The 116,232-nt window shown below is 38.5% G+C and overlaps 4 protein-coding genes and 1 pseudogene across 4 annotated transcripts; all 5 read left to right on the top strand.

Annotated features, from left to right (window-relative positions):
• Nucleotides 1-9,658: 9,658 nt before the first annotated feature.
• LOC139470995 (adhesion G protein-coupled receptor L4-like) lies at nt 9,659-12,653 on the top strand. Its single transcript, XM_071253304.1, has 4 exons — nt 9,659-9,735; nt 10,632-10,754; nt 11,400-11,564; nt 12,541-12,653. The coding sequence occupies exons 1-4, from the start codon at nt 9,669-9,671 to the stop codon at nt 12,651-12,653; spliced, it is 468 nt and encodes a 155-aa protein (XP_071109405.1). The 5' UTR covers nt 9,659-9,668.
• Nucleotides 12,654-13,715: 1,062 nt separating this feature from the next.
• Nucleotides 13,716-36,999, top strand: LOC139471014 (receptor-interacting serine/threonine-protein kinase 1-like). The gene is made up of 3 exons (XM_071253317.1): nt 13,716-13,764; nt 36,126-36,269; nt 36,746-36,999. Exons 1-3 carry the CDS (start codon nt 13,716-13,718, stop codon nt 36,997-36,999), a joined length of 447 nt encoding a protein of 148 aa, XP_071109418.1.
• An 11,628-nt stretch (nt 37,000-48,627) lies between these two features.
• Nucleotides 48,628-61,240, top strand: LOC139470957 (arylsulfatase J-like). Its single transcript, XM_071253279.1, has 14 exons — nt 48,628-48,776; nt 52,438-52,549; nt 52,985-53,036; nt 53,672-53,775; nt 54,016-54,119; nt 55,027-55,118; nt 55,348-55,449; nt 56,161-56,224; nt 56,828-56,925; nt 57,679-57,815; nt 58,346-58,413; nt 58,778-58,907; nt 59,146-59,288; nt 60,669-61,240. Exons 1-14 carry the CDS (start codon nt 48,650-48,652, stop codon nt 60,839-60,841), a joined length of 1,506 nt encoding a protein of 501 aa, XP_071109380.1. The 5' UTR covers nt 48,628-48,649; the 3' UTR covers nt 60,842-61,240.
• A 7,473-nt stretch (nt 61,241-68,713) lies between these two features.
• LOC139470720 (uncharacterized) lies at nt 68,714-71,495 on the top strand (annotated as a pseudogene).
• A 4,451-nt stretch (nt 71,496-75,946) lies between these two features.
• On the top strand, nt 75,947-80,875 carry LOC139470863 (pantetheinase-like). The gene is made up of 2 exons (XM_071253184.1): nt 75,947-76,150; nt 79,449-80,875. The coding sequence occupies exons 1-2, from the start codon at nt 75,947-75,949 to the stop codon at nt 80,799-80,801; spliced, it is 1,557 nt and encodes a 518-aa protein (XP_071109285.1). The 3' UTR covers nt 80,802-80,875.
• Nucleotides 80,876-116,232: the final 35,357 nt, after the last annotated feature.

Here is a 116,232-nt window from a genome sequence, read left to right as displayed (position 1 = left end):
TACTTGAGAAGAGTAAGAAAATATCTAATCTTTGCTTAAAGAAATTAACAAAAAGCGTTGTGCAGCATTCCTTATTAAACCCTTTCGAACATTGTACAGGTTTATGTCCATTAAAGACGTGGGAACGATGTTTGTCTAGTCATGTGATAACAATTGCAACTTGAATAGAAGTCGATCGAAAAGCCAAGTTGCAAGATAGCGAGCTTCTCCTTCACCGGCTAGAAGGACAGTCTCCCTGTACTGTATGCATCTGCAGTAAAATAACAAGGTTGAGACCCGAACATGAGGATTCACGAAATGAGTGCACCACAACATATGGATATACATATGCCACAACGCATCAATATTTATATATTGATGCGTTGTGGCATATGTATATAATCTCCCAGACTAAGTACATCAACTAAAAGGTCTTCCAATGGCGCAATGATTATCTGCTTTTTTAAAAGGGTGTAATTTCTTCTCAGACAATTTGTAAGCTCATTGGTATTGACTATTGACTAACGCAGTTCAAATAAAAGACCCTTTGCAAGAATCTATGTGTTTCTGTCTCAAGAGGACTGTCACTGAGACATGTTGGGTCTTGTAGACCGACGTGTATCTGTCTCAAGAGGACAGTCACTGAACATGTTGGGTCTTGTAGACCTACGTGTATCTGTCTCAAGAGGACAGTCACTGAGACATGTTGGGTCCTGTAGACTTACGTGTATCTGTCTCAAGAGGACAGTACTGAACATGTTGGGTCTTGTACGTGAATCTGTCTCAAGAGGACAGTACTGAACATCTTGGGTCCTGTAGACTTACGTCTATCTATCTAAAGAGGACAGTCACTGAAACGTGTTGGGTCCTGTAGACCTACGTGAATCTGTCTCAAGAGGACAGTCACTGAAACATGTTGGATCCTGTAGACATACGTGAATCTGTCTCACGAGGACAGTAACTGAACGTGTTGGGTCTTGTAGACCTACGTGTATCTGTCTCAAGAGGACAGTAACTGAACGTGTTGGGTCTTGTAGACCTACGTGTATCTGTCTAAAGAGGATACCCACTGAAACATGTTGGGTCCTGTAGACCTACGTGAATCTGTCTAAAGAGGATAGCCACTGAAACATGTTGGGACCTGTAGACCTACGTGTATCTGTCTAAAGAGGATAGCCACTGAAACATGTTGGGACTTGTAGACCTACGTGTATCTGTCTAAAGAGGATAGCCACTGAAACATGTTGGGTCCTGTAGATCTACGTGTATCTGTCTAAAGAGGATAGCCACTGAAACATGTTGGGTCCTGTAGATCTACGTGTATCTGTCTAAAGAGGATAGCCACTGAAACATGTTGGGTCCTGTAGACCTACGTGTATCTGTCTAAAGAGGATAGCCACTGAAACATGTTGGGACCTGTAGTCCTACGTGTATCTGTCTAAAGAGGATAGCCACTGAAACATGTTGGGACCTGTAGACCTACGTGTATCTGTCTAAAGAGGATAGCCACTGAAACATGTTGGGTCCTGTAGATCTACGTGTATCTGTGTAAAGAGGATAGCCACTGAAACATGTTGGGTCCTGTAGATCTACGTGTATCTGTCTCAAAAGGATAGCCACTGAAACATGTTGGGTCCTGTAGATCTACGTGTATCTGTCTCAAGAGGATAGCCACTGAAACATGTTGGGTCCTGTAGATCTACGTGTATCTGTCTAAAGAGGATAGCCACTGAAACATGTTGGGACCTGTTGACCTACGTGTATCTGTCTAAAGAGGATAGCCACTGAAACATGTTGGGACCTGTAGACCTACGTGTATCTGTCTAAAGAGGATAGCCACTGAAACATGTTGGGTCCTGTAGATCTACGTGTATCTGTCTAAAGAGGATAGCCACTGAAACATGTTGGGTCCTGTAGACCTACGTGTATCTGTCTAAAGAGGATAGCCACTGAAACATGTTGGATCCTGAAGACCTACGTGTATCTGTCTAAATAGGATAGCCACTGAAACATGTTGGGTCCTGTAGATCTACGTGTATCTGTCTAAAGAGGATAGCCACTGAAATATGTTGGGTCCTGTAGACCTACGTGTATCTGTCTCAAGAGGACAGTCACTGAAACATGTTGGATCCTGTAGAGCTACGTGAATCTGTCTCAAGAGGACAGTAACTGAACGTGTTGGGTCTTGTAGACCTACGTGTATCTGTCTCAAGAGGATAGCCACTGAAACATGTTGGGTCCTGTAGACCTACGTGTATCTGTCTAAAGAGGATAGTAACTGAAACATGTTGGGACTTGTAGACCTACGTGTATCCGTCTAAAGAGGATAGCCACTGAAACATGTTGGGTCCTGTAGACCTACGTGAATCTGTCTAAAGAGGATAGCCACTGAAACATGTTGGGACCTGTAGACCTACGTGTATCTGTCTAAAGAGGATAGCCACTGAAACATGTTGGGACTTGTAGACCTACGTGTATCTGTCTAAAGAGGATAGCCACTGAAACATGTTGGGTCCTGTAGATCTACGTGTATCTGTCTAAAGAGGATAGCCACTGAAATATGTTGGGTCCTGTAGACCTACGTGTATCTGTCTCAAGAGGACAGTCACTGAAACATGTTGGATCCTGTAGACCTACGTGTATCTGTCTCAAGAGGACAGTCACTGAAACATGTTGGATCCTGTAGAGCTACGTGAAGGATAGCCACTGAAACATGTTGGGTCCTGTAGATCTACGTGTATCTGTCTCAAGAGGATAGCCACTGAAACATGTTGGGTCCTGTATATCTACGTGTATCTGTCTAAAGAGGATAGCCACTGAAACATGTTGGGACCTGTTGACCTACGTGTATCTGTCTCAAGAGGATAGCCACTGAAACATGTTGGGACCTGTAGACCTACGTGTATCTGTCTAAAGAGGATAGCCACTGAAACATGTTGGATCCTGTAGATCTACGTGTATCTGTCTAAAGAGGATAGCCACTGAAACATGTTGGGTCCTGTAGACCTACGTGTATCTGTCTAAAGAGGATAGCCACTGAAACATGTTGGATCCTGAAGACCTACGTGTATCTGTCTAAATAGGATAGCCACTGAAACATGTTGGGTCCTGTAGACCTACGTGAATCTGTCTCAAGAGGACAGTCACTGAAACATGTTGGATCCTGTAGACCTACGTGTATCTGTCTCAAGAGGACAGTCACTGAAACATGTTGGATCCTGTAGATCTACATGTATCTGTCTAAAGAGGATAGCCACTGAAACATGTTGGGTCCTGTAGACCTACGTGTATCTGTCTAAAGAGGATAGCCACTGAAACATGTTGGGACCTGTAGACCTACGTGTATCTGTCTAAAGAGGATAGCCACTGAAACATGTTGGGACCTGTAGACCTACCTGTATCTGTCTAAAGAGGATAGCCACTGAAACATGTTGGGTCCTGTAGATCTACGTGTATCTGTCTCAAGAGGATAGCCACTGAAACATGTTGGGTCCTGTAGATCTACGTGTATCTGTCTCAAGAGGATAGCCACTGAAACATGTTGGGTCCTGTAGATCTACGTGTATCTGTCTCAAGAGGATAGCCACTGAAACATGTTGGGTCCTGTAGATCTACGTGTATCTGTCTAAAGAGGATAGCCACTGAAACATGTTGGGACCTGTTGACCTACGTGTATCTATCTAAAGAGGATAGCCACTGAAACATGTTGGGACCTGTAGACCTACGTGTATCTGTCTAAAGAGGATAGCCACTGAAACATGTTTGGTCCTGTAGATCTACGTGTATCTGTCTAAAGAGGATAGCCACTGAAACATGTTGGGTCCTGTAGACCTACGTGTATCTGTCTAAAGAGGATAGCCACTGAAACATGTTGGATCCTGACGACCTACGTGTATCTGTCTAAAGAGGATAGCCACTGAAACATGTTGGGTCCTGTAGATCTACGTGTATCTGTCTAAAGAGGATAGCCACTGAAATATGTTGGGTCTTGTAGACCTACGTGTATCTGTCTCAAGAGGACAGTCACTGAAACATGTTGGATCCTGTAGAGCTACGTGAATCTGTCTCAAGAGGACAGTAACTGAACGTGTTGGGTCTTGTAGATCTACGTGTATCTGTCTCAAGAGGATAGCCACTGAAACATGTTGGGTCCTGTAGACCTACCTGTATCTGTCTAAAGAGGATAGCCACTGAAACATGCTGGGTCCTGTAGATCTACGTGTATCTGTCTAAAGAGGGTAGGGGGGCATGGGTGGCCCAGTCGTCTAAGGCGTCGCGATTCGCTGTGCAGAGTTGCGTCCCTTGAACACGCCAGAAACCTATGATTGTGGGTTCGAATCCCGGTTCGCCCCGATTATGTTTCTAGGTTTGTCAGCACCATACCCGTGCTCGTGGGTTTCACCGAAGTGGTAAACGTCTTAGACCTGCATCACTTGGGGCTTTCCTCCCACATTAAGCTGACACGCCGTGATATAACTGGAATACTGTTAAAAGCGGCGTTAAACCAACTCACTCACTCACTCACTAAAGAGGGTAGCCACTGAAACATGTTGGGTCCTGTAGATCTACGTGTATCTGACTCAACAGGACAGTACTGAAACAGTACAGTCATCCGACAGTGACCAATACTCACCCAATAATCAGTCGCCTTGAAGGCGCCTTACAGTACAGTCACCCTGCAGTCATCCGGTACTCACCCAATAATCAGTCACCTTGTAGGCGCCCTACAGTACAGTCACCCTGCAGACATCCAGTACTCACCCAATAATCAGTCGCCTTGTTGGCGCCCAACAGTACAGTCACCCTGCAGACATCCACTACTCACCCAATAATCAGTCGCCTTGAAGGCGCCCTACATTACAGTCAGCCTGCAGACACCCAATACTCACCCAAAAATTACTCGCATTATAAGGCGCCTTACAGTACAGTCACCCTGCAGACATCCAGTACTCACCCAATAATTACTCGCATTATACGGCGCCTTACAGAACAATCATCCCACAGTGACAAATACTCACCGAACTGTCACCAAACATGATCTAAGATAATATCATGACTTGATATTTGCTACAGATTGACAGTCACTCGACATTCATACAGTCATACCGGATCAAGCGATAACGGTGACTTTAGATGTACGTCTTTCACAGAGCCAAAAGAAAAAAAAATTGTCGAAGCAACAAACAAAGGATTTACAGGTTATCGTTATAGGTTTATCCCATGGGGTTTTACGTTGGTGTACCGTATTCCTTCATGATAAAGCCCCCACTTTTACATTGTAATGTGCCCACCACTTAAATACAAGTGTATATCGAGCCAGACTCTTCTTCCATGTTCGGTGAAAGACGATGGTGAGAGACACAGTCTGTGCGTCGGTTTTACTGGCGAAGTGTGTGGTAGAAGTAAGAGATTTTACGTGAACCTCAGATTGAGATTGACAGCGCACATCGAGATTGGGTATAAAGAAGCAATAAGACTACATTTACAACTCTTCATGTTAAAAATGTAATTCGGACTAATGGACGGATAATTAAGGTATGGAGGATATGTCATATCACCCAAGGGACGGTTTGTAAGATTAGCCAGGGAGGGTATGTTAGGTTATCCAAGGGAGGGTCTGTAATGTTATCCTAGGGGGGGGGTCTGTAATGTTATCCAAGGGAGGGTCTGTGAGATTATCCTAGGGAGGGTCTGTAATGTTATCCTAGGGAGGGTCTGTAATGTTATCCAAGGGAGGGTCTGTAATGTTATCCAAGGGAGGGTCTGTGAGATTATCCTAGGGAGGGTCTGTAATGTTATCCTAGGGAGGGTCTGTAATGTTATCCTAGGGAGGGTCTGTAATGTTATCCTAGGGAGGGTCTGTTAGATTATCCTAGGGAGGGTCTGTGAACTCACAAATTTGTGGGAAAATGATGATTGTGTATTTGATCTTCAATACTGAAGAGGTTACAATAAGTCATTAAATTGATATTCAAATTGAAGACAGGAATGCGTGTCTGAGTGACTGAGTGTCTGAGCTTGGTTTAAATCAATCAGTTCAACCTCTTCGCGAGGCAAGGGAGATAACTGCCTACAAAAGTCCAGTTTCCCGCCTTGTCGAACTTGGCTGGAATTCCGGAGTTACATTGTCCAATCCAAATCGCGTAACGAACTAGACATCCGGTTCAACTGCAGATTTTCAACAAAGCACGTGTAGCGTCAAATGGGCGATATTTTCGCGAGGTAAGACCCCTTATATTACAGTATAGATCTTAATTATCGAGTTATAGTCTCTGAAATGAATATATTTTACAGGTAAAAACAGTTGTTAAAATTATGGTTATAAAATATAATAAAAAGGAGCCCATAGACTCTTTTGATACTGCATTTAGACTTGCCAAATGGTATCGACTTGCATACGCTGTATTGTATATGTTTCTTTCAGGGTATGGATGACAGACTAACAATTTCATAACTAACATATTTGGTCAGTATACAATAAAAAACGTGGGAAGTGTAATGTCCAACTTGATTGGTGGAAACGACAGAGTGACAGCAGGGCTTTCAATATAAATATACAAATAGGAAATCACATGTGCGCGTGAATCCAAAGAAATGAAACCATTTTCCATCTTTATGAAATTACTATATTGTAATAAATATATTGATATAATTACAAAAACGAATAGATAGTTCACAGTGGCCAAGTATTATAAATATGAAAAGTTTTTGAACGAAAAATGCCCTAAATTAAGTTGAGTTCGAGTAGACTTCATTTCGTATGGAACTGAAAACTATATGTTATCAGTTAAATATAGACCCGTGAAGATCTGGGGTAGAATCTTCAGCTACCCACGCTTGCTGTGAAAAGCTCTGCATGTCGAAAGACGGGATCGTGTGATCAGGCTCGCTGACTTGCTTGATGCTTGTCATCGGTCCCAATTGCGTGGTTCGATGCTCATGATGTCAATCACTGGATTGTCTGGTCCAGACTCGATTATTTACAGACCGCCATATAGCTGTCATATTGCTGAGTGCGGTGTTTAACAACAAACAAACAGTAAAATATATCCCGACCCCCACTCCACCCAATTAATTATTGCTTAAAAAGATGCGGATGATTAAAACAACTATTTGAGGATTATGCAAATATGTTGTTGTTGTAGTTTATTTGTAATGATTCAAACAAGCACGGCAAATACCACAATCAAAAGATCCAGTACATTTGTAATTTTGTTAAAATCATTTATTCTTGATTGGATACAAAACTTTGTCGAGTTTACAATTGTTCTGTATGCAGTTTAATGGTGATTAAAACATTAAACATACACAGTGAATCTAAAAAAAAGATGTTCAAGATTACCAAAGCTTTGATACATCATCGGAGTCGAAAGATAATTTGGATTCTATTTTTGTGATCGTGATTTGATTTCCACTTTGGTCATCAAACAAATATCTAATCATTCCCGAAATGAAGGGCGTGTGTCACGATATTACCTTTGATAGTAATTCTACACTTCCTTGACAGCAGACAGACCGGCGTAACATCTTCAATTAGCAACGATGCGTCGTTTTCGTTATTTCAGAGATTAGGGGATGATTTCTGCCGGCTATTTCAGTGAGATCAAAGACAAACTGAGACGTTCTGAGTTACTTGACTTCATATGTTTTGTTTGTTGTTTGTTTGTTTGGTGTTTAACGCCACACTCAGAGCAATATTCAAGCTATATGAGGGTGGTCTGTAAATAATCGAGTCCGGACCAGACAATCCAGTGATTGATAACATGAGCATCGATCTACGCAATAGGGATCGATGACATGCATCAACCAAGTCAGGGATCCTGACCACCGGATCCCGTTAGTCGCCTCTAACGACAAGCATAGTCGCCTTTTACGGCAAGCATGGGTTGCTGAAGACCTATTCTATCCCAGATCTTCACGGGCCGACTTCATATGTACATTGTATGAATGTTGGACAAACATAAACCACAACAGAATACAAAATCGGGAAATACAAACACATAAATAATGCACTAAAAATTGTAACTGTAACATATAACACATCGGAATGAATACATATGATGCCATTGATCAATCACAGTGTGCACAACGTGCAAGGTATACAACTGACAGTTTGTTGTCAGTGATAACCTGCATGGTATACAACTGACAGTTTGTTGTTAGTGATAACCTGCATGGTATACAACTGACAGTTTGTTGTCAGTGATAACCTGTATGGTATACAACTGACAGTCTGTTGTCAGTGATAACCTGCATGGTATACAACTGACAGTTTGTTGTCAGTGATAACCTGTATGGTATACAACTGACAGTTTGTTGTTGATGATAACATACATGGTATACAACTGACAGTTTGTTGTTAGTGATAACCTGCATGGTATACAACTGACAGTTTGTTGTCAGTGATAACCTGCATGGTGTACAACTGACAGTTTGTTGTTGGTGATAACCTGCATGGTATACAACTGACAGTTTGTTGTTGATGATAACATACATGGTATACAACTGACAGTTTGTTGTTAGTGATAACCTGCATGGTATACAACTGACAGTTTGTTGTCAGTGATAACCTGCATGGTATACAACTGACAGTTTGTTGTTGGTGATAACCTGCATGGTATAAAACTGACAGTTTGTTGTCAGTGATTACCTGCATGGTATACAACTGATAGTTTGTTGTTGGTGATAATCTGCATGGTATACAACTGATAGTTTGTTGTTGATGATAACCTGCATGGTATACATCTGACAGTTTGTTGTCTGTGATAACCTGCATGGTATACAACTGACAGTTTGTTGTTTGTGATAATCTGCAAAGAAAACAACTGACAGTTTGTTGTCAGTGATAACCTGCATGGTATACAACTGATAGATTGTTGTCAGTGATAACCTGCATGGTATACAACTGACAGTTTGTTGTTGATGATAACCTTCATGGTATACGACTGATAGTTTGTTGTCTGTGATTACCTGCATGGTATACAACTGACAGTTTGTTGACGGTGATAACCTGCATGGTATACAACTGACAGTTTGTTGTTTGTGATAATCTGCATGTTCTAAGTGAAATATCGTTTAACGCGGCATCTCACTCACTCACTCACTCACTCACTCACTCACTCACTCACTCGAGGTTTAACTTGCTAGGGACGTAGTGATGTACATGGAATTTTATAAAAACGTCTTCACACATACAGTTCAAGCATTTTACATGTAAAGCAAAATATATACTTTTATTACAGTTGTAACTTTTCTTTCAACGTGGACTTACAGAACTCAAGATCAATGATAACAAAATTGTAGACGGACATGCTGCCTTCGAACATGCATAGTTTATTTTGTTGTCCACAGGCCGTCATAACATTACATTCTCGAAGAAATGTGAACGGGAGGTCAGTCACTGTGTCACGTGACGCTCATCGGGCGTTTTTTGTGCCCTGCAGTGACGAGAGACTAATCTCGGCCGTACAAACAAATGATGGATGGACACACATACCTGTGGTCGATATATTGCTATTGTTCCGTATTATTATTTGAAAGTTATGGCTATGTTTGCTGTCATTCCATAACCAGAAGAATGAAAACAAAACATTTTGTTTGTTTGTGGACTGGGACAGGGCAGCTATATAAGCCCCTGACTTTCTACCATAGCTGCACATTCACTTGACTGACTCTCGCTCTTGCACACCATGTTCGCTTCACTACCCGTCCTTGCCATTGTCTTCGCGGTCTACCTGCCGTCGACAGAAGCTCAGAGTAAGTCTTGCACCCCTTATCAATCATAGGGGTGTTTGTTTACATGGGGATGGTTCTGTCATAGGCTCGCTGGCCAGTTAATGATGGTTATAGGAGCATTGTAACATTATTCAAGAAATCAACTTTTGATAATGTTCGAGTGAGTGATTATGGTTTTATGCCGGTTTTAGCAATATTCAAGCAATATCACGGCAGGGGGACACCATAAATGGGCTTCACACATTGTACCTATGTTGGGAATCGAACCCGGGTCATCGGCGTGACGAGGGAACGCTTTAACCACTAGGCTACCCGACCGCCCCTGATAATGTTCGAAGCACGTTTTCATATCCTGCTCATGAATGTGGATGTTTTACATGATCTTTCGACATAAATCAGGATTCAAGTGTTGTTTCCGTAGAAACAAGGTAAATTAGTATTTTGATATTGTCTTAATCAATTTGTATTGATAGTAATAGTCTGTTGGCCATGGTGGATTCTGTGACCCTATGTTGAGAAGGGAATGAGGGATAGCCACGTTGAATTGGAAACGTCGCGAGAAAGTCTTTTTCAGAATTTGAGAAGTAGTATCACGTTATCTATTTAATTCCATCACAATTCTAAGAATCGTATTAACTGGTAACTTATATTGATATGAACATTACTTTGTTACTTGTCTGTTCCCACCTCACTCCTCAGTATTTAAGTTATGATCTTTGAGGAGAATAATCACATTCTGTTTCAGGGCAAAAGAAACCCCAAAACATTGCATATTTACTTGTCTGTTTTGATTTTCATTTAAACACTGGTAGCCTCACTTGATGGAATGATCGTAAGACAGACGTCTTTGTGAAAGCTTTGTCGTCAAGAACCATAGATGCAAACAGAGTTGAGATTGCCCCTCCTGTTGTTTACAGCCCTGTGCGACACTGCTGGCTGCCTGAATGGCGTCTGCATCCTGCCTCCAGCTGTTGCTGCCCCCACGTGCAGCTGCAACCCCGGCTTCCAGCTGACCGCCGCCGAGCCAAACATCTGCTTCGGTAAGTCACAGACCTCACCTTCCATTTAACAACTGACCAACAAACCCAAACGTCTGCTTCAGTAAGTCACAGACATCACCTTTCCATTGAACAACTGACCAACAAATAATACAAAGGCATTACAAGTGGTTTTCAGTTATGAATTTTGTATTGTTAGAAAGTTCCACACAGTGCTTCATACAACCCGTGGTACCTATATGTTTACATATTGTATTTGCCGACTGGACTTAGGATCGGGTGGGTACAAGCTTGGACCTGGTTGATTGTGTGTCATCTACAATAACGGCCTGGATCGTTGACTTAAACAAGAGATATGGTGTCGAACAACATTACTTAATTCTGTCAACTCAGAATGAATATCACGATGCAGAATATGGATATAATATCGAGGGAAATCTGAAGTCTTCAAACATTTCTGGATAACAGTTTATATTTATCCTGATGACATTTGATTAATATATCTTGATCCTTCGTGCAAGTAGTATCACGAGACGTCTAGAAACAATACAGAAATAATGATCCTTGGGTCTACCAACATCGAAGCGCCAATCAAATGTAGGAAGAATACTGTTGACAAAAAAAATGATCATTTTTGTACTGTTGTATCTTTGTTTCAAGTAGAACTTGCATATTTTGTTGTTGCAGATATTGACGAGTGTTTCGGCAACACGTACATCTGCGGGGTGAGTTTTGACCCCTACCTCCGCATCTCTGTCCCCAGCGGGAGGTGTGTCAACACCCCGGGCTCCTATTACTGTATGTGCAATCCCAACGTGGCCCTGTCATCCTTCGACAGCAAGACCTGTATATGTAAGTGTCATACGTCCAACGCTAGACTGTCTCTCAGTCCCTGGACCATATTATGCTTCCTTCCAACCAGCCCTTACTAACATCTAGTCTCTGAAATGAACATATCGTACAGAAAAACACAGTTGTTCAATTATCTTCATAAAAATATAATAAAAGGGAGCCCAGTGACTCTCTTCATTCTCAGATACTGCATTAATCTTGCCAAACATTAAAGACTTGCATGGGCTGTATTTTATATATATTTGTATCAAGGTCTGTAAGACAGACTATCTCAGTCCTGAACCATATTATGTTTCCTTCCGCCCAGCCCTTACCGTAACGCTGTAGCCTTAAATGAGTGAGTGAGTTGGGTTTTATGCCACTTTTAACAGTATTCCGGTTAAATCACGGCGTGTCAGCTTAATGTGGGAGGAAAGCCCGAAGTGATGTAGGTCTCAGACCTCTACCACTTCGGTGAAACCCACGAGCACGGGTTTGGTGCTGACAAACCTTGAAACATAATCGGGGCGAACCGGGATTCGAACCCACGATCATAGGTTTCTGGCGTGCCCAAGGGACGCAACTCTGCACAACGAATCGCGGCGCCTTAGATGACGGGGGCAGGGGTGGCCCAGTCTTCTAAGGCCTTAAATGGAGACAGTCTAGATTTTCTAAAGGTTCTGAATCTCCTTTTCAATTTAAATGGAGTTGTTTGTTTCCATCAAAATTATATATTTTCAAAGACTTTGTGTTCGTCAAGTTCAACACCTGCACAGCTTTATCGTTAATGTCATTGTAAACAACATTGACCCCTACATACTTGGGGGCTAGGTCGGGGCGTATGTCCGTCAGTTGGCGTGTGTGACAAACACAAAGTCAAATACTGCTTGGAATACCAACAAATGTGTTACGGAAACTCTATCAAAACGTCGACACAAACATACTTATAGCCTAGGCACAACGTGGTTTTTGATTTGCCCATTTGACTTTTTTACAGCCATTCCCATTCAACAGCAGCAGCAGCAACAACAGCAGCAGCAACAACAGTCCTTCTATCAAAGCCTTTTCAACCTGTACCTTTTCGACCAGTTTGAACTATTTGATTTTTAACAACAAAATATAAATTCATTCTCAAATATATATATGTCAATATTTTCATGTAACCTGATATAGTCATCTGTCTTTTGAATAAAATATATTATCAGCTGAAAAAGATAGTGATTTTTTTCCTATTGTGTTATCATTGCATTAGATTATTATAACAGAATAGGTTATCTTGTCCTATTTTGATAATTTATCCTGAATTAAAATTTAATCTTTAGGAAAAGGAACATCACAAATCCTCTTGAAGGCGTGTCGGGTCAAACTAACGACGTCATATAAGACATTGTATGTATGTCCTCTTTATATGTTGTAAAGATACAACTGAAGTTATCGCAAAGAGTCAGCCACCATAAGGGGCATCATCAGAACCGTTTCCAAATGTTTACATGATGAAATACACACTCCGGCGCTGTTGTGATTTCCCATAACACCCCTGCCACAGGCCAATTTGCATATCATGTGACCGTACTTTTCTCTTGTTTTTTAAAGAACGCGTTTTTTTTCGGAAATCAGAATAGAACGGACTAATGCAAATATTTGGAGGCGCTTTGTACCTTTTTTGCATAATTATATAGATATGCTACTACAACTGCGACAGTGAGTTGCTTGACAATACATATTTACACATCAAAGTGACCATAATGCTAACTCTGCGGAGGGCTTCGATGACAGCACGTGGAGCCGTACAACCAATGTAAACATAGGATAACTACGTAATGGAAATAGCTTTTCAAGATTTAGGATGTTTTCTCAATGAAATTTAACCAATCTATGACATATGTTTATCTAGATATGTAGACTTGTAATAGATGAAATAGATGACAAACATAATGCGATATCTTAAATGGACGAATGGATGTAAGATGTGACGAATCGTCACTTGACGCTTGCCTGTGGCAGAGGTACGATGCTGGTCGCATGGAACTCTGGGTAGGAGAGTAATTCTGTCCACCAACATTTCAATTCTGAAACTGACTCCATTCTTGGCATGATATTTGGGATTTTAGACGACAATACCATCCATCTAGTAGCAGTATGTTCAGAGAAGAGTGTTGGATTCGCCCCAAAATGGCCAAGCGAGAAGGTGGACCTGTTGCTGTGTTACGGAGTGGTTTAAGTAAGTTGGTTGGTTGTTGGTTTGTTTGTTGTTTAACGCCGCACTCAGCAATATTCCAGCTATATGACGGCGGTCTGTAAATAATCGAGTCTGGACCAGACAATCCAGTGATTGATATGAACATCGATCTAAGCAATTGGGATACGAGGACATGCATTAACCAAGTCAGCGAGCCTGACTACCCGATCCCGTAACTCGCCTCTTACGACAAGCATAGTCGCCTTTTAAGGCAAGCATGGGTTGCTGAAGACCTATTCTTACCCGTATCTTCACGGGTCTGAAAGCAATGTAATGAAATGTACGGAATTATGTAAACTCTAATGACAAATGTTTTTATTGTATTTCCGTGGATCGAATATGCAACCTTCGCAGGTGTAGCCAAGCAAGTGTACCAAAAGGCTGTAGTGCCGCTGATAAACAACAATGCTATTCACAGTACCCGCACACCAGCAACAGATATTTTACGCCCGCTTCGTAAGGTTCATGGAAAGTTTGTTTAAATCATGAACATGAATTGGGTGAGTGAGTTGGGTTTAACGCCGCTTTTAACAGTATTACAGTTATATCGCGGCGTGTCAGCTTAATGTGGGAGGAAAGCCCGAAGTGGTGCATGTCTCAGACGTTTACCACTTAGGTGAAACCCACGAGCACTGGTATGGTGCTGACAAACCTAGAAACATAATCGGGGCGAACGGGGATTTGAACCCACAATCATAGGTTTTCTGCCCAAGGGACGCAACTCTGCACAGCGAATCGCGGCGCCTTAGACGAGTGGGCCACCCATGCCCCCTGTTTAAATCATGAACATGAAAATGCCGGTTTATAAGTCAAATAAAACATGTACCCCCGGTACATTAGATTACAAACCCTCGTCCAAGGATTTTATTCCAGTCATATCACGGCGTGTGAGCTTAATGTGAGAATAAAGACCCCAAGTGATGCAGGTCTCAGACGTTTACCACTTTGGTGAAACCCACGAGTATGGTGCTGACAAACCCAGGAACCTGATTGAGACGAACTGGGATTCCAACCTAAAAATTATCGGGGTCTGCTTGCCCAAGGGACGCAACTCTGCACAGAAAATTGCGGCGCCTGAGACGATCGCTCCCCACCCCTCAGCTATCACGACAATGCATGGTTCAGTTTATACATCTTCTATTTGCGAGCTCAATTCATTATTAAGATAGTTGATACACTGAAACATCTTTTAGTCGTGCTAAAAAACAAAAATTCTTACCAAAGTCTCTTGGTTTGATGTTTCAGTATCCCAGTCTTTTTGTCACGTTGTCAAGGCCACAGGCCAGCACGTGCTTCTCGTGTGGCTGCGACGGTATTATGTCAACAATGTCACCGTGACCGGCAACACCGGATCGCTTGTTCACTGTTCAAATGTTATACATTTTGATTAGTTTTTCTGTTTTCTGTCCTATTTTTCGTAATTTATTTTTTAAAACTTCAGACAATTTTTTTGTCATTTCCTATTTTACCAACAATATGTTATCTACATATTCCTTGCAACAGGCCCCAACTGAGGATTATTCTCTCCCACTTTTTCTCATGTATTGTGTATTGACGCCTTTGGTTGTTTTCGATTTTCTATATTTTGGGGCATTGGAATATGTCCAACTTTTCATGCCTATTTCGGGGTAACGGGAGGCCCAGTCGTTTAAATAGCTTGCAGAGTTGTGTCCCTTAGGCACGCCAGGAAACTTTTATCGTGGGTTTGAATCCCATATTTACCAAAGTGGTAAACGTCTGAGACTTGCAAGTTGACACACTGTGATAAAACTGAATTACAATTCAGAGGGGCGTCAATTTAAACTCACCCACTAACATGGAAGCTGAAAATGTGTTGGAAGCCCACATTGGACCCATAACCATTCAAAACAAATCTTACCAATTCACAGATGCGCGTGATGACAAGTGTTTGAAGCGCCATAAAATATCACTAGCATCATTTCCTAACTGATGCTGTCACCCATGTTAAACCTTGTGAGTTTATTTGTTTCACCCTCATATATATATAAAATAAAGTCAAATATCGTTTTCCTTAGGAGAAATACACCTACATGTATCTGGTTGCCTCAGTGGTGGTGGATAAATGCCACGGCCAATAACATAGACAGGTGAGCCCTACAAGTGGGTGCTAACAGTATCACACATCACCAGAACACAAGTGGGTGCTAACAGTATCACACATCACCAGAACACAAGTGGGTGCTAACAGTTTCACACATCACCAGAACACAAGTGGGTGCTAACAGTTTCACACATCAGCAGAACACAAGTGGGTGCTAACAGTATCACACATCACCAGAACACAAGTGGGTGCTAACAGTTTCACACATCAGCAGAACACAAGTGGGTGCTAACAGTATCACACATTACCAGAACACAAGTGGGTGCTAACAGTATCACACATTACCAGAACACAAGTGGGTGCTAACAGTATCACACATCACCAGAACACAAGTGGGTGCTAACAGTATCACACATCACCAGAACACAAGTGGGTGCTAACAGCATCACACATTACCAGAACACAAGTGGGTGCTAACAGTATCACACATCACCAGAACACAAGTGGGTGCTAACAGTATCACACATCACCAGAACACAAGTGGGTGCTAACAGTATCACACATTACCAGAACACAAGTGGGTACTAACAGTATCACACATCACCAGAACACAAGTGGACGCTAACAGTATCACACATCACCAGAACACAAGTGGGTGCTAACAGTATCACACATCACCAGAACACAAGTGGGTGCTCACAGTATCACTCTTCACCAGAACACAAGTGGGTGCTAACAGTATCACACATCAGCAGAACACAAGTGGGTGCTGACAGGATCAACCATCATCAGAACACAAGTGGGTGCTGACGGTATCAACCATCATCAGAACACAAGTGGGTGCTGACAGTATCAACCATCACCAGAACACAAGTGGGTGCTAACAGTATCACACATCACCAGAACACAAGTGGGTGCTAACAGTATCACACATTACCAGAACACAAGTGGGTGCTAACAGTATCACACATCACCAGAACACAAGTGGGTGCTAACAGTATCACACATCACCAGAACACAAGTGGGTGCTAACAGTATCACACATCACCAGAACACAAGTGGGTGCTAACAGCATCACACATTACCAGAACACAAGTGGGTGCTAACAGTATCACACATCACCAGAACACAAGTGGGTGCTAACAGTATCACACATCACCAGAACACAAGTGGGTGCTAACAGTATCACACATTACCAGAACACAAGTGGGTACTAACAGTATCACACATCACCAGAACACAAGTGGACGCTAACAGTATCACACATCACCAGAACACAAGTGGGTGCTAACAGTATCACACATCACCAGAACACAAGTGGGTGCTCACAGTATCACTCTTCACCAGAACACAAGTGGGTGCTAACAGTATCACACATCACCAGAACACAAGTGGGTGCTGACAGGATCAACCATCATCAGAACACAAGTGGGTGCTGACGGTATCAACCATCATCAGAACACAAGTGGGTGCTGACAGTATCAACCATCACCAGAACACAAGTGGGTGCTAACAGTATCACACATCACCAGAACACAAGTGGGTGCTAACAGTATCACACATTACCAGAACACAAGTGGGTGCTAACAGTATCACACATCACCAGAACATACATAACAGACCAATCCCACATGAAATATATGTTATGAGTCACATATTAAACAAGATTTTCACATGTAACATACACATGCAAAGCAAGTGGCGGATATAGCCATGGACAATTGTGGTACGGTTTGTTTTATTACAGAAATGATTTTATCTTCACAAAGAATATTTGCCCACTGCTCCAGGAGAAGATCGACACTCAGTCAGGTGTAAACTGTCCTGTTTCATTATGTCAGGTGTAAACTGTACAGTCTGATGATGTCAGGTGTACACTGTCAAGTCTGATGATGTCAGGTGTAAACTGTCCTGTTTCATTATGTCAGGTGTAAACTGTCCAGTCTGATTATGTCAGATGTAATCTTCCAGTCTCATTATGTCAGGTGTAAACTTTCCAGTCTCGTTATGTCAGGTGTAAACTGTCCTGTTTCATTATGTCAGGTGTACACTCTCCAGTCTCATTATGTCAGGCGTAAACTGTACTGTTTTATTATGTCAGATGTAAACTCTCCAGTCTCATTATGTCAGGTGTAAACTGTCCTGTTTTATTATGCCAGGTGTAAACTGTCTAGGCTTATTTTGTCAGGTGTAAACCGTCCAGTCGAATTATGTCAGGTGTTAACTTTCCAGCCTCGTTATGCCAGGTGTAAACTTTTCAGTCTTATTATGTCAGGTGTAAACTGCCCTGTTTCATTATGTCAGGTGTAAACTTCCAGTCACAATACATGTATGTCAGGTGTAAACTGTCCTGTTTCATTATGTCAGGTGTAAACTCTCCAGTCTCATTATGTCAGGTGTAAACATCAAGTCTCATTATGTCAGGTGTAAACTGTCATGTCTCATTATGTCAGGTGTAAACTCTCCGGTCTCATTATGTCAGGTGTAAACTCTCCAGTATCATTATGTCAGGTGTAAACTATTTTGTTTCATTATGTCAGGTGTAAACTGTCCTGTTTCATTATGTCAGTTGTAAACTGTCCCGTCGGATTATGTCAGGTGTAAACTTCCAGTCTTATTATGTCAGATGTAAACGTCCAGTGTCATTATGTCAGGTGTAAACTGTCCAGGCTTAGTATGTCAGGTGTAAACTTCCCAGTCTCGTTATGCCAGGTGTAAACTGTCCAGGCTTATTTTGTCAGGTGTAAACTGTCCAGTCTGATTATGTCAGGCGTTAACTTTCAAGCCTCGTTATGCCAGGTGTAAACTGCCCAGACATATTTTGTCAGGTGTAAACTGTCCAGTCTGATTATGTCAGATAAAAACTCTCCAGTCTTATTATATCAGGTGTAAACGTCCAGTCTTATTATGTCAGGTGTAAACTTCCAGTCTTATTATATCAGATGTAAACGTCCAGTGTCATTATGTCAGGTGTAAACTATCCAGTCTTATTATGCCAGATGTAAACTGTCCAGTCGGATTATGTCAGATGTAAACTTCCAGTGTCATTATGTCAGATGTAAACGTCCAGTGTCATTATGTCAGGTGTAAACTATCCAGTCTTATTATGCCAGGTGTAAACTGTCCAGTCTGATTATGTCAGTTGTAAACTGTCCAGTCTGATTATGTCAGATGTAAACTGTCCTGTCTCATTATGTCAGGTGTAAACTCTCCAGTCTCATTATGTCAGGTGTAAACTGTCCAGTCTCATTATGTCAGGTGTAAACTGTCCTGTCTCATTATGTCAGGTGTAAACTTCCAGTCTCATTATGCCAGGTGTAAACTTCGAGTCTTATTATGTCAGGTGTAAACTGTCCTGTCTCATTATGTCAGGTGTAAACTTCCAGTCACAATATGTCATGTGTAATCTGTCCTGTTTCAATATGTCAGGTGTAAACTGTCCTGTTTCATTATGTCAGGTGTAAACTTCCAGTCTAATTATGCCAGTTTTAAACTTACAGTCCCATTATGTCAGGTGTAAACTGTCCTGTTTCATTATGCCAGGTGTAAACTGTCCTGTTTCATTATGTCAGGTGTAAACTTCCACTCTGATTATGTCAGATATAAACTCTCCAGTCTTATTATATCAGGTGTAAACGTCCAGTCTCATTATGTCAGGTGTAAACTTCCAGTCACAATATGTCATGTGTAATCTGTCCTGTTTCAATATGTCAGGTGTAAACTGTCCTGTTTCATTATGTCAGGTGTAAACTTCCAGTCTAATTATGCCAGTTTTAAACTTACAGTCCCATTATGTCAGGTGTAAACTGTCCTGTTTCATTATGCCAGGTGTAAACTGTCCTGTTTCATTATGTCAGGTGTAAACTTCCACTCTGATTATGTCAGATATAAACTCTCCAGTCTTATTATATCAGGTGTAAACGTCCAGTCTTATTATGTCAGGTGTAAACTTCCAGTCTTATTATGTCAGATGTAAACGTCCAGTGTCATTATGTCAGGTGTAAACTATCCAGTCTCATTATGTCAGGTGTAAACTGTCAAGTCGGATTATGTCAGATGTAAACTTCCAGTGTCATTATGTCAGATGTAAACGTCCAGTGTCATTATGTCAGGTGTAAACTATCCAGTCTTATTATGCCAGGTGTAAACTGTCCAGTCTGATTATGTCAGTTGTAAACTTCCCAGTCTCGTTATGCCAGGTGTAAACTGTCCAGGCTTATTTTGTCAGGTGTAAACTGTCCAGTCTGATTATGTCAGATGTAAACTGTCCTGTCTCATTATGTCAGGTGTAAACTTCCAGTCTCATTATGCCAGGTGTAAACTTCCAGTCTCATTATGCCAGGTGTAAACTTCGAGTCTTATTATGTCAGGTGTAAACTGTCCTGTCTCATTATGTCAGGTGTAAACTTCCAGTCACAATATGTCATGTGTAAACTGTCCTGTTTCAATATGTGAGGTGTAAACTGTCCTGTTTCATTATGTCAGGTGTAAACTTCCAGTCTAATTATGCCAGTTTTAAACTTACAGTCCCATTATGTCAGGTGTAAACTGTCCTGGTTCATTATGTCAGGTGTAAACTCTCCAGTCTCATTGTGTCAGGTGTAAACTTACAGTCTCATTATGTCAGGTGTAAACTGCCCTGTTTCATTATGTCAGGTGTAAACTCTCCAGTCTCATTATGCCAGGTGTAAACTTACAGTATCATTATGTCAGGTGTAAACTGTCCTGTTTCATTATGTCAGGTGTAAACTGTCCTGTTTTATTATGTCAGGTGTAAACTCTCCAGTCTAATTATGCCAGGTGTAAACTTCCAGTCTAATCATGCCAGGTGTAAACTTCCAGTCTAATTATGTCAGGTGTAAACTTCCAGTCTAATCATGTCAGGTGTAAACTTCCAGTCTCATTATGTCAGGTGTAAACATCCAGTGTCATTATGTCAGGTGTAAACTTTCCAGTCTGATGATGTCAGGTGTAAACTCTCCAGTCTCATTATGTCAGGTGTAAACTGTCCTGTTTAATTATGTCAAGTGTAAACTTCCAGTTTCATTATGCCAGGTGTAAACTATCCTGTTTCATTATGTCAGATGTAAACGTCCAGTGTCATTATGTCAGATGTAAACGTCCAGTGTCATTATGCCAGGTGTAAACTTCCAGTCTAATCATGCCAGGTGTAAACTATCCAGTCTTATTATGCCAGATGTAAACTGTCCAGTCGGATTATGTCAGATGTAAACTTCCAGTGTCATTATGTCAGATGTAAACGTCCAGTGTCATTATGTCAGGTGTAAACTATCCAGTCTTATTATGCCAGGTGTAAACTGTCCAGTCTGATTATGTCAGTTGTAAACTGTCCAGTCTGATTATGTCAGATGTAAACTGTCCTGTCTCATTATGTCAGGTTTAACTCTCCAGTCTCATTATGTCAGGTGTAAACTGTCCAGTCTCATTATGTCAGGTGTAAACTGTCCTGTTTCATTATGTCAGGTGTAAACTTCCAGTCTCATTATGCCAGGTGTAAACTTCGAGTCTTATTATGTCAGGTGTAAACTGTCCTGTCTCATTATGTCAGGTGTAAACTTCCAGTCACAATATGTCATGTGTAATCTGTCCTGTTTCAATATGTCAGGTGTAAACTGTCCTGTTTCATTATGTCAGGTGTAAACTTCCAGTCTAATTATGCCAGTTTTAAACTTACAGTCCCATTATGTCAGGTGTAAACTGTCCTGTTTCATTATGCCAGGTGTAAACTGTCCTGTTTCATTATGTCAGGTGTAAACTTCCACTCTGATTATGTCAGATATAAACTCTCCAGTCTTATTATATCAGGTGTAAACGTCCAGTCTTATTATGTCAGGTGTAAACTTCCAGTCTTATTATGTCAGATGTAAACGTCCAGTGTCATTATGCCAGGTGTAAACTTCCAGTCTCATTATGCCAGGTGTAAACTTCGAGTCTTATTATGTCAGGTGTAAACTGTCCTGTCTCATTATGTCAGGTGTAAACTTCCAGTCACAATATGTCATGTGTAAACTGTCCTGTTTCAATATGTGAGGTGTAAACTGTCCTGTTTCATTATGTCAGGTGTAAACTTCCAGTCTAATTATGCCAGTTTTAAACTTACAGTCCCATTATGTCAGGTGTAAACTGTCCTGTTTCATTATGTCAGGTGTAAACTCTCCAGTCTCATTGTGTCAGGTGTAAACTTACAGTCTCATTATGTCAGGTGTAAACTGCCCTGTTTCATTATGTCAGGTGTAAACTCTCCAGTCTCATTATGCCAGGTGTAAACTTACAGTATCATTATGTCAGGTGTAAACTGTCCTGTTTCATTATGTCAGGTGTAAACTGTCCTGTTTTATTATGTCAGGTGTAAACTCTCCAGTCTAATTATGCCAGGTGTAAACTTCCAGTCTAATCATGCCAGGTGTAAACTTCCAGTCTAATTATGTCAGGTGTAAACTTCCAGTCTAATCATGTCAGGTGTAAACTTCCAGTCTCATTATGTCAGGTGTAAACATCCAGTGTCATTATGTCAGGTGTAAACTTTCCAGTCTGATGATGTCAGGTGTAAACTCTCCAGTCTCATTATGTCAGGTGTAAACTGTCCTGTTTAATTATGTCAAGTGTAAACTTCCAGTTTCATTATGCCAGGTGTAAACTATCCTGTTTCATTATGTCAGGTGTAAACGTCCAGTCTCATTATGCCAGGTGTAAACTTCGAGTCTTATTATGTCAGTTGTAAACTGTCCTGTTTCATTATGTCAGGTGTAAACTGTCCAGTGTCATTATGTCAGGTGTAAACTATCCTGTTTCATTATGTCAGGTGTAAACTTCCAGTCTGATTATGCCAGGTGTAAACTTCCAGTCTAATTATGCCAGGTGTAAACTTCCAGTCTAATTATATCAGGTGTAAACTTCCAGTCTTATTATATCAGGTGTAAACTTCCAGTCTTATTATGTCAGATGTAAACGTCCAGTGTCATTATGTCAGGTGTAAACTATCCAGTCTCATTATGTCAGGTGTAAACTGTCCAGTGTCATTATGTCAGGTGTAAACTATCCAGTCTCATTATGTCAGGTGTAAACTGTCCAGTCAGATTATGTCAGGTGTAAACTTCCAGTCTCATTATGTCAGATGTAAATGTCCAGTGTCATTATGTCAGGTGTAAACTGTCCAGTCTGATTATGTCAGGTGTAAACTATCCAGTCTCATTATGTCAGGTGTAAACTGTCCAGTCAGATTATGTCAGGTGTAAACGTCCAGTCACAATATGTCAGGTGTAAACGTGCAGTCTCATTATGTCAGGTGTAAACTTTCAAGTCTCATTATGTCAGGTGTAAACTTACAGTCTCATTATGTCAGGTGTAAACTGCCCTGTTTCATTATGTCAGGTGTAAACTCTCCAGTTCATTATACCAGGTGTAAACGTACACTATCATTATGTCAGGTGTAAACTGTCCTGTTTCATTATGTCAGGTGTAAACTGTCCTGTCTCATTATGTCAGGTGTAAACTCTCCAGTCTAATTATGCCAGGTGTAAACTTCCAGTCTAATTATGCCAGGTGTAAACTTCCAGTCTAATTATGTCAGGTGTAAACTTCCAGTCTTTTTATGTCAGATGTAAACGTCCAATGTCATTATGTCAGGTGTAAACTATCCAGTCTGATGATGTCAGATGTAAACTGACCAGTCTCATAATATCAGTTGTAAACTGTCCAGTCTTATTATGTCAGGTGTACACTGTTCAGTCTTTTATTATGTCAAGTGTACACTGTCCAGTCGCATTATGTCAGGTGTAAACTGTCCAGTCTCATTAATGTCAGGTGTAAACTGTCCTGTCTTATTATGTCAGGTGTAAACTGTCCTGTCTTATTATGTCATGTGTAAACTTCCAGTCTCATTATGTCAGGTGTAAACCCTCCAGTCTCATTATGTCAGGTGTAAACTCTCCAGTCTAATTATGTCAAGTGTAAACTCTCCAGTCTCATTATGTCAGGTGTAAACTGTCCAGTCTCATTATGTAAGGCGTAAACTTCCAGTCTCATTATGTCAGGTGTAAACTGTCCTGTTTGATTATGTCAGGTGTAAACTTCCAGTCTCATTATGTCAGGTGTAAACTGTCCTGTTTAATTATGTCAGGTGTAAACTTCCAGTCTAATTATGCCAGGTGTAAACTCTCCAGTCTCATTATGTCAGGTGTAAACTTCCAGTCTAATCATGCCAGGTGTAAACTTAAAGTCTTATTATGTCAGGTGTAAACTGTCCTGTTTCATTATGTCAGGTGTAAACTGTCCTGTTTCATTATGTCAGGTGTAAACTCTCTAGTCTAATTATGCCAGGTGTAAACGTCCAGTCTAATTATGCCAGGTGTAAACTTCCAGTCTAATTATGTCAGGTGTAAACTTCCAGTCTAATTATGTCACTTGTAAACTTCCAGTCTAATTATGCCAGGTGTAAACTTCCAGTCTAATTATGCCAGGTGTAAACTTCCAGTCTAATTATGCCAGATGTAAATTCTAGTCTAATTATGTCAGGTGTAATCTTTCCAGTCTCATTATGTCACTTGTAAACTTCCTGTCTAATTATGTCAGGTGTAAACTTCCAGTCTAATTATGCCAGGTGTAAACTTCCAGTCTCATTATGTCAGGTGTAAACTGTCCTGTTTCATTATGTCAGGTGTAAACTTCCAGTTTCATTATGTCAGGTGTAAACTCTCCAGTCTCATTATGTCAGGTGTAAACTTAAAGTCTCATTATGTCAGGTGTAAACTGTCCTGTTTCATTATGCAAAGTGTAAACTGTCAAGTCTTATTATGTTATTATAAATTTAAAATTTTCTTTTTGCCTTTAGATTTATTCAGATGGTTGTTCTGATTGATGGAACATGAATGTGTTATCCATCTGAAGCAAAATAAGGTCACACCAGCACCATGCTTCAGCACCCCCATTTGTCAACAATGAATATTCAAAGTGCCGTTTTCGTTCACTTGTGCCAAAAAGTCCAGAATTGTTTTGTTTTTTTACATTTATTCTTTACAGATATTTAGATACATTATTCATGTTGCACTTCTAAAAGTTTGAAAGAAAAATATGAAGGTTTACTACAACTACTTGCAACTCATACATGCCTTGGGTGGGTCCGACCCAGCTCAAAAACGACAAAAAACACACACAGAACTAGGTATTTTTTAATTCAGGGATATTATTTATGCACAGTATCTTAAGGCAGATTAATATTTTCAAAATATGCAATAATGCATATCTAGGCTAATTACAAAAAAATGAAAACCATTAACTTTTATATCCCAACACGATAAGTGAATGTGTAAAATCTCAATTATCTTAAGTATTTCACAATATAAGATACATGTGGGCTAAAATCCATAGCATGAAGTTCAGAAAGATTTTTAAACTAGTTTCTATCTCAAAATTTTTGTCCAAAATTATGTAAAGAAAACCACTTTTAAGTGACATGTGGTTAAAGTTAGTGAAACAACATTTTTAATACTTTAAAATGCTCTTATCATCATTATGATGATATGTCTGTTTATCAGTATCAACATCCTTTATGTTTATTTAATGACTTAAAACATGTCTTTGCAAAATGATGTAGAAGGCCAAACTAAATATACAAATATAATGCACAATGATATTTTTTGGAAATTCTGTGGTAATACATATTGTATTTTATTACCTCTAAGTGAGTTTTACACCATTTATAACTAAAATACCCAACTACATCTTTGGTCTTTTGAATATTAAACACAGTTCTAAAATATATTCATAGACATCACTTGAAGGAACATGAACTGGAAAAAAATTTCATAGCTCAAGACAATAGTTCAGAAGTTTGTTATGCTCAAACTGTCCCAGCAAAACATATTTACACTTTTGAAAATATGTTGCACTCACCAAACAAGAAACATGCATAAGTCGAAAATAAATAATAGCAACATAAATATCCATGAAAATGGGAAAAGTCATTGTAACCTTTATATTTAACAATCACAGCAAAATGTCTGTCATGAATAATCTTAATACAGTCATGTGCGTTTTCATGCTCCTAGTATTGACAGTCAAGCATCATGAGCGAATGAGCCAATGGGGAGTATGCTTCAAATATCCAGTCTATTAATGACTGGAAGACATGTATACAGAACTAGCCATCGTAATGGCCACGTATCAGCTGGCTGAACAGGACAATTGTCACCAACCATATCCTCATCAAAACTGTTAAGAAGCCTTTTCTTGACAGCGCACAAAATGTAAAACATATTATGAAACTAATTATCTTCCCTTCAAGGGCAGGCGGATAATCGCACTTACCTCCCCTGAAATTATTTGTAGGTCAAATCAAAATACTTTGGCGATGTTTGAAAAATACAGAAAAATAGTTTTTAAATAGTTTTATCATGCAGCTATATACATACATCCATATAACGATTAAATTACCAGTTTTTAGGTAAAATAGAATACATTTAACTTTTACTTGCCTGAAAAAATGCTTTTCCCTTCTCTCTGAACTCCCGAAGCGCGGGATACAGTGACCAGGAAGTGTGTTGTTGTCATAACAACCAAGAAGACGCGCAAAATCGTCATCACAATAAGCATAAATTGCCCTCGAACGTCATTACTAATTGCATTCGTGACCAACTCGTGTTATTACGGGACAAGCCGAATAGCGTTCTTGCAGGTTACGTAAAGGGGCGAGTGGTGACGAATGTACTAATTGTGAAGCAAAACTGAAAGTGTTCTTAACATTGCTACAGAAGCGCCCCCTAGCGATAACTGCGGTCGCTACTGTGAAAGTGAGGGGTAAGTAGCAAGTCACGTGGATTATCGCACTCTAATGTTAATAATAATGTGTCAGTGATTCAATTAGTGTTGAAAATACTTCCTCACAGCAGTCACACTTTAAGAGACAAAATGTTATCTACAGAACTATGACTTATTTCGTGTCTACCTGCCATTTGTTCTGCAACAGTGAACACGGAGTAGGCTAGTATCTGCCTTGTCATTGATCGCGCAACAAATGGAGCTCACATTACACATGTTCAAGACGCCCAAGGTGTAGCAGTGAAATGCACCAGGTCAACTCTCCCCACGACAAAAGTGTCTTTCAGTCGCAACAAACGTATGTATTTGTCAGACTAGAAAACCGTTCCTGAAGGCGAATCTGACGAGAATGATAGAGCCACCCAAACATTTACGTCTGTTTCTTCATTACAAAGGTCGAATTCAGTATGGGGTTTCTTGAATGCACGAACATTGTGTTTAATCGTTGTTTACTTGTCAGATTATCAACAACAATATGATATGGTGTTATTGAATCAGATATCGAATAATGTGCACAACATTTCCATAAAATAATTCTGAAGGACAACAAAAAGGCAACAAGCTACGGTGGCCCATAAGGGACATGGCGTCTGTTTTTCCATATTTTAATATTTCACTTACTTTTATCGTTACCTTTTGCAAATTAACACGTTTTGTCTTACAAATATGTGATAAATCATGTGTAAAGAAGATATTGAATCGCTGAAAAGTGAAACGAAAATGTCAAAAAACAAAAACGAAAATGTCAAAAACTAAAATGAAAATACAGAAAACTGTTTCCACCGCGGTGATAATATTACCACCGCGGTGATAATATTTACACCGCGGTGATAATATTTCTACCGCGGTGATAATATTTACACCGTGGTGAAAACTATTTCTACCGCGGTGAAAACTATTTCCACCGCGGTGATAATATTACCACCGCGGTGATAATATTTACACCGCGGTGAAAACTATTTACACCGCGGTGATAATATTTCTACCGCGGTGATAATATTTACACCGCGGTGATAATATTTCTACCGCGGTGAAAACTATTTCTACCGCGGTGATAATATTTCTACCGTGGTGTTAATATTTCTACCGCGGTGATAATATTTCTACCGCGGTGAAAACTATTTCTACCGCGGTGATAATATTTCTACCGTGGTGTTAATATTTCTACCGCGGTGATAATATTTCTACCGCGGTGAAAACTATTTCTACCGCGGTGATATTATTTCTACCGCGGTGAAAACTATTTACACCGCGGTGGAAATAGTTTTCACCGCGGTAGAAATATTATCACCGCGGTAGAAATATTAACACCACGGTAGAAATAGTATCACCGTGGTAGAAATAGTTTTCACCGCGGTAGAAATATTATCACCGCGGTGTAAATATTATCACCGCGGTAGAAATAGTTTTCACCGCGGTGTAAATATTATCACCGCGGTAGAAATATTATCACCGCGGTGTAAATAGTTTTCACCGCGGTGTAAATATTATCACCGCGGTGGTAATATTATCACCGCGGTGGAAATAGTTTTCTGTATTTTCATTTTAGTTTTTGACATTTTCGTTTTTGTTTTTTGACATTTTCATTTTAGTTTTTGACATTTTCGTTTCACTTTTCAGCGATTCAATATCTTCTTTACACATGATTTATCACATATTTGTAAGACAAAACGTGTTAATTTGCAAAAGGTAACGATAAAAGTAAGTGAAATATTAAAATATGGAAAAACAGACACCATGTCCCTTGCCACCGTAGCTTGTTGCCTTTTTGTTGTCCTTCAGAATTATTTTATGGAAATGTTGTGCAGTTTTCTGTATTTTCATTTTAGTTTTTGACATTTTCGCTTTTGTTTTTGACATTTTCATTTTGGTTTTTGACATTTCCATTTTAGTTTTTGACATTTTCGCTTCACATTTCAGCGACTCAATAGCTACTTGAAAGTACATTTTCCATGTTTTCAGTTGTATTTATACATGATTTATCACATATTTGTATGACAAATCGTGTTAATTTGCAAAAGGTTACGATAACAGTACGTGAAATATCAAAATATGAATAAACAGACTCTATGTCCATTATGGGCCACCGTAACAAGCAGATATTCATTTTTTAATCAGCAGTCACACTTTATGAGAAATAATCTTATCACAAATACATGTGTCTGAAGGCGAGGCCACTTCTGTGTTAGCGACCGATCAGGAAGTCGAGCTCACATCAGATTTGTAGAAAAAAAAATCTTTTAAATGTTATCCTGTTAGCATTTTCATTTTACAGTTGCGCATATTGCACATAAAGTTGTTAAAGTTGCACATATTTTGTTAGTAAGTATTAATGAGTAAACTCCAAAAGGATTTCCTGGCACATGTTGATGTTCACCGTAAGCATTATCGCAGTAAAACTGGTTGATACCATTGTGGTGGATACAGCTAGCAGCATGCTAATTTGCTCTCTTGATAACTGATTTTTACAATGGTTAACCCAAGAAATAGAATGATTCCACCGGACAGGAGAAGAATGGATCCTTGGTAGAAAAGAGAATTTAAGGAACTAACTTCCATTGGACGTTCTTCCACATTAAGCTATCATGCTTGTGAAAACATCAAACTGTTCAAATCGGCGTTAAACTCAACTCCCTCCACACACGACTAACATGGCCGTATAAACGGAAAGTCATCTTTATAGAGAGAGGGTCTTGATTTAGTCTTTCTGCAATTAAAAACCATATCAGTAGATGAAGTTCCAATACATGTATCATCGGCGAATGACCTAGTAATATTTTGAAGCTCTCAGTAATATCACGTATTTAAACTGGAAATAGGAACGGCCCCAGTACAGATCCCTGTGGGACCCCTGCTTTTGTGAATTGTTTACTTGATAAACTACCATTAACAAATACTCTTTGGCAACGAGCTGACAGATAACTACGACACCAAGCTATTAATTTACCATTTGTACCTAATTGAAGTTTATGCAAAATACCTTTGTGCCATACCCTGTCGAATACCTTATCACAGAATATCATACAAAAAATATTTATGATCATCAAGCGAATTAGAAATGTGATTATAAATTTCAGTTGGTTGATATGTAGTACAATTATTCAGCCTGATCGAGTGCTTGATGTTTGGAAAATAGTTTATTCTCCAGAAAGTAATGATACATTCTTATAAAAATGTCCTTCAAATAATTTTCTAAGACAGGAAAATATACTTCATGTATAGATTATTATAAGCACAGGAGATTTCGCTGTTGTATGGATGACAAATGAAAGATCATTCAGTAATCTGTTAGCAGTGAAAGAAATCTGCCAGTAATAATATCTCGACTTGATTCTAAAATCTGAGGATACGTAAATTCCGCTTTCGCCCTGGATTCCAAAGCTCCACACAAACTTCTCACAAAGGGATATATTGTCAATTCCAATTGCGTATAACGTCACATTTGGCCCAGAAGAATTAAAATTCACCACATTTTGTGTGGTTTATTTTTAGATTTATTTAAACCCTGAAATGCATGAAAGTTAACCGCATTACTGAGAGGCAGACCTTTTCTTCTGAGAAGGCTATGGGACATACGAGTAATTTGTGATGACAAGGACGATATTTTATATTAGATATTACTATTGCAAAAACGTTTCTCAATTACAAACATTTATGGACCAAATACTGATACACCTGACTTCTTCAAGACTTTAGAAACACTTTTAATGCAATTACCAGGTATTTCATTATCAGCTGGTGATTGGAACGTAGTTCAAGATTACAACAAAGATACATACAACTATAAACATAGATATAACCACTCAGCAAATAAGGCAATACTTGATATCAAAGAAAACTTAGAGATATGGAGGATATTACACCCCTATAAATATCAATATACATGGAGAAAGTTAAACCCATTGAAACAGAGTAGATTAGACTACTTTCTGACAACAGAAGATGTAACGTCATTGGTTCAATCCTCATCAATAGGTATTACTTATATATCTGATCATTCATATATATCACTTGAATTGTCACTGCAACCTATTGAGCATCTTCCCGAGGCAAGGGAGTTAACTGTCTATAAAGTCCAGTTTCAGTCCCTGGCCAAACTAGACTGGAATTCATGGGCTCGATCGTAGCGCCACCTGTGGCTATTACGAGTCATGTCCCTCTCCTATGGACCAATCAGATTCCAATTCTCGTATCACTTGCATTTGCTTCAAACAATATGGCGGCGCCCAGTCAAGACGATCTGATCGATAATCAAGATCTATATTGTGAAAAAACGAGTCTTACTTCGCAAAGTTCATCAAATCACGTGAGCACCTTGATTAAAAACATGAAAAGATTTAGTCAATCCGGCGATAGGAACGAGTTAGCCAGGATGGAATCCTCAATTTATGACCATTTAGCTTTTTTAAATGAAAAGAACGAAAAAAGAAAGAAAGAAAAAGAACTGAAGATCTTGAAACAAAATATATCGCACACGATGCTGAAATAATAAACTTATACAACAAATTAGAAGAAAATTTCAGAACAAATTAAATAAAAAGTGTTATATTTAGAAGCAAGGCAAAGTTGTAAGAGGGAGGAGAAAAGAATACAGATTATTTTTTTCAATCTGGAAAAAAGAGACATCTCGTTAATAAAGATATGTGTGAGATAATTTGTTGAAACAAATACAAAATTAAAAGATAGGAAAGAAATAATAAACGAAAAAGTAATTTTTAATACAAAATCATATTAAAATAACCACAATGAAAATTGGGAAAAAGAACTAGATCCGTTTGTAGTAAATATGACATAAAAATGTCAGCCGATAAAATGCAAATATGTGAAGGTCAAATTTCTTTTGTCGAATCTTCGCAGGCATTAAAACATATGAAAAATAGGAAAAGTCCATCATAAGACGTCTTCTCAATAGTTGTATAAATCTTTCTGGAAAGATATTGGTATTTTTGTAGTGAGTGGGTGAGTGGGTGAGTGGGTGAGTGAGTATCCACGGTGAACTTTGTACAATGTGTTTACCAACAGGAAAATCACATGGTGCAGTCCTTGAAGGAAAGGGTAGCATCTGATGTTTAATAGATCTCTACACGTGGCGTGGATGGTTACATAGCCTAGTATCTGGGGAGTTCGCTCGTCACTGAGAAAATCCGGGTTCGATTCACCAAATGTGTAAAATATGGAAATCCAGTTCTTTTTCTTCCACCAAACACCCACCAACGCGTGATGTAACTAGAATATACCTGAAAGCGGCGAAAAAAGCTACTTACTCATTCAGAATGAATCAACCGGATGAATCAAAAGATTGAATCCGATGAAGCAAAGGACTGAATCCGAAGATTCCAATGAGTGAATACAATGAATCAAATGACCGAATCCGATGAATAAAATAACTGAATCCGATGATTCACATGACTGGATCCGATGACAGGCAACCCCACTCTGTTTCAGCGCTCGTGCCGTATTTGTCCCCTTGGTGCTATGAACTTGTATGAATGGATTGTTGTTGTTGTTGTTGTTGTTGTTGTTGCTTTAAGTGTTTAAGAAGTCGCCTTCTGCCTAAGCAATTTCTGTTGACCTGTTCCTCTTTGAAACTCCTGTGTGTGAGTAGGGTACACATATCTATTGTGAGTTCACATAATTTCTGTTTTTGTATTGATATAATTTCTACTTTCTTATATTGAAATGATTTCATTATTATCCTTGGCTGCTCTGTTTATAGACGTTCGAGTAGCTGTCCATCTCTCAGAAATATGGTTAGTTTGGCCTTCGCTATTGCATCTCTTGGCTTTAGGAGATCTATGACAGATAGCAGATCTAACTGCAATTCTTGTTTTAACCTAGCCCGGACAGGGGCATGGTCTTGACATTCTAGTAACACGTGCTCAATGGTTTCAGCCTGATTGCAAGATGAACAAACCTTGTCATAGAGCTTTTTGTGACCGATTCTGAGGCGGGAGATAGCAATTTCAATTTTCCTTTCATTTGAGTATGAGTTTGGCTTTTATTGGACCTTGGGTTGAATTTTGTATAGCCATCTCCCTTGCCTCTCCCACTGGGCTTGCCATCTTTCTGCTATGGAGGCTTTGATTTTGCTTTATATCTCTAGGTCACTAAAGGGAATAGGCTGTATATCCGCTTTGTCTAGAGCTAGCTTCGCCAGTGAGTCTGCTTTTTCATTTCCATGAATATCTATGTGAGAGGGGATCCAACACAGCTCCACATGTTGCCCTTAGTCCGAAAAGTTTTTTTAATATTCGTATTAAATATTGTTGACTGTGTTTGGCCTGGAGTTTGAGTTTCTGCCACTGATGGCTTGATGTGCACTTAGCGAGTCTGATAGGACGACTGCCTTTGCTTCCGGAAGTTCCGGTATGAGTTTGAGTGCAAGATGAATTGCCTCCATTTCAGCCTTGAATACTGACTGACCATCAGGCAAGCGATTTGAATGTGCTTGGGGTTTGGAGCTGTGGATATGGACCCCGTAACCAGCACTATTGTTGATAGGATTCTTGGATCCATCAGTGTATATATGGGCCCAACTGTCCCAGGTAGTTTGAATTTTAGTGATAGCTACTGATCGTAGTAGGGTCTGGAGGCTGAATGTCATCACAATTGTGACTTCGAAAGAGTTCACGTTCTAACATCCCAGATGGCTTTTGTGAGGGATGTTTTCGAGCTAGGGTTTCATCTCGAGTGTTTTTGTCTTGCCATATCTTTTTAACCAAAAGGTTTGATGTTCGTCCCCAGAACGATAATATTGCCTGCTCTCTTCTTAGTTTCAATGGGAGTTTCCCGTTTCTACTTGTAGTGCCTCTAGTGAGGTGCCTGTTGCTGCGCCTGTGGCCAGCATTAGGGCTTTGTATTAGGCGCCTCAAGACAGTATTTGATGCTGAATGAAAGGCCTCACAACCATAGTCAATTTGCGATCTGATAAGAGATTTGTAGAGGTCCAGCTGAGTGTCTCTCGATGTTGCCAAAGATGTGCCTGAAATTGTCCGTAATACGCTCAGGTCTTTTTGATATCTGTTTTCCACATACTCTATATGTTTGCGCCAAGTGAGGTGTTGATCAAGGATCACCCCAAGAAATATTGCAGATTTTTATAAGTTGATTGGTTTGCCTTTTATGGAGACACGGGGTATCATAGCATCTTTCCCCCGCGCTTGAATAGAACTAGAAAGGGTGAATCCCCAATTATTGCACCATTGATGTACTCCGTCCAGGGCTCCGACTGGAGCTTTTTTCTGATTTGTGAAATATCTCTGTGCTTTACCCATATTGCTCCGTCATCAGCGAATTTAGAAGTTTGGGTAGGAGAGTTGACATGGTCAAAAAGATCATTGATCATTGATCATGATATTAAACAGGGTTGGGATTATAATGCTGCATTGTGGCGTGCCATTGTGGCGTGCCATAGGATCAGATCGATTGTTCCCTATTTTAACTGATAGCGACCTGTCTTGCAGGAAGCTGTCTATGAAGTTTGCCATTTCCCTTTTACTCCAATGGATTGGATTGCTTTCTTGTTCTCCTATATACTGAGCTGGACTAACCTTGTAGTGGTAATCTGCATAACCGTGGCAGGTAGGTTTCCACAGTAATATTGTAAACGCTTGTTAAAAACTAAATGGAAGTATATAAAATTACAAATAACACTGCCTTCGTGTGTTTTGTGAAACGAGTATTAAATTTTAACTGATGACTGACCATTGATGAAGGCTACGTTTGAAACCAATGAAACGATAGCCACGAGACAACAATCAAACAAACTGTCTTCTCATTTCCTTTTGTTCTGTTCTTTTCCAGGATACATTTATCCGTCTCTTGCGAATTTCTTGAAAGGTAGGTTCTAATGTGTAAACGTTTACTTACAAGCTACGTATATAACGCTACTTATCCAGATATACTGCCTGCTCAAGAGCGCTCAGTCGTATGCTCTTTTGAAGAGGATGGTCTTGGGTTTTGATCTAAAGGTGTTGACATCTTCAGATCCCCTGACATCAATGGGCAGTGCATTCCATAGAGTTGCACCTACTTTTCGGAAGGTTCTGTCGCCATATGTTGTTCTGCTGGTTGGTGGAACAGCTAGCTGTAGTTGGTTTTCAGATCTCAGTGTTCATCCGGGTTGGTAAAGGGCAGTGAGTTTCTGGAGGTATACTGGGGATAACCCATGGATCGATTTGTAGACAAACATGATTAGCTTGAACACGATCCTGAGTCTCACAGGTAGCCAGTGCAGCTCTTTCAGGACGAATGTAATGTGTTCACGCATTGACCTCCGTGTGATGGATCTGGCAGCAGTGTTTTGCACACGCTGTAGTCTTGACTGATGCTGTGTCTACATATCTTGCTATCTGTCTGATGTTCCTGATGCTGTCTTCTTTTTCCCTCACGTTTTGCTCTCTTTCAGTTTATAACACAGTATCCAAAGCTGTCGGGGATATATGTGAGTATACCTTGCTTCGATACACCCGTATGCATGGGAGTCTATCCTTTGACGAGACATATCTGTACATAGATGCATTTCCAGTAAAGAGACATATCCATACTTGGGAGTACACCCTGTGATACACATGTCTATGCATGACATTATTTCCTGTGATACACATCTCTATGCATGACAGTATTTACTGTGATACACATCTCTATGCATGACATTATTTCCTGTGATCCACATTTCTATGCATGACAGTATTTCCTGTGATACACATCTCTATGCATGACAGTACTTCCTGTGATACACATCTTTATGCATGACATTATTTCCTGTGATACACATTTCTATGCAAGACAGTATTTCCTGTGATCCACATCTCTATGCATGACAGTACTTCCTGTGATACACATCTCTATGCATGACAGTATTTCCTGTGATACACATCTTTATGCATGACATTATTTCCTGTGATACACATTTCTATGCATGACAGTATTTCCTATGATCCACATCTCTATGCATGACAGTACTTCCTGTGATACACATCTCTATGCACGACAGTATTTCCTGTGATACACATCTCTATGCATGACAGTACTTCCTGTGTTACACATCTCTATGCATGACAGTACTTCCTGTGTTACACATCTCTATGCATGACAGTATTTCCTGTGATACACATCTCTATGCATGACAGTACTTCCTGTGTTACACATCTCTATGCATGACAGTACTTCCTGTGTTACACATCTCTATGCATGACAGTACTTCCTGTGATACACATCTCTATGCAAGACAGTATTTCCTGTGATACACATCTCTATGCATGACATTATTTCCTGTGTTACACATCTCTATGCAAGACAGTATTTCCTGTGATACACATCTCTATGCATGACAGTACTTCCTGTGTTACACATCTCTATGCATGACAGTACTTCCTAACCAGTGTTAAACCAAATTCACTCACCAACTAACGTAGAGGTAGTGAATCTATACTTTTGCTTTCAGGGAATACAGTCAAGGGTTTCTGGCAGCGATGGAGACAACAAACCTCCCTAAACACAGACAGTAGGCCACTGGACACAGACAGTGGGCCACTGGACACAGACAGTGTGCCACCAGACGAGTCAGTTGGACCGCCTCTCTCCGATGGTAATACTGTCAGTTGTCTGATAGATTAACATCAATATGCATCCATACAATCTATTACCTATTTAGTATAGTATATTAGAAGTGCATGTTCGTGTCTCATCAAATGTTTGGACGTTTATTCAACATCTGACCTTATTTCCACGATAGTGAATTTTGAATAAGGATTCTTAATCGAAAACGCAAACCCAACAAAATTCACTTCAGGTAACAAACAAGTTCGTGTTTGGTTATGGAAGACATAGGTTCACTATAGTTAGAATTATAGTTACTTAACTGTAGCCCTTAGCTGTAACGCGGAACAGGTAGTAAACGATGCAGACCTGACATACTATCAAACCAGGCTGTAAGACGGAAGCTGAAATCTTCACGTCAACTATTCCAAATACAAGTTTAAGTTGCCCAGGGGTCATGAGATATTGTTTTCAGTCAATCTTTATGAGTTATTCACAACCTGCAATGTCTGTTTTCTCATCCAGATTCTGCAGTTGAAATTATCGAGAGCAAAATTTCAAGTAGATGGAAGCAATTGGGAAGACGCCTTGGAATGACAGACGATGAACTGGATAACATAGACAGTGATTACAAGGGACAGAAGGAGAAGGCACATCAGATGTTGCGGGCTTATAGAAACAAGGCCGACCAACCCATCCTAGACAAACTTGTTGAAGCGTGCCAGGGGTGTGGGCGCATGGACATTGCTAGAGAAATTTTGAAGCTTAAACAGGAATAAAACAGAATATAAAGACACACGTTGACCATTGCATGTTGTGACAGAGTGTTGAACATTGGTTGGTTGGTTTGTTGTTTAACGCCGCACTCAGCAATATTCCAGCTACATGACGGCGGTCTGTAAATAATCGATTATGGACCAGACAATCCAGTGATTAATATCATGAGCATCAATCCACACAATTGGGATTGATGACATGCATCAACCAAGCCAGCGAGCCTGACCGCCCGATTCCAGTGTTTAAGGAAGACCCCATGTTGGGCTCGGAGGACACGCCTTCATATAGCATTATCAAGGTTGACAAACATGGATATTCATTGGCATAGTTTCATCTTAGGCTGATCAGAAAACAAAAGCAATGAACTAGGGGTGGGGCGAGTCCAAATTTACTACCCGGGTACCCACCCACCTATCACCCGACCCTACCCTGGTACACACTGTTGGTCTCAAGAAAGAGGTACAAAATGTCCGATTGGGAATAGTTTGACTGTAGCCCTGGACAAAATGTATTTAGATACACGTATAAATCGATCTGGTCATGCATACACTGACGTTGACTGATGTTTTATCTTTATTCAAACATATAAAAGTCTGGGTGCACAGTCAGAAAGAAATGCGAACTTAGTGAAGTGTAGTGCAACCATATGGTTCAAGATCATTTTTGTCATTAGACAATATATCACATGACCAACCACGGGTCCGGGTAGTTCTGTGGGTACCCGGGTCTTTCTCGGCACTCACCCGACCCGGGTACCCGAGTTACCCGTCCCAGCCCGACAAGGAACCAATGTTCTTGGTATTAATACATTGCACTTATGAAAACACCAATGCTATGGCTCAGTTTGTTTGCACACATTAGCACATGCAACCCAGCCAACACACTGATCCTCGGCCAACATTGTACCAGCTTTGTATACGTATGTCCTTCTATAATTTTAAAATATATATTTTATTTAATAATGCTTTTAAAATTTACAAACCATCAAAACTTAGTTTGATTAATTACATCAACTTATCTATTTTGTAGTTCTGCATATTCGCTGTGACCCTGTAGCTGGCCATTAACATTCGTCGGAGGAGTATAGGAAGTACGTTGTCTTGACTACCAGTTGTCGGACTTCCATTTTTTATTGAAGCCTCCACTCGGTGGCTGGGTGGGTCAGATGAACTTAGATCGTTGACTTTGTGTGCTGGCCAGGTCGCTCACTCTGGCAGTGTGGGTTCGAATCCCGGGTGGGACTCAACCAAAAAAAGTACAAAAAAAACTGTACGTTACTAAGAAAGTGTTATCCCAAATATAACATTTGTTACTACGCCTCTAGCTAAGGAGATAATCGCTCATATTCTTATATAAAACATAGACCGGTTAACATCAGCGAAAGTTGATATATTTCCCCTTAAAGAAAATGAACAAATTGCATGCATTATCTACATAACGAGTATAGTGAAACCAAAATGGCGTTCTTCTTCAGTCAAAAACAAACAAACCCTCACACTTCCTGCCTTCAGGGACCGCCTCCGTGGTCTAGTGGTAGGGAGTCCGCCAGGTGAGCGGAAAGTCCGGGTTCGATCCCCGGCCGCGTCATACCAAAAGACGTTAAAAGATTGTTGTTACCCTGTCTGGCGCTCGGTATTGAGATGCTAAAACAAGGACTGGGCGGCTCTGAGTCAGCATACTGTGTCTGAGCGGGGTATTCATGTTAAACTGCGGCATGGTATCTCAGTGAGCTAGCACTATAAATCGGCATAAGTCCGGACAAGTACAAGCAGCCACACAAACACACACACGTACATGCACGTCGCTAATAATCTTGCACGCGACGTTAAACCCGATTTCACCTCACCTCACTCCAGACTGACTGAGGTTGGGTATTGTACGTGCGCTTTCCGACTGCAAGCGAATGTCGCACACGGGGTCTTTGTGCGAGTCGCAGGCTTGACCTAAATATACCGCTGACTGCCTGAATAACATACGATGCATTACAAAGTTAGTGCACAATTAAGAGCTATTTGAGGAAGGGAAATAATCACTTACTCGTGGTACTTTACAGCTTGAATAAGACACGACGTACAGCCTTGCAAGGCCCAACGTGATAAAGGTATAGAGCTATAGCTAATGGAGATAATCTGTCGATGCCCAATACTTAATTCATACAAAATATGACCCAGTAAATTTAACGAAAGCAGATATATTTCCCCACAACATTTGAATGTTTAAGAATTGAGCGTCAGTTTGGATGGGTTCATTGAAGTGTGAACGATTTATAAGCGCTGGTGAACCTCCGAGCTTGCCGCTTCTCGGCCTAGAATGCATGGAGAAGGTCGGCCAACTCAGAAACCGGAATAGTAGATTTCTAATTCCGTCTACGCGGATATTTTCTCGTCTCCGATGACCAATCGATAAAACAGGTAAGCAAGTTTTTGGTTGTTGTTTTTTAAATTTAAGTTTCTTTCCTTATCTTTTTATGTTTTATGGTTTCTCAAAATCTTAGATTCTTTTCCCGATACGATAGTAAATCGGGTTATAGTTTGGGATTGATCAGTGCTCTGTGTCAGCGGCCACATCTGAGCAGGGTACCACGTTGTTTTCATTGGTGCTAGATTCCTCTCATTTCCATAAACAAAGCATCAAGGTCAATATCGCTCAATAAATCAATTTCGTTCACCTCAGTTATTTTACAGAATTAATTTTCTTCACTCGCGTTATTAGTATTGAAAGATAGCCATTCCATATCCAAATCACCGCAAGGACAATCCATTTTGTTTCATGTAGCAGCTAGACGACATCAATCACCAGAACCAAAGCATCTATTTCTTTATAAGTCAGATGAAATGTTACAAGACCAGGCAAAAATAATATATTGCTGATAAATGCAGGTATTAAAAAGGAAATAGAAAAACGAGTTGATCGTAAACACCGATCGAGAGTTTGGGGAAACCCCGGAAAGTAGTTCCGGCAAAGTTCACACGATCAATTTCACAAAACATTGTTCACATCGTGTGAACTGTTTTTTGTCCGTTCAAAAACATCAGATCACGTGACTACCCCTTCCGCCAATCAGCATGAAAGAAACAGTGTAAACTTCAAAGTATGAAATTATTTAAAAATGAAATGGCATTGCGAAACATGTCTAAATCTTATAATGGAACATGTGTAACTTCCATAACGTGACAGACACTTTGTTTAAAGGCATCCAGATGAAATCACTCCCACTTCCATTTTACACACTCCACGTTTTAGACAAACCAAAATGGCGCTACCCATCAGTGAAAAACAAACTGACCAAACACTTCCCCGCCTTAAGGGCGGGGAAGAATAACTGAGAAGGTAATGTTCCTATATTTTATTATAAGCTGGATTTCCCAATAATAGACACATACATGAACTTATTACATTTATACCTATGACTATGTGCATGGTACAACAGCTATAAATGCTATTAATACGAGGTATAAAGTATGAGGTTTCTTCTCCAAGGAATAGACCGCCTCCGTGGTCTAGTGGTAGAGCGTCCGCCCTGAGAGCGGAAGGTCCGGGGTTCGATCCCCGGCCGCGTCATACCAAAAGACGTTAAAAGATCTGGCGCTCGGTATTGAGGGGCTAAACAAGGACTGGTCGGCTCTGAGTCAGTATACTGTGTCTAAGTGGGGTATTCGTGTTAAACAGCGGCATGGTATCTCAGTGATATAAATCACTATAAATCGGCATCAGTCCGGACTCGTACAAGCAGCCACACACACACGTGCATGCATAAGTGCATTAATCTTGGACGCGACGTTAAACCCAATTTCACCTCACCTCACCAAGGAATATCATGAACACAGGGCATTATTTCTTGTAACAAAGTTGGGGATCACGGAATTGCCACCAGTAAATAAATCGAATAATAGCCGTTTGTTGATCGGATGGCTCATTGAAAAGTCAAATACCATCACACCCCCCCCCCCCCCCCCCCCCAACACACACACACACACAACCTAACTTCCGCTAAACCTATCACGTTTACGGACCGTCGCATCATTGGCGGTGATGTTTCTCTGATGTCAGGCAGTCACAACGGTGTCACGATCATCAACCCTTGATTTCCATGTGGGTCTGCCTCAACGTGGTCGGTCCTGTACTCGTTCTGTCGCCCGAAAACGTTCCCATACACGTTGAATCACTGATGGTGACCTCTGACGGCGTCTTTCGACCTCTCTCGTGGCTGCACCATCCTGAAACCATGCAACCGTCCGCCCAAATTCAACAGCACTGAGGCGACTTCGTAACATGATGTCTCCATAACTTAACATTGACAAATTTCTGCTTCCTCAGCTTTTAAACTTGTGTGTGCAGTGACTGCACGAGAATCATGTAGCGCACGTGGATGGTTCGATTTGGGTGGCAGACACCATCATGTGACAATGGACACGTCTTCTGTCATTTTGATTGTCGCCAAAACGCAACCAATATGGATTCCTATGGGGTTTCAATCGCATGCCTGCTCACCTTACCTCTGCAGTGTTCCAACCACTAGACATCATATCACTACATTACTGTACGGTCAATTATACTTTTATTAAAATATATACTGAATAGTGAGAGTTACCATATTTGTTTCCCCAAGTAATTCATGGGTAAAAGTTGTATGTCGGGCTTAACGAGGGAATATATAGACAGACAAGTCGCCTACTGTATGAAAGGATGAATCATCTTGACATACACCCACTTTTTCCCGACATTCAACTTAGACTGAAATATATCCATTTCACATAGATTATTAACCACACTTAAATCACTTTAAGATGAAGAATAAGACCTACTTAAACTGTTTTTAGTCTATATATTATGGTTATATGTACTTGCATAGCCTTATGAAAAGTCGTACAAAGAGGGATATATTGCTGTGTCAGTAACCGAGGAAGGAATCGCCTAAGTTCAAACAAATTAAATTAAATGGTAGACTATTAATGATACACACCAATAAAAGCCAAGAGCCATTTCAGACGCATTGATGATACCAAGATCCAGAAATTTGATAGCCATCTTTCTAACAGCAGTTCTTTTTCGGAATCACAAAAAGAACCACAACATGTTTTACAGCGATTTGTGGTCTTTACACCACTATCCACTATATGGCGACCGTGAGCTGACCACAGTATGGCTAGAAATGAGGTGCCGGAAACAGACTCCATTAAATCAGACATAGACCGCACGTTCTTGAATTTGAAATTTGCAAACAAGAAAATTGAAGCCTTAAATGTAAGCACCTTTCTCAAACAAAAATCAGTCTCCCATAATGTCCCACAATGTTTCAATTTTCAGGCACCACCAGCAATGTTATTTTCCTATACGAACTCTATTTCATCTTGATTGTTCAATTATGGGAACGTGTTAGAGAACGTGGACTTGGCAGCTCATGATGTACATTCCACTACTTGTGGATGCCAAGACTCATAATTCTGCTACCGACCTGTAGTCCCCACAATCACAGGTGTCTTCTGTATTATTGACAATTGTCGTCAGTTATTCAAATGTAACCAAAATATCGTGAGCAGTCGCCTACCAAATGCGATCGCAAGCTATAAATAATGATGGGCCAGAAAGAGAAGATGAACCTGTTGAATGTTTTTTAAAGGGTTTAAGTCCGTGCGTTATGTCACTGGTAGAATGCACAAGCTGAACAAGAGCAACAGAATTGTTGTAAACCCATTCCGTCCAGGTTGTCTGTCATCCTTAGTCTGGCTGTCCTACATGAAGTGAGTGAGTGAGTTTGATTTTACGCCGCTTTTAAGCAATATTCCAGCAATTGTCCTACATGAAAGATGTGTAGTTGTTCCCACTGATAAGGTGCCAAAAAACATAACCATTATCTGTAAGTATCACGTCATTAATTGTTTGCTCAATGAACTTGGTATATGTGACATTTCAAATGATGCTACGTACAAGGTCTGAATGGTAACTGGGGAAGAACGATGTGTCAGTGCTATCAACTTGACTCATGAAAACATGTTCATTCCTCTTTTGTACTCGATTCCAAAGCTCCATTCATTCCATACAAAGGGGGATATTTTATTGATTCCAGCAAATGTACCACCAAATCCCTAACATAAAGACTAACCTTAATCCCTAATGCAATCAAGGAAGGACTTTCTTAAGCTAATATTCACAGAAAGTATTTGAGACAAGCAGAATTAATACCACATGGATTCTAAAAAAATGCAAGGATTTGCTTGAAATTTGTAATCTCAGAAAATATTTTATGTCTACAATAAAACATTTTGAAAGCTTCACATGCGTTGTGTAGCCTTGATCGAACAACCTTTGAGCAAGAGTCGCATGGCGCTCTCTGGGATCTTCTTAGGTCGATTGAACCTCAAAATTTGTGAAATGTAACACCAAAGGCTGACGTTGTTGAAATATTACTCGACATAAAAAGAAAGTTGACTCATACAGTTTTGTGGAAAGTGTTTTATCACTGTGAGTGAGTGAGTGAGTGAGTATGGTTTTACGCCGCTTTTAGCAATATTCCAGCAATATCACGGCGGGGGACACCAGAAATGGGCTTCACACTTTGTACCCATGTCGGGAATCGAACCCGGGTCTTCGGTGTGACGAGCGAACGCTTTAACCACTAGGCTACCCGACCGCCCCTTTATCACTGTGAATGGTTATGCATACATATATAGATGAAACGGACAAATGGATCTCACTGGTCTCCTCTATTTCCTATTCTGGTGGGTATATCAGGAAGTTGACTCTTTGATGGTCATTGTTTGTGTGTTTGTTGTTTAACGCCGCACTCAGCAATATTCCAGCTGTATGACGGTGGTATGTAAATAATCGAGTCTGGACATGACAATCCAGTGATTGACATCATGAGCATTGATCCACGCAATTGGGATACGATGACATGCATCAACCAAATCAGCCAGCCTGACCACCGGATCCGGTTCGTCGCCTCTTACGACAAGCATGGTCGCTTTTTACCCCAAGCATGGGTTGCAGAAGATCTGATGGTTATTGAAGGGTACAATGTGTCAAGCCCATTTCTGGTGTCCTCCGCCGTGATATTGCTGGAATATTGCTAAAAGCGGCGTGAAACCATACTCACTCACTCACTCACTTAAACTTCTTGGCCAAATTTCCTTGTTTTGATTTTGCCAATTCGAGCACAAATTCCGATTCATATGCATAAAGAAAGGGGGCACAACACACACACACACACACACACACACACACACACACACACACACACACACACACACACACACACACACACACACACACACACACACACACACATAGGGTCAAACATCCCCTGTGTCTTTCACAATGACTCGTCCTACGAAAAAAACAAAAAAATTATCATGTATAAAAATGTTATTCACGATTCTAACAATTACTTACAGGCACGGCATTTGTTACAATGCATACAATGCCACATTATGAGTGAGGAATGTCATTTACAGTCCAAATATGACATTCATGACACATGTCATCAACAATTTTTCCCTGCCACGTACCTGGATGACAGCTTCAAGCCTTCGTCTCATCCCTCCATTCCCAGAGCTACCTTCAATTGGGGAAGAATCTGTACCGGTGGGACCAGTGCCTGTACTTGACCACCACCCCCCACCCACCCACCCAAAATAAAAATAAAATAATAATAAAAAGAAAAATTATAATAAAAAAATAATAATAAAAAAATAAATAATAATAATAATAATTAAAGCTGCAAGCAGCAATGGCGGGCTCCAAGTAACACTGTGCCCAAACGTCCCTGTTCGAATCCTCAAAGGGTTTCCTTGAACCAACTCCGTCAAATGTAGGCACCACTTGCAGGGTATCGTCGCAAGGAAATTGGCGTGTACCAGAGTGTCCAGGTCTGTTCTAAAACCATTCCCCACCTCGAACATGTTCGAATCCATAAAGGGTTTGCTTGTACCAACTCTGTCTAAAGATGTCACCGGAAATCGCCGCTACGAAATTGCCGTGTTCCAGGGGTGTCCAAAGTATTGATCAAATTTTACCACCAAGCGGTGTTACTTTTAGCATACAACCAATAACAATAAATGAGATGCATATGGCACACTAACTTCATGTAAACTTGCAATAGTTTCTGTGGAGAACCTTACAAGATATGATCTTCAAAGCAAAATTTCGTTGAAAAATATGATCAAAATAAAAATTCAAATAGACCGTAACTAAAAAAGATATCCAAAATCGGCTATTAACGTTTGATGCGTTATGTATGGAGACAATTATCAGAAAGTTTGAAAGCATTTCATGCAGTGGACTCAAAGTTGTTTGCATTTGAAGACAGGTACCCTAAAAACACTGTGAAAACCTTGAATCCAATATGGCTGCCAAACCATGTTACCAATGACCAAAGTCAAAGAACAAAAAATGTCAAGCAGCTCAAGCAGCAGATACATGCTAGGTTTCAACGTAATCGGATAAGCGGTTGCGGAGCAATAGGGCGAAATACATCTTCAAAATATTCTGTTCTTTTAGTTATCTGCCCTTGGCCTTTGGGCCTACGGCCTTGGGATTTTGGCGGGCACTAGTACCCACCGGTCCACATACACACACAAAATGTGAACATAATCGAGCCAGTGGTTATTTTTCTAGCTTTGGTACAAAAATCGGCGGAATAATAATAATATTAAATCAAACGCTAACATTGGGACTCTTCAGCCTTTCGGGTTGGTGACTCTTCAACAGGCTGTAACTTCTTTGTCAGTTGGGCTCAAGTCAAATGGATTATCGTTCTGCGTTCCTCCGGGCCCCGGGTTCCTGTCGCATTGTTGAGATAAAGTGCTAAAACCTGTTTCCTACCTCGTTCATATATTCGAATCTTCAAAGGGTTTACCTGTACCAAAGCCGTCAAATGTAAAGAACCTCTTGTGAGACATCACCACTACTAAATTGACATGTGCCTGGGTGTCCCGGGATGTTTAAGCCAATTTCCAAATTCGACCCTGTTCGAATCCTCAAATGGTTTGTTTGTACCAACGCCATCAAATGTAAGGAACCCCTTGCGGGACATCACCCCATGTGTCCCAGTGTGTTCTTAACCCATGTTTGACTACTACCATGTTCAAATCCGCATATGGTTTGCTTGTACCAACTCCGTCAAAAGATAGTCACCGTTTTCAGGACATTACCGCTACCAAATTGGCGTGTGCCACAGTTTCCCAGAGTGTACTTAACCCATTTCCGACCTCCATATTCTAATCCGCAAATGGTTTGCTTTTAACAACGCTGTCAAAAATAAGGTACCATAGCAATTGGCAATTGAAAAATGAAGAACCAAGTCAGCGAGTCTGACCACCCGACCTGATTAGTCGCCTCCTGTGACAAGCATGGTTGCCTCTTGAGACAAGCATCGGTTGAAAAAGGCCAATTCTAACCCTGATCGTCAAGGGTAGTACACATAATACTGAAGAAGACTGTGGAGAATGTTTGGGTATCTGCAAAGCCAGTGAATGGGGGTTTATGGTAGATTTATGAGGCGCTTCCTTCAGTATTTGTACTCAATTCTCACATTTTACTAAAATCAAATAATACCACCAAGCGGTGGTGCTTTCAGTATGCAACCCAGAAAAAGTTTAGGTACATATAATATCAAAACTTTATGCAAACTTTCCATAGTTTCTGTTAAGAACCTTATAAGATATGATCTTTAAAGTAAAATTTGGGTGAAAAAAATGATCAAAGTCAAATTCCAATATGGCCGCAACTAAAAAAGATATCCAAAATCGGCTATTAACGTTTGATGTGTTCTGTATGGAGACCATTCTCAGAAAGTTTGAAAGCATTTCATGCAGTGGACTCAAAGTTGTTTGCATTTGAAAACAGGTACCCAAAAGACACTGTAAAAACCTTGAATCCAATATGGCTGCCAAACCACGTGACCAATGACCAAAGTCAAAGAACAAAAGATGTCAAGCAGCTCAAGCAGCAGATACATGCTAGGTTTCAAAGTAATCGGATAAGCCATTGCGGAGCAATAGGGCGAAATACATCTTCAAAAAATTCTGTTCTTTTAGTTATCTGCCCTTGGCCTTTGAGCATACGGCCTTGGGTTTTTGGCGGGCACTAGTACCCAACGGTCCACATACACACACAAAATTAGAACATAATCGAGCCAGTGGTTATTTTGCTAGGTGTGGTACAAAAATCGGCGGAATAATAAATAATAATAATAATAATAATAAATAATAATAATAATAATAAATCGAACGATTTCAATAGGGCTCTACAGCCTTTCGGCTTGGAGCCCTAATAATAATAAAAAAAATTAAAAAAAAATAAAAAAAAAAATAATAAGAATAATAAAAAAAAAAATAATAATAAAAATAAATAAATAAATAAATGTTCCAGTGGGTTCAGGTCAGGAGTCATGGCTGGCCACTGCAGTCTCGCCCAAGCGTCGTTCCGGAGAACAGCTGTTACTTTTTGGGAACGATTGTTACACATGTACCCAGTTCGGGTGGCGAGTGGATGGATGTAGAACCACTTTCACAGATAATGCTTCAATAATGCAAGACAGTAACAACAAATACCTACAACTGCGGTGTACGGGTACTGCGTTTTGAAATGTATGTATGAATAAGTTGTAACAGTATCAATAGGGGTACTTTTGGTTTCATGCGTCCCAAAAGAAAGGCACTTCTCATTTTGTTACTTCCAAGCTCATTGCAATTGATATCCCAAAACGTTGGTCTATTTGCACGAAAACAGACACCCAGTGCTGGAATAACATGTCTAGAAACGTGCCATACATCGTTTTTAGGTTGGAACACAGAGACTGTTCATATCCATGAGACAAAATGGACAGAATGGGTCTTTCTGAGGACGTGCTTAGATCAACATGCACGTTTTTAATGTGAAACATGCATTGTTGGGTACTGAAGGTACTCATGAAAGTGACACGTAGCAGCAACAGCGACCCGCCAGTTCTTTGAGTGACAATGAATAAACCACATACAGCTGGAATGTTGCTGAATGCGGCGTCAAACAACAGACAAACAAACCAAACTGGTGAAAGTCCAGAGATCTCTATGCGTTCACTCTGCATGTTTCACCATTGTGATTTTCAAGAGAAATGACAAATAGAATTTTTATGGTAATTCATAAAAAATATCACCGATATTCACAAAGGGAAGATGCATAAATAACATTACGCTCTGTGTAGATCTACAGCGCATGACATTTCATTTTACACGGACTAATAATGAAAGTCACAGGTGGTGCAACTATCATTTGTTGGATATGATCAACAAAGCTTGCGTACATAGAGGTATATACGAACTGTACATTATCGTGTAGACTGTTGTGTTTGACACTGATAGTTATTGTCAATAGTGATATTCACTGCCTGAACAGTGCGTCTGTGTTAGTTTCATGGTCTCAACAGTGTCTGCGACAGTTTCGTCTTGTTGACAGTGTCTGTGATAGTTTCATCTTCTCAACAGTGTATCTGAGAGAGCTTCACCTTGTTAACAGTGTGTCTGTGATAGTTTCATCTTCTCAACGGTGTAACTGAGATAGCTTCAACTTGTTAACAGTGTGCCTGTGGCATCGTATCATCAGTGCGTATACATTCACCGCCTCAACAGTGCCAGGAAGACCCCGTGTGTGGGGAGGGGTTGTCTGGCGGACATGGCGTTGTGGCTGAGTGAGATCTACAGCTGTATGTGGGTGTTCAGCCAGGTGGCACTATCAGCTGCAGCTGGGAGAGAGAATAACGACAGACCCAACATTGTCCTCATTCTTGCTGATGATTTAGGTGAGTTTGTCTCTACCGACGTTAACGCCGTGTCTGAGGACAATGTGCTCACGTGACACCGCGTGATCAGGTAACATGGCCACATGACCCCGTGTGTTGGTAACACGCCCTCGTGACCCGTGTGTACGTAAAATGCAAACGTGACCGCGTGATTAGGTAACATGGCCACGTGACCCCGTGTGTTGGTAGCACGCTCACGTGACCTGTGTGCAGGTAACATGCCCACGTTACCTCGTGTTTAAGAAACATGCTCACGTGACTGCATGTGTATTGGTAAGTAGCCCACGAGACCCTTTGTGTTGGCATTATTCAAACAACAAACAAACACATTTGACGATATCATCAATACATTGTCTCCTGTAGATACAATTGAATATGTGGCAGGCTCAAGTCTTTATACATATGTCCGTAACTTTTAGTTAAATTTGTTTTGTTTGTTGTTTAACGTCGCACTCAGCAATATTCCAGCTATATGACGGCGGTCTGTAAAATAATCGAGTCTGGACCAGACACTCCAGTGATTGACATCATGAGCATCGATCCACGCAATTGGGATCGATGACATGTATCAACCAAGTCAGCGACAACCTGACCACCCGATCCCGTTAGTCGCCTTTTGACAAGAATAGCCGCCTTTTACGTCAAGTATGAGTTGCTGAAGACCTATTCTACCCCGTAATCTTCACGGGTCTTTAGTTAAGATTTATTAGTTAAGATTTATTAGTTAGTAGAAAGGTTATATGACCTTGTTGCGATTTTAACTAATTCGCTTATTACGATATTGACATTAAAGAATATATTATTAGTAAGAATATTAGTCATGCTTTGTACTTAAGTGTTTTACACCGTAAACATTCATTCCATAGGTCTGTAGGGGCGGTCGGGTAGCTTAGTGGTTAAAGCGTTCGCTCGTCACACCGAAGACCCGGGTTCGATTCCCGACATGGGTACAATGTGTGAAGCCCATTTCTGGTGTCCCCGGCCGTGACATTGCTGGAATATTGCTAAAAGCGGCGTAAAAACATACCCACTCACTCACCATAGGTCTGTTACATTAAGTTTGCTTTCTCTCAGTTTAACCTCTGCCTATTGTCACACTGCATGCTTTTGACTGACAGCACTCCTTGTTCCAGCGCGCCCGGACCCAGTCTATTGTCCCGTTTAAAGGCCAAGCTGACCAAAGATACAACCTCAACGTTTATATATTACATTTTACACATCAGTTGCTACTTTCACCTCACAAGGAAAACCAAAATTTATTCTACACCGTGGCCCATAAGGGACATGGGGTCTGTTTTTCAATATTTTGATATTTCACTCACTTTTATGGTAACATTTTGCAAATTAACACAATTTGTCATACAAATATGTGATAAATCATGTATAAAAACAACCGAAAACATGGAAAATGTACTTTCAAGTAGCTATAGAATCGCTGACAAGTGAAGCGAAATTGTCAAAAACTAAAATGAAAATGTCAAAAACAAAAACGAAAATGTCAAAAACTAAAATGAAAAAACAGAAAACTATTTCCACCATGGTTTTGGATTTGGACGAGAAGACATTTATTCACACTAAGGTTGTTTGATCTTTTATTTTATGACGTTGTATATATGGATGATTTCTAATTATTGCGATGAGAAATATTATATATTGTGGATGCTTTCTTGATTTGATTAGAAACATAATGCATCTTGAAAATATTTATAGTTCTTAATGAACTCACAGTTCAGTGAGTCATTATTATCTGTATAAGAAAATATTAAATTCAAAACCTAAATATATATAAGCTAAGTATTATATATTTAACCCCTCTGTACAGTAATGGAAAGTAAATGTATGTCTGTATGTATGTATGACTGATTGATAGATCTTGGTAAGTGTAGGTGTATGAGTGTTGTATGTCTGATATGTGTGGTTGTTGTACCATATATTTTTATTTACATTTTTTTCGCAAAGGATATCTCTGTATATATATCATTCTGTATATATATTTCCTTATTATGCATATTTGTCAGTGCCAATGTGTGCATTGTTCACAGTTATTACCAGTACAGATTTCACCTATCTGGTATGTAATGTAATGTCATATTAGATATTTTAGAAATATTTTATCTTCCATGATTTGTAATACTTCCTAAAGTTACATTGATACGTACTATGTTACAAAGTTACATAGATAGTACAGATACGCGAAGTACTAGATGATGTAAAGTAAGAGCTATTCATTTAATAAAAGTGATATGTATATTTAATAAATTCAAAGAGTACCTGTAACAGATTGTTAATATTAATTAAATTCTATGTTATATTTGCTTATGGTGTTATTTCATTGTTTCAGGCTGACGTACGTACATGCGTCAATACAATTCATAATAAACGTCATCATCCTCACCCCCGACAGCTGTTTGTGATTATTTGGGCTCGTATATCGCAATCGGCCAACACAAGAACGGTTACAGATATGGCAAAAATACATTATCTTTTGTAGGCTGACACACAACTGAATATATAACCACTATATTATCTTTTGTAGGCTGACACACAACTAAATATATTACCACGATATTATCTCCTGTAGGCTGACACACAACTGAATATATCACCACTATATTATCTCATGTAGGCCGACACACAACTGAATATATTACCACTATATTATCTCATGTAGGCCGACACACAACTGAATATATTACCACTATATTATCTCATGTAGGCTGACGCACAACTGAATATATTACCACTATATTATCTCATGTTGGCTGACACACAACCAAATATATTACGACTACAATATCTCCTGTAGGCTGACACACAACTGAATATATTACCCCTTTATTATCTCCTCTAGGCAAACACACAACTGAATATATTACCACTATTTTATTTCATGTAGGCTGACTCACAACTGAATATATCACCACTACTTTATCTCCTGTAGGCTGACACACAACTGGATGTATCACCACTATATTATCTCATGTAGGCTGACACACAACTAAATATATTACCACGATATTATATCCTGTAGGCTGACACACAACTGAATATATCACCACTATATTATCTCATGTAGGCCGATACACAACTGAATATATTACCACCATATTATCTCATGTTGGCTGACACACAACCAAATATATTACCACTAAAATATCTCCTGTAGGCTGACACACAACTGAATATATTACCCCTTTATTATCTCATGTAGGCAAACACACAACTAAATATATTACCACTATATTATCTCCTGAAGGCTGACGCACAACTGAATATATTACCACTATTTTATCTCCTGTAGGCTGACACACAACTGAATATATTACCACTATATTATCTCATGTAGGCTGACACACAACTAAATAGATTACCACGATATTATCTCCTGTAGGCTGACACACAACTGAATATATTACCACTTTATTATCTCATGTAGGCTGACACACAACTGAATATATTACCACTTTATTATCTCCTCTAGGCTAACATCCAACTCAATATATTACCACTATATTATCTCCTGTAGGTCGACACATAAATGAATATATTACCACTATATTATCTCCTGTAGGCTGACACACAATTGAATATATTACCACTTAATTATCTCCTGCAGGCTAACACACAACTCAATATATTACCACTATATTATCTCCTGTAGGCTGGAACGACGTTGGCTACCACAATCCCGACATGAAGACCCCCAACATCGACCGCTTGGCAGCGCAAGGTATCAAGTTGAACCAGTCCTACACACAGTCTATATGCACACCGTGAGTACAGTGACATAGTGATCTGGGTTTAACGCCACTTTTAACATTATTCAGGCCATACCATGGCGGTGGGAAACCAGAAGTCACCAAAATTCACAGTGGGTTTGTGGAATTGACCCATTGTCCTCGACGTGTCGAGCAACGTGAAAACTGTGTATTGTTTGTTCATTTTAATATGGAACCTTGTGTATGATTTTTAATGAATACATTATGCCTCTCATTTGCGGATGAGCAAACCCCGAGTTAAAAAAGGGCACAGTAGAATAAGTAAAAGCGACAAAACCCGTTTTATATTCTGAGAAATCTCTGTAAATAGAAGAGTCGATTGTACGATGCTGGCTTTGTCATGAGCATGTTTTGTGAATCACCCAGTTGTCTCATCATTTTGATTAACTGGTGATCTGACACTGATAACAAGACATACTCTGTTTCCAGCACAAGATCAGCTCTGATGACAGGCAGATACCCATTTAAGACGGGAATGCAAGTACGATACATTTTATAGTCAGTTTTATTCACATACACGATTATTATATCCAAAAAATATTATTTCGAAGAATAGGAAAATCTTAACGTATATGATATTGTAAACCAACATCTAGTCTCTGAAATAACCATATTTTTACAGAAAAGAACCAGTTGTTAAATTATCTTAAAAAATGTAATTAAAGGAAGCCAAGAGATTTGCATGAGCTAGTATTGGATATGTTTCTTTCAGGTTCTGTATCGCAGACTGAAGATGTTTATACCTCTGTAGTTTCACCATGGATATCTACATGTACCTGTGTTTCGTCACTGAAAAAAAGTGACAGCTCCATGTGTTTCGCCACTGTAAAATAGTGACAGCTCCATGTGTTTCGCCACTCCTTGTCTTTCGCACTGTAAATGATGACAGCTCCCTGTGTTTCACCACTGTAAAATAATGACAGCTCCCAGTGTTTCTCCACTGTACTGTAATGACAGCTCCTTGTGTTTCACCACTGTAAAATGATGACAGACCCTTGTATGTCACCACTGTAAAATAATGACAGATCCCCCACTGTAAAATAATGACAGCTCACCCACTGTAAAAAAAAGACAGCTCCGTATGTTTCACTACTGTAAAATTACGCTGTCTTGCAGCACGGCGTGCTGCTGGCGACTGACAACGCCTGTCTCCCCACACAACACCAGCTGCTGAGCGAGGATCTCCGACATCATGGCTACTCCACTCACCTGGTCGGCAAGTAAGACACGTGACTAACAAGTGCCCCTTACTGGTAATCTGATCAAAATCCATCCTAAGCCATTATTTATCAGTTCCACAAAGAACCTCTGAGCAGTAAAGAGCCTTCTGGTCTACAATCTAGGTTTCGTCAGTTTCGCAAATGTTCAAAATAATTTTCGTTTCGTCTTGCAATGTTTCGGCGCAACATGTCTGATTACTGCACGCTCGTCCTCTATCACGAAACTCGCTCTTTCCTCAGATGGCACCTGGGGTTCTGCAAGTGGGCGTGTACTCCCACCTACCGTGGGTTTGACACCTTCTTTGGGTACTACTCAGGAGCCCTCGACTACTACACCAAAACATGTGAGTTGCATCATGTGAGTTATTATACATGTATGTGACTTCGACAATGTGACTTATATGTGAGTTGTACCATGTGAGTTATTATACTTGTATGTGACTTCGACACAACAGATTTATCACTCGTAAGTGTAGTTAACTGCCTGATTGTGACGACACAACAGATTTATCATTCGTAAGTGTAGTTAACTGCCTGATTGTGACGACACAACAGATTTATCACTCATAAGTGAAGTTAACTGCCTGATTGTGACGACACAACAGATTTATCACTCATAAGTGTAGTTAACTGCCTGATTGTGACGACACAACAGATTTATCATTCGTAAGTGTAGTTAACTGCCTGATTGTGACGACACAACAGATTCATCATTCGTAAGTGTAGTTAACTGCCTGATTGTGACGACACAACAGATTTATCATTCGTAAGTGTAGTGAATGCCTGATTGTGACGACACAACAGATTTATCATTCGTAAGTGTAGTTAACTGCCTGAGTGTGACGACACAAAAGATTTATCATTTATTGGTACAGTGTACTGCCTGATTGTGACGACACAGCAGCTTTATCATTCGTGGTTGCAGTGTCCTGTCTGATTGTGACGACATAACAGATTTAACATTCGTAAGTGTAGTGAATGCCTGATTGTGACGACATAACAGATTTAACATTCGTAAGTGTAGTGAATGCCTGATTGTGACGACATAACAGATTTAACATTCGTAAGTGTAGTTACTGCCTGATTGTGACGACACAACAGATTTAACATTCGTAAGTGTAGTTACTGCCTGATTGTGACGACACAACAGATTGGCCCACTCAGAAGGAAATATTTTATTAAAGAATCATTTTGACGTGCCAATTTAAAAGGGGATTGTTTCTTAAATAATGCAAAACGTGTTTGCTGCAGATGCATCCGACTACACCAGGCACCCCTACCTGGATCTGCGTGACGACATCCACCCTGCCTGGACGTATTCCCACAACACCTCCTACTCCACAGTAGCTGCACTTTTTAGATACTTTATTCCGACAAGACCGATTATATCATATTTCACTGTTGTTTAAATTAATTTTAATATTTGAATAAATCGAAAATATTTGGTGATTAATCGAATGAATGTAATGTTTAATTTAATGTTTGATGGAAACTAGTTCAAATGCATTGAAATATTAAAAATGACTTGACTCAGATTTAAAAGGGTGACATATATTTGAACTTCTCTTTCAGCACATGTTCACAGATCGGGCTACTGATGTGATTAATCAACACAATACTTCAACACCTCTATTCCTGTATCTGTCTCTTCAAAACCCGCATTTCCCCCTGCAGGTAGGAGTGTGTCACACCTAGAAATATGTAGTTCAACTGTCAATGTAAAATGGCTAATGGTAATGGGACACGAAGCCCTAAATACGGAAAATACATTCAGATCGTTCCCTTCATGTGTTTTCTGTTCATGTATACGAAAGCCAAGAGATCATACGAACAGCGAATACACCTAGGAGGTGCACCATTGTATGTTCAGAAGTAATCTTGTAATCTTCACTGTCAGCTTGATATCAACACATGTGCTCTTTGTCCTGTGCATTTGCAACTTGATTCTGATTGCTGTGTGAGTGAGTGTGTGTTTGTGTGAGTGCGTGTATGTGCGTGTGTGTATGCATGGCTGTGTCTGTGTGTGTGCAAGTGTGTGTATGTGTATGTGAGTGAGTGTGTGTGTATGCGTGAGTGTGTGTGTGTGTTTGTGTGTCTGTGTGCAAGTGCGTGTGTGGTGTATGTATGTGTCTGTGCGTGTGTTTGTGTGTGTGTACATGTGTGTGTCTGTGTGTGTGCAAGTGTGTGTATGTGTTGGATGGTCTAGGCGTCTGAGGTTTAGATGGGTAGAGTTGCATCCCTAAGTTGCTTGTGGCTTCACCAAAGTGGTAACCATCGGGCTTTCTCCCTTCACCAAGCTGACACGCCGTCATATAACTGAAAAGCTGTTCAAAGCAGCGTTTTACCAACATCACTAACTCACTTGATTCTGTCTTTTCCGTCAAGGTGCCGAAGAAGTACACGAATTTGTACCCGGATGTAGTGAACGAGAGAAGACGGACCTATTGTGGTAGGACGCACACACACACACACACACACACACACACACACACACACACACACACACACACACACACACACACACACACACACACACACACACACACACACACACACACACACACACAGAGATCTACTCGAGTGAACGAGAGAAAACGGACATATTGTGGTAGGACGTATATACACAACACACACAACACACACACACACACACACACACACACAGATCTACTGGAGTGAACGAGAGAAGACGGACCTATTTTGGTAGGACGTGTATGCATACCACACACACAGATATACTGTTGTCAACATTAGAAGACGATCATATTGTGGTAGGACGTATATACACACCACACACATATATATATACTGTTGTGAACGAAAGAAGACGGACGTATTGTGGTAGGACTTATATACACACCACACACACAGATATTCTGTAGTGAACGAGAGAAGACGGATAAATTGTGGTAGGACGTATATACACACAACACACAGATATACTGTTGTGAACGTGAGAAGACGGACTTATTGTGGTAGGACATGTACATACACAACATAGGTACATACAGTAAGGCTATTTCCTCAACAGTGATACATTTCCCTTGTGTAGGAATGGTGTCGGCGCTGGATGAAGGCATTGGGAACGTCACGGCGGCATTGGAGGAGCGAGGCATGATGGACAACACTCTCATACTGTTCTTATCTGATGTAAGTTGAAGATGCTGGATTGAAGATGTAGCATTGTATAAAGAATCGATGGTTAGATGTTGGAGACCTTCATGGGTCGCATGATTTGAACATATTTGTGTATGCTAGTCTAATTATCTCCCAGCAAAATAAAAAAAAAAATATTTTTTTTTTCATCACTGTTTAAAAACATGATAAAAAAACTCAAATTATAACTGTATTTTTATTTCTCGATTTTCTAACCACTCCGACTTAAATTGACAGTTATCCTTAATGAAAACAAAACAGCGGCCCAAGTCTTCAAAACCTCGCGGTCTTTTTTGGTTTTGCAAATTCACGAACGGCGTTGCTTACAGCCAGGACAGATTACAACACAACGAGTGTGTGAGTGGGTTTAACGCTTTTAACAGTATTCCAGTTATATCTCGGCGTGTCAGCCCAATATGGGAGGAAAGCCCGAAATGATGCCGGTCTCAGACGTTTACCACTTGGGTGAAACCCACGAGCACGGGTATGGTACTAACAGCAATTAACAAACCGAACAACTTAAAAATTGAAATGCCTCAAAAATGCACAATCGGAATAGAATTAGTATGCAGAGAAAATAGTAACAGTTTTGGGGGAGGGTGGTTGTGAGGGTAAGTTGGAGATGGGTAACAAGATATATGTGTATGTGGACGAACGTCTGGAGGAATTGTCTGTTTTTTCCAGGAATTTAAAGATATAAAAATATCACTCGTTAATTACTTTTCATTTTTACGTTTGCTTTTACAGAATGGACCTGACGTGCGTTTCCATGGCAATAGTTTTCCTCTGAGGGGAGCGAAGCTCTCAATCTGGGAGGGTGGTCACCGATCGGTCGGTTTTCTGCACGGCGCGGGGCTGCAGAAGACGGGAGTCACATACGACGGGTCAGTTGATGGGGTGGAGTAGGATGGTTGTTGTGGAAGAAGACTATGACTGGTCTGTTGATGGGGTGGAGTGGGGTGGTTGTTGTGGAGGAAGACTATGACTGGTCTGTTGATGGGGTGGAGTGGGGTGGTTGTTGTGGAGGAAGCCTATGACAGGTCTGTTGATGGGGTGGAGTGGGGTGGTTGTTGTGGAAGTAGACTATGACGGGTCTGTTGATGGGGTGGAGTGGGGTGGTTGTTGTGGAGGAAGACTATGACGGGTCTGTTGATGGGGTGGAATGGGGTGGTTGTTGTGGAAGTAGACTATGACGGGTCTGTTGATGGGGTGGAATGGGGTGGTTGTTGTGGAGGAAGCCCATGACGGGTCTGTTGATGGGGTGGATTGGGTTGGTTGGAAGGAGTGCGGGGTCGTTTCTGAAGACGTCAGTATTGCAGCTTGGTGCACGTACTTTTAGATCTACTTACGATAGTCGTAGAGTAAGATCTTTTGAAGGAGGTTGATGTCGTTACTGGAGACGTCTCTGTTGCAGGTTGGTGCACGTCGTGGACTGGCGGCCGACTCTGATGGCGGCGGCGGGAGGAGGTCAAGGGGGGCCAGGTGAGGCAGACTGAGTGTATACACAGAGACTCAACACGATATTCAGATACACGATGTCTTGCACGACTGTATAATGTTCCATGGGAGATATTTGGTAGGGCATGACAATCTCACACACTTTACAAACGGCAGGTGACATACAATGTATCGCTTATTTGTTCTTCGTAAAGGAACGGAGACCCATCACAGTGTTTCTTTGATGTGCAAGGCTCGTACCAGCAATGTGATACGAAACTGCAAGAACACTTTCACTTGACATTCCCTTTTGAGAGTTTAGTATTGTTCCAAGAATGGGAAACAACGTTTGTATTTCTGATTGTTTGTTCTATTATGATTGGTCACCATGACAACAATATTATTACAGAAGCTGATATCGATGGGATGAACCTCTGGGAAAACATTCGGACTGGATCACTTTCCCCGAGAACAGAGTTTGTCTACAATCTCGACGATGTTCAGGACGGCTTCTTTAATGTTGGTAACGCGGCGTTAAGGTGAGGGGAGTTTATTTGAGAGTCACTGAGTCAATACAAATACAGAGTTGCGAACCATGAGCTCAGACAGAATGCTGGCGAACCATAAATACCTTGGTGATAATCTGTGGTCTGAACCAATGAACCAGCCCAAGCGACAATCCATCTAACTGTATATTTCTTCACCATTATCTATTTTCATTATGAAATACAATAACCCGCCTTTGTTTCTACCACGTACAAATCTCTGTTGTTTTAGAGATGGTGACTACAAACTCATCCTCGGTTATACGGGGTCTTATAACGATTGGTACAGGCCTCAAAATCACACAGAAGACGAACCACTGCATGTGGGGAGTTATATTGCGGGGGACCACCCAGAACAGCTGTATAATCTGAGAGGTAAGAAGGCTTCACACAGAGCAGCTGTATAACCTGACAGGTGAGAAGGTTTGACACAGCAGCTGTATAAACTGAGAGGCAAGAAGGCTTGACACAGAGCAGTTGTATAGCCTGAGATGCAAGAAGGCTTGACACAGAGCAGTTGTATTACCTGTGAGGTAAGAAGGCTTGACACAGAGCAACTGTATAGCCTGATAGGTAAGAAGGCTTGAAACAGAGCAGCTGTATAATCTGACAGGTGAGAAGGCTTGACACATGAATTGTATAACCTGAGAGATAAGAAGGCTTAACACAACAGCTGTATAACCTGACAGGTAAAATGGCTTGACACAGCAGCTACATAACCTGGGAGGCAAGAGGGCTTGACACAGAGCAGTTGTATTACCTGAGAGGTAAGAAGTCTTAATACAGGAGCTGTATAACCTGAGAGGTAAGAAGGCTTAACACAACAGCTGTATAACCTGACAGGTGAGAATGCTTGACACAAAAGCTGTTTAAACTGACAGGTGATAATGCTTGACACAACAGCTGTTTAACCTGACAGGTAAGAAGACTTGACACAGTGGCTTTACCTTAGAGGTAAGAAGGCCTGAGAGCTGTATAACCTGAGAGGGAGAGGTAAGAAGGCTTGGCACAGAGCAGTTGAATAACCTTAGAGGTAAGAAGGCTTGGCACAGAGCAGCTGTATAACCTGAGAGGGAGAGGTAAGAAGGCCTAACACAGAGCAGCTGTATAACCTGAGAGGTAAGAAGGCTTGGCACACAACAGCTGTGTAGCCTGACAGGTGAGAAGGCTTAAAACAGAGCAGCTGTATAGCCTGAGAAGTAAGAAGGCTTAACACAGAACAGCTGTAGAAGCTAGAGGGTAGGTAGGCTTAAGCACCCTTACACACCACTCTTGAAGGGGTAAACTGAGAGAGCTTAAGACCTATGGGTAACGAACGTACTTTACATGTAAATTGGGGTCATTAGACTCTGGACGTTTTGTCTATCGCAAACAATTCCAGATGTTTTTTTGTGACAGATACCTTTGTATTGCATATCCAGTTCAGTTTTTGTACAGTGTTTACGCTCGACATATATCCCTGCAGGTCCTATATGTGTGATGTGCCTAAATAGTGTTGATAGCGAATAAGAAATAAACTAAAGTGAAGACGTCTTAAAAGAAGATTTAGGACATGTATTTTCTTAAAAAAAGTCTAATATTTACACTTTTCACACAGATTTTAACATAAAGTCCTTGATCCCTGAACAGACTTTTACATTGTCACACCCTTCACCAGCGCCAGGAGCGCCTATCTGATTAGTACCCAGCTACTGTGTTCCACATTTCTTTCAAGTTTGAAACCTGACTCTCTCTTGAATCGTGCTGTTGTTTCAGAGGACCCCACAGAGCGGAAGAACATAGCCCTGCAGGAACCCGAGGTGGTCGCTAAGCTGAAACTCAAGATTAATCAGTACCGAAAAATGATGGTCCCTGCACAAACAAGACAATGTTCACCATCAGCTGAACCAGTTCTCCACGGCGGTGTGTGGTCCCCAGGGTGGTGCTAATATCCCCATGCCCCCTAGACTCTTCTTATGTCCTACCCCTCGATACATATAGTCCCTGATGTCCTTTGCTAGCCCCGATAGCTCTCGATGTCCCTTGCTAGCCCCGATTGCCCACGATAGCGCCTGATGGCCCTTGCTTGCCCCTGATGGTCCTTGCTCGTCTTGCCAGCCCCGATAGCCCCAGATGGTTCATGCTTGCCCCAGATGACCCTTGCTAGCCCCACAAGACCCTTGTTTGACCCAGATGTCCCTTGCTAGCCCCAGATGGCCGTTGCTACCCCCGTTAGCCCAAGATGGCCCTTGCTTGTTTTTGAAGACGTACGTTCTTGGCGTCATCTGATTTCCCAGATGTCTTCTCCTGACGGCCCCGAAGACCCTGCTCATTATGCACTCTGACAAGTGTGGGCCATCTGTTTACCGAGACGAAGTTGTATTTCTAGACTGGGAATGCGCAGCTAGCGTTCTATATGTCGCAGTCCAATGGACTTAAACCAGTCCAATGGACTTAAACAGGTACCCTGAATAAAACTGTCAGAACAAAATACATCGGCACTTTTTATCAATAAAATGGATACACAAACATCGAGCGTGAGTGAGTGAGTTACTGAGTGACCACTTGGTTACGTCATCTGATACTGAGTGTGACTCGGAGGAGGAGGAGCGGGGGCTAGCTGACAATATGTAGTCATGGCAACATCCAGAAAATGCATAGCGCTGACGATGTTGCTATGAGTGCAGTCCTTCAACGCGCGGGCCAAATTGATGTGTTTATAATATGTTATGAAATGTATCGTTCCATGATTCAAAACATATGTGGTGTAAACCTCTATTCCAAATGTACATACGGGAAAGTTCATAACCTTTTTCAGAGTACATGTACAGCAGCTATTAAATGACACTGTTTGGTACAATTGACGTAATAAGTTTTATTTCTGGTGTTAACTAAGGATGCGCATATAACCTTTATGTCACACCTTAAAATGAAACCATCACTTCTATATCGCCCCATTCCATGTATATGTAACCTTTATGTCTCCTCCTACATGTATACATCACTTCAATATCACCTCATTCCATGTATATAAAACCTTTATGTCACACCTTAAAATGTATACATCACTTCAATATCAGCTCATCCCACATATATATAACCTTTATGTATCCTCCTGAAATGTATACACCACTTCATTATCACCTCATTCCATGCATATATAACCTGTATGTCTCCTCCTGAAATGCATTAATCACTTCAATATCTCCTCATTCGATGGACATATAACCTTTATATCTCCTCATAAAATGTATACATCACTTCAATATCACCTCATTCCATGTATATATTACCTTTATATCTCCTCCTAAAATGTATACATTACTACATTATAATCTCATCCCATGTATAGATAACCTTTAACGGTACAACTGTCGATCAACAGTGTCGACGTGGGTCGGCTGTATTTTCTATGCCACTCACAAGTTGTCAGGTCGTTCCAACTGACCTAGTGAGCCCAGCACCAATAATAAGCACTCCGGTCAGCCCTATGACATTCGCGAATATCCACTTGCAGAAAACATCCTGTGTTGGTTTAACATGAATTAGTAAAGGTTAATTAGGGATGCTAAACACGTTAATTAATGAAAGAAGAGTAGTCAAAACACTGTCATTTCCTGCCCAGGACATCACACCCCTGCACGCTAAGGTCGGTGAGAAACCTTCTTATCAAAGAAAAGACACAGTCAAGACACTGACTTTTCGGTATGGACTCTCGGTATGTAGCTATAATTATCATTACATTGCTGAAGATGCAAAAAAATGGCATAACCTATATCTAAACTCAAATAGCCAAATCAAAAAAGTGCTCAGCAAACCCCTGACCAAACCAAAACTTCTCCATCCATAAAAAAAAAATCGACAGAGTAATCACTAAACTCCAAACAGGACACACCAACCTAAATAACCACCTAAAAAAAATAAAAAACATACTATATAAGCAACCCCTAAACCCCCCTCTTGGGTTTCACAGACCACTTTCGCCCCTTTCGGAAACACATTAAATCTCCAAAGTAAGTAAGTAAGTGAAGATGCATTTTGATTCAAACTCAATTAAATGAGCAAAACTATACGTTTCTGGACAATTGAGATCTGCCTAGATATGCACGTTTCGTTTTATTATTCTGCAATACATTTTTAGCATTACCCGTTGGCCCGGCCCGACTTTTCTAGGCCTGACTTTTAGGCAATCCCCTACGGTAGCATACCAGTCTCATGGTGCCAGTACACATTACATTTCAGGCCCTCAGTGAATGGGATCATCACCGGCCTCGCACGGCTTGGCGAGGTAATTGATGGATAATTGCTCCCAGCAATCTTGAAGAAAACATTTCCCAGTGAAATTCCCCGAACTCAATCATTGCGCTAAATAGTGCCAATGACCTTATTGACCGAAAACAACAAATGTTTGAGCCATTTGCTTACTTCTTACAAGTGGCCAGACATCCAGCGGCTATAATTGGTCGAAACAAGGATGATTTTATCAGGAATCTTGTTCTTGGAAATGCATCTCAGAATGTTAAAATATTTGTGATTACTAGACGATATTCTACACTTGCTAAAGTTATTTAGAACACGGCTTACGCGGCCGGGTCCCCTCAGTTTGAGTCAAAAGTAACCATGCAATTCACTTACTGAGTGAACAGGTGGACTAGCCACTAATTCGCGACAATCTTCACTCCCACCGGTAAATGTTGTTAATTTGAGCCAGTACCTTCGTGCCCAAACATCACAAGACACACTCACCTACCTATAGCCCTAGAGACACATACACAGTCAACATTTTACTGTCCTCAGAATGAGTCATAATCCAATGAAAACCACAACAGGGATTTTTACAAATAGAGCAGAAAGTTGCTCACAGCACACGTTGTGACACAAGTCTAACCTCTCCCGGCCAGATAGAAACAAATAACTCCATTAAATTGAAAAAGAAAATTGTAGACTTGCTTCTTTTTGGGGGCTATATCGTTACAGTAAGGGCTAGGCGGAAGAAAAATAAGGTTCAGGTTCTGTGAGGCAGACTAGTAATTTAGTAGCATTGTGGTATTTACATGTAAGGAAAACCAAAATACAAATATTCCTTTATAGTTCGTTTTAACTGAAATTCTCGCCTTTATATAAACAAGACCACGAGCATCAATAGTAGCACTGGGCAGAAACATGATGCCCATAGCACCTGCAGGGGTATGAACACCGTTGCAGGACTATTAAGATATTTCTTATTATGTCAAATGTTGAATCCAGTTTATTAGTTCTTCTTCATGTAAAAACAAAAACAACAAACAAACAAAAAAAACAACCCTCAAAACACACAAAAAAACCTACTTGAATCGTGAATGAAAAACATTTAATTTTTGTTTATATTATTCATAAATGTTTACTGTGGTACCTTTGATATTTTCGTACAAAACTGACTTGATAAACGTTTCATGATAAAAGAGTTATACTTTGTAATATGTGATTCCTGCTTTGAAAAGCATTAAAAAGGCAATTGTGTTACGCCCAATGAACGAAATTCCAAATGGTTGAGCTACAAGCGAACCAATATCTTTTTTAATCTGCAGAACATAGATAGATAAGATATTATTTATTGCAGAAACATACCATTATGGGACTGACGCAATTTTGTAAAGATAAAACATTATGATTCATATATACATATATACAGACATACATAATTTACATTCCTGTAGACAAAAAAAACCAATCGATATAACATATTTGATGATATTACTATACATAAAATGTCAACGGTTGGGCCTTTCGTAAAGCTGAAGACCCGGGTTCGATTCCTGACATGGGTACAATGTGTGAAGCCGATTTTTGGTGTCCCCCGCCGTGATATTGCTGGAATATTGTTTTTAAACCATACTCACTCACTCACTCAACGGTTGATAAGGATGCAGGGGTATTTATTGTTTAAAATGATTGGCATGGAAACAAATGCAATTGATATCGATGGCTTCGTTATTTGACCGGATGTAGTGAAATAATTTGTTTTTATAGCCCCAAACACCCTGTCCCCACTGGTGATATGTCACCAACCTATGTGTCAATTACGGTAGTTTTGAAAGGATCTCATGGTGGTCTAGGATTTCAGGAGAGAATAGTACAACAACAAAAACTACCGAGATTCCATTTAAGCAATCATATCTTTAGTATCTGACACACACGACACATACCTAGAATGGTGGCAGGCACACATCAAAACCGGGAGAAGGCACCAAAGGGGTGTTCATGTAAAGACGTACATACATTGATCGATTTTAATGAAGAAGATATTGCCGACGAGATGGTTTCTTGTCGAGGAGATAATGCCGACGAGATGGTTTCTTGTCGATGAGATAACGCCGACGAGATGGTTTCTTGTCGATGAGATATTGCCGACGAGATGGTTTCTTGTCGAGGACATAACGCCGACGAGATGGTTTCTTGTCGATGAGATAATGCCGACGAGATGGTTTTTTGTCGACGAAGTAATGCTGACGAGATGGTTTCTTGTCGAGGAAGTAATGCCGACAAGATGGTTTCTTGTCGAGGAAATATTGACGACGAGATGGTTTCTTGTCGAGGAAGTAATGCTGACGAGATGGTTTCTTGTCGAGGTGATAATGCCGACGAGATGGTTTCTTGTCGAGGAGATAATGCCGACGAGATGGTTTCTTGTCGAGGAGATAATGCTGACGAGATGGTTCTTGTCGAGGAGATAATGCTGACGAGATGGTTCTTGTCGAGGAGATAATGCTGACGAGATGGTTCTTGTCGAGGAGATAATGCTGACGAGACGGTTCTTGTCGAGGAGATAATGCTGACGAGATGGTTCTTGTCGAGGAGATAATGCTGACGAGATGGTTCTTGTCGAGGAAATAATGCCGACGAGATGGTTTCTTGTCGAGGAAGTAATGCCGACAAGATGGTTTCTTGCCGAGGAAATATTGACGACGAGATGGTTTCTTATCGAAGAAAGAAATGAATATAATGATTCACTTGAGTAGGTGAACATAGACTGACGAGATGGAATCTTGTCAAGGAAAATTGACACTTATTAACATACCATCAGGATATCGAGAGGTGCCTGCCGCCACGTTACTTGATAACGGAAGTGAATTTTATTGCCCGAATCAAATAGCCATCTTCTGCAGGGGTAACAGTCAGTTCTGTTGTACATATCATGGGCGTTATTGACGTTACCATTACGACACAACATGAGGACACCAGACAAACTGACTACTACACCGGTAGATAACACACATAAACTACAGACAAGCTGACTAACGAACCGACAGGTACAATAGCCAACTATACCACCTTAGTCCCAACGAGAGAGATCTGAAATAATTGCCGACCAGGTTGTGTTGCTTATTGGGTACGTACACCTTAAATAACAGCATGACATGTCATGGTCCCTTATAAGACAGAACCCGATACACGGAAAAATAACTCGGCCAATCCAAAACGCCATATCACCAGTAGTGAAAGCTCACTTCCACAAGTCACCCATACAAGAGTAAATCCAAGTTAAGCCCTTGGTGTTGATATTCCTAAAAACAAAACAACAACAACAAAATACATATTAACAGACAGAAACAACAACGATTGTGACAGTCATATGTTGACTGGCTATTCCTATGAGAACGATCCTTGGCTCAGGGTCTCAACATGTCGCATACATGAATATAGACATAATATATTTTCGCGATTATACAAATATCCACTGGGATACCTTTGAGTGAAGATTGTTGCCTGAGAATTATCAATGTTTACGTAAGGGGTGTGACCCTTTTGAACTTGTCCATGCTACTTGTGCTTCTACGAATCATTTTACACTTGTTAAATTGTCCCTGGCAGGTTATTCACGGTATCAAGAATACGTGGAAGGTAACATTTGACAAACTGTCATTGGTGGGTTCGATAAAGTTATGATCCCCGACAGGTCTGAAAACATTGCAGGTAGGTTACTCCTGAAAGTATTTAGTTAGCAAACTTGCGTGTTGTATTATCGAATTATAGGTAATTGTTAGTCCAAGAGTATTGTACTATGAAACCGGACTTCCGGGATTATATCAATGTATGTATTGGAATGTATCCCTTTGTGTATGTTAGATTGCGGTCAACCAAATCCACTTGTTGCAAGACTAATTATAGGAATAATAATCAAAATTATCTTGTATATTTACTAAACGTTCAAAACAAGGCCCGGATCCCTGCGTCACACCATCTTAGAGTGTGGGGACACACTCTTCGCCAGATCAGGGGTCGTATTATAGGCATGAAAGTGTAATACATATTTAGATAATTAAAGGGAAGATAAATCAATAAGTCATAGAAATAAGAGGGAATGTATACCAGGTATTATAACAAGATTGGCACCATCTTAGAGTGTGGGGGCACATGATAGGCTTGTGGGGACACATGATAGGCTTGTGGGGACACACTCTTCGTCAGAACGGGGGTCGTATGAGAGGCATAAAATAATGGTAATTAGCAACTCATCTACAGTCATTATATAAGTAGGCAATATGAGGGGCTAAAACAGTAAGATATAGGTATAACACATGGGAAGATATATTGAGGGCAGGCGATGTAGAAGTTGAAGAGCACAGGAAACATGGGCCACTGATAACCAGGGGTGACGGTAGTAGGTCGAGGGTCGGAGTACTAGAACAAAACAATTAAAGTAACATAACAAGGGAATATGCAAGTGGCCAGAGACAAAATAGATAAAAAGAGGAGACGTAGAGGAAATTGCCCTCGGGTTCATATATGTTTTTTTTGGGAATAGCCCAGATTCCGGGAGTTGAAGTGGTCACATTACCACAAGTCCTAAAAAGGACCTTAGACAAGAGTGGGTTAGAATGATATAGTGTAGGGGGTGTATATAGAAATAGTTTCATCTTGGTTTTCCTTTCATGTAAATACCCCTATTTCTTTTAACTTTGATGGCATGGATTATTTAAAACATAAATAAGTACAAAGTAACAAATGTCACATTTGGGATAAAACTCTCTCTGTAAAGTGCAAACCCCTGTAATTTTTGGAGTTGAGTCCCATCTGGGACAAAAATGGAAGTTTGACAAATGGTACTCACAAGCTTCGTGTACCACTCTGACAAGTATATATTGGCACGGGTACAACTTTGCAATATGTTCACTACTTATTAAAACAAACTAATTATAAAGTTTAAAATTTTACCCATCATATTGTTCGCAAAAAGGTATGAGGAACCATTTTACCTTGCTACGTTAGATTTTGAGGAGGTTATTGACGCATATTATATCTCCTTTTAATAATCTGAAGTGGCAGTCAAACATAACAAATGTTATATTTCGGATAACACTTTCTTTGCAAAGTACAGTTTCTCCGGGATTCAAACCCACACTGCCAGAGTGAGGCACCAATCGCCAGCAAACAAAGTCAGCGATCTAACCCACTCAGCCACCGGGGCTTCCACAAAAATGAAAGTCCGACAACTGGTAGTCTAGATCATATACTTTGTGTAACCCCCTGACAAGTGTAAATTGGCATGGTTCCCATACTGCCAGAGTGAGGCACCTGATTGCCAGCACACAAAGTTAGCGATCTAAAGGCGGACTCACACGGGTCGGCCTGTCGAATCGACATGCCGAATTCGATCGAGTCGTATCGTCTGAGTGATTGGTCGCATTTGACAAAAGGGACGAATCGGTCGCTCGAACCCGCATCGATTGTGTCGCGAGTGCGTAGAGTCTGTTCTAGCTAATCGGCAAGTTGGATGTGGTGCGGCCAATCAAGTTGCGTTTTGATGTCACGTGATATTTGTTTACACACAAGCGGGAAACATGGCTTCGTCGGCTGCGAAGAAACCATGCCTCGACTTCTCAAGAGAGGAAACCGAACGTTTTGTGGCTCACTATCTCAGTCACGAAAGCTTATGGAATGTTTCAAGCAATGATTATTCCAAAAGAGATTAGAGGAACGCTGCATTAACGGCGATCTGCTTGGCATTCCCGGAAAAGTCACTAACGAGTGAGTGTCACTATTATCAAATTTGTTGACATTTGTGATGCTGCGAATGAGAGCACTTACACCTGGTAGCATGAAAGAATAACATGTTCGATAATAATTTCCCTAAATGCACTATTCCAAATATGAGCTTCCTATCTACCTATACTATGATAGGCGGAGGAAATATGTACGCAAAGCAATATGTCTAGCTGTCTCTGTAAATCGGGTGTGTGTGGGCAGAACCCCGCCCCCCTTGTTTATTCAACTTTCCGATTTGTCCAATTTCCCGTACAGATTTCTACATAGCCCAGGGTCTGCATCGGCTTAAATGGTATCCTACCCCATCATGGCAAGATATGCATATACTATCTAGACACTATCATTCTACTCCCGGAATTGTTAAAAATTGTCGAAACAACAACAATAATAATACTGATACGGTTCTGCATGTCATGTTTCCTTAAATAATGGTTTTTATGTAACAGTTGCTTTTATGATAATATTATTAAGAATCTACTGAAATAAATTATGTGAACTTTTCCATAAGTATTCCATGAGGGATGATAGGTACATAGACATGTACATTTCACATACCATAAGGGATGTTTTCAAAACATACCATTTTATTAATCAAATGATTAATATATAATAATTTCTGTTGAGATTATTATGTAATATTCACTAAGACTAAGAACTAATATGTGGAAACTATCCGCTTTACACATACTACATAGGCACTACATGGAAGTTTCATTACCTGGTAATCATATTCTGGTCTATGATTAAAGTAAGGTAGGTTTGATCTCTTTTAGATGATCAAGTGACATCAACGATTGCGAATATTCGCACATCCTACTCAAGGGAACTCAAGAAACATCTGGCAAGCAAGACAAGTGGCTCCGCAACTACGCTGTGTACATGCCTGTATGGGATCACTTTGAGACCTTGGATCCTTTCTCGCGTCCTCATATGAGACAACGTGTAGCTGTCAACAACTTCACAACACAGGAACATGTGGTTTATGATGTTTAAGTTATTAATACCTAATTTTGAGTTCCAACACATTCTAGAATTATTTGAAGGAACCAATTAACTTCGTAATAGTCAATATTTAAGATTTAATACTTAAACAACTTGTTTTATGGAATGAAAACATGCATATATTTCAAAATGATTACAGTATTGTTAATTAGGTTCCACAATTTACACAAAGGTGGTTATTTACAATTATCATTATGTAGACTCAGCTACATACCACATTCTTGATTGTACGTGTACTCACTGACAAAGCTCAATGCACCATACTTACACAGGTCAATTTACCATACAGACACAGGTCAATTGACCATACTGACATAGGCTCAATGTATGTCCCATACTGGCACAGCTCAATGTACCATTCAAGGTTAAATTTTGTCCCATTGCCAGTCAACTTGTCCATTTGTCATGAAATAGTCAGTAAATTCATCCCTGACGTCTCTGGCTGATGATGAGGAAAAGTTCCCCCCTTGTCTTGATAAACGCATTGCCTGACTAACTTGTGTGGTGTCAGGTTAAACATCAGAATGTGTACTGTAAACTTGATCTCTCTTGGTACGCAGGAAATTGTGTAAGACCACTGCAGCCATAATAGTTTTGACAGCATTGTCAGGTTTTTGTCTCATTGGCTTCTGAAATACCTGGAATCCTGTGATGAGAATGCCAAAGGCATTTTCAGACAATTTCCTTGCTCTGGACAACCTGCAATTGAAGATTCTTTTGTGTTCTGGTAGGTCACGTTGGGGAAATGGCTTCATAAGATATGTTTTCAGTGGAAAAGCTTCATCACCCACAATAACATGTGGTGTGTCCTCTTGTCTTCCTGGAAGAGGCTTTGGTGATGGTATATTAACTGTATTAGCCTCAATACACCTCAACAGATCTGAATTTGCAAAGATCCCTACATCTCCAGCTCTCCCATTGGCACCAACATCTACAAATGTTCATTTATTGTTGACCTCAACTAGAGCAAGCATTATAATGTAGTTGTAAAATGGGAACCACTATGAGCTGAAGCAGTCACTGCAAAATGTTTTCCATCCATTGCACCTAAAATGTTTGGAAATTGCCACTTGTCTTCAAAGTCAGTCACGATGCTTTTCCATTCATCTTGAGTGCTTGGCACCTGCAAAATTAGTGAAAAAGAAAATGGTTGTTAAAATGATGAGATATATTTATGTTTAAGAAATATTTTTTATGCTATTTCTGGAATCCTCAAATAGGCTAGTTGAAGAAAGCCAGGATGAAGTTCAACTGGCCATAGAAGACAACAATACACCATCTGAAAAGGAAACAACTGCTGCCCTTGCTCCGTCTAATCAACCCTTGTGAAAGACAACATCAAAACTGAACCCCCAAGATAGATTCAGAGAGGCTGTTGTGTCTTCTCTGAGCGCTCTCGTCAATAATCCCACAGAGGACAATCCTGGAAGAAACAAACAATTTCTCTTACACTTACTCGTAGGAGAAGAAATGGATGAAATTACCGACAAGAGGCTGCTAAGACAGCTCAAATTGGAAATGCAGCAACTTGTGTATAATTTTCAGCGTCAACAGGAAGAACTTAATGAACCATAAATTCTAATTCTAAAATCATGAGAGATATGCTAGAAAACTGAATTATTGTATTCATATTTTCATTTATACTATTGAATAGTTGTTTTATTGAAATATCTGATCACAAACATTTGGTGTACCTAGAATTTTAGACTCACGTAAATGTGATTGTGACACATACTTTTAACTGGTTCAAATAATGCTATATTGTTGCCTGTTGATTTGAAATTGGGATGAATGGGAAAGAGGTGTATAGGTATATTTCTATATTTAATCACGTCTTACACCCGTGTTTTACAAAAATCACTTCTGAAGCATAAAGCATTGATTTTCAAAGTACTTACTGTCATTGCTTTGCCAGGCTAGGCCAATGCTATGTTATATTTGTCACAATCTTTACTTATAGACTCTGCATATTGAAAGAAGTGGAAAATTCAGTTTCCTTTCGTTCCCCACAGCAGCTCAGTAAGTCTCTGATCCTTTGGACCTGGATGGTAGTGCCTGTAGCACTATGAGCAGTCTAATGCTTATAATGCGCATGTCTGATAGTAATGAGTTCTTTATTTATTGTATGGTAACTATAAAGTCTTGTGTTATGTGAAACAAATTGCTTTAATCGCTGCTCTAAATAAACATCAATCTATGTATTCATTAAGTGAATAATTAGATTAGTTGACACCTAGCTACTGATAATTACTATCAAAGTACATCAATGTTTATAACCATTGATTTATTCACAATGATTTGGTATCATTCACTCGAGCTGTCCTCGGGGCAAAATTGAAAATATCAGACAGTTTACATTTGTATGGCTTGGCACAAAATAGGTAAATGTGGCCTGTTGTACTTTTTCTGTACCAATCGAGTTTTCAATTCATTAGAAAAAATTGTAAACTAAATAAATATGCACGCCAGAAACCTATGATTGTGGGTTTGAATCCCGGTTCCCTCTGCTTATGTTTCTAGGTTTGTCAGCACCATACCTGTGCTTGTAGGTTCGAATCCTGGTTCACTCCGATTAGGTTTCTAGGTTTGTCAGCACCATACCCGTGCTCTTGAGTTTCACCGAGTGGTAAACGTCTGAGACCTGCATCACTTCGGGTGTTCCTCCCACATTAAGCTGATATGCCCTGACATAACTGGAATACTGTTAAAAGCGGCGTTATACCAACTCACTCACTCTAAATGCCTCTAGAAATTATTCAGAAGTCTGTGATATTTTCAAGCTCATTGTAAATATAAATGTATTCCTATTACAAATTGTTACTCATATAATTTATTCTATTTAATTTGTTGTAACAAATCTATATTAATTAAATACATTAATAAAGCTTGTTCAAACCAATGTGAATATTTTTATTTTTATAACCAGAGCAAAAATGCTGGGGATAAAGCTATTCATTGTATCGCTGTCAAACCATTTTCTTTTGCTGAGGTAGGGGTAGTCAATTGGGGAGAACTGTTGTTAACATGAGTGTGTTGTGAGTATGGTTTATTTACATGGGTACATGGAGAGCTTCATAAATGCCTTGACAGACCTCTGGGACGAGTGAGTGAGTGAGTTAAAGCTTAACGTCACATCGGCAATATTTCAGCCATATCGTGACGAAACAAAATTGACATTAACAATATATATTAAGTAGTACAAAATTCTGCCGACGAAGGGCAGTATAAAAACTAGCATATCACAGATTGTCGTAAAACTAGTTTGAATATGTTAAAAGAGATAACTAACAGAAGCATTTGACAACATTATAAAAACAGGCTATAGATCGCCACCAACTGAAGGTTGATCACCGCGCTGGGGACCATGGGGACTTACAGTTCTTGTGCTACCTGCATGGACCCCAGCCGGATTTACATCATCCCTCCAGTTGTTAGCGACGACTCCTCTGGGACGAATGTGCATATGGTGTTGGATGGCACTCTGTACAGGTAAGACGGAGACTGGAAGTTGTCACCTCCGCCGAAAATGCAAAGAAAAAATACAATAACTGTACAAAAATTCACCAGTATCATTAGTAGTATTCAGTAAGACTCATCAAATAATAAACACATTGATAAAAAACTTATACATGTATTGCTATTGTCGATGTACGCTGAAAATCCAATTCAAAATGAAATATTTGGGACTATAACAGAACTATGAGGGAGGAGGGAAAGGTAATATGATTATTCATAATTCATATGTGCCATAAAACAAATTCCCCTTTTTAAAATTAATTCAGGTTTTAGGCCTGAAGTTTGTATATTTTCCCGGTTTCTATTCAAACATTTCACGAACCACGGAAGTAGGAAGTGTTTACGGTTGGAGGGCAAGGTCGCGTGTTCAATGCAGTGATCTTCTTGGTTGATCAGTACACACCTTCAGGATTCGATTTACACGTTTGGAGGTATTTTTCCGTGACATTTCCAGCGTCCGTGATTGTTAAATACGTGTTTTGCAATAATCAAAAAAATAATTAAATCATTTCAGATATTTGTATACCAAAATATACTAACCGCTAGACAGAAAACGAAGTGTAACTGCCAACTTCAATCCGGCTGGAAGGAATTCCCGCATGTTAGTGTCCTTCTTTTTTATCTTTGGCTGGACTTTTAATAACAGATGGTCAAAACTTTCTTTTCCCATGCGAAAAAAATTGTAATACGACTGTTCATCCTCAATTTCTAGTTCTTTAACCAGATTGTTGTACACTCCCTGCATGTTGCGACGGAGAATCCAATCTTTCGTCCAACAACTTCTCTCTTTCTTCGATTTGGCATTGCCGTCTTCCTCACACAATATCGCGCAGCAGATGCCTGCTGCCACGTCTGCTTCAGACATTTTGATACCATGGAAACAAATTATCGTGAGATATCATGAGATCGACACTGAATCGGCAGATCGAATCGTGTGAGTGGCAGCAAATCGATTAGTCGATATTTGTTACAATCAGCGAACATGTTGTACATTGTATGGAAATCGGCATGTCGTTACGACGGGCCGACCCGTGTGAGTCGCGCTTAACACATTCAGCCACCGAGGCTTAAACAAAAATGAAAGTCCGACAACTGGCCATGGGAGCCCTGCCAATTTAAACTTGTCAGAGGGGTACACAAAGTATGTGATCCAGACTACCAGTTGACTACCAGTGTTATTCCAAATATAACATTTGTTACATGTGACCACTTTCTGGCATTGTATGTATATGGCAGTCAAACAGTTTTGAACATTATTTGTAGTGGCGAACATATTGTAAATTTTCTCCAGTATAAATCCATTTTTCAATTTTTCACTGAAAGAGCAAGTTTAACAGAATACTATTAAAACACTAGTCTGCCTCACAGAATCTCAAGCTTTTTAGTTTCCTTTCTGCCTTCCCCTTACTGAAATGGTATAGCCCTAAAACATGAAGCAAGTGTAAAATTTTCTAAAAGCTGAATCTCTCATCTCAGTGTAGCTCTTTTTCAATTTATTGGCGTTTTTGGTTTCTATCAAAATTATATAGACTAAGGGTTAGTCTACTAACATAACTATGAGTATGAGCCTAACCCAAAACTACCATCATTAGTAATGGCTAATGAATTGCCTAAATTGGTTTAAACCCGATATATATAAATGCTTACCACATTGAACATGATTTAAATATTGGTCAAGGGATGTAAGTTTGCAGTGAATAGACACCTTATTATAATTATTACCTCCAAAACATTTTACAAAGTGTTGATTTGGTCACTGTTGTTTCACTGTTTTGTCTTGGAGTTAACGATGTGAACAATTTTTTGTGAAATTGATCGTGTGAAAATTCTCGATCGGTGTTTACAATTAATTCGTTTTTCTATTTTCTTTTAATACCTGCATTTATCAGCAATATAATTAATTTAGTATTTTTGCCTGGTCTTGTAACATTTCATTTGACTTATAAATAACTAAATGCTTTGGTTCTGGTGATTGATGTCGTCAAGCTGCTACATGAAACAAAATGATTTATAAATATATATATATATATATATATATATATATATATATATATATATATATATATATATATATAACGACCAAGGGATCGTCTTAACAGTAACATAAACATTTGCGATTGGTTACCAATGTAAAGCGTCTGCAGAATCAACAGATGATACCGGGATTCAAAGAAACATATCTAATTACTGTTCCCATGATCTGTTGTTTCTCGGCTGACACAGCCCCCACCACAACCTTATCTAGGACAGGTCAAAGCGCTCTCTCCTTGTTGACCCAGGAATAACGCCTTCCTTCACGAGACGCCGCTTTTGCGTTCTCGAAAATACGTGTCGTCACGCGCATGTCAGGTGATGACACGTGACCTTCTTCAGCATTTAGCACGCTCCCATGAAGATAAGACGTTGTCGTTCAACTGCCTCTTCAGCAACAGTAAGACATCAACGAAAATCATTTTCTAGAATTAATTTCGGAATCGGTTATTAGAACGTCCATTTGACAACCTGTAGGCATGGCTTCGACCTGGATATACATCACGCTGACGATGTTGCTGTGTGTGGAGTTGGGAGAGTCAAGGACGTTTCGAGCTGCAGTTCTTGAACATGCCCTGCACCTTCCCAACACAACTTCAGTCGTATCCAGGCAACAAGCACTGGCTTATGTTGAGCCTAATCTGGCCGAATTCGAACGTCAAGCTGCAATCGCTCGTTCACAGGTAAGACACTTCGTGGCTAAATTGATGTATTTATGACATGTTATGAAATATTTCCTTTATAATGTAGACGTACATGTACAGCATGGGTTGTGATAATTGTGTCTCCGTAGTAAAATGGATAGGGCGCCTGCCACGAGAGCCGAAATAATCATGACCGCGTCAGAGAGCCAACCTGCCTAGCCGCTGTCCGAAGGTCAAGTCCCGACTAACCCAAAGTCTTCTAATTTTAACCAGTCAAATCACTGACCAGCTGCCACGTATCGAATACGATACATCTCTGGTCAGCCTGCAGTATCCCGCACCTCATTCACAATGTCAAGCTTCAGTGGCCAACCGGCCATTCTCTAGCGCTGATAAGAAGCCATTGACTTGCACATGCCTCCGTGCTGTTGACCATAGTAATAATAGCCCAGCTTCTGTAAAAATCTGTATTGGGCAACGCTGTGAATATTTATCTATATATCTTTCACTTATTTAACTCAGGGAAATACATATATATAAACTCCCTGTTAGAACCTATACCTTGCCAAACTGATAATATATTAACCTAACTGCTATAATGATTGTAACGTCACGGTATTTAAAATGTTCACCTCAACGATAGTTGCATTAAAATCATATGTTCCCCTGTTTTTTTGTGGGTAGAGCATATCATCAACGATCATTTAGTAATTGACATTCAGAAAGCTGTACTCCTCTGAAAGAACCAGAGTGGTTCTACAAAATCTTGACTGTAAGACCTCCATTAAGCTGGGTACCGAGTAACAAGATCATTTTTTTAAACACCAATTCCCAGACAAGCAGAATAAAACACCGTGTGGTATTAAGCGGTAATAAAAACTCGAGAAGAAAAATGGTACTCATCTTTAATCTGATTTAATTCTCACAGATTCGTTCTCCTCTGCGGATGCCTGCGTATGCAATAAATCGCTCATGCCACGTACGCTCGATAATTCAGTTTGAAATTAAATTACATTAATACAAAATAAACAGTTTTGTTTACAGGCAGAGATTTTCATCATTTGTACCACAGTAAACTACGTTTATAACGAACACGCTTATAACGAACTGATCGATATTACAAACCTATTTTTAGACCCGGCCTTTTGTTGTATATATGCTGTAAAAATGCATATAACGAACAACGGTTATTACGAACTCAAATTCGTGGCCAATCGTTCGGTATAACCGTAGTTTACTGTAGATACATTTTTGAGATAAAGATTGAGACCTTTGAATATATACATGTTTGAGTCTTTGGGTAAAATATCTACTAAATAAAGAGTGAGATGAAATATATTGTCCACTCCAAACATAACCCTCACCAACACAACAATTGCTTTACATATATTACCCAAAAAGGTTTTTTCTCTGTTGTTGCATAAAGGATCATATTATAGCATTTCTTAGTGTGTCTATAAGATGGTATGCTTAATCATTTCCGAAAGATTTAATAGAGACTTACGATAAAGGTGAGGTGAAATGGGGTTTAACGTCGCGTCCAAGATAATAACGCTTACACAGCGACGTGCATGCACGTGTGTGTGTGTGTGTGTGGCTGCTTGTACCAGTGCCAGTGCCGCAGATACCGTGACGCAGTTAAACATGAGCACCCCACTCAGACACAGTAGACTGACTCCGGCCTGACCAGTCCTTGTTTTAGCCGCTTAAAGCCGAGCGCCAGAAGGTTAGAACTATCTTTCAACGTCTTTTGGTATGACGCGACCGGGGATCGAACCCCGGACCTACCACTCCCCGGACGCTCTACCATTAGACCACGAAGGCGGTCTTACAATAAAGACAAACTTACAAGAATATGATTTGTACCTACAAATAACTTTAAATGTAAGCCTTCGTTAAATAATAAAGATGCATTACCTTTGTAGACATTCATTATCTATTAGCATTGTTGAACAGACAAAATTCATTTCGTAGCGATTAAACTGCTGATAAACAAATGTAACATGTGCCATTGACCAGTGGTATTTTGTAGCAGAAATACTCCGAATTGTAATTATTTTCTCTCCCAAAGAAAACAAACCCATACATCTAACACCGAATTGCGTTACATTGTTTTGGCAGCTGTTGTATATTCATTACATTTTGTCACATCAAAACTTGTATTGTCCATAGACCTGTTATGTTTGTTTGTTTGTTGTTGCACGTCGCACTCAACAATATTCCAGTTAAATGGCGGCGGTCTGTAAATAATCGAGTCTGAACCACACAATCCAGAAATTGCCATCATGAGCATCGATCAACGCAATGAGGATACAATGACATACATCAGCCAAGTCCGCGAGCCTGAACACCGATCCCATTAGTTGCTTCTGACCTGGATCTTCAAGGGTTAACCTGTTATGACCTTTCAACTTAAGGCTGCATCGAGTCTATTAAGGTGCAGCTTGTGACTATTTCTGTTTAAAAAATGATGGGAAACTCATCGATAAGGGGAACTTTATATAATTACAGTGAAGATAACCAAGCAAAGAAACACGACCTTTATTTGGCACATCATATATTCACTATAATAGCTGTACCGGGACGTCACGATCGGACTTTGGTCAGTACGTGTACGCTAATGAAAAACGTGTTGAGTGTATGACATATTTACATTCTTGTATCATCAATATTTGCTTAATATGAGCAGCGATAGGTTAACAGTCAGTTGAGGTTAATCCTCTTCAAAAACTATGAGTATGTTTACCAGTGGTATTGCGTTCCATGTTGGGAAATTGAATCCACAGTGATAGGGGTATGCGCTGACCTAACTACAGGACACACCGACCAACATGTGATAGGTGAAGTGAAATGAGGTTTAACGTCGCGTCCACGATTATTGCACTTATATAGCGACGTGCATGTACGTGTGTGTGTTTGTGTGGCTGCTTGTACTAGTCCGGACTGATGTCGATTTATAGTGTAAACTCACTGAGATACCATGCCGCAGTTGAACAGACAGGGTAACAACAAGTACCATCTTTAAACGTCTTTTGGTATGACGCGGTCGGGGATCGAACCCCGGACCTTCCGGTCGGACGCTCTACCACTAGACCACGGAGGCGGTCCCAACATGTGATAATGTCACTGTGAAGCTATACACTGATAATAATATACACATCTGTAATATGCAGCGTTATCTTTTCGTGGCGATCAATCCTGTTGTTATTCTAACAAAGCACGACAGTGTCAATCAAATAAATTGAAAAAATACCATACCTGTTAATATTCAATTAATAATGACATTTGATTGTGATCGCTATTAATATGAAATTGTACCATATTCTATTCCTTTCAGAGTGTTGATATTCTGGTCACACCCGAAGATGGAATATACGGTATGGGGTATAAAAGGGCAATAATAAGACCGTATATGGAAACAATCCCAGACCCGAGGCACGTGACATGGAACCCGTGTACCACCTCCGCAGACATACCCAACGTCGAAGTCCAACGACGTCTGAGCTGCATGGCCCGTGACAACTCTCTGTACCTGGTAGCCAACTACGGTGATATACAACCCTGCTCTGTCCGAAACGACCCCAACTGCCCTTCCGATGGCCACTACCAATACAACACGGACATTGTGTTCGACCCGAACGGTACACTCATCGCTAGGTACCACAAAAAGCATCTCTTCTTTGAATACCAGTTTGACGAACCAACTGAAGCAGAGAACGTCGTGTTTGAGACGCCGTTTGGCAGATTTGGCGTCTTCACCTGCTTTGACATTATGTTTGAGAAGCCAGCAATATCTCTCATTGAAGACCTCAGTGTGGGCAACATCGTGTTCCCTACAGCGTGGATAGACGCCCTTCCCCTCCTGGCCGCAGTGCAATTCCACTCAGCATTCGCCATGGGGATGGGCGTGAACGTCCTAGCCGCGAACATCCATCGGCCCGGGTACAGGTTTCACGGCAGTGGTATTTACACGCCAGATGGCGCTGCGGTATACTACTACAATGACACTATCGGGACTGGAGGCGGTAAACTCCTTATTGCAGACATCGAGATTATGGATAAAGCTGCACGCCGTCCTGTCGAGGACCAACCCAAACCAGACTCGAAGATGCTCAGCGTGCATCAGTTTGAGTTTAAGTCATTCCTTTTCAATGATCTGTTTAACTTTGTATCCCTCCGAGATCCACACGCTGACGAAATCAAGGTCTGCCACAACGCTCTCTGTTGTCACGCTACGTACACGGCCGACCTTAATGAAGGTGACATGTATGCTCTCGGCGCATTTGATGGTCTTCACACATACGAGGGGCAATATTACCTTCAAATATGTACAATGCTTAAATGTGCCAATTCATCCCATTCCAGCTGTGGTACACCAACACTTGATGCCAGCTCCATCTTCTCCAACATTGACATCCGGGGCACATTCAGCACACCCTACATCTTCCCGGAAGTGCTGATGTCAGACACCGGAAGTCTCGCCTTAGCGCAGACGCAGTTGAGTTTCAAGAATGGAAGTCTCGTCACAAAGAATCCCCTGGATCTCCCGTTGTTGTCTGCGACTCTGTTTGGACGGAAGTACAGCTGGGACAACGGTAACGACTACGACAAGGCGTCTGGTTGTTGCGGTCGCGACAGCATTCTACTGTCTATCTACCTGCCCCTGGTCTTAACACTGTTTCTCAAATGAAGATGGCACGTGACACCTGATTGAGGCTTCGACTCAAGAATCTTATTCAAAATCGAACGCTACATCTCTCCCTATTGTCGTAATAAGATCCAGTATCGCCAAACCGACGACGTTTGGCTTGTTTCATTGCTAAAGAATCATTAATACCAATTTGCATACAATGTAAGCGAACCTTTTCTTGTTTTTAGAATGAACATTCTTCTGCTGCATAAAATGCATTTCGTATGGGAGTGATACAGTCTGATTGGTAGTTTAAAAGTTTGTCGAAGTTTGCCTTTGGCTCTAATGATCAGCATAAAGTGAAATATTTTGTTCGACTGCAAGTACAGTCAGACTTAATTCAAACATTGAATTAATTCAAAGTTATGAAAACGCCTGAGATCAATGCAATTAATTTGTTGATTTAGAAGAGAGAATTATCTCCAAAAGATTGAGTAAATTGAAAATGTTTGGTCACAGAAAAATAAAATGGCAATATAACCAGGTACATGGAACGTTTGTTAAAAAAACAAACCATTTGCACTGGCATTATAACCTTGGTGCCATTACAATCAGGGAATTTTGCACTGCGGAAATCCGTTCTTGGAAAAATACATGGCATTGTAAGCAGGGACCTAACAAACCGGTAGGACTGTATCTAGAGTAATAACTGGATTACAGTTTCGATATATAAACTGTTAATTCAAAATTGATAGCATCCCTGTTAATAAGTGGAATACTTCTATTTGTAATATGTCTGCTGCGTGTCAAAATATTATTTCATGTACTCAATATATGTTGCTTTCAAATTAAAACTTTCATGTGGGTGTGTGTGAGTGTGCGTATTCTTGTCTGTTCATGTTCGTCTGAGTAATGGTACCAGTTTCTCATGTTTTTTTAAAGTGCATTTGATGATATTACACAAGAATATGCGTAAAGATTAGTTGTCATTTAAACAGTATGGTTAATGAATTATGTTTTATGTACTAAAGCGTCATTACAACCCTTGTCTTCATCAACTGATCACGAGATGCAGATAACCTACCGCACCTTCTGTACTATAGTCTCGTGTTGCCTTTTAGCCAAGACTTTATGTGATTAATACGTTGCAAGGTTGTGGGTATTTGTGAATTTATCATCCAAAACTGGCTCCCACAAGCGATATCCACATTGTAGATATCGCTGCAATGAAATTGCATCGCGATGCTTTGCAGACCATTGTGACGTCATTTGGTTACCATGACGTCAGATTCAAATGACAACACTCATGGCTCTGCTACTGAAGCTGTAAGCAGTATTTTTTACACTAATTACTTATTACAGTCTACACACTGATAAAATTGGACAAATGATGTTGTATCAAATATATCAATACTCGTTCATATCTGTGATATCAAAAGACACTCGGGTGAGATTCTCTATGTCTTAGACATGAATCGACAACAGTTTTGTCATTATGATTGGAAGGGAATTCTTTTTAATACATTTATATAATGACGAAACATTTTTTGTTGGTTTTACTTATTCCTTGAATATTGAGTGAGTGAGTGAGTGAGTGAGTGAGTGAGTATAGTTTTACGCCGCTTTTAGCAATATTCCAGCAAGGGACACCAGAAGTGGGCTTCACACATTGTACCCATGTGGAGAAACTAACCCGGGTCTTCGGCGTTACGATCGAACACTTTAACACTAGGCTACCCCACCACGTCTTAAATAACAGTATTTGTTTCATGAGTATTACAAATACTTGTGTTCCCCGAAGTAATTATGGTCAACACGGTAACCCAGTCTCGCCACGAGAAAGTCCTTTGTTCGATTTCCCTTCCAAATTGTGCAAATAGGCATTTAAATCACTCACGCACTCACCATGATCCCGAGGCACGGGACATAACTGGCTATAAAAGTCTAGTTCCCACCCGTGCCGCACCAGGCTGGAATTTCCATGCTCAATCTTAGCACCACCAGTGGCTATTACGAGTTATGTCCCTTCTATGTCCGTCCTATTGACCAATCAGATTCCGACAAAATGGCGACGCACAGTCAAGACGATCTGATCTGATCTGATCGGTTCCTCAGTTTGTGTTGAACATATGAAAAAAGAAGCTAAAGCTGAGGAGGCGTGTTATATCTGATACATAGTGACTTAACAGAATCTACTGATGCTGATTATAAACATGTTCTTTATGTTTGGGTAAAAAAACGCTATAAGAATTTATCATGATCTACACTTAAAAACTGATGTTCAATTACTCACCGACATATTTGAGATATTTAGAAAGACCTGTTTAAATCAATATGGCTTGGATCCAGCATGGTACTATTCCAGTCCTGGACTCTCGTGGGATGCATTGTGGAAAAAAGACTAATGTAGAACTTAAACTACTCACTCATTATGATATGCACTGGCTGGTTGAGAAAGGATTAAGTTGTGGTATATCAATAAAGGTATCCAAAGGCCTATAATGACTAAGTGGAAGGATATGGTCCGAGTAAACCTGATACACACATATCATATTAACAATTTGTATGGATTTGCTCTGAGTCAGCCTCTACCCACAGGTGGTTTTGAGTAGGTAGAAAATGACGATGTGAAATATATTCCAAAAGATTCTGATGAGGGTACATACCAGAAGTTGACTTAGCATACCCCCAAAAGTTACATAAACACTATCCGCTAGTTCCTGAAAGAATAATGGTTACCAGAGATGGATGTCAGAATATCAACACAACTTGAAGGGAAAGACAAGGTTAGCTAATGTAGAAAGACTCGAACCAAATTTGATTGATAAGACAAAATATATAGTCCACTATAGAAATCTCCAGTTGTATATCTATCATTGGGAATGAAGCTAAAGAGATTACACAGAGTTCTTAAGTTTGGTTCAGTCTGTCTTGGTAGACTATGACGGGTCTGTTGATGGGGTCGAGTGGGGTGATTGTTGGGGAGGTAGGCTATGACGGGTCTGTTGATGGGGTGTAGCGGGGTGGTTGTTGGGGAGGTAGACTATGACGGGTCTGTTAATGGGGTGTAGCGGGGTGGTTGTTGGGGAGGAAGACTATGACGGGTCTGTTGATGGGGTCGAGTGGGGTGATTGTTGGGAGGTAGACTATGACGGTTCTGTTGATGGGGTCGAGTGGGGTGATTGTTGGGGAGGTAGACTATGACAGGTCTGTTGATGGGGTGTAGCGGGGTGATTGTTGGGGAGGTAGACTATGACGGGTCTGTTGATTGGGTGTAGCGGGGTGGTTGTTGTGGAGGAAGACTTTGACGGGTCTGTTGATGGGGTCGAGTGGGGTGGTTGTTGTGGCCTAACACAGAACAGATGTATAACCTGAGGGGTAAGAAGGCTTGACACAACAGCTGTATAACCTGAGAGGTAAGAAGGCTTGACACGGAGCAGCTGTATAACCTGAGAGGTGAGAAGGCCTAACACAACAGCTGTATAACCAGAAAGGTAAGAAGGCTTGGCACAGAGCAGTTGTATAACCTTAGAGGTAAGAAGGCTTTGCACAGAGTAGCTGTATAACCTGAGAGGGAAAGGTAAGAAGGCCGAACACAGAACAGCTGTAAGAGGTAAGAAGGCTTGGCACACAACAATTGTATAGCCTGACAGGTGAGAAGGCTTAAAACAGAGCAGCTGTATAGCCTGAGAAATAAGAAGGCCTTAACACAGAACAGCTGTAGAAGCTAGAGGGTAGGTATGCTTAAGCACCCTTATACACCACTCTTGAAGGGGGAAACTGAGAGAGCTTAAGACCTATGGGTAACGAACGTGCTATACATGTAAATGAGGGTCATTAGACCCTGGACGTTTGTCTTTCGCAAACAATTCCAGATATTTTTGTGACAGATACCTTTGTATTGTATATCTAGTTCAGTCATTGTACAGTGTTTACGATCGGCACATATCTCGGTCGGTCCTACACTACTGCCTAGAAGTTCATTCCCCTTACACGCATGGGCAACGCGTTACGCAACCCGTGTGCACCCCCTTTGTCACTCGTGTGGAACCCGTACGCCACGTGTGTGATACCCGTGTGCAACGCGTGTCACACTCATTAGAGGGGGAACAAACTTTTGACCAAAGGAGGACCCATGGGCATGTCCAGCTGAACCTGGAGGTGGTAACAAGGAGATAACCTTTTGATTTGCTGACGAAAAATGTGAATACACATCTGATTATATGTACTTGCTTGTGTTTCATTTTTAGATGTGATTACATGTGTCTTGCGATGGTGTTAAGAGAAAACACGATCCTGTTACATGTTATTCCTTTTCAAATGCTCTTTTGTGATTTGACATTGAACGTCTGCAGTACGACTTTCAGTGATCATGTTTATGAGGTTTGGTTGAGCATTATTTTTATTGGACCCTAATTACTTTATGATGGTTGGGCCTCTTCGTCTCAGCTCCATAGCCGTGACGCTGGGAAAGGGCAGCATTTAATTAATGAGAGTAGAATATATATATATATCCTGGAGGATACACTTGAGGGAGAGGGCTATACTAATTACCGTACCACAGGAAGAGACCTGTAGACGTGAGCACGGGGTTGTGTGTAAGATGGCCGTCGCATAATGGCCGCCAGGAGCGGTAAACATTGAGCTAAAGCAGTGTTGTTTTCATGGGGCTGTTGAATAAATTCCCAGCGCTGCTGTCCATATATCTTCTACTTGATCCTGGATACATCATTTTGGCATTTACATTATAATATTTTTCAACGTACATTAATGGTTTACTAGTCATATATTTTAGACTATTTGTCAACTGTTTTGAACGCACAAGCAATAATTGTAATTTGTGGTGACATCTAAATTTAAACGTCTCATTTAAAACAATAAGTAAGTACGATAGTAAATTCAAATCGCATTAAAATACAATGATATCAAGATTCATATGTAACCCTAAAGTCTGTGTTCCACATTCATAGCCAGGAGGACAGCTACATACTGACTAAACAAAGGGAAGAAGCTTGCCCTTACATATATGTAGAGACATCATCTGAATATGACTTTATATGCAAATGTTACGTAACTGTACCTATCTTCACGAATTATTAAAAAATGGGCATAAAGTTCACGGAGACGAAGGCAATAGATACAATACCATATTTTATTGTTTAGATGATAAAGTACATCATTTGATAATGAATTCAGTTATTGATATCTAAAAACCGATTTTCCATATTAATAAACATTTCATGATCAAACACAATCAAATGTGTGATATAAATTCATTCTTTGGTATCCATAAATGAATTATTGATATCATATAACGAATAAATAGTAAAAAGGCGCCCTATATATTGTTCTTTGTGGACTGTATTAAGTAACGCATTTGCATCACGGTTATAATGTTAATTGCTAGTCTTTTTTCTGCACCATCATTTCTTTCATCTTATGAAAAACTGTTTAAAAAATGGCAACTTATAATTAACCAAGGTAATAATACTTACCCGACCTGCGTTTATTTATCTCTCTGTCATTATTATCGTTAACATGTGTCTACTTTTAAGTGTATATACTTATGCCATACATCGTACTGGTTAAGGAATGACACATCATCGCGAGATATATGTACTCCATACACATGATTCTACAGCACAGAAAACCGTTACCCCGAGTTACTGTGTAACGGTTCACCCCTCGCCAGAGCGACATTGGGGTGAAAATAGCTCAATTTGACTCAACATGTATGTCGCTCTCGCGTTAGATTTGCTAACGAACCAATTATATCAAAATAAAGCTGAAGTTATTATGGTTACGATTATGTTATTGTCATATAAATATAACGACAAGTATAGTGGCTATGAAACTTTTACTTAGTAGAACACACATATGGAAATTCACTCCACGCAGATCGCTCAAACTTTCCATAATTTTATATCATTTTGAAAAATAAATACAAGGTAATCACAAAAACAAATACAGGCAATAATCTAGTGATATATAACTTTATCTTGAAAAAAATTATCATTTGAATAAACATGATAATTGGACAAATGAGAATTCAAACAATACATGGTACAATCCATAGAATTACCATTTACATTATAGATTACCTTTCACTTAGAATAGCTTTTGTTTGGCAATATAGAATATCTGGAATTACATTTGGGTCAAACAAATGAAATTTCAAAAAGACTCTTGGCCACATAAGTAGATATCAAATTAGGTATTACAGTGCATGTTTTACATATCATACGTATAGTTTTCCATTAAAATGACAACGGACAAATTTACTAGTCTAGTGTTCATGTCAACATGTATCTCTGATTTCAGATTTTTAGTCATATCTGGAAAATATATATTTATCTTTACATGATTGCATCAGGACAAATAAGAAACAAGCATTGATGTAAATTCGTGACAATAAAACAATTAACAAAATTTCAAACATCTGTAGGCAGACTAAACGTTCATTTTAGTCACTGTCTGAACTATCAACATCAAGATAGTCTACTGCATCAGGAAGAGATGTTGTAACGTTAAATAGTCGAATAAAACAGTGGCTGTTGATGCATCCTCAAAGCATAAGTCACTTCGCTAAAATATTCTGATCTGTCCATGTTGTGGTGTTCGCTCATTTAGAACGCTGAGTTTTGCTGAACGCGTCAGTGGAACATTTTCAATAAAACGAAGCTGCACGAACTACTTTCTTCGTGTTTCAAGAGTTTCCACAGAAGAGAACTTATGTCATTTCTTTCCAAATATTGAATGAATGGAGCACGTTTGATCCTCTATGTCAGGTCAGCTGATGGGAAAACATTATTTGAACAGAAACACCCTGATACACCCCTTCTCAGGTGGTGCGTCACACGTTTCACGTGAATATTTCATCTTGATTACAACTTAATCGTGGTGTGAAGATATGTGTGATCATTTTTGTTAGAAAATCAAAATTAAATTGCATTGCGAGAGTTGTTTTTAAACATTGTCAACTGACAGCGAGAGCACTGTATTTTTTATAGCCTAATTTTCGAATTTGCTAGGTTTTATATTTTATCATGTAACTGATATTTGGGTTCTCCTACGTTCTGTACCGCTTCAAACGTTTCCTCCCCATGAACCTACATATAACACGCTGGGATATAACTTACATGAAGGAGCTCAAATGCATTTCTGAAGAAAATTCTGACTGATTTGTTTTGTACTGCAGAAATTTCTGGAAGAATCATTTTTATACCTCCAGAAATTTCTGCCAGACATTTATTATTTACCCCTTTGTATTATGTACTTCAAAATATCGCTCAGCAGTCATTTTTGTAGTAAACAACACGTTGGTGTTGAAACATTAGGCTCTGTGGTCAATCAATATATTTTGCAGTGAGAGAAAATCATTTGGCCTGATAGACTAGGGAATCATATCAAGATTTTCAACAAATCATTTCATACTCTCATGGCTTCAAATGCACGATTAGCTACAATGAAAACCAATTAGTGGATTTTTCATACTTTTATTATACATGGTTTGATACAGAAAAATCGCGTAACACTATAGTTCATGAAAGTCAGCCTCCCAAGTATGATATTGAAACCACCTAGTCCCACAGTAGTTGTAAGTGTTGCATCACGTTCGAGTGATTAGAGGATGGTGCACAATCATTCGGGGCACAACTGCGAGTTTTCCAGGTGGTACCCGGTCCAAGTAATGTCCATCACAGTGGCCTTTGTCAGGTACCAACTACTCGTCCTCCACAGCTCGTTCAAGTCTTGGTGGATCAAGTGATTCACACTAAATGAAAAAGAAAGACAACGTTACAAGTAAGCACTTACAAATTGGTGACATGTAGAATCAGTATTGTCGTAACATTGATTTTCAGCCATCAGCGCGTTTTGTTTCTCATAATTAATGCTATCTGTCTCTGCTAATCAATTTGAATGGAACTGACAGCATCGAAGCCATGGATGTTGATCAAACAACCGCGACCATAATTTTAAAGGTTTAAATTGTTACAATATTCCCAGGTGTATGGGATCCATTTCTGCCTTATGGCACTAAGCTTACATATTTACAACAGTAATGCTATTCTACAACTACCTACAGATGCAAGGATAAACATGTCAAACATATATGAATAAATATATTAAATTACATGCAACACAGAACTAGTCCCATCATAATTTTTCTTGAATAGCCAAAATTTTACCACAACAAACGTGTATCATGACCCATTTTAACTTCCATTTACTCAAGTGACAGATGACCTCATCAATACATGTTTTATTCATCACGGATACCTCATGTTTCCAAATGCAGTAGAAATTAGTGCTGTGCCTCAAGCTGTCAATGTAAGCACTCTTGGTTTGATAACTTCACCTCTGTAATGGGAAAACAGACAAACTGACTTAATTGTAGTAAAGGCCAAACATAACATTTATGATGTGCCATGTGCTATATGTGTCATGCATCTTGTGATGTGTCATGTAAATTTATTTTGCGATATATGATTTATTGTATATTTGTGATGTGCCATGTGCCATGTGCCATATATGGCATGTAGCCTTTGATCTGTGTTATGATTTTTTGTGATATGTGATGTGATTAAGTGTTAATTTGTGATGTGTCCTGCAATGATATGTACAAACATCTTTATTAATATAAAATTAGATGTTTCTTATTTAATAAAACCCCAATCTAAAAGGGCGGGTTGATAAAGCCATACCAAGGATATCCCTCTGTCCGTCCTTCCAAACACATTTTTTGTGTGAGTGCACTAGAAAGGTTGATTTTGATATGTATATTTTATGAAACAATATGATTTTATACATGCTTTGAACTGAGAGTGTTATTTTTTTATTCAACATCGGCGACCTTTAACTGCAGAACTACTCCATGGATTCTTTCCAAAACTGAAGGAACACTTTTATACAAATGGGAGAGGTGTAGTGCAAAGGTGGCCAATGGTATGTATATCTTTTTAAACAATATGATTTTTTAAATGTTTTGACCTTTGAATGTTTTTTTCATTTAATTCAACATTGTGCGACCTCTAACTTGAGATATCAATTGGAGAGATGTAGTGCAAAGGTTGAGTTTGATATGTATATTTTATGAAACAATAAGATTTTTTTTACATATTTGGAACTGAGAGTGTTATTGTTTTGATTCAACATTGGCGACCTTTGACTTAAGAACTACTCCATGGAATCTTTCCAAATGGAAAGAAGACTTTTTATACAAATAGGAGAGGTGTAGTGCAAAGGTGGCTGATGGTATGTATATTTTTTTAAACAATATGATTTTTTACATGTTTTGGAACTTTGAATGTTTTTTTTTCCTTTTAATTCAACATTGTGCGACCTCTAACTTGAAATATTAATTGGAGAGATGTAGTGCAAAGGTTGATTTTGATATGTTTATTTTATGAAACAATATGCATTTTTTGCATATTTTGAACATAGAAGGTATTGGGTTTTTTTATTCTATGTTTGTGCCACCTTTCACTTAAGAGCTGCTTCATGGATTCTTTCCAAAATGAAGGAACACTTTTTATACAAATAGCAGTGATGTAGTGCAGAGGTGGATTTTGATATGTTTATTTTATGAAAAAATATGCATTTTTTGCATATTTTGAACATAGAAGGTTGTTGGGTTTTTTATTCTATGTTTGTGCCACCTTTCACTTAAGAGCTGCTTCATGGATTCTTTCCAAATTGAAGGAACACTTTTTATACAAATAGCAGTGATGTAGCGCAAAGGTGGATTTTGATATGTTTATTTTATGAAACAATATGCATTTTTTGCATATTTTGAACATAAAAGGTTGTTGGGTTTTTTATTCTATGTTTGTGCCACCTTTCACTTAAGAGCTGCTTCATGGATTCTTTCCAAAATGAAGGAACACTCTTTTACAAATAGCAGTGGTGTAGTGCAAAGGTGGATTTTGATATGTTTATTTTATGAAAAAATATGCATTTTTTGCATATTTTGAACATAGAAGGTTGTTGTTTTTTTATTCTATGTTTGTGCCACCTTTGACTTAAGAGCTGCTTCATGGATTCTTTCCAAATTGAAGGAACACTTTTTATACAAATAGCAGTGATGTAGTGCAGAGGTGGATTTTGATATGTTTATTTTATGAAAAAATATGCATTTGTTGCATATTTTGAACATAGAAGGTTGTTGGGTTTTTTATTCTATGTTTGTGCCTTCTTTGACTTAAGAGCTGCTTCATGGATTCTTTCCAAATTGAAGGAACACTTTTTATACAAATAGCAGTGGTGTAGTGCAAAGGTGGATTTTGATATGTTTATTTTATGAAACAATATGCATTTGTTGCATATTTTGAACATAGAATGTTTGTTTTTTTATTCTATGTTTGTGCCACCTTTCACTTAGGAGCTGCTTCATGGATTCTTTCCAAATTGAAGGAACACTTTTTATACAAATAGCAGTGATGTAGTGTAAAGGTGGATTTTGATATGTTTATTTTTTGAAAAAATATGCATTTTTTGCATATTTTGAACATAGAAGGTTGTTTGTTTTTTTTATTCTATGTTTGTGCCACCTTTCACTTAAGAGCTGCTTCATGGATTCTTTCCAAATTGAAGGAACACTTTTTATACAAATAGCAGTGGTGTAGTGCAAAGGTGGATTTTGATATGTTTATTTTATGAAACAATATGCATTTTTGGCATATTTTGAACATAGAAGGTTGTTGGGTTTTTTATTCTATGTTTGTGCCACCTTTGACTTAAGAGCTGCTTCATGGATTCTTTCCAAAATGAAGGAACACTTTTTTACAAATAGCAGTGGTGTAGTGCAAAGGTGGATTTTGATATGTTTATTTTATGAAAAAATATGCATTTTTTGCATATTTTGAACATAGAAGGTTGTTGGGTTTTTTATTCTATGTTTGTGCCACCTTTCACTTAAGAGCTGCTTCATGGATTCTTTCCAAATTGAAGGAACACTTTTTATACAAATAGCAGTGGTGTAGTGCAAAGGTGGATTTTGATATGTTTATTTTATGAAAAAATATGCATTTTTTGCATATTTTGAACATAGAAGGTTGTTGGGTTTTTTATTCTATGTTTGTGCCACCTTTCACTTAAGAGCTGCTTCATGGATTCTTTCCAAAATGAAGGAACACTTTTTTACAAATAGCAGTGGTGTAGTGCAAAGGTGGATTTTGATATGTTTATTTTATGAAACAATATGCATTTTTTGCATATTTTGAACAGAGGTTTTTTTTTTAATCTATGTTTGTGCCACCTTTCACTGAAGAGCTGCTTCATGGATTCTTTCCAAATTGAAGGAACACTTTTTATAAAAATAGCAGTGGTGTAGTGCAAAGGATGATTTTGATATGTTTATTTTATGAAACAATATGCATTTTTTGCATATTTTGAACATAGAAGGTTGTTGGGTTTTTTATTCTATGTTTGTGCCACCTTTCACTTAAGAGCTGCTTCATGGATTCTTTCCAAAATGAAGGAACACTTTTTTACAAATAGCAGTGGTGTAGTGCAAAGGTGGATTTTGATATGTTTATTTTATGAAAAAATATGCATTTTTTGCATATTTTGAACATAGAAGGTTGTTGGGTTTTTTATTCTATGTTTGTGCCACCTTTCACTTAAGAGCTGCTTCATGGATTCTTTCCAAATTGAAGGAACACTTTTTATACAAATAGCAGTGGTGTAGTGCAAAGGTGGATTTTGATATTTTTTTTTTATGAAAAAATATGCATTTTTTGCATATTTTGAACATAGAAGGTTGTTGTTTTTTTTATTCTATGTTTGTGCCACCTTTGACTTAAGAGCTGCTTCATGGATTCTTTCCAAATTGAAGGAACACTTTTTATACAAATAGCAGTGGTGTAGTGCAAAGGTGGATTTTGATATGTTTATTTTATGAAAAAATATGCATTTTTTGCATATTTTGAACATAGAAGGTTGTTGGGTTTTTTATTCTATGTTTGTGCCACCTTTCACTTAAGAGCTGCTTCATGGATTCTTTCCAAATTGAAGGAACACTTTTTATACAAATAGCAGTGGTGTAGTGCAAAGGTGGATTTTGATATGTTTATTTTATGAAAAAATATGCATTTTTTGCATATTTTGAACATAGAAGGTTGTTGGGTTTTTTATTCTATGTTTGTGCCACCTTTCACTTAAGAGCTGCTTCATGGATTCTTTCCAAAATGAAGGAACACTTTTTTACAAATAGCAGTGGTGTAGTGCAAAGGTGGATTTTGATATGTTTATTTTATGAAACAATATGCATTTTTTGCATATTTTGAACAGAGGTTTTTTTTTTAATCTATGTTTGTGCCACCTTTCACTGAAGAGCTGCTTCATGGATTCTTTCCAAATTGAAGGAACACTTTTTATAAAAATAGCAGTGGTGTAGTGCAAAGGATGATTTTGATATGTTTATTTTATGAAACAATATGCATTTTTTGCATATTTTGAACATAGAAGGTTGTTGGGTTTTTTATTCTATGTTTGTGCCACCTTTCACTTAAGAGCTGCTTCATGGATTCTTTCCAAAATGAAGGAACACTTTTTTACAAATAGCAGTGGTGTAGTGCAAAGGTGGATTTTGATATGTTTATTTTATGAAAAAATATGCATTTTTTGCATATTTTGAACATAGAAGGTTGTTGGGTTTTTTATTCTATGTTTGTGCCACCTTTCACTTAAGAGCTGCTTCATGGATTCTTTCCAAATTGAAGGAACACTTTTTATACAAATAGCAGTGGTGTAGTGCAAAGGTGGATTTTGATATTTTTTTTTTATGAAAAAATATGCATTTTTTGCATATTTTGAACATAGAAGGTTGTTGTTTTTTTTATTCTATGTTTGTGCCACCTTTGACTTAAGAGCTGCTTCATGGATTCTTTCCAAATTGAAGGAACACTTTTTATACAAATAGCAGTGGTGTAGTGCAAAGGTGGATTTTGATATGTTTATTTTATGAAAAAATATGCATTTTTTGCATATTTTGAACATAGAAGGTTGTTGGGTTTTTTATTCTATGTTTGTGCCACCTTTGACTTAAGAGCTGCTTCATGGATTCTTTCCAAATTGAAGGAACACTTTTTATACAAATAGCAGTGGTGTAGTGCAAAGGTGGATTTTGATATGTTTATTTTATGAAAAAATATGATTGTTTTACATGTTTTGAACTGAGAGTGTTATTTTCTTAATTCAACATTGGCGACCTTTAACTTAAGAACTATTCCAGGGAATCTTTCCAAATTGAAGGAACACTTTTATACAAATAGGAGAGGTGTAGTGCAAAGGTGGCTGATGGTATATATATTTTTTTAAACAATATGATTTTTTACATGTTTTGGAACTTTGAATGTTTTTTTTCTTTTAATTCAACATTGTGCGACCTGTAACTTGAGATATCAATTGGAGAGATGTAGTGCAAAGGTTGAGTTAGATATGTTTATTTTATGAAACAATATGAATTTTTTCCATATTTTGAACATAGAAGGGTATTATTTTTTTTTAAATTCTATGTTTGTGCTACCTTTCAACAATTCTAGCTGCCTGGGATGTATTGAGTAATAAAACAGGCGTAATCTAATGTTGGGCCAACGTTGTTTTGACCGACGGCACAAATCTTCTGCCTCCAGGGTGTCTTCGTGACTGTGAAGTGCCACTAAATACAGTCCTCTCAATGAATGACTTGAAATGTGCACTTTCATTTTTTCCGCCTCCAGGGTGTCTTCGTGACAGTGAAATGTCACTAGAAATATTCTTGGCAATCAATACCTCGAAATGTCGTCTTGAAATCTTTCACCCAAGGGTGTCTTCGTGGCAGGGAAATGTCATTGAATATATTCTTAGCAATGAATGCCTCGAAATGTCCTCTTGGAACTCTTTTGCCTCAAGGGAGTCTTCGTGACAGAGAAATGCCACTGAATATATTTTTGGCAATCATTGCCTCGAAATGTCCTCATGGAATTCTTCTGCCTCAAGGGAGTCTTCGTGACTGTGATGTGTCACTGAAAATCTTTTTGGCATTTATTGCCTCAAGATGCTACATGCCACTGTTTTCCCTCCAGGGTGTCTTCGTGCCAGAGAAGTGCCACTTAATAATAATTCTTGGCAATCAATGCCTCGAAATGTGCACTTCTACCTCAATAGTGCCTTCGTGACAGTCAATTTCCTTTGAATGTCTTTAGCAGCATCACTGCATTCATAAATCTTCTTGACCCCCTTTTGCCTCCAGTGTGTGACCGTCGTTATCCAGTGGTCAGGCATGCTTCAGGCGGATACAAAGAGGCTGACACTGCCTCTGACAACCAAACAATCCCCGATTTTGAACCTAAATCTAAAGAATTTGGAAGTGTCTTTCTATAAAGTGATGCGCCTACGTGCAGGTTGTTAGTGCGGGTTAGTGCAGGTTAGTGCAGTGTTAAGTCTCTGAACCTAACGTGCCTCAGAAGCATACCCGACCCTTAGATCGAGGTCTCCAGAGGTCTTATTTGGGTACCAGTGACCATGGGAGGTGAAAAAACCACCTGGTCACGGAGAGTCTCCTTGTGATGCCTTTTGCCTCAAGGATGTCTTATTGGCAGACATATTCCTATAGAGGTCTTCTTGGTCATTTGCTGCCTCCAGAAGTCTTGTTGGCAATCTAATGCTTCCAGTGTTTCTTCGTGACAGTCAATTGCCACTGAACAGCTTCTTGGCAAACATTGCCCCCAAACGTCTCCTTGCAACTCGTCTGTGTCTCTTCTGTGATTTGTTACAGACTATCCTCTTGGACATCAATGTTTCCAGAAGAAATCAAGGCACCTTTCAGCCTCAATCGTGTCGTCGTGACAGTGAAGTGCCACTGAATATCTCCTAGAAATAATTGCTTCATGAGCTGCAGGACATTGTCGTGAAAGTGAATTTTCACTGAAAATCTTCTTGGCAATCATAACTCATAGTTGAGTTATTGGGCCTGTTCTGCCTCCAGGGTATCTTCGTGACAGTGAAGTGCCACTGAATATCTTTTCAGCAATCAATGGCTCGTAATGTCCTCTTAGCACACTTCTACCTTCAGTTTGTCTTCGTGAAAGTGAATTACCACTGAATATATTCTTAGCAATCAATGTCCCGAGATATCCTCATGGAATTCTTTTGGGCGGTCGGGTAGCCTAGAGGTTAAAGCGTTCGCTCGTCACGCCGAAGACCCGGGTTCGATTCCCGACATGGGTACAATGTGTGAAGCCCATTTCTGGTGTCCCCCGCCGTGATATTGCTGGAATATTGCTAAAAGCGGCGTAAAACCATACTCACTCACTCATGGAATTCTTCTGTATCCAGGGTGTCTTCGTGACAGTATTAATGGAACGCTTCTGCCTCCAGGGTGTCTTCGTGACAGTGAAGTGTCACTGAATATCTTTTCAGCAATCAGTGCCTGGAAATGTCCTCTTAGCACACTTCTGCCTTCAGTTTGTCTTCGTGAAAGTGAATTACCACTGAATTTCTTCTAAGCAATCAACGCCTCGACATGTCCTCTTGAAACGTTTCTGCTTCCAGGGTGTCTTCGTGATAGTGAAGTGTCATTGAATATATTCTTAGTAATCATTGCCACGAAATGTCCACTCAGAAATCTTCTGCCTCCAGTGTGTCTTCGTGACAGTTAAGTGTCATTGAACATATTCTTTGCAATCATTGCCTTGAAATGCCTCTTGTACGGTGTCTTCGTGGCAGAGAAGTGTCACTCGGTATACTCTTGGCAATCAATGCTTCTAAATGTCCTCTTAGAATTCTTATGCCTCCAGGGTGTCTTCGTGCCAGAGAAGTGCCACTAAATATATTCAATGCCTCGAGTTATCCTCTTGAAACTTTTGTGCCTGTAGCTTTCTAAGTATCAAAACTTTAATGAGTTTATTTATACTCTGAACTTATTTACATAGTAACAAAACGGTTTAATAGCAACATAATGCAGATTATGTAAAATTATCAAACTCTTTGCAATTTTATGACTCCTTGCTGAAATCGGATGCACATACAGCATCGCACTTATGGAATCTAAGTTTTGAAGCCGAAATCGGAAATAGTCATAGATTCTACTCTCGATGATTTTCGAATTATTTTCTGAAACAGGGCGGCGGGGAGATATATATAACATATTGATGTGACATAATTGTAGCCAAACAATGGTGTTATTGGTCTATCATTGCAAGAAGGACAACTTAGAATGTCTTTACAAACTTTGTCTGAGAATCTCCCGTTCTCAGAACGGATGGGTGGGTTAGTGAGTATGGTTTTACGCCGCTTTATTCAATATTAAATATCACGGTGGAGAACACCAGACATTGGCTCCACACATTGTACCCATGTCGGGAATCTACCCCGGGTCTTCGGCGTGACGAGCGAACGCTTCAACCACTATGCTATCCCACAGCCTCTCTCAGAACGGATGAAACAAGATACACGTGATGTTTTCTACCCAAAATGTTTCGTGATTTTGTACCCATTAATATATAACAATCGATCTATGTAATTATATTTCTTTTTACGTGTATATTGCAAACAGTAGTAAATGAGAGAAGAACATGTAAAAAAACATATCATCAATTTCATGATATGACTCTATGATTATGACTGACTGTGATCCTTGAGTGAGGGCAATCAAATTGGCAAAACTAAAACTGGGTGTTTGGTTCTGATAGGACAGTTAAATTGATTATAGCTTAGTTGATTGTAATGTTTTGATAGGAAAATGATTGTAAATTAACAAGTATAATACTAATATTAACGTATATCATTGAAACTAATGCAAACTTATTCTGGGTATACAATCAACAGAAATTATGGGTACAAAATCACTACATTTCAACTGGATTTCGTGGAGTGATGGGATAGTAAAAAGGAGATATATCGCCTGTAGGTTTCCTTTTCACATTTTAAAACAAGAATGTTATTTTTTTTATTCCATGTTTGTGCTACCTTTTAATTGAGAGCTGCAACATGGATTCTTTCCAAGTGTAAGAAATACATTCTATTCTAATAAAAAAGTTTTGAATGTTTTTTTTTAATTCAACATTGTGCGACCTTTAACGTGTGAACTGCTACATGGGTTCTCTTCAAATTTAAGGAACACTTTTTTATATTAATTGGAGAGATGCAGTGCAAATGTTGCTTTTAATATGTGTATTTTATGAAACAATATGATTTTTTACATGTTTTGAAGTGAGAATATTTTTGTTGTTTTAATTCAACATTATGCGACCTTTAACTTGAGATATTGATTGGAGAGATGCAGTGCAAAGGTTGATTTTGATATGTTTATTTTATGAAACAATATGATTTGTACATGTTTTGAACTTAGAATGTGTTTTTAATTCAAAATTGTTCTACCTTTAACCGGAGAACTGCTACAAGGATTCTTTCCAAATTTGAGGAACAGTTTCTATACAAATAGGAGAGGTGCACTGCAAAGGTTGATTTTGATATGTATATTTTATGAAACAATATGATTTTGTACATGTTTTGAACATAGAATGTTTTGAACTTTGAAAACTGAATGGGTCGAGGTTACCCTTGTTCATTTTAGTGTTACAAGCTTTTCTCCTAATGTATGAGCCTCATGGTATTACTGTCCATGCCACCTTCCCAGTTTTAGCTGTTTTGAACAGTTTAATGACTTGGACGGGTGGAGGTAGCACTGCTGAGACTTTTTTCAGACATTAATTTTTATTTGGGGGAAGGCAACTATTTTTATGTCAAAAATATGTCCCTTACTTTATAATATTATTATATTTGTCTCATTGTTTTACTGAGTTACCATGGCAAAAGGAGTGACCATGGATAAGGTTGAAGATCATCCCTGTGATCAGTTTGTCTGATGCTTCATTTGAAGACTGAAAAGGCTCCTCAACCACTCAGCCCAAGTTCTGACTTGTCATTTAACAAATAAATAAAGGACACCTAAACCAGAATTCTATTGCCATTTTGTTGCTGTCATTATAGTTTCTAATGGATCAAGGCAACGGATCATAGGACATCCGATTCATGGACTATTTTGCCTGTCTCAGTGTTGGTCTCAATGCTGAACGTATGGAGTAGGGCCAAGGCCAAGGAAAATTAAATGTTTCAATTTTTGCCGGGCTTATTGTCTGATGGGTATGTATGATATGTATATTTTATGAAACAATATGATTTTATACATGCTTTGAACAGAGAATTTTTTTTTCTAATTCAACATTGTGCGGCCTTTAACTTAAGAACTACTCCATGGATTCTTTCCAAATTGAAGGGACACTTTTTATACAAATAGCAGTGGTGTAGTGCAAAGGTGGATTTTGATATGTATATTTTATGAAACAACATGATTTTTTACATGTTTTGAACTTTGATGTTTTTTTCTTTTAATTCAACATTGTGCGACCTCTAACTTGAGATATCAATTGGAGAGATGTAGTGCAAAGGTTGAGTTTGATATGTTTATTTTATGAAACAATATGCATTTTTTGCATATTTTGAACATGGAAGGTTTTGAGTTTTTTTATTCTATGTTTGTGCCACCTTTGACTTAAGAGCTGCTTCATGGATTCTTTCCAAATTGAAGGAACACTTTTTATACAAATAGCAGTGGTGTAGTGCAAAGGTGGATTTTGATATATATATTTTATGAAACAATATGATTTTTTTGCATATTTTGAACATAGAAGGTTGTTGGGTTTTTTATTCTATGTTTGTGCCACCTTTCACTTAAGAGCTGCTTCATGGATTCTTTCCAAATTGAAGGAACACTTTTTATACAAATAGCAGTGATGTAGTGCAAAGGTGGATTTTGATATGTTTATTTTATGAAAAAATATGCATTTTTTTTCATATTTTGAACATAGAAGGTTGTTGTTTTTTTTATTCTATGTTTGTGCCACCTTTCACTTAAGAGCTGCTTCATGGATTCTTTCCAAATTGAAGGAATACTTTTTATACAAATAGCAGTGATGTAGTGCAAGGTGGATTTTGATATGTTTATTTTATGAAAAAATATGCATTTTTGGCATATTTTGAACATAGAAGGTTGTTGTTTTTTTTATTCTATGTTTGTGCCACCTTTGACTTAAGAGCTGCTTCATGGATTCTTTCCAAATTGAAGGAACACTTTTTATACAAATAGCAGTGATGTAGTGCAAAGGTGGATTTTGATATGTTTATTTTATGAAACAATATGCATTTTTGCATATTTTGAACATAAAAGGTTTCTTTTTTTATTCTATGTTTGTGCCACCTTTCACTGAAGAGCTGCTTCATGGATTCTTTCCAAATTGAAGGAACACTTTTTATAAAAATTGCAGTGGTGTAGTTCAAAGGTGGATTTTGATATGTTTATTTTATGAAACAATATGCATTTTTTGCATATTTTGAACATAAAAGGTTGTTGGGTTTTTTATTCTATGTTTGTGCCACCTTTCACTTAAGAGCTGCTTCATGGATTCTTTCCAAAATGAAGGAACACTTTTTTACAAATAGCAGTGGTGTAGTGCAAAGGTGGATTTTGATATGTTTATTTTATGAAAAAATATGCATTTTTTGCATATTTTGAACATAGAAGGTTGTTGGGTTTTTTATTCTATGTTGTGCCACCTTTCATTTAAGAGCTGCTTCATGGATTCTTTCCAAATTGAAGGAACACTTTTTATACAAATAGCAGTGGTGTAGTGCAAAGGTGGATTTTGATATGTTTATTTTATGAAAAAATATGCATTTTTTGCATATTTTGAACATAGAAGGTTGTTGGGTTTTTTATTCTATGTTTGTGCCACCTTTCACTTAAGAGCTGCTTCATGGATTCTTTCCAAATTGAAGGAACACTTTTTATACAAATAGCAGTGATGTAGTGCAAAGGTGGATTTTGATATGTTTATTTTATGAAAAAATATGCATTTTTTTTCATATTTTGAACATAGAAGGTTTTTTTTTTTTTTCTATGTTTGTGCCACCTTTCACTGAAGAGCTGCTTCATGGATTCTTTCCAAATTGAAGGAACACTTTTTATACAAATAGCAGTGGTGTAGTGCAAAGGTGGATTTTGATATGTTTATTTTATGAAACAATATGCTTTTTTGCATATTTTGAACATAGAATGTTTTTGTTTTATTCTATGTTTGTGCCACCTTTCACTTAAGAGCTGCTTCATGGATTCTTTCCAAATTGAAGGAACACTTTTTATACAAATAGCAGTGGTGTAGTGCAAAGGTGGATTTTGATATGTTTATTTTATGAAAAAATATGCATTTTTTGCATATTTTGAACATAGAAGGTTGTTGGGTTTTTTATTCTATGTTTGTGCCACCTTTCACTTAAGAGCTGCTTCATGGATTCTTTCCAAATTGAAGGAACACTTTTTATACAAATAGCAGTGATGTAGTGCAAAGGTGGACTTTGATATGTTTATTTTATGAAAAAATATGCATTTTTTTGCATATTTTGAACATAGAAGGTTTTTTTTTTTATTCTATGTTTGTGCCACCTTTCACGTAAGAGCTGCTTCATGGATTCTTTCCAAATTGAAGGAACACTTTTTATAAAACTAGCAGTGTAGTAGTGCAAAGGTGGATTTTGATATGTTTATTTTATGAAACAATATGCATTTTTGCATATTTTGAACATAAAATGTTTCTTTTTTTATTCTATGTTTGTGCCACCTTTCACTGAAGAGCTGCTTCATGGATTCTTTCCAAATTGAAGGAACACTTTTTATAAAAATTGCAGTGGTGTAGTGCAAAGGTGGATTTTGATATGTTTATTTTATGAAACAATATGCATTTTTTGCATATTTTGAACATAAAAGGTTGTTGGGTTTTTTATTCTATGTTTGTGCCACCTTTCACTTAAGAGCTGCTTCATGGATTCTTTCCAAATTGAAGGAACACTTTTTTACAAATAGCAGTGGTGTAGTGCAAAGGTGGATTTTGATATGTTTATTTTATGAAAAAATATGCATTTTTTGCATATTTTGAACATAGAAGGTTGTTGGGTTTTTTATTCTATGTTTGTGCCACCTTTCACTTAAGAGCTGCTTCATGGATTCTTTCCAAATTGAAGGAACACTTTTTATACAAATAGCAGTGATGTAGTGCAAAGGTGGATTTTGATATGTTTATTTTATGAAAACATATGCATTTTTTCCATATTTTGAACATAAAAGGTTTGTTGTTTTTTTTATTCTATGTTTGTGCAACCTTTCATTTAAGAGCTGCTTCATGGATTCTTTCCAAATTGAAGGAACACTTTTTATACAAATAGCAGTGGTGTAGTGCAAAGGTGGATTTTGATATGTTTATTTTATGAAACAATATGCATTTTTTGCATATTTTGAACATAGAAGGTTGTTGGGTTTTTTATTCTATGTTTGTGCCACCTTTCACTTAAGAGCTGCTTCATGGATTCTTTCCAAATTGAAGGAACACTTTTTATACAAATAGCAGTGATGTAGTGCAAAGGTGGATTTTGATATGTTTATTTTATGAAAAAATATGCATTTTTTTTCATATTTTGAACATAGAAGGTTGTTGTTTTTTTTATTCTATGTTTGTGCCACCTTTCACTTAAGAGCTGCTTCATGGATTCTTTCCAAATTGAAGGAATACTTTTTATACAAATAGCAGTGATGTAGTGCAAGGTGGATTTTGATATGTTTATTTTATGAAAAAATATGCATTTTTGGCATATTTTGAACATAGAAGGTTGTTGTTTTTTTTATTCTATGTTTGTGCCACCTTTGACTTAAGAGCTGCTTCATGGATTCTTTCCAAATTGAAGGAACACTTTTTATACAAATAGCAGTGATGTAGTGCAAAGGTGGATTTTGATATGTTTATTTTATGAAACAATATGCATTTTTGCATATTTTGAACATAAAAGGTTTCTTTTTTTATTCTATGTTTGTGCCACCTTTCACTGAAGAGCTGCTTCATGGATTCTTTCCAAATTGAAGGAACACTTTTTATAAAAATTGCAGTGGTGTAGTGCAAAGGTGGATTTTGATATGTTTATTTTATGAAACAATATGCATTTTTTGCATATTTTGAACATAAAAGGTTGTTGGGTTTTTTATTCTATGTTTGTGCCACCTTTCACTTAAGAGCTGCTTCATGGATTCTTTCCAAAATGAAGGAACACTTTTTTACAAATAGCAGTGGTGTAGTGCAAAGGTGGATTTTGATATGTTTATTTTATGAAAAAATATGCATTTTTTGCATATTTTGAACATAGAAGGTTGTTGGGTTTTTTATTCTATGTTGTGCCACCTTTCATTTAAGAGCTGCTTCATGGATTCTTTCCAAATTGAAGGAACACTTTTTATACAAATAGCAGTGGTGTAGTGCAAAGGTGGATTTTGATATGTTTATTTTATGAAAAAATATGCATTTTTTGCATATTTTGAACATAGAAGGTTGTTGGGTTTTTTATTCTATGTTTGTGCCACCTTTCACTTAAGAGCTGCTTCATGGATTCTTTCCAAATTGAAGGAACACTTTTTATACAAATAGCAGTGATGTAGTGCAAAGGTGGATTTTGATATGTTTATTTTATGAAAAAATATGCATTTTTTTTCATATTTTGAACATAGAAGGTTTTTTTTTTTTTTCTATGTTTGTGCCACCTTTCACTGAAGAGCTGCTTCATGGATTCTTTCCAAATTGAAGGAACACTTTTTATACAAATAGCAGTGGTGTAGTGCAAAGGTGGATTTTGATATGTTTATTTTATGAAACAATATGCTTTTTTGCATATTTTGAACATAGAATGTTTTTGTTTTATTCTATGTTTGTGCCACCTTTCACTTAAGAGCTGCTTCATGGATTCTTTCCAAATTGAAGGAACACTTTTTATACAAATAGCAGTGGTGTAGTGCAAAGGTGGATTTTGATATGTTTATTTTATGAAAAAATATGCATTTTTTGCATATTTTGAACATAGAAGGTTGTTGGGTTTTTTATTCTATGTTTGTGCCACCTTTGACTTAAGAGCTGCTTCATGGATTCTTTCCAAATTGAAGGAACACTTTTTATACAAATAGCAGTGATGTAGTGCAAAGGTGGACTTTGATATGTTTATTTTATGAAAAAATATGCATTTTTTTTCATATTTTGAACATAGGTTGTTTTTTTTTTTCTATGTTTGTGCCACCTTTCACTTAAGAGCTGCTTCATGGATTCTTTCCAAATTGTAGGAACACTTTTTATACAAATAGCAGTGGTGTAGTGCAAAGGTGGATTTTGATATGTTTATTTTATGAAACAATATGCATTTTTTGCATATTTTGAACATAGAAGGTTGTTGGGTTTTTTATTTTATGTTTGTGCCACCTTTCACTTAAGAGCTGCTTCATGGATTCTTTCCAAATTGAAGGAACACTTTTATACAAATAGGAGAGGTGTAGTGCAAAGGTGGCTGATGGTATTTATATTTTTTTAAACAATATGATTTTTTACATGTTTTGAACTTTGAATGTTTTTTTTCTTTTAATTCAACATTGTGCGACCTGTAACTTGAGATATCAATTGGAGAGATGTAGTGCAAAGGTTGAGTTTGATATGTTTATTTTATGAAACAATATGAATTTTTTCCATATTTTGAACATAGAAGGGTTTGTTTTTTTTAAATTCTATGTTTGTGCTACCTTTCAACATTTCAAGCTGCCTGGGATGTATTAAGTAATAAAACAGGCGTAATCTAATGTTGGGCCAACGTTGTTTTGACCGACGGCACAAATCTTCTGCCTCCAGGGTGTCTTCGTGACTGTGAAGTGCCACTAAATACAGTCCTCTCAATGAATGACTTGAAATGTGCACTTTCATTTTTTCCGCCTCCAGGGTGTCTTCGTGACAGTGAAATGTCACTAGAAATATTCTTGGCAATCAATACCTCGAAATGTCGTCTTGAAATCTTTCACCCAAGGGTGTCTTCGTGACAGGGAAATGTCATTGAATATATTCTTAGCAATGAATGCCTCGAAATGTCCTCTTGGAACTCTTTTGCCTCAAGGGAGTGTTCGTGACAGTGAAATGCCACTGAATATATTTTTGGCAATCATTGCCTCGAAATGTCCTCATGGAATTCTTCTGCCTCAAGGGAGTCTTCGTGACTGTGATGTGTCACTGAAAATCTTTTTGGCATTTATTGCCTCAAGATGCTACATGCCACTGTTTTCCCTCCAGGGTGTCTTCGTGCCAGAGAAGTGCCACTTAATAATAATTCTTGGCAATCAATGCCTCGAAATGTGCACTTCTACCTCAATAGTGCCTTCGTGACAGTCAATTTCCTTTGAATGTCTTTAGCAGCATCACTGCATTCATAAATCTTCTTGACCCCCTTTTGCCTCCAGTGTGTGACCGTCGTTATCCAGTGGTCAGGCATGCTTCAGGCGGATACAAAGAGGCTGACACTGCCTCTGACAACCAAACAATCCCCGATTTTGAACCTAAATCTAAAGAATTTGGAAGTGTCTTTCTATAAAGTGATGCGCCTACGTGCAGGTTGTTAGTGCGGGTTAGTGCAGGTTAGTGCAGTGTTAAGTCTCTGAACCTAACGTGCCTCAGAAGCATACCCGACCCTTAGATCGAGGTCTCCAGAGGTCTTATTTGGGTACCAGTGACCATGGGAGGTGAAAAAACCACCTGGTCACGGAGAGTCTCCTTGTGATGCCTTTTGCCTCAAGGATGTCTTATTGGCAGACATATTCCTATAGAGGTCTTCTTGGTCATTTGCTGCCTCCAGAAGTCTTGTTGGCAATCTAATGCTTCCAGTGTTTCTTCGTGACAGTCAATTGCCACTGAACAGCTTCTTGGCAAACATTGCCCCCAGACGTCTCCTTGCAACTCGTCTGTGTCTCTTCTGTGATTTGTTACAGACTATCCTCTTGGACATCAATGTTTCCAGAAGAAATCAAGGCACCTTTCAGCCTCAATCGTGTCGTCGTGACAGTGAAGTGCCACTGAATATCTCTTGGCAATCATTGGTTGAAGAGTTCAGGCTTCTTCTTGACAGTGAATTGTCACCGAATATCTCCTAGAAATAATTGCTTCATGAGCTGCAGGACATCGTCGTGAAAGTGAATTTTCACTGAAAATCTTCTTGGCAATCATAACTCATAGTTGAGTTATTGGGCCTGTCCTGCCTCCAGGGTATCTTCGTGACAGTGAAGTGCCACTGAATATCTTTTCAGCAATCAATGGCTCGTAATGTCCTCTTAGCACACTTCTACCTTCAGTTTGTCTTCGTGAAAGTGAATTACCACTGAATATATTCTTAGCAATCAATGTCCCGAGATATCCTCATGGAATTCTTCTGTATCCAGGGTGTCTTCGTGACAGTATTAATGGAACGCTTCTGCCTCCAGGGTGTCTTCGTGACAGTGAAGTGTCACTGAATATCTTTTCAGCAATCAGTGCCTGGAAATGTCCTCTTAGCACACTTCTGCCTTCAGTTTGTCTTCGTGAAAGTGAATTACCACTGAATTTCTTCTAAGCAATCAACGCCTCGACATGTCCTCTTGAAACGTTTCTGCTTCCAGGGTGTCTTCGTGATAGTGAAGTGTCATTGAATATATTCTTAGTAATCATTGCCACGAAATGTCCACTCAGAAATCTTCTGCCTCCAGTGTGTCTTCGTGACAGTTAAGTGTCATTGAACATATTCTTTGCAATCATTGCCTTGAAATGCCTCTTGTACGGTGTCTTCGTGGCAGAGAAGTGTCACTCGGTATACTCTTGGCAATCAATGCTTCTAAATGTCCTTTTAGAATTCTTATGCCTCCAGGGTGTCTTCGTGCCAGAGAAGTGCCACTAAATATATTCAATGCCTCGAGTTATCCTCTTGAAACTTTTGTGCCTGTAGCTTTCTAAGTATCAAAACTTTAATGAGTTTATTTATACTCTGAACTTATTTACATAGTAACAAAACGGTTTAATAGCAACATAATGCAGATTATGTAAAATTATCAAACTCTTTGCAATTTTATGACTCCTTGCTGAAATCGGATGCACATACAGCATCGTACTTATGGAATCTAAGTTTTGAAGCCGAAATCGGAAATAGTCATAGATTCTACTCTCGATGATTTTCGAATTATTTTCTGAAGCAGGGCGGCGGGGAGATATATATAACATATTGATGTGACATAATTGTAGCCAAACAATGGTGTTATTGGTCTATCATTGCAAGAAGGACAACTTAGAATGTCTTTACAAACTTTGTCTGAGAATCTCCCGTTCTCAGAACGGATGGGTGGGTTAGTGAGTATGGTTTTACGCCGCTTTATTCAATATTAAATATCACGGTGGAGAACACCAGACATTGGCTCCACACATTGTACCCATGTCGGGAATCTACCCCGGGTCTTCGGCGTGACGAGCGAACGCTTCAACCACTATGCTATCCCACAGCCTCTCTCAGAACGGATGAAACAAGATACACGTGATGTTTTCTGCCCAAAATGTTTCGTGATTTTGTACCCATTAATATATAACAATCGATCTATGTAATTATATTTCTTTTTACGTGTATATTGCAAACAGTAGTAAATGAGAGAAGAACATGTAAAAAAACATATCATCAATTTCATGATATGACTCTATGATTATGACTGACTGTGATCCTTGAGTGAGGGCAATCTATTGGCAAAACTAAAACTGGGTGTTTGGTTCTGATAGGACAGTTAAATTGATTATAGCTTAGTTGATTGTAATGTTTTGATAGGAAAATGATTGTAAATTAACAAGTATAATACTAATATTAACGTATATCATTGAAACTAATGCAAACTTATTCTGGGTATACAATCAACAGAAATTATGGGTACAAAGTCACTACATTTCAACTGGATTTCGTGGAGTGATGGGATAGTAAAAAGGAGATATATCGCCTGTAGGTTTCCTTTTCACATTTTAAAACAAGAATGTTATTTTTTTTATTCCATGTTTGTGCTACCTTTTAATTGAGAGCTGCAACATGGATTCTTTCCAAGTGTAAGAAATACATTCTATTCTAATAAAAAAGTTTTGAATGTTTTTTTTTAATTCAACATTGTGCGACCTTTAACGTGTGAACTGCTACATGGGTTCTCTTCAAATTTAAGGAACACTTTTTTATATTAATTGGAGAGATGCAGTGCAAATGTTGCTTTTAATATGTGTATTTTATGAAACAATATGATTTTTTACATGTTTTGAAGTGAGAATATTTTTGTTGTTTTAATTCAACATTATGCGACCTTTAACTTGAGATATTGATTGGAGAGATGCAGTGCAAAGGTTGATTTTGATATGTTTATTTTATGAAACAATATGATTTGTACATGTTTTGAACTTAGAATGTGTTTTTAATTCAAAATTGTTCTACCTTTAACCGGAGAACTGCTACAAGGATTCTTTCCAAATTTGAGGAACAGTTTCTATACAAATAGGAGAGGTGCACTGCAAAGGTTGATTTTGATATGTATATTTTATGAAACAATATGATTTTGTACATGTTTTGAACATAGAATGTTTTGAACTTTGAAAACTGAATGGGTCGAGGTTACCCTTGTTCATTTTAGTGTTACAAGCTTTTCTCCTAATGTATGAGCCTCATGGTATTACTGTCCATGCCACCTTCCCAGTTTTAGCTGTTTTGAACAGTTTAATGACTTGGACGGGTGGAGGTAGCACTGCTGAGACTTTTTTCAGACATTAATTTTTATTTGGGGGAAGGCAACTATTTTTATGTCAAAAATATGTCCCTTACTTTATAATATTATTATATTTGTCTCATTGTTTTACTGAGTTACCATGGCAAAAGGAGTGACCATGGATAAGGTTGAAGATCATCCCTGTGATCAGTTTGTCTGATGCTTCATTTGAAGACTGAAAAGGCTCCTCAACCACTCAGCCCAAGTTCTGACTTGTCATTTAACAAATAAATAAAGAACACCTAAACCAGAATTCTATTGTCATTTTGTGTGCTGTCATTATAGTTTCTAATGGATCAAGGCAACGGATCATAGGACATCCGATTCATGGACTATTTTGCCTGTCTCAGTGTTGGTCTCAATGCTGAACGTATGGAGTAAGGCCAAAGCCAATGAAAATTAAATGTTTCAATTTTTGCCGGGCTTATTGTCTGATGGGTATGTATGATATGTATATTTTATGAAACAATATGATTTTATACATGCTTTGAAGAGAGAATTTTTTTTTCTAATTCAACATTGTGCGGCCTTTAACTTAGGAACTACTCCATGGATTCTTTCCAAATTGAAGGGACACTTCTTATACAAATAGCAGTGGTGTAGTGCAAAGGTGGATTTTGATATGTATATTTTATGAAACAATATGGTTTTTTACATGTTTTGAACTTTGATGTTTTTTTCTTTTAATTCAACATTGTGCGACCTCTAACTTGAGATATCAATTGGAGAGATGTAGTGCAAAGGTTGAGTTTGATATGTTTATTTTATGAAAAAATATGCATTTTTTGCATATTTTGAACATGGAAGGTTTTGAGTTTTTTTATTCTATGTTTGTGCCACCTTTGACTTAAGAGCTGCTTCATGGATTCTTTCCAAATTGAAGGAACACTTTTTATACAAATAGCAGTGGTGTAGTGCAAAGGTGGATTTTGATATGTTTATTTTATGAAAAAATATGCATTTTTTGCATATTTTGAACATGGAAGGTTTTGAGTTTTTTTATTCTATGTTTGTGCCACCTTTGACTTAAGAGCTGCTTCATGGATTCTTTCCAAATTGAAGGAACACTTTTTATACAAATAGCAGTGGTGTAGTGCAAAGGTGGATTTTGATATATATATTTTATGAAACAATATGATTTTTTACATGTTTTGAACTGAGAGTGTTATTTTTTTAATTCAACATTGGGGACCTTTAACTTAAGAACTACTCCAGGGAATCTTTCCAAATTGAAGGAACACTTTTTATACAAATAGGATAGATGTAGTGCAAAGGTTGAGTTTGATATGTTTATTTTATGAAACAATATGATTTTTTTTGCATATTTTGAACATAGAAGGTTGTGTTTTTTTAAATTCTATGTTTGTGCTACCTTTCACTTAAGAGCTGCTTCATGGATTCTTTTGAAATGTGAGAAACACTTCCTCTACTAATAGAAGAGGTGCAGTGCAAATGTTGATTTTGAAATGTATATTTTCGGAACAAATATTATTTGTTTCACGTTTTGAACATGGAATTATTTTCTTCAACATTTGTGTCACCTATAACTTGAAAACAAATACATGGATTATTTTCCAAATTGGAGTAGTGTCTATACAGATAGGAGTCGATGTTACCCTTGTTCATTTCGGTGCTTTAAGTTTTTCTGCCTATGTATGATCCAAGAGCATCATGATATTTCTGTCCATGCCAACTTCCCATTTGTGGGATTGTGTGGGGTTAGGCCAAGAAAAATTAAATGTTTCAATATGTGCTGAGCTTATTGTCTGATGTTTTTTGAATTTGCAAACTCGTGGGAAAATCATATATCTTTTGATAGTGTTGAAACACTTGTGAACAATTTGCACATAGTCTTGAATTTTTTTTGGGAAGGTAAATATTATATCACGAAATAGTGCACGCAATCAAAAACATTTTGAAATTTGTCTTGGCCGTATTTGAAACTATGTATGCCGAGGTACCCTGCCAGACACTGACATGCTCTTTCACGGATAGAATTCAGAGTGAATTCAGCATGCAGAATTTACTGCTTGTTACCTGATATTTTAATAAGATTGGTACAAACATTTCAAGCTGCCTGCGAGGTATTGGTGAATAAAAAGGCGTAATCTAGCGTTGGGCCAACGTTGTTTTGACCGACGGCACATCGTCTGACTTCTTTCTGGGATGTGTCATGTATCCTGTGAAATGTGTCATAGAATGTTTTTTATATATATGCAATGCGATTAATTTTATGTGTGTGATTTTAATGTTTGATGTTTGATGTGCCATGTACCAAATGTGTCATGTGTCCAGTGATCTGTGTCATGTAATGTTTTGTTGTGATATGTGATGTGATTATTTGTATATGTGCATGATGTACCATGTGTCATATATCCTGTGATCTGTGTCATGTTATTTTTATTTTTTGTATATGCGAAGTGATTAAGTGCATATGTGTGATGTGTGATGTGCCATGTGCCATATGTGTCATGAAATGTTTTTTTCGTGATATGTGATATGTGATTAATTATACATTTATGATGTGCCATGTGCTATATGTGTCATGCATCTTGTGATCTGTGTCATGTAATTTTTTTTGCGATATATGATTTATTGTATATTTGTGATGTGCCATGTGCCATATGTGGCATGTAGGCTTTGATCTGTGTTATGTAATGATTTTTTGCGATATGTGATGTGATTAAGTGTTAATGTGTGATGTGTCGTGCAATAATATGTACAAACATCTTTATTAATATAAAATTAGATGTTTCTTATTTAATAAAACCCCAATCTAAAAGGGCGGGTTGATAAAGCCATACCAAGGATTTCCCTCTGTCCGTCCTTCAAACACATTTTTTGTGTGAGTGCACTAGAAAGGTTGATTTTGATATGTATATTTTATGAACCAATATGATTTTATACATGTTTTGAACTGAGAGTGTTATTTTTTTAATTCAACATTGGGCGACCTTTCACTTAAGAACTACTCAAGGGAATCTTTCCAAATTGAAGGAACACTTTTTATACAAATAGAAGAGGTGTAGTGTAAAGGTAGCTGATGGTATCTATATTTTTTTAAACAATATGATTTTTTACATGTTTTGGACTTTGAATGGTTTTTTTCTTTTAATTCAACATTGTGCGACCTGTAACTTGTGATATCAATTGGAGAGATGTAGTGCAAAGGTTGAGTTTGATATTTTTATTTTATGAAACAATATGCATTTTTGCATATTTTGAACATAGAAGGTTGTTGTTTTTTTTATTCTATGTTTGTGCCACCTTTCACTTAAGAGCTGCTTCATGGATTCTTTCCAAATTGAAGGAACACTTTTTAAACAAATAGCAGTGATGTAGTGCAAAGGTGGATTTTGATATGTTTATTTTATGAAAAAATATGCATATGCATATTTTGAACATAGAAGGTTGTTGGGTTTTTTATTCTATGTTTGTGCCACCTTTCACTTAAGAGCTGCTTCATGGATTCTTTCCAAATTGAAGGAACACTTTTTATACAAATAGCAGTGATGTAGTGCAAAGGTGGATTTTGATATGTTTATTTTATGAAAAAATATGCATTTTTTTGCATATTTTGAACAGAGAAGGTTTTTTTTTTTATTCTATGTTTGTGCCACCTTTGACTTAAGAGCTGCTTCATGGATTCTTTCCAAATTGAAGGAACACTTCTTATACAAATAGCAGTGTAGTAGTGCAAAGGTGGATTTTGATATGTTTATTTTATGAAACAATATGCATTTTTGCATATTTTGAACATAAAATGTTTCTTTTTTTATTCTATGTTTGTGCCACCTTTCACTGAAGAGCTGCTTCATGGATTCTTTCCAAATTGAAGGAACACTTTTATAAAAATTGCAGTGGTGTAGTGCAAAGGTGGATTTTGATATGTTTATTTTATGAAACAATATGCATTTTTTGCATATTTTGAACATAAAAGGTTGTTGGGTTTTTTATTCTATGTTTGTGCCACCTTTCACTTAAGAGCTGCTTCATGGATTCTTTCCAAAATGAAGGAACACTTTTTTACAAATAGCAGTGATGTAGTGCAAAGGTGGATTTTGATATGTTTATTTTATGAAAAAATATGCATTTTTTGCATATTTTGAACATAGAAGGTTGTTGGGTTTTTTATTCTATGTTTGTGCCACCTTTCACTTAAGAGCTGCTTCATGGATTCTTTCCAAATTGAAGGAACACTTTTTATACAAATAGCAGTGATGTAGTGCAAAGGTGGATTTTGATATGTTTATTTTATGAAAACATATGCATTTTTTCCATATTTTGAACATAAAAGGTTTGTTGTTTTTTTTATTCTATGTTTGTGCAACCTTTCATTTAAGAGCTGCTTCATGGATTCTTTCCAAATTGAAGGAACACTTTTTATACAAATAGCAGTGGTGTAGTGCAAAGGTGGATTTTGATATGTTTATTTTATGAAAAAATATGCATTTTTTGCATATTTTGAACATAGAAGGTTGTTGGGTTTTTTATTCTATGTTTGTGCCACCTTTGACTTAAGAGCTGCTTCATGGATTCTTTCCAAATTGAAGGAACACTTTTTATACAAATAGCAGTGATGTAGTGCAAAGGTGGATTTTGATATGTTTATTTTATGAAAAAATATGCATTTTTTTTCATATTTTGAACATAGAAGGTTGTTGGGTTTTTTATTCTATGTTTGTGCCACCTTTCACTTAAGAGCTGCTTCATGGATTCTTTCCAAATTGAAGGAACACTTTTTATACAAATAGCAGTGATGTAGTGCAAGGTGGATTTTGATATGTTTATTTTATGAAAAAATATGCATTTTTTTGCATATTTTGAACATAGAAGGGTTTTTTTTTTATTCTATGTTTGTGCCACCTTTCACTTAAGAGCTGCTTCATGGATTCTTTCCAAATTGAAGGAACACTTTTTATACAACTAGCAGTGTAGTAGTGCAAAGGTGGATTTTGATATGTTTATTTTATGAAACAATATGCATTTTTGCATATTTTGAACATAAAATGTTTCTTTTTTTATTCTATGTTTGTGCCACCTTTCACTGAAGAGCTGCTTCATGGATTCTTTCCAAATTGAAGGAACACTTTTTATAAAAATTGCAGTGGTGTAGTGCAAAGGTGGATTTTGATATGTTTATTTTATGAAACAATATGCATTTTTTGCATATTTTGAACATAAAAGTTGTAGGGTTTTTTATTCTATGTTTCTGCCACCTTTCACTTAAGAGCTGCTTCATGGATTCTTTCCAAATTGAAGGAACACTTTTTATACAAATAGCAGTGATGTAGTGCAAAGGTGGATTTTGATATGTTTATTTTATGAAAACATATGCATTTTTTCCATATTTTGAACATAAAAGGTTTTTTGTTTTTTTTATTCTATGTTTGTGCAACCTTTCATTTAAGAGCTGCTTCATGGATTCTTTCCAAATTGAAGGAACACTTTTTATACAAATAGCAGTGGTGTAGTGCAAAGGTGGATTTTGATATGTTTATTTTATGAAACAATATGCATTTTTTGCATATTTTGAACATAAAAGGTTGTTGGGTTTTTTATTCTATGTTTGTGCCACCTTTCACTTAAGAGCTGCTTCATGGATTCTTTCCAAAATGAAGGAACACTTTTTTACAAATAGCAGTGATGTAGTGCAAAGGTGGATTTTGATATGTTTATTTTATGAAAAAATATGCATTTTTTGCATATTTTGAACATAGAAGGTTGTTGGGTTTTTTATTCTATGTTTGTGCCACCTTTGACTTAAGAGCTGCTTCATGGATTCTTTCCAAATTGAAGGAACACTTTTTATACAAATAGCAGTGATGTAGTGCAAAGGTGGATTTTGATATGTTTATTTTATGAAAACATATGCATTTTTTCCATATTTTGAACATAAAAGGTTTGTTGTTTTTTTTATTCTATGTTTGTGCAACCTTTCATTTAAGAGCTGCTTCATGGATTCTTTCCAAATTGAAGGAACACTTTTTATACAAATAGCAGTGGTGTAGTGCAAAGGTGGATTTTGATATGTTTATTTTATGAAAAAATATGCATTTTTTGCATATTTTGAACATAGAAGGTTGTTGGGTTTTTTATTCTATGTTTGTGCCACCTTTCACTTAAGAGCTGCTTCATGGATTCTTTCCAAATTGAAGGAACACTTTTTATACAAATAGCAGTGATGTAGTGCAAAGGTGGATTTTGATATGTTTATTTTATGAAAAAATATGCATTTTTTTTCATATTTTGAACATAGAAGGTTGTTGGGTTTTTTATTCTATGTTTGTGCCACCTTTCACTTAAGAGCTGCTTCATGGATTCTTTCCAAATTGAAGGAACACTTTTTATACAAATAGCAGTGATGTAGTGCAAGGTGGATTTTGATATGTTTATTTTATGAAAAAATATGCATTTTTTTGCATATTTTGAACATAGAAGGTTTTTTTTTTTATTCTATGTTTGTGCCACCTTTCACTTAAGAGCTGCTTCATGGATTCTTTCCAAATTGAAGGAACACTTTTTATACAACTAGCAGTGTAGTAGTGCAAAGGTGGATTTTGATATGTTTATTTTATGAAACAATATGCATTTTTGCATATTTTGAACATAAAATGTTTCTTTTTTTATTCTATGTTTGTGCCACCTTTCACTGAAGAGCTGCTTCATGGATTCTTTCCAAATTGAAGGAACACTTTTTATAAAAATTGCAGTGGTGTAGTGCAAAGGTGGATTTTGATATGTTTATTTTATGAAACAATATGCATTTTTTGCATATTTTGAACATAAAAGTTGTGGGGTTTTTTATTCTATGTTTGTGCCACCTTTCACTTAAGAGCTGCTTCATGGATTCTTTCCAAATTGAAGGAACACTTTTTATACAAATAGCAGTGATGTAGTGCAAAGGTGGATTTTGATATGTTTATTTTATGAAAACATATGCATTTTTTCCATATTTTGAACATAAAAGGTTTTTTTTTTTTTTTATTCTATGTTTGTGCAACCTTTCATTTAAGAGCTGCTTCATGGATTCTTTCCAAATTGAAGGAACACTTTTTATACAAATAGCAGTGGTGTAGTGCAAAGGTGGATTTTGATATGTTTATTTTATGAAAAAATATGCATTTTTTGCATATTTTGAACATAGAAGGTTGTTGGGTTTTTTATTCTATGTTTGTGCCACCTTTGACTTAAGAGCTGCTTCATGGATTCTTTCCAAATTGAAGGAACACTTTTTATACAAATAGCAGTGATGTAGTGCAAAGGTGGATTTTGATATGTTTATTTTATGAAAAAATATGCATTTTTTTTCATATTTTGAACATAGAAGGTTTTTTTTTTTTTTCTATGTTTGTGCCACCTTTCACTGAAGAGCTGCTTCATGGATTCTTTCCAAATTGAAGGAACACTTTTTATACAAATAGCAGTGGTGTAGTGCAAAGGTGGATTTTGATATGTTTATTTTATGAAACAATATGCATTTTTTGCATATTTTGAACATAGAAGGTTGTTGGGTTTTTTATTCTATGTTTGTGCCTTCTTTGACTTAAGAGCTGCTTCATGGATTCTTTCCAAATTGAAGGAACACTTTTTATACAAATAGCAGTGGTGTAGTGCAAAGGTGGATTTTGATATGTTTATTTTATGAAACAATATGCATTTGTTGCATATTTTGAACATAGAATGTTTTTTTTTTATTCTATGTTTGTGCCACCTTTCACTTAAGAGCTGCTTCATGGATTCTTTCCAAATTGAAGGAACACTTTTTATACAAATAGCAGTGGTGTAGTGCAAAGGTGGATTTTG

This window comes from Haliotis cracherodii, unplaced genomic scaffold (assembly GCF_022045235.1).
Source record: "Haliotis cracherodii isolate W230 unplaced genomic scaffold, xgHalCrac1.p SCAF_21, whole genome shotgun sequence".
Classification (NCBI taxonomy): Eukaryota; Metazoa; Mollusca; class Gastropoda; order Lepetellida; family Haliotidae; genus Haliotis; species Haliotis cracherodii.
Note: the sequence above shows the minus strand (reverse complement) of the source record. Positions and strands in the feature narration are given on the sequence as shown.

Excerpts from the sequence above, each read along its gene's own strand:
- LOC139470995 (XM_071253304.1), top strand. The coding sequence starts at position 9,669 with ATGTTCGCTTCACTACCCGTCCTTGCCATTGTCTTCGCGGTCTACCTG. Across the intron at positions 10,755-11,399 it reads CGAGCCAAACATCTGCTTCG|ATATTGACGAGTGTTTCGGC; the intron begins GTAAGTCACAGA and ends TTGTTGTTGCAG. Across the intron at positions 11,565-12,540 it reads CGACAGCAAGACCTGTATAT|CCATTCCCATTCAACAGCAG; the intron begins GTAAGTGTCATA and ends ACTTTTTTACAG.
- LOC139471014 (XM_071253317.1), top strand. The coding sequence starts at position 13,716 with ATGGCCAAGCGAGAAGGTGGACCTGTTGCTGTGTTACGGAGTGGTTTA. Across the intron at positions 13,765-36,125 it reads TGTGTTACGGAGTGGTTTAA|GGAATACAGTCAAGGGTTTC; the intron begins GTAAGTTGGTTG and ends TTTTGCTTTCAG. Across the intron at positions 36,270-36,745 it reads TGGACCGCCTCTCTCCGATG|ATTCTGCAGTTGAAATTATC; the intron begins GTAATACTGTCA and ends TTTCTCATCCAG.
- LOC139470957 (XM_071253279.1), top strand. The coding sequence starts at position 48,650 with ATGGCGTTGTGGCTGAGTGAGATCTACAGCTGTATGTGGGTGTTCAGC. Across the intron at positions 56,926-57,678 it reads TCATACTGTTCTTATCTGAT|AATGGACCTGACGTGCGTTT; the intron begins GTAAGTTGAAGA and ends TTGCTTTTACAG. Across the intron at positions 58,908-59,145 it reads GTTGGTAACGCGGCGTTAAG|AGATGGTGACTACAAACTCA; the intron begins GTGAGGGGAGTT and ends CTGTTGTTTTAG.
- LOC139470863 (XM_071253184.1), top strand. The coding sequence starts at position 75,947 with ATGGCTTCGACCTGGATATACATCACGCTGACGATGTTGCTGTGTGTG. Across the intron at positions 76,151-79,448 it reads CTGCAATCGCTCGTTCACAG|AGTGTTGATATTCTGGTCAC; the intron begins GTAAGACACTTC and ends TATTCCTTTCAG.